At 56.5% G+C, this 114,766-nt stretch overlaps 7 protein-coding genes across 15 annotated transcripts; 4 read left to right on the forward strand and 3 right to left on the reverse strand.

The window, feature by feature from the left end:
- Positions 1–5,539: 5,539 nt before the first annotated feature.
- Positions 5,540–9,227, forward strand: NRM (nurim). The gene is made up of 4 exons (XM_044984460.1): positions 5,540–5,710; positions 6,338–6,540; positions 6,993–7,169; positions 7,420–9,227. The coding sequence occupies exons 1-4, from the start codon at positions 5,587–5,589 to the stop codon at positions 7,738–7,740; spliced, it is 825 nt and encodes a 274-aa protein (XP_044840395.1). The 5' UTR covers positions 5,540–5,586; the 3' UTR covers positions 7,741–9,227.
- Positions 9,228–12,735: 3,508 nt separating this feature from the next.
- On the forward strand, positions 12,736–33,978 carry PPP1R18 (protein phosphatase 1 regulatory subunit 18). Its single transcript, XM_044983154.1, has 4 exons — positions 12,736–13,381; positions 14,052–16,612; positions 30,331–30,538; positions 32,104–33,978. Exons 2-4 carry the CDS (start codon positions 14,567–14,569, stop codon positions 32,121–32,123), a joined length of 2,274 nt encoding a protein of 757 aa, XP_044839089.1. The 5' UTR covers positions 12,736–13,381; positions 14,052–14,566; the 3' UTR covers positions 32,124–33,978.
- Positions 33,979–36,340: 2,362 nt separating this feature from the next.
- DHX16 (DEAH-box helicase 16) lies at positions 36,341–48,902 on the forward strand. The gene is made up of 20 exons (XM_044982096.1): positions 36,341–36,578; positions 37,201–37,442; positions 37,563–37,719; positions 38,320–38,376; positions 38,661–38,915; positions 39,767–39,991; positions 40,880–41,068; positions 41,489–41,599; positions 41,993–42,108; positions 42,265–42,475; positions 43,053–43,151; positions 43,241–43,393; positions 44,069–44,209; positions 44,623–44,785; positions 46,356–46,474; positions 46,833–46,900; positions 47,117–47,279; positions 47,720–47,881; positions 47,959–48,132; positions 48,646–48,902. Exons 1-20 carry the CDS (start codon positions 36,378–36,380, stop codon positions 48,772–48,774), a joined length of 3,135 nt encoding a protein of 1,044 aa, XP_044838031.1. The 5' UTR covers positions 36,341–36,377; the 3' UTR covers positions 48,775–48,902.
- An 824-nt stretch (positions 48,903–49,726) lies between these two features.
- C12H6orf136 (chromosome 12 C6orf136 homolog) lies at positions 49,727–55,200 on the reverse strand. 2 transcript variants are annotated; one of them, XM_044982098.1, is made up of 6 exons: positions 55,131–55,200; positions 53,288–53,779; positions 51,844–51,932; positions 51,217–51,417; positions 50,195–50,264; positions 49,727–50,053 (listed from the first exon to the last, which is right to left on the reverse strand). In XM_044982098.1, exons 1-6 carry the CDS (start codon positions 55,197–55,199, stop codon positions 49,895–49,897), a joined length of 1,080 nt encoding a protein of 359 aa, XP_044838033.1. In that variant the 5' UTR covers position 55,200; the 3' UTR covers positions 49,727–49,894. The 2 variants fall into 2 exon arrangements, with proteins under 2 accessions (XP_044838033.1, XP_044838032.1); XM_044982097.1 differs by lacking the exon at positions 55,131–55,200 and adding an exon at positions 54,835–55,033.
- A 764-nt stretch (positions 55,201–55,964) lies between these two features.
- On the reverse strand, positions 55,965–80,325 carry ATAT1 (alpha tubulin acetyltransferase 1). Of its 4 annotated transcripts, none has more exons than XM_044982476.1 (13): positions 79,990–80,120; positions 77,285–77,345; positions 76,804–76,895; positions 75,966–76,026; positions 75,298–75,411; positions 74,064–74,165; positions 73,520–73,565; positions 69,536–69,607; positions 67,889–68,108; positions 60,623–60,729; positions 59,687–59,732; positions 58,947–59,279; positions 55,965–56,239 (listed from the first exon to the last, which is right to left on the reverse strand). In XM_044982476.1, exons 2-13 carry the CDS (start codon positions 77,321–77,323, stop codon positions 56,122–56,124), a joined length of 1,350 nt encoding a protein of 449 aa, XP_044838411.1. In that variant the 5' UTR covers positions 77,324–77,345; positions 79,990–80,120; the 3' UTR covers positions 55,965–56,121. The 4 variants fall into 4 exon arrangements, 3 of the variants coding, with proteins under 3 accessions (XP_044838411.1, XP_044838410.1, XP_044838412.1); XM_044982475.1 differs by lacking the exon at positions 79,990–80,120 and adding an exon at positions 80,185–80,325 and having other exon boundaries at positions 55,968–56,239; XR_006572797.1 differs by lacking the exons at positions 55,965–56,239; positions 58,947–59,279; positions 59,687–59,732; positions 60,623–60,729; positions 79,990–80,120 and adding exons at positions 61,914–63,038; positions 63,227–65,567; positions 80,185–80,325.
- A 2,392-nt stretch (positions 80,326–82,717) lies between these two features.
- On the reverse strand, positions 82,718–88,263 carry MRPS18B (mitochondrial ribosomal protein S18B). Of its 2 annotated transcripts, none has more exons than XM_044983883.1 (7): positions 87,921–88,263; positions 86,321–86,471; positions 85,801–85,898; positions 84,320–84,388; positions 83,868–83,934; positions 83,286–83,345; positions 82,718–83,123 (listed from the first exon to the last, which is right to left on the reverse strand). In XM_044983883.1, the coding sequence occupies exons 1-7, from the start codon at positions 88,008–88,010 to the stop codon at positions 82,909–82,911; spliced, it is 750 nt and encodes a 249-aa protein (XP_044839818.1). In that variant the 5' UTR covers positions 88,011–88,263; the 3' UTR covers positions 82,718–82,908. The 2 variants fall into 2 exon arrangements, with proteins under 2 accessions (XP_044839818.1, XP_044839817.1); XM_044983882.1 differs by lacking the exon at positions 87,921–88,263 and adding an exon at positions 87,426–87,785.
- Positions 87,993–113,377, forward strand: PPP1R10 (protein phosphatase 1 regulatory subunit 10). 4 transcript variants are annotated; one of them, XM_044983881.1, is made up of 20 exons: positions 87,993–88,016; positions 89,202–89,606; positions 102,726–102,843; positions 103,951–104,037; positions 104,381–104,516; positions 104,675–104,726; positions 104,832–104,909; positions 105,225–105,395; positions 105,703–105,808; positions 106,276–106,385; positions 106,638–106,738; positions 106,987–107,134; positions 107,488–107,643; positions 107,915–108,161; positions 108,678–108,753; positions 109,096–109,293; positions 109,778–109,889; positions 110,792–110,893; positions 111,226–111,318; positions 112,212–113,377. In XM_044983881.1, the coding sequence occupies exons 3-20, from the start codon at positions 102,737–102,739 to the stop codon at positions 112,319–112,321; spliced, it is 2,190 nt and encodes a 729-aa protein (XP_044839816.1). In that variant the 5' UTR covers positions 87,993–88,016; positions 89,202–89,606; positions 102,726–102,736; the 3' UTR covers positions 112,322–113,377. The 4 variants fall into 4 exon arrangements, with proteins under 4 accessions (XP_044839816.1, XP_044839815.1, XP_044839814.1 ...); XM_044983878.1 differs by lacking the exon at positions 87,993–88,016 and adding an exon at positions 88,662–88,788 and having other exon boundaries at positions 111,226–111,735; XM_044983880.1 differs by lacking the exon at positions 109,096–109,293 and having other exon boundaries at positions 111,226–111,735.
- Positions 113,378–114,766: the final 1,389 nt, after the last annotated feature.

Consider the following 114,766-nt stretch of genomic DNA (forward strand, 5'->3'; position numbering starts at 1 on the left):
GCTTTCGCAGGCTACAGCTCACTTCATCAGATGTATGCAATGGAAAATACAGTAGGAAGATATATATATATATATATATATATATACACAGAGAACATGAAACAATGGGCGTTACCATACACACTCTAACGAGAGTGATCAATTCAGGTGAGCTATTACCAGCTGGAGAGAAAAAAACTTTTTGTAGTGGTAATCAGAATGGTCCAACACAAACATTATCTGTTAATATGTCTCTAAAGGTTGAATCTGGGTCAATTAGCCTGCAAGTTATGTAGCCTTTTCTGGCCCTGTGTCACAGTCACAAACAAAACTAAAATACACTTTCTAAAGGCTATGGCGTAACTTAACAAGCTCCAGGCTTGGTTCCAGGTTGATTTCTTACTAATCTTTTGTTCCCAGAAACTTCACCCCACCCCCCATTGGCTGAAGGACCCAACAGTTTGCAAAAGCTCTGACCCCCGTCTAGCGATGGATAACTTCGGGGTTCTCCGCCTCTCTCACCGTACTCCACTATAAAGCATGCCTCTCAACGTTTATTGCTCCTGCTTCAAGAGGCGGGTGCCGGCTCCGTCCCTAGTCGAGATCATTATGTGGTCACAGTTTCCCCACAGGGTCTCCTGATGGTTTCGCTGTTGTCTCTGCCTGGTGACAAGGCTGGTCAGACAAGCCAATACACCCTCTTTGGTGATCCGTCCCCAGCTATCGCTTGTGAGCTTTGATGCTTGTTCGCCACGCAGGGGCGGCTCTAGCAATTTCGCTGCCCCAAGCATGGCGGCATGCCGCGGGGGGCGCTCTGGCGGTCGCCGGTCCCGCGGCTCCGGTGGACCTCCTGCAGATGTGCCTGCGGGTCCCATGGTTCCGGTGGAGCATCCGCAGGCATGCCGCCCCAAGCACGCGCTTGGCGTGCTGGGGCCTGGAGCCGGCCCTGTCGCCACGTATGTATGTTGCAATCCCATTGTCACGGCTTCATTTCTATTCAAGACCTGGACAGACCTGATTTCCACTTGGTTCAAACACAGACTTTAAAACATCCGTCACTCCACACATAGGGGACGCAGGGATCACATGCCCCCCCCCCCCAGCCCAGATTTCTACCAGGGTGGGAGTGAGGTGAGGGGGACACGCCTAGGAAAAGCACCCAAGCTCTCCCCCCGAGCGCCACTAGGTGTCGCCTAGAGCAGGGAAGCGAGACCGGGCTGGCAGCATTGGGGGCGCGGGGAAGCCGGCTGAATCTGTCCCTTCCTCGCCGGCAGCCGCCGTTACCTGCTCAGGTACGAGTCTGGACTAGCCTGTCTGGGGTGCGCAGAAGGGCGCTCGGGGGGTCATTCGGGGCAATGTGGGGGAAGCAGCAGGGCCCCGGGGTGCTGGGGATGGGGTGGGGAGTCCAGAGAGGCAGCAGAGGCCAGGAGCAATGGGTGGGGGAGGCAAGCGGGGGATGCCAATGAGTGGGGGTACACTGACCAAGCCAGCTGAAATCCACTGCTAGATACCAGGAAGCCCCTTGCCCTCCGGCCTTGGGAAATTTTTAGGGTTATGGAGGTGTGACACCCCCTCCCCCGAACCCTTTCAGGCCAGCTGGTCAGGGAGTTACAGGACTAACCCAATTCTGATATGTCCATTCTGGACGGCCAAAGAATATTATGAGAGGTCTTCAGTGAAATCTGGGGTCACCCATTATCATTGGGAAATGCACGTCCAGGTAGTATGAAAGGAGTTAGGTAGGGATACACCGAACATATGTTTTTAAACTCTGTATCAACAAAGGAGACCCGGGGTATGAAATGTATCTCTCTTGGGATGTTAATTAAGCATCAGATGGTAAACCAATGGAAGCCCTTTTACAATTGAAGGCAAAATGTTAAAAAAGAGACGTGAGGTCAACGGGAAAGCAGCACACAGGGCAAATCCAGCCCTGGGTGGTTATCCTGTGCAGATGATGAACCTTGGGGGGTATCGGTAGGAGGCAAAGAAGATATCCCATGCCCTGTACCTAGATGTAAACGGGCTGTGTGTTTACATTCATGAAAACAGGACCTCGGCCAGCCATGGTTTGAAAACACTGCAGAGCACCCTGGGTGAGAGAAACTTTTTTAGACAGGAGGTTAACCTGGCAGGGTTTAGTTTCTAGAAAGCATGGTGGGATATTGTTTGAGAGGCAACCGTTTGTTTCCAATGGGCTCATGCATCCTCTCCTGTATCTCTAGACCAGGTTGCCAAACAGTGGTGCATGCCCCCTTAAGGGGGCCTGGAGGAATGATCGGGGGGACACGGTGGGGCCCGGGCCAGTCCCCATGAGGGGCAGGATGGGAGCACCACCTAGCCCCACTCCGCCCCCAGCTCTGCTCCAGCTCAGCTCCTGGCTCCCAGCTGCAGCTCCACTCCCAGCACCACCCCCAGCCTTGGCCCCTGACTGCGGCCCAGCTGCGGCTTCCGCTCCCAGCCTCGGTCCCCTTACCCCATCTGTGCCCCGCTCCCCGCACCCAAAGCTGTGGCCCTGCTCCCAGCCCCGGCAGGGGAGTCTCATGGGGGGAGAGGGGTGGAGGAGAGGAGGGACGCGGTGAGCGATGGGGACCTCCAGAGAGGGGGGTGGAGTGGAGGAGAGGAGGGAGACTCCCCAGGCAGTGGGGACCTCGGGGAAGGGGTGGAGCAGGGAGGGGCAGAGGCAGAGTGCCGACTTTCTGATTTCCCCAGGTGTGCTCCACCCCTGCTGTGCCCCAGACCCCACCCTCACGCCACCTCTTCCCATCCCTACTCTGCCCCCACCCTGCCTCTTCCCACCCAGTCCCTCCCCTCCCCCAAGTGCACCCCACCCTCACTCCGCCTCTTCCTGCTCCCGCCCCTCCCCCTCCCCCCTCAACGTCTCCTGCCCGACGCTGAACAGCTGATCAGCCGCTGGCGGGCAGGAGGCACTGGGGAGAGGGGGGAGGAGATGACCAGGGAGGCTGATGGTGGGTTCTGAGCACCCATTATTTTTTTCCGTGTGTGCTCCAGCCCCGGAGCACCCCCAGAGTCAGCATCTATGGGCAGGGCCACCACAGCCCAGGCATCCAGCAGTGGGGCAACGGTGGCTGCTCCAGGGGAGGCGCTAAGGCTCCCCTGGTCTATTATACCCACTGCCCATGATTGAGGAACTGAGACTTTTCTGTTGGGTACAGGCAGGCTGGTCCAGAAAGCTGGAGAGAGTAGAGAAGGAAAAGGAAATCGAGCCGGAGGGCGGGAAGTGGGCAGCCCTAGAAGCCACACACCAGACAGCCCTGGAGGCCGGGAAGCAAAAGTTGGAAGCTGAGAAGCAGAACCAGGTGGCAGAAAGAGCGACGCGTCGGAGGGCCGAGTGCTCCGCCTACGCCGGGACCACATGGCGGGGACAAACCGTGACCTAGTTACAGAGCAAGGGATGGCGCTGATGCTGATCTGACTGGCCGCCTTTGAAAGGATCTGCAGCGTACAGAACATCCCTGAGGGATGGAGCCTGGTGATTTTGCTCGCTCCGCTGGTGGCTGAAGCGTGACAGGCGTGTAATGACACGGCTGTAACCGAAACTGTGATAGGATGTTTTTAAATTCCCTGTTAAAGAGGTTTCAGGTTACACCGGGGGCCAGACCGCCCCGAATTCTTTGAGGAGTGCATTGAAGAAGTGGGAGCAGCTGCGTGGGAGAAGGCTCCTGAATCAGCAGAAACAGCGGCAGGTTGCTGACGTGTATGTACAGGTGATGCTATGCAGGGAGCGCAAGCCGGAAAGAGAAGTAGGAGTGGGTCCCTGGTTTGTGCCTGGAAATAAGGAACAAGGTGGGGTAGAACAGTCCACATCTCCCCAGTAAACCTTAATGATCAGGCCTGTAATGGGGGTACCCTCACCACTGGGGCACCTCCCTGTGGCTAGGTCTGGGGAGCAGCTCTCTCCTCATCTGACATCCTCATGCTGCTCTTTCCCTGGGCTTCGTTCTACTCTGCCTTCCTTCCACAGACTTTCTTGCCAGCAACGCCTCTGAGTGAACCCCTCCCACAGGCTAGGAGCCAAGGACTTTTGCTCCCCCTGCGTTTCCTCCTACCTACCTCTCCATACCTGGAGAGTGACTGTAGACTGTCCCTGCTGCCCCCTTCTGCTGCAAACTTCCTGGCTTTATACAAGCTAAGCCTGCTTCATCCTCCATTAGCCTGTATCAGACCCTGGCTCTTTCCCTAAGTGTGGCCTATATGGCTAATAGGCCCTGTCTGCGCCACCTTACCCCCTTCAGGGCTAGTGTGGGGTGAACACCTCAACCCAGGACTCCAACCCAAGAGAGGGACCAGGAAAGCGTTACTCACATGGTCCCCTTGATCACATGGAAAAGGCAGCGTACGAGGCTCCCATGTTCAATCCCTGGTCGGCCTAGGTTACCGTAACTACCCTGGAGTCAAAGACTTCAGGAGCTGTGATGAACTTTGCCAGCTCTGACCTCTGGGAAGGAAACAGAGAGTTTAATAAAAATGGGCTAAGGCTGGTGAGACGCCTGTGCTCTCAGATCTCCCTAGGCAGGAGAGCTGTGATTCATGGAGAAGAGGTGAGCCTGCTAGCTTAGAACCTGGTTAAAACCACGGTGCCGTTAGCCTGCATCAAACTGCAACAGGACGGTGTAATAGCTTCAAAGTGGGGATTCTTGAGACTTTGCCAGCTGTAGTCAGGAGGGCGCCGTGGTCGTGAGGCAAGGAGCAGGGTGGGCCTGGGGTGTGAGGCTGCAGAAGGGAGCTCAGGGCCATGGGCAGGGGATGCAGCGGGACCTGGGGGTGATGGAGGGGATGGATGAGAAGGAAGCCCTTCCTCGGACAGGGCTGTGTGGGTTGATCTGGGGGTGAGGGTGGTTCCTAGGGTATCTCTGACATATCCCCATGTGTCAGGAGAGGGTGGGGAATCTTGAAGGGAGTCCCGAGTAGTGGGGGACTTGGGGGTAATGCTCTGGGGGGATCAGCAGGCGGGGGCGGGGGTTGATGGGGAATCACTGGAGGGGGTCCCCAGTGCGAGGGAATCTCTGGGCAGAGGGGGCACTAGAGGTGTCCCCATAAGGAAGTTAGGAGCGGCATGGGATCCCAGACAGGGCAGTGGGTGGGGCCTGGGGAGAGACACCTGGCTCCCCCTAGAGGAGAGGGAAGGATGGAGAATGTCCGGGGGGGAGGGGCTTTTTTGGAGGGATCAAAAGGGAAACCCCGCCTACAGGGGGTGGGGGAGCCCAGAAAGGGGAATTCCTAAGAGGAGAGAGATTCCCTTTGGGGCTTGGGAAGCCGAGGGAAGGGGGACGCTCTTCCGTGAAGGCAGGTCACTGACTCTCTGGAGGGGGCGGAATCCCCGGGATTCCCCTCCCCGCGGGCGGGTCTGTGGGGAGGGGGATCCCGGGGAAGCCCCTCCCCGGGCCGGGGCGGGTCACTGGGGAGGGGGATCCCGGGGGAAGCTCCTCCCCGCCGGGCGGGTCACTGGGGAGGGGAATCCCGGGGAAGCCCCTCCCCGGCCTGGCGGGTCCCTGAGGAGGTTCCCGGGGAAGCCCCTCCCCGGGCCGGGGCGGGACTCTCCGGGCGGCGGGAGAAGCGGAGCCCCGCCCCGGCTGCCCGCTCGCCATGGCGGCCCAGCTGCTGCTGCTGGTCCCGGCCCTGGGCAGCTTCCTCTTCACCTTCGGCACCGGCGTGGAGCTGATCCGCTTCGCCTCGCTGCGCGCCGTGCTGCCCGGCGGGGGGCGGCCGGGTGCGTGGGGCCGGGGCCGGGGGGCCCGGGGCGGAAGGGCAGAGGAGGGAGGGGCCGGGGGATGGAGCTGGGAGGAGACCCGGGGGTGGGGGGGAAGGGAAGGGGAGATCATACCGGGGGGGACCCCGGAGGTTGCGGGGGAGGGGGAACCCAGGGCAGGAGGGGGTTGGGAAGGGAGGGGGAGCCCTAGAGAGGGCCCTGGGACTGAGGGGGTTGGTAGGAGAGACTTGGGGGGAGATTGAGGGGAGGGGGCTGGGAAGAGAGACCTGGGGGAGGCGGAGCCCTAGAGAAGACCCAGGGCGGGAGGGGGTCAGGAGGGGAGACCCAGAGGGAAGCCCCTGGGGGAAGCCCATCCCAATCAGGGTTGGGAGGGGCCCAGCGGGAGAGGGAGTGAGTTTGGGGTGGTTAAGGGGGGAATGGTGAGGAGCCGGGATTGGGGGGAGTTATGAGGGGAGGGCGGTCGGGGTGGGACCTGGGCCGTGCAGGGGATCAGGCCAAGGTTGGGAGCTGGGGGGTAAAGAGGGACCTGGGTGCGGGAGGGGGAGCAGTGCCCTGGGGGGGAGCCAAATGGGTGACGCCTCACCGGGTACATTCTGCCCCCCATTAACCCCATCTCCCCCTTTGCAGAGGCCACTTCCCCTGTGGAGTGGGGGGCCGCCCTGCGGGACCCCCGGGTGCTGCGGCCCCTGGCCGTGGACCTGGGCCTGGTGGTGCTCTTTGTGCTGCAGCACAGCCTCATGGCCACCGCGCTGGTCAAGCGCTGGACCACCAGCTGCTTTGGGGTGCTGCAGAGATCCTTCTACGTCTTCTGCACCGCCCTGGCCCTCCAGGTACCGCCGGGGGCTGCGGGGCGGGAGTGAGGGGGAGCTGGGGGGGAGCCCAAGGCTGGGCTAGCAGGGGGCTGCGGGTCAGGGCTGGGGGGAGCCCAAGGCTGGGCTAGCAGGGGGCTGCGGGTCGGGGCTGGGGGGAGCCCAAGGCTGGGCTAGCAGGGGGCTGCGGGTCGGAGCTGGGGGGAGCCCAAGGCTGGGCTAGCAGGGGGCTGTGGGTCGGGGTTCAGGGGAGCCCAAGGCTGGGCTAGCAGGGGGCTGCGGGTCGGAGCTGGGGGGAGCCCAAGGCTGGGCTAGCAGGGGGCTGTGGGTCGGGAGTGAGGGGGGAGCCCAAGGCTGGGCTAGCAGGGGGCTGCGGGTCGGTGATGGAAGAGCCCAAGGCTGGGCTAGCTGTGGGCTGTGGGTTGGGGCTGGGAGGCATTGGCAGAACTATTTCTAATAGGACTCCCCCACAGCTGCTGATGCGGTACTGGCAACCTGTCCGGCATGGCCCCCTGCTCTGGAACGCCTGCACAGAGCCTTGGGACACCTGGGTCCCGCTCATCTGCTTCATCCTGCACTTCATCGCCTGGCTGGTTATCTTCAGCGTCATCCTCATCTTCGACTATGCTGAGCTCATGGGAGTCAAACAGGTACCTCGGTCACCTTGCAACCCGGGTGGAGGGATTGCCTGGCTCGGGGGATGGGGAATGGGACACATGGGGCCTTTCCCCCCAGGGGGCCCCGGCTCTGATCCAGCCCCAGGCTGGGGGACTGGCTGGCTCGGGAGGGACGGGGAATGGGTTAAGGGGCTTTTCCCCCACTAGGGGGCACCAGCTCTAATCCAGTCCCAGATTGGGTGGGGGTCTCAACTCTGCCCTTAACCTCTCCCCCTACCCCCAGGTTTATTACCACTGCCTGGGCATGGGGGACCCGCTGGCACTGAAGTCCGTGCGGGCTGTGCGGCTCTATTCTCACCTTCGCCACCCCGTCTACCTGGAGTTCCTGCTGGTGCTGTGGGCCGTGCCCTGCCTGGCTCTGGATCGCCTCCTGCTGGCTGGCCTCTTCACCGCCTACCTGAGCTGCGGGCACAGCCTGGACCAGCAGGACTACCTCTACCTGCGGGCCCAGCTCGACAAGAAGTTCCTGGTCTTCTCCCGCGAGGAGGCAGCCTACGGGGACCTGCTGGCCCGCAATGGCCCCGCGCTTGGCAAGGAGAGCTGAGGGGCCGGGGCCTGGGTCTCTGCCATGCACTGATGCCCTTAGGTCAAACACCCTGCACTAGTTACTGTAGGATTATCACTTCTGAGTGCCTAGCATCCGCAGCAGCTTGCAAAACCAACCCCATCCCTGCTCTAACCACTAGGCTCCACACCCTCCCAGACAGGGGGTAGAGCCCAGGAGTCCTGGCTCCCAGCTCCCCCTGCTCTAACCATTAGATCCCAGTCTCCTCTCATAGGGTTTTAAGTTCTATTCCCAGCTCTGGGACGGGAGTGGGGTCTAGTGGTTAGAGCGGGGTGGGAGCTGAGAGTCAGGACTTCTGAGTTTGAGGCCCAGCTCTGGGGGGGCATGTGGTCTAGTGGGTTAGAACAGGGGAAGCTGGGAGTCAGGACTCCTGGGTTCTATCCCCAGCTCTGGGAGGGGAGGAGGAGTCTAGTGGGTTAGAACAGGGGAGGCTGGGAGTCAGGACTCCTGGGTTCTATCCCCAGCTCTGAGAAGAAAGGGGAGTCTAGTGGCTAGAGGGTTGGGTTGGGGCTTGGAGTCAGGACCCCCGGTTTTACCTGGCTGCTTTACCCAGTGTGTTTTGTTTCCATCCGCAGTTGTGACTGCAAAAAGATTCTCTGAAAATGTTTTTTTAAAAAACAAAATGATGATAAATCTGTGCTTAATTTAGTAACACACTGAGGCGGATGCCTTATCGGGGACCGGCCAGTTGAGAGGTGCAGTAAATGGGACATGAGGCCTTTCCCCTCTAGGAGGTGCCAGCTCCGCTCCCAGCCCCAGAGCAGGGGGACTGGCTGGCTCAGGGGATTGAGTCATGGGATACGGGGCCTTTCCCCTCTTGGGGTGCCGGTTCCAGTTCCATTCGCTAGTAACCAAAAGCCATTCCCACCTACCAGCCATTCTGTGCCCTATGAATCGAACTGATGGGGATCCAGCCATCCACTTCAGGCACCTCTCCGCCCCCTGCTGGCAGCCTCAGCAGTTATCAGAGGGCTGAACTGAGACACATTAGTGATGGGGGGCTGAGGGGGCAGCTTGTTCTGTCCCCAGAACCCCAGTCTTTGGGTCTCAGTGGGGGGGGGAGGAGATTTTAACTGGACTTAGAGCTGGATCCAAAGCCCATGGGAGTCACTGGGAAGATCTTGCTGGGCTTTGGCTCAGTCGTGAGACACTCCGTCTCCAAGTCCTGTGTTTTATGGTTTCCCTTCCTCATGCAGGAGGCTGGGACCCCTCTGGGCTGGGCATGAAACGGGGTCAGGACTCCTGGGTTCTATTCCTGGCTCTGGGAGGGGACCCCAGCCTTACACCAATGCCTTAACCAGGAACCTTTTATTTTTAAGTGCTGGGTTTTTTTAATGTGTTGTTCTTAATGCAAAGCTGATAAAGTATTTTTGTATCTTGGATTTTTGTGCAATCTGAGAAAACAATTTTTAAAAAAAATAAAAAAAAGTCACTGCTTCTTTTACACACTTGTCTGCCTCCTGGGATGTACCCCCAGCTCTAAGAGGGGAATGTGGTCTAGTGGTTAGAGCAGGGGGTCTTGGAGCAAGGACTCTTGGGTTCTACCCCAGATCTGGGAGATGAGGGGAGGATGTCTAGTGGTTAGAGCAAGGGGAGGGCTGGGAGTCAGGATTCCTGGGTTCCTTTCCCAGTTCAGCCTCTTTCCACTTGACAGGGTGAGTCACTTGTCTTTTGCCTCTGTGTCCCTAACTGTGAAACAGTGCTGTAACAAGTCTGAGGCGCCCTATTATATTCATGCTTCTCCTCTTGGCTGGTGGGAGCTTGGCAGTGCAGGGAAGAGAACTGCTCCTCCTCCTCCAGAAACACCATCCTGCAGCTAAAGGAAAAGAATCACTACTCTGCAAATGGACAAGAGCCTATGACGGACAAGCAAGCAGTTATGATGCTCCCTGTTAGGGGGTGGTGTTGGTACATGCACCCTTGCCATGGCATTGCATTACATTTCCCCAGCAGGGGGCAGTGTGCTAGGTGCACACTAGTCATTTCATTATACCACATCTCTCCAGTAGAGAGCAGTGTTGGTACGGGCACACTAGCCATAGCATTTCACTGTGTTACCACTAGGGGGCAGTGTTGGTGCAGGAACACTAGCCATAGCACTTCACTGTCTCACCACTAGGGGCAGTGTTGGTACAGGCACACTAGCCATAGCATTTCACTGTGTTACCACTAGGGGGCAGTGTTGGTGCAGGAACACTAGCCATAGCACTTCACTGTCTCACCACTAGGGGCAGTGTTGGTACAGGCACACTAACAGTAGCATTTCACTGTGTTACCACTAGGGGGCAGTGTTGGTACAGGAACACTAACCGTAGCATTTCACTGCGGTGTTGATACAGGCGCACTAACCAGAGCATTTCACTGTTACCACTAGGGGGCAGTGTTGGTACAGGAACACTAGCCGTAGCATTTCACTGTGTTACCACTAGGGGGAGGTGTTGATACAGGCGCACTAGCCATAGTCACTGTGTTACCACTAGGGGCAGTGTCGGTACAGGAACACTAACCGTAGCATTTCACTGTCTCACCACAAGGGGGCAGTGTTGATACAGGCACACTAGCCATAGCATTTCAGTGTCTCACCACCAGGGGGTGGTGTTGGTACAGGCACACTGGCCATTGTGTTGCATCTCTGCATTAGAGAAGCAGCGTTGCTATATGACCGTGGTTTTCAGCGGACCCCTGGGGTTCCGCAGACTATATTTAAGCTTTCCAAGGGGGTCCACACACCATTTTAAATGTTTTAGGGGGGTCGCAAAGGCAAAACAGATTTGAACAACCTGCTCTATGGCGATGCTTCCATCCCCCCTAGGAGCCGGGGGGGGGGGGGTTGACGGCTGCACCCCAAGGTTGCTCCTAGCGAGGCCGGCAGGGGGCTGGATGCTGGGCTGTCTGGGGAGAATCCAGCCCGTGTTCCAAGGGCCGATGCAGGGGGCTGCAGCTATGACATAGGTCTACCGGCATGTGTGCGTCATGCATTCCTGCTGGCTTAGAGGGAGCAGACAGCTGGGGGGGGGGCTCTTGTCTGATCCTGAAGGGTCAGGCGGGGCTAGCGCCAGAACAAGGTGCTGCAGGGAGCAGGGTGGGGGCTTGAAAAGGGGCACTGGCCCCTGGCACTCAGCGCTGGCCCCAATGCCCCAGTGCAGTGCTAGGGGGCGCTGTGCTGGAGGAAGTTGGCAAAGGTCCCTCGGTCCTTTTCCCCAGAGGTGGGGTGGTAACCCCGTTGTCCCGGCCCAATTCCCACGCAGCTTATTCTAGTCCCTAGCCCTAAACCCCACCGCGCTTTGCAACGTTCACTGGCCCCAGGAGGCCCCTCCTACAGTGGGGTGCAGCTCCGCTGGGTGCTGCTCCTCGCCTGCCCCATCCCAGAGGTGGCTGCACCTCAGCGCTGGGGGAGTGAGCCCCATGCAGCGTCGCTGCGAGGCTGTTCCCCAGCTGCCTCACCCCAGAGGTGGCTGCATCCCAGTGGAAGGGCCTGGGGTTATTCGGTTTACACAGCTGACTTGCTGTGGGTGGGTTCTTTTGAAAGAGGCGCCCTTCGCCTCACCTAGAGAGGGTGGCTCCTGCCTCTCGTTGTCCCCGTTCAGTCACCGAGCCCTTGGGGCTGTCTATGGAGGAACCCAGGGAAGGGAACCTGAAGGGGCAGTCCCTCGAACAGACCACCAGGGGGCGGTGGTGTATTAAAAATCACTCTAGGTGATGAGCGACCCTACCAAAATAAACCAGTGTCCTTCCCAGGGCTAGCGGGAGAGCCTAGAATAATGAGCAACCCGCGGTATGCCTGAGAGACCCTACAATAACAAACTGGTCGGCACAGCAGCGCCAGTGTTTGTTAGTTACCCTACAACAACAAATCAGCAAACAGCCACAGGAAACCCTACAAGAACCAACCTTCCTGCACTGCCCTTGTGGATGCCAGGGGCCCCACGTGAACAAACTGTCATGTGTCGTCCTAGTGCTCGCCAGCTGCCCTGCAATAACCAACAGCCCCATCCAGCCCCAGAGCGGAGGAGACCCTACAATAACAACCTCCTGGGAACTCAGGCTGGAAGAGCCTAGTTCTGGAGGGGGATTGGAGAGGGATTAGGTGGTGCTGGGTGGGCCAGGACTGGGAGTGTGGGGGGGAGCCCAGACTGGAGCCAGCAGCTTCTGAGACCTGAACAAGGCTGCACCCCGATCTGCTGCAATCCTGCACCCCCAAACCCTGGCAGCCCAAACTCTGCCCCCCAAAAGCCCCCACTTGCAACAATCTGTACCCCTAGATTCACTGAGTAATTGCTTGCAATCCCCTGCGTGCTCAGAGGTTCTGGGGGCCAAGCCGAAATCCTCAAATCATTGTGCCCCCCCCATAGCCCCATGCAAATAGGTGGACACCCCCCAGATCAAAGCCTGTCCCCTAAACTGTGCCTCTAGAGAGCCTGGGAGGTCCCCACAAAGAACCTCCCAGCCCAGCCCTACCCCCTGATCCCCCCAACCCACACACCCTCCCCATCCCAGACCCACCCCCGGTCCCTCATCTCACACACCCTCCCCCATCCCAATCCCACTCCCTGATCCCCCCACCCCACACACCCTCCCCATCCCAACCCCACCCCCTGATCCCCCCACCCCACACACCCTCCCCATCCCAACCCCACCCCCTGATCCCCCCACCCCACACACCCTCCCCCAGCCCCACCTCCTGACCCCCCCACCCCAGACCCAACCCCGACAGCCTGACCCCAACCCTTCCCCCCAGACTCCCTCAATGCCCCCCTCTCCTGAGAGCCCGCCCCCAACCCCATAACCTCCCCCTTCCCCCATCTGTCCAGATCCGACCCTCCTCCCACACACACACCCTCCAACCCCCCCCCACTCTGCTGCCAAAGCCCCTCCCCTCGCATTGTGTCCTCGTCCCCTTCTGTTTATACACAAAGACCCCCCCCCATCTCTCCCCCGCCCCTCCTCTCTCCTCTCCCAGGCTTTGGGGGGATGAGCCGGGCGGGGATTACGGCTCTGCTGGCGGCTCAGCGGCTGGGCCAGCGGCGATTTCTCCCTGGGGCCCCGCTGCCTCCTGCCAGCGCTTCCCCGGCCCGGCCCCCGCAGCGGGGCAGCGGACCGGCCGCCCGCCCCCCGCGGAAAGGCTCGGGGGAGGGCGCCGCCAGACGGGGGGAGGGGAGCCGCATGGGGCCGTGAGAAGCCGCCGCTGAGAGCCGGGAAATTCCCCCGGACGCCTGGGTCCCTCCGAGGTGTCGATCTCCCCCCCCACCCACACACACTGTGATCCTTGCCCGAATGCCGGGGTCCCACTGATCCCCCCCCCCCCCAATCAGCCGCTGACAATAGGAGCCTGCGAGCTCCTTGCCCGAACGCCTGGGTCCTACCGAGATTTCTAACCCCCGCCCCCCCTCTCCCCATGCGCCGCTGACAATAGGAGCCTGAGATCTCTTTGCCCGGACGCCTGGGTCCCCACGGCGCTGGATCGTCGCTGACAAAAGGCGGTTTGGAACCTTCCCCTCCCCCCACGCCTCGCCCGGACGCCTGGGTTCTGCGGAGCCCGCGGAGAATTCGGACCCTCCCGCGCCGAAAGGAGCCGCCTTTTCGCCGCCCGGACGCCTGGGTTCCGCTACTTTCCTCCGGGGTAATTATTCTCCCCCTCCCTATGCTGAGTGACAGGCTTCATTCCCGCCCCCTCCCCCATCCGGACGCCTGGGTCCCATAGCCCGCTAGCCTGAGCCATCGAGCTTTGGAGTCCAGGGTCATTTCCATCCACCCCCACCAAAAAGCCCCCCTCTCGACGCACCCGGCTGTGCCTGGACACCTGGGTTCCTCTGAGCCACCAAGATTTGATCTCTCTCTGGGGTAATATATCTCTCTTCCCTCCAAGATTTACCGTCCCCCGCCCAGATTTACCGTCCCCCGCCCAGATTTACCGTCCCCCGCCCAGACTCCTGTGTTCCATTGTCCACCAAACCTAAGCCATCCTCCCGGACTCCTGGTTTTCCCCCCGGACTCCTGGGTTCCCCCTTCCACCCAGTTCGAGCCATTCCCCTCACTCCCCATTCCCCGGACTCCCTCCCCCACCCGGACGCCTGGGTTCCATTGCCCACCCAGGCTGAGCTGTCCCTTCCCCCTCCCCGGACTCCTGGGTTCCACGGGGGTCCGGGATTCCCAGCCGCGTGCGGGGCTGTCAGAAGGGCGGGTGGGGCGAGCAGTGCCCGCCCCCTCCGGAAATCGCCAGGCTGACACAGGCGGAACTTTGGGGATTTTTTTCATCTTTTCTTTTCTTTTTTTTCTTTCTCTTCCTCCAGAGCAGGGGCGGGGGAGAGCAGGGAGCCCCACGATTCCTCTGCCGGCTCCGCTATCCCTCCTTCCCTGCCTCTCCCGCCTCCCCCAGCTCTCTCTCCATCCCTCCTTTCTCCCACTTCCTCATTCCTTCTTTCCTCAGACCCCTCTCTCCTTCTTCCATTCTTTCGCTCTCCTTCCTTCCCCGACTCTCTATCCCTCCCTTCCTCCGGCCTTACGTTCCTCCTCGTAAACCATTCCTCCATTTCTGCCCCTTTCTCTCGCTCCTCCTCCTCCTCTTAAACTCTCCTTCCTTCCCTGACACTCTCTCTATCCCTCCCTTTCATCCTCTTAAACTCTCCCTCCATCCCCCCCTTCTTCCATCCCTCCTTCCCTGACACTCTCTCTATCCCTCCCTTTCATCCTCTCAAACTATCCCCTCCTTTTCATCCTCTCAAACTATCCTCCATCCCTCCTTCCCTGCCCCCCCCTTGCCCCCATCCCCACTTCCCTCCCTGCCCCCCACAGCCCCGGGGTGAGGATGGCGTCAGCTCCGTTGCCAGCCCTGCCGGAGTGGAAGCTGCAGCTGCTGGAGAGGAAACGGAAGGAAGAGGAAGAGACGCGCCGCAGAGAGCGGGAGCAGCAGGACCGCATGGCCAAGATGCCAGCCTGGAAGCGGGAGATCATCGAACGCCGCCGGGCCAAACAGGGCTCCGGTGCCTCCTTCTCGGACACGGAGGGCAGTGGCGGCGGAGCAGGGCCCCCCTCGGCTGTGGCGGGGCCGCCCGGCCCCGGGATGGGCCAGGAGGAGAGCACCGTGCTGCAGGAGAAGATTGGCCCGGTGCACCAGAACCCTTTCATCCAGCTGGAGAAGAGGCGCAAGGAGACGGCGGCGCCGGAGGCCGAGCCAGCTGGCGCCAAGGCCAAGCAGTTGATGGAGCTGTACGGCCAGCGCCCTGGGGTGAGGACCCTACGGGCCGACAACGTCATCATCATTGAGTCGGTGCCGGGAGCAGCACCGCCGAGGGCCGAATGGCAGGGGGAAGCCAAATCCGGCAGCGTGGAATCCCTGAACGAGCTGCTGGCCCGGCGCGGTGGGAGCGTGACCGAGATCCGGGCCGGCGAAGTCTTCATCGTCAAGTCGGCCCTCAGCCGCAGCGTGGAAGACCTCAACTCCTTCGGCCAAAGCCGCGGCGAGGCCGATTGCCGGCCGGGGCTCCCGGAGCAACGCCGTGGGCGTGTCAGCAAGCTGCTAAGCCGCTTCGGCCAGGAGGACCCACCCCCGCGCCCACTCAGGTCCCTCAGCACTGAGAACCTTGCCGATGGCTCCTACGAACGCCCCCTGGCAGCAAGGAAACCGCCCGGCTCAGCCCAGCACCGTAGTGGCACACCCAGCCCTCCCCGCGACCTGCCAGGCCTGGCCCCCTCGCCACCTCCCTTCACCGTGGCTTCCTACCGCAGCCAGTTCGAAGCCAGGTCTGAGGCCTGGCCAGAGAGCCCTCCGCGGCGCTCGCCCACCAGCAAAGCATGGGGCAGGGAGGCCGCCTCGCCAGAGCGGGGAGCCAGGCATGATGGCAGCAGCCCTGGCACGGTGGTGCCGGGTCCTCAGAGCAGCGAGGCCAATTCACCAGACAGGGGAGCCTGGCACTGTGGAAGCACATTGGCCTTGACGCCAGGGCCGCAAGGCACAGAGGCCGCCTCGCCAGAGAGGGGAACTAGGGGTGATGGCAGTGCCATGGCGCCAGGACCACGAGGCAGAGAAGCCGCCTCACCGGAGAGGGGAGCCAGGCCTGGTGGCGGTGCATTGGCGGTGGGGCCGGGCCTACAAGTCAGAGAAGCCGCCTCACCGGAGAGGGGAGCCAGGCCTGGTGGCAGTGCATTGGCGGTGGGGCCGGGCCTACAAGCCAGAGAAGCCGCCTCACCGGAGAGGCGTGACGGTGGTGGCAGTGGCTCGGGTGCGGTGATACCAGGCCTGCTGGGCAGAGACGTCACCTCTCTGGACAGGGGTGGCAGGGGGGACAATGGAGACGCCTCATCCTCAGGCCTGCCCGTTGACACCATATTGGATGCCGAGGCCCAGGCCAAAGCCGTGGCCAGCCTGCGTCTCCATTCGCGCAACTCCTTCGTGGTGGTGCCGCGCCGGGCGGCTGCCTCCCCTCCCCCAGACCCCGGCGAGGTTCGGCAGGAAACCAGCACTTCTCCTCCAAAGGCTGCCGCTGCTCCGGCCTCCACTTCCTCCTCCTCCTCCCCCAGCCGCGAGCAGCTTCCCCTCCCGGCCAGCGCCGAGGAGCCGGCCGAGGGGGAGGCCATGAGGCGCGGGGGCCGGGGGCCCCGGGAGCTGGGGGGCCCCTCCGCCCTGCCCCACCCGGCCGTGCAGCGCCGGAGCGGCAACACCATCACCATCAATCCCCGCAAGGCGCCAGTGCCGGCCGTGGAGAACGGCGTGGAGGGCGAGGGGGCGCTCGAGAAGGCGGCCAGCGCCCCACTGAAGAAGCGCTACCCCACGGCAGAGGAGATCCAGGTGATCGGGGGCTACTTGTCCCTGTCGAAATCCTGCCTGGCCAAGAACGACCCCCACCGCAAAAAGGTACCGGCGCACTCCTCACTCCCTCCTTCGCTCGCCCTCTTGCGTTCCTCCTTTCCCCGCTCTCTTTCGTTTTCTCTGCTTCGTGCTCTCACTTTTCACTCTCCCTCCTCCTGCCATTTTTATCCTTTCTTTCACTCTTTCTTTCTTTCCCTCCCTCTCTTTCTCCCTTTCGTTCGCGTCCTCTCTCTCCTGTTTCATTCTTTCTCGACCTCAGCATCTCTCATTCTTTTTAGTCTTTCTTTTTTTTGCTCTCTTGCATTCATCCTCTTTCTTTCTCTCTCCTCTGCTCATTCGTTCACCCTTTTCTTCGTTCTCTCTTTCTTTTGCTTCTCTCCTGCTTTCCCCTCCCTCTTTTCGTCCCCCACTGTCTCTCCTCCCATCATTCCTTCTCCTCCTCCTTCAGATGCCTAACACAGGGCTCAATGTGGGGACGCCAACCCCAGGCGTGGGGCTGTTAGCCATGGTTGACCTCTGACCTCCCGCCCGGGCCCAGCTGCCATTGGGCAGCGTCTCTGGCCCTCGTGGGCCAGGGATATAGGGCACGTGGTGGAGGCCGGGTTTGTCATGGGATCCACAAGGATGTGGTCCAGGAACGTCTCCACCCTGTTCTCATGGAGCTAGAGCAGGAAAGGCGGGGGATGGACTGTGGAAATAGGGTGGTTGATGCCAATTCCTCCAGGTTTGGATGGGAGATGGCGCCCCCTAGAGGGGAAAGGCCCCGTATCCCATTCCCCACCCCTCTGAGCCAGCCAGTTCCTTTTGGAGTAACCTGGCTTGAGTTTGTAGCTGGCTTATGGGGGCTGGGGGGAATAGGATATGGGACCCAGGGGCAGCTCTAGGCATTTTGCCGCCCCAAGCACGACAGGTAGGGTGCCTTTGGCGGCTTGCCTGCGGAGGGTCCGCTGGTCCCGGCAGGCAAGCCGCTGGACCCTCCGCAGGCAAGCCACCGAAGGCAGCCTGCCTGCTGCCCTCATTGTCCCAGCAGAGCGCCCCCTGCGGCTTGCCGCCCCTGATGGGACCTTCAGTTTGGCCCCAGGGCAAGGGCACTGGCTGACTTGGGGAGGGAGAGGAATGGGATATGGGGTCCTTCCCCTCTTGTGGAGCACTGGCTCTGATCTGGACGCAGGGTTGGGGATTGTCTGGCTCAGGGATATGGGGAATGGCTCATGGGGCCTCTCCCCTCTGGAGATGCCGGGCTGGGATCCAGCCCTGCCCTGTCACTCCCATTCCACAGCCCCAATGTGAAATGAGTTTGTTTGGCCCCAGCCCACTTCCCTGTTGGCCGAAAGTCGCTGGCAACCTCAGTAGAGAGGCTGAGGGCTGGACGGGCCTTGAAGCCCCCTCTTTCCCTCTCACTGGGGATCCCTGCCAGTGCCGGGCTAGGGACCCAGTGGCAGGGGCCAGGTGGGGAGGGGGCCACCGGAAGGGAACGGGGTGATCCACAAAAGCCTTTTCACACATGTGACCCATGCCGGGGTCTGGGGTTGCCCTTGGCCAGATGCGGCTCTGGTGCGCACAGTGGCTGGTCTGTTCTTTGCCTCATAAGGGGATCATTTAGCAGGGACAGTCGCTAGGCAAGAGGCATCCCTGGCTAAACTTTGTGGCTGAACGTCAACGGCATTTTTGCAGCCAGAGTCTCTGCCCAGCTTCCTGGGCAAATGCCCCCTCGTGCTATGAACCTGTGCCCGGGGGGCTGCCTCACTGGCACTGGCTACAGAGCCCAAGGAGGCAGCTAGAAAAATCTTTCTACCCCATAATGCTCATTAAAGAAAAAAACTTGAGGATCCTGGAGTAACTGCTTTGAAGTACTAGAGTATTTGAGAGGAACAGAACACAATACCATCTTGTACTGGTATTATCTAGGAAATAAATATAGTTTGTGAGAAATATGGGGTCTAGTGTGGTAGTATCATACAGTAAAAATACTAGAGTAATGGGCCATAATTCCTTAGACTGCTCAAAATGACTACAGGCTACTACAGTACTTGAGCGTAACAGATCACACTACTTTTAAATTATTTTTAAAATTACTGGAATTATATAGTAAATATGGTAACCTTTTAGAGTAAGGGGCTATAGTACTGTTGGATTGCAGCTCAAACATACTGCAGACTATTAGAGAACTCGAGAGTAACAGATCACAATACAATTACATTACTCTGGTATTCTATAGTGAATACATTAAATACCAAAGCAAGGGGCTATAATAACGTTAGATGCACCATTGCGCAAAGTCCCTGCAAACTACTAGATTACTCGAGAATAATAACATCACACTACTGTTAAATTTCTGGAGCATTGCTCAAAATTACTTAAAAATACTGGAGTACTTTGGAGTAACAGGTTACAGCATTGCCAAATCACCATATTATATAGTAAATATAATAAAGGACAAGAGTATTCTACAGTGGTAAGCTGCACGATGGTTCAATTGCTGCAGTATTGCTCAAATTACTACAGAGTGCTAGAGTAACATCACAGCATTGTTAAATTGCTGTGGAGTTACTCAACATTACTGCAAAATACTAGAGTATTGCAGAGTAACAGATGACAATACGGCTAAATTATTTTACTGTTCCATAGTAAATACAGTAAAATTCTAGATCGGGGTCGGCAACCTTTCAGAAGTGCTGCGCCGAGTTTCATTTATTCACTCTAATTTAAGGTTTCACGTGCAAGTAATACATTTTAACATTTTCAGAAGGTCTCTTTCGATAAGTCTATAATATATAACTAAACTATTGTTGTATGTGAAGTAAATAAGGTTTTTAAAATGTTTAAGAAGCTTCATTTAAAATTAAATTAAAATGCAGAGCCCTCCAGATGGATGGCCAGGACCTGGGCAGTGTGAGTGCCACTGAAAATCAGCTCGCGTGCCGCCTTCGGCACCCGTGCCATAGGTTGCCTAGCCCTGTTCTAGAGTAAAATGGTGCTGTTAAATTACTATAGCATTGCATTAAATCACTGTAAAAGCAGCAGTGTTGTTGTAGCCAGGTCAGTCCCAGGATATTAGAGGGACAAGGTGGATGAGGTAATATTTTGTATTGGTCTAATTTGTCTCTCTCACCAACAGAAGTTGGTCCAATAAAATATATTACCTCTCCCACCTTACCTCTGTAAGCACCAGGTATTCTAGATTAATAGACTGTTACATTACAGGAGTAATGTCCCAAATTACTGCAAAACGCTAGAATATCCTACAGGGTGATGTCAAGATACTGTTAAAATACTGCAGTATTCTATAGTAAGTGCTTCCGAATGTTTTGGTGTTCCAGTGAATAGATCAAAATACTGTTAACTGTTTTCAGTATTGCATAGAAATTACTTTAAAAAATACTTTAAAGTACGAGCAGGGTGGGAAAGTAATAGGTCTCAATATTGTTAAAATACTATTGTGTTGTATGGTAAGTATTCAACAATACTGAGACCAAATTGAGTGTAGTCTACGGTATCAGATCACAGTAGTATTAAATGACTACAGTACTCTCTATGGTAATGCTTGCCAGATAAATACTGCTTTGCTCTAAAGTAGTCAATATACGTTTTCAAAATAGGATAGTATTTTAGCGAGTCTGTCTGTATATCATCCATCTCCCTGTGCTCATGTATCTCACTTTCTCTTTCTCTCTCTCTTGAATCCACATACGCAACTATCTATCCATCTAATCACTGTATGCATCTGTCTATCCCTCTCTCTAATGCATCCATCCATCCATCCATCCATCCCCTATAGGCATCATCCAATCCCCATACATCCCCCTGCATCCATCCAGTCCCCATACATTCCCCTCTGCCCATCCAGTCCCCTTATCATCCATCTCTCTATCTCATCCCCATATGTGTTTGTTTCTTTATCTAACGCCCGACCTTTCCCCTTTCAGCATCAATGGCAAAGACTCATTGCCACAAACCCAAATGCTCTAGGGGTGGGGGCCCCCATGGTGACCAAGCCAAGATAATCCCCCACACACTTCCCCGCTCCCATGCCCCGTGTTGCCTTGGCTCTTTAATGCTCTAGTCTAGCACCCCCCGATGCTGGTCTGCTCTAGAATCCTGGGCTCCATTTCCTACGCTGACTTAGACGGAGCGACCTCCATTTACAGGGTCTGGGCCTCGGTGTTTATGGCTCCAGCATCCTGTTGTGCTGCATTACTGCAGGGGCTGTTACAGAATACGGTGGGGAGTGTTACTCTAGAATGCTCTCGTGGTTTTCACTCTAGACTGCTGTGATCAGCCACAACCCTGCAATGGAGCTCAGTACTGGCACTTTCAGCACCAGGGCCTTATCCGTAGCTCTAAAATACTCTGGCAACGGTTGTTCTAGAACACCTAGTGTTACTCTAGAAGTGTGTGGTGACTGATGCTCCAGAATATCTTAGTGGCTAATTACTCTACAAAACAGTGCCGGAACACAGCAGTGATTGCTACTCCAGCGGCAACAACTGTTCTTGAACACAGGCTGTGATGTTCTAGAAGACAGCTGCATGTGCCGCTATAGAATGCTTTGGAGGTAATTGTTGGCCTCGAATGCAGGGCCTGTTGTACTGAAGGGGCCTGTTGCTCTAAATCAGAGTGGAAGCTCTAGAACATGAGACAAGGTAGCTGAGCACTCAAGAATGCAGTATGTGTCCTCCTGGGGTGCAGTGGAGGAGGGGGCTTGCTCTAGAATGCCTTGAACAGATAGCGAGTTGCAGCTTCAGAACATGTGGTGGGGGCAGGCTGCCACTCTAGAATGCTGTTGATGTCACTCTGGAACGCAGAGAGGGTCTGTCGCTCTATAATGTAGTAGCTGTTGCTCTAGAAAGCTTTGGAGGTGTCTGGTCCTGGAAGGATGGCAGCCTGCATCTCTAGAACATGAGAGGGGCAGGCCGTTGCTCTGGAATATAGTGGAGGGCGCTGTTTCTCTGGCATGCGGTGATTGGGCGGAGAGTTAAAGCTCTGGAACATAGGACTGGGGGATGTCACTCTAGAGCATGGTGGAGCACAGTGGAGGGGCCTGTTGCTCTAGCATGCAGCAAAGGGAGACGAGTTGCAGCTCTAGACCATGGGATTGTGGGATCCCTGCCACTCTAGAATGCAGCTGGGGCACCTGTCGCTCTAGGACCTTCCAGCATCTGTACTGAGCCGGGTCAGGTCGCCATCCCCAGGCTAAGCGCCCGCTGCCTCAGGCCCGGCGCCATCCCTCTGCATGGTCCTTTTGTGACCCCATTGAGGGCAGATTCCTGCTCCGGTTTTTCATCACAAACAGACCTTTCACCACAAACGGCTCTTTATCTTCCGGAGGGTCTGGAGCAGCCGGGCGGCTGGGATCTCCACCCAGCTTATCCTTCCCACGCAGGCAGGGGCCCTTCAGCCCAGAGAGATGGAGCCAGCTCGCTTGCTTGCTTTGTCTCTCCCTCCCTTGCTCTCTGCCCTGAGGCTGAGCCCTCACTCAGCCCAGCAGAGGAAGCCCTGCTGACATCAGCTGCTGACGGCCATGCACTCAGCGGAGACCTGGCGGGGTGAGGGGAGACCACTAGGGCTAGCAGCTCAGAGTCTGGCCATGGGGATCCCTCCAGCCAGCTCAGATCGGCTAAGGGGCAATGTGGTGACACATCTCGGATGGGGAAGAGGGCAGGCTAAGAGGGGTGTGATGGGGCAGATTGGGGGAGTGGGGTATCCCCAGCTCTGTGAGGGACATGGGGTCAAGTGGGTTAGAGCTGGGGGTGGGTGGGATGAGAGCCAGGACTCCTGGGTTCTATCCCCAGCTCTAGGAGAGGAGTGGGGTCTAGCGGATTGAGGTGGGGTGGGGCTGGGAGCCAGGACTCCTGGGTTCTATTTCTGGCTGTGGGAGGGGAGTGGGGTCTAGTGGCTAGAGCTGAACTGGAGGACAGTAAGAGATTTCAATTCACTGTATTTAAATCAGACATAAATCTACCTATCTGTTTATCCACCCCTTCTCTCCCACAATATTTCTCTAACCATCCATCTATCTGTGTTCTTTCTTTCCTGGACTGCACCACCCCCACCCCCCAATAGCTCATTCAGGACCAAAGCCCCTGCCACCCCCTGTTCCTCATTCTCATGGAGGCCTGGCCATAGCCCTGGTCAGTGACTGTGGCTCAGGCCTGGGGACACGGGCCTTGCTCCTGTCCCCATAGTGTGGAGTCTGGGGCTGCTCCTGTCTAGGCTCCAGGGCCTTGCCTGCCTCTCCTGGCGGGCTCCTGCCAATTGCCGAGAGCTGGGGGAGGGGGGCATGGGTGGGGTGAGTGTGCAGGGGATGCCAGGGCTGGGATCCCTCCCTGCTGAGCTCAGAGCTGGGGAGTCACTCAGACAGGGCTCTGGGGCACATTCTCATTTGGGCGTCATCTCCCCGCCCGCCTACAGCCTCTCCTGCCTGCTGAAATGCAGCTGCCTCTGGTGAGGGAGGGACGCTTCCCGAGGAGTTAGAGAAGGGGGAGGACGGCAGGCAGGACTCCTGGGTTCTTTCCCCAGCTCAGGGAGGAGGGGGGGTCTAGTGGGTTAAAGCAGCGGGGGCTGGGAGTCAGGACTCCTGGGTTCTATCCCTGGCTCTGAGAGAGGAGAGGGGTCTAGTGGGTTAAAGCAGCGGGGGCTGGGAGTCAGGACTCCTGGGTTCTATCCCCGGCTCTGAGAGAGGAGTGGGGTCTAGTGGGTTAGAGCAGGGGGGGCTGGGAGTCAGGACTCCTGGGTTCTATCCCCAGCTCTGAGAGAGGAGTGCAAGACAGAGAGAGAGAAAGGAAAAAGCAAACATGTGCCTGAGCGGAAGACACAAGCCCCCAGAGACTGTGTGTGAGAGAGAGACACAGCCGCAGACAGTCTGTCTGTGCATATGGGGGAAAGGGGAAGCCGCTGTCCATGCAGAAGGACCCAGGGACGAGGTCGGTGCTGGGTCCCAGCCCAGCGCTGCAGCCCTAGGCTCACCCAGGATGTAGAGGACAGGACCACAGAGCAACACCTGCAGGATGCTGATTCACTGGGGGGTTGGGGAAAGGGATGGGTGTGCAGGGGTAAAAGTGGGAGAAGGAAGGAGTATGAATGGGGAAGGGATGTTGTGGGGAGGGAAGGAAGGGGTGTGAGGGGGGAGGGGACCAGGCCCAGCCGGCCTCCCATTGGCAGAAGCCACCAGCAGGTTTTTCCAGAGGAAGTCATTAAAAGCACTGAGGTCAGCGTTGACGAGGTTGCCATGGTCACTGTTGGGGGGGGCACTTTAACCCTTCATCTCCCCAGAGCTGTTGCCCCTATAATCCCACTCCAAGGCTTCCCAAGAGCGGCTGCTGGTGCCCCCTCACCCCCACCCAGCCTCAGCTCCCGGCCTAGAGCCATGCGCCCTGCATGGATCTTGGCTTCATTTCGCCCTCATAATCATGGACGCCTGGCTGCAGGGACTGAGACACGGGGTCTTTCCCCTCTAGGGGGCGCCGGCTCCCATCCGGCCCCAGGGGGCGGGGACTGAGACACGGGGCCTTTCCCCTCTAGGGGGCGCCGGCTCCCATCCGGCCCCAGGGGGCGGGGACTGAGACACGGGGCCTTTCCCCTCTAGGGGGACTGGTTCTGGAGTTGATCATTCCTGTCCGGATGTAACAAGCAGTTCGATCTCAGCCCAGCCCCTAGCAGGGCATGTGCCCCCATCCCAACCCACCCCTCCCCCATGCTGGCAGCCTCAGCAGGGAAACCGAGGGCTGAACTGGCCCCAGAGCCCCAACTCCCCTCTGCCCCCTAGAGGGGATGCCTGCAGGGGCAGGGCTGCGGCCCACGGGCAGGGAACAAGGTGTGTTTGCATGGGAGGAGCTTAACTGGGCTGCCCCGCACCCGCTCTGGGCATTACCCAGAGGCCCCTGGGGCTGCCAGTCCTGCCCCGTCTTCCCGCAGTGCTGCAGCCCTGTCGAAAACAGGAAGCGGGGAACGTGTGGGAGCGTGTGGGACGGAAAAGGGCGGGGAGATCGAGGCCTGTGTCAGCTGAAGCCCCGGGCAGCCTGCACCCGCTCAGGAAGTGGTTATTGCAGTGCAGAGCGAAAGCAGCAGCTGGTGGGGGCGGGGCTGGGAGTCAGGACTCCTGGGTCCCATCCCCAGTTCTGGGAGGGGAGTGTAGTTTAGTGGTTAGCATGCGTGGGGGGGAGTCAGGACTCCTGGGTCCCATCCCCAGCTCTGGGAGGAGAGAGGGGGCTAGTGGTTAGAGTGCGGTGGAGGGGAGGGAGGGTGGGAGTCAGGACTCCTGGGTCCCATCCCCAGCTTTGCCATCAACCCTTTCTTGTGCCTGAGTCGTCCCACCTCCCCACCCACCAAACACATGTGATTAACCCTTTCCTGCCCACTTTGACACCTTACGAACCAGGCCAGAACAGGATAAAGGGCGCTCGGTGGATATTATGGGATAAGCAAAGGACTGCAGAGCCACAAATCCAGCCCTTCAGGCCGCCCCCAGCGCCGTGAGCCCGGCCTGCGTTAATGCCATTTGATATAAGAGCTTTAGAGGCGATTCCCCAAATAGCCCCTTTCTTATCTGAGCTAATTCCGATCTGGCTGGGGCCCAAAGGTCCCGCCTGGGCTATTGAGGGACAGAAACAGAGCCCAGCCTGCCTCTCCAATTGGAACCGGCGCCCCCTAGAGGGGGAAGGCCCCACTGCCTGTTCCCCATGCCCCTGAGCCAGCCAGTCGCCCCAACCCGGGGCTGGCTCCCCTTAGCGGGATGGGAGCTGTCAGCAGAGAAGTGGAGAATGGCTTGAGGACTCCTGCAGGTAGGGGACTAGCACTGAGGGAGACGCGAGGGACTCCTACACCCCGCACCCACGCAGTAGAGATGGTGGGGGGTTGGTTGGAACGGATGATGAAGGGATAAATATGTCTCCCCCACTTGGGAATAACAGGGGCTGGGAATCCAGTCAGGGATCCCTGCCCCGGACCACTTCAGCGCCACCTAAGACAGGCTGGGGTTGCTTTTCCCTTCTTTTACTTCAGGTCTCTGAGAGGGACAGGAATGCAGGCTGGACTCGGGCTGTGGCCGGGGCGGGAGGGGGGAAGTTCTGTTCCCAGGGCCGGTGCAATCCATTAGGCGACCAGAGCGCTAACATTTGGGGGGCAGCAACCGCGGCAGACAGATCTTCAGCCGCCCCGGTTGTCGGCGGTATTTTGGGGGCGGGACCTTCCGCTGCCTCTGTCGGGGGCGCCATTTTGGGAGTGGGACCTTCCGCCACCTAGGGCGCAAAAAAAGCTGGTGGCGCTCCTGTCTGTTCCTAGTGGATAGAGCCCTGGAGTGGGACTCCGGGCCCCTGGTTTCTATTCCTGGCTTGGCCACTGGCCTGGCAGGTTGCCCTCAACTAGTCTTTCCTCTGTATCTCAGGTACAGCTGAGGATGGGTAGATAGAGAGATCTATAGATAGATCTTGTGATGGGTGGATTGAGCCGAGGATAGGGAGAAAGAGAGAGAGATGATAATGGATAGACAAGTGGATGGGTGGAGCTGAGGATAGATAGATAGATAGATAGATAGATAGATAGATAGATAGATAGATAGATAGATAGATCTGAGGATGGATGGATAGATAGATGATGGGTGGGTGGATGGATGGAGTTGAGGACAGATATTTAGATAGATGTGTTGATGAATAGATGGATGTGTGGAGCTGAGGATGGATGGACAGATAGATCTGATGATGGAGGGATGGAAGGGTACCCCTGTGAATGGATGGATACAGCTGAGGCTAGATCCAATGATGGATGGATAGATAGAGCTGAGGGTAGACAGATACATATAGGTAGATCTGATGATAGAGGGATGGATATGTAGACGCAGCTGAGGATGGAGAGATAGAAAGAGCTTGCCATGGATGGATGGATAAAGATGACGATGATCTGACAATGGATAGAGCTAGTGATGGATGGATAGACAGAACTATGGATGACTAGAGGGATGCTTGGATATAGATAGTGTGGCCAGGCATCTAGCTGGTGTGTTTGCCACCTATTCTCCCCAGCAGGCCAGACAGTCTCTCTCTGGCACAGCAGTCTCTGGGCTGTGATCTGTGCTTCCCAGAGACATTGAGGGGTCTGGTCAGGGAAGGGCCACTGGACCTTCTCCGACACAGCACTCCACGGGATCTGGAGCTCAGGAGAGCCTGTGGGATAGTGCCCTGGGCTTCAAGCTACAGCTCAAAGGGGCCACCGAGAGTCCAGCCTATCCATCTATCCTTCTCCAGCTCTCGGGCAGAGAGAAAAGGCTGCGAGGAAAGCAACAGGGAGTCTGGATGTTGGGGGGAGGGCAGCCAGGGGTGAAGGTTCCTCCAGGCAAGTGATCTGGAGAAAGCATTGGAGATGCCCATGGATCTAGAGCGATAGTGGCATGGAGGGTCGGTGGGCCATATCTGGATATTCAGGGCCATTTCTGGAGGGTCATGAGTCCATCAAGAGAGAGAGAGGGTGATTTCTGGAGGGCTGTGGGATCCAGTCTGGAGGGATGTGGGCCAAGTCTAGAGGGTCTTGGGTTGTGTCTGGAGATTCATGGCTGTTTCTGGAGGGCCGTGGACCCAGTCTGGAGGATCATGGCTCTTTCTGGAGGGCTGTGGGCCCAGTCCAGAAGGTTGTGAGCCAAGTTTGGAGATTTGAGGCCATTTCTGGAGGGTCATAGCTCAGGGTCTTGGGGTGGGATTCAGTTTCTGCTCCCCCCTTCTAGGCTCTAGGGGCAGGCAGGAGGAGCAGGCATCCTGATGGAGGTGGTGCCAGACATCGGAGCGGAGTTGGGAGGCTCCCGGCACAGCTGTGCGGAGTTGGATGGCAGCTGGATTCCCGGCCTCCCCTCCCCCTCCCGGCCAAACCAGGCCTGTTCGCTCCTTATTTAGGAGCCAAGCAGCGGAGCGAGTGACTCAGGCACATTCCAGAGCTGGGGGAACGGGCGGGGTGGGGCCCGGCAGCTGGTTATGGGGGGGGGGGCAGGGAGAGAGAATGGGGGAGCGTGAGAGAGACTGAGGAGGAGAGATGAAGCCAGAGATTGGGGAGGGAAAGGGGGGGACGTGAGAGTCACAAGGGAGGAGCCGCAGAAAGATGCAGAGAGACATTTTTCATTTCTCCTTTTTCTCACTCCCTTCTTCCTCCTCTCTTTCTCTCACTGACTCTTTTTTCTTCTATCGCCCAGTCTCTTCCCTCCCTTTCCCTTCATTTCTCCTCCTCCTCCTCCACCTCTTTTATCTTTTCAGTCTCTGTAGGACTCTGACATGTTCCCCGTGCCTCCATTCTCTCATTCTGTTCTTTCTTGGACCCTTCCCGTTCATCCACTTCTCACCCCCATTTCCTCTCTCCCTTCTTCTGTTTTGGTCCCCAGTTCCTTCCTCTCACAGATTTTTTCCTTCCGTTCTTTTCTTGGATCCTTCCTGTTCTGTCCTTTATTCCTCTTTTCCTCCTGTCTCATTCCCCTCTTCCTTTCTCTGCCTCCCTCCCTGATTTCCTCCTTCTCTTTTCTTTGCCCCTCCACCCCTGTTAGTCTCACATTCCCTCTCTTCCCCTCCTCTGCTTCTCTCTCCTCCGCTCCCCAGTTTTCTCCTTCTGTTCTTCTCTATCCAGACTTTCCTCTCCTCCCCTCCCCCATGGCCTTGCTTCCTCTTTTCCTCCCATGCCGCTGTCACTCCCCTCCTGGATTTCCAGGTCCCTGCCTTTCCCATTCAATCTTTCATCTCCCCTCTCACATTCCCTTCTTTTCCATGCCGGTGTTCCCTCTCTCAGCCTGGCCCTGGCCTTCCACTTGCCTCTCTACCTCTCCTCTGGCCCTTCTCCCATCCCTCACTACCTCCAGTGAGCATCCGTGACGCTGTTATGGCCCTGATCCTCACCCTCAATTCCCCCGGACTGGCCTCGTGACCCCTCTCCCCCTCCCTCCCAGCTCGTTAATAGCCTTCAGTTAATTGCGATTAGCGGGGGATTAATTCCCATGGGAACCAATTCGGGAACAGATAAGATCAAAGATACCCCCCCATGTCACCAAATGGAGTGGGGGAGGAGTGCCTGGGCCAAAACTAGAACCATGCTAAGCAGGAGGGGTTGTGACCAGGATTACTGCTGGAAATTGGGATGGGGCTGTCAGTGCTGCCTCCCAATACCCCAGCGCAGCACTGGGGGGCGCTGTCCGGTGGAGAACAGGCTAGGGGCTCAGTAGGTGGCGCTGTTGCTGGTGCTGGCCCCAATACCCCAGTGTGGCACTAGGGGGAGCTGTCCTGTGGGGAGCAGGATGGGGGCTCAGTAGGTGGCACTGTCCTGTCACAGTCGGTGCTGACCCCAATACCCGAGTGTGGCACTAGGGGGCGCTGTCCTGCATGAAGCAGGATGGGGGCTCAGTAGGTGGCGCTGTTGCTGGTGCTGGCCCCAAAACCCCAGTGCGGCACTAGGGGGGCGCTGTCTTGCAGGGAGCAGGGTGGGGTCTCAGTAGGTGGTGCTGTTGCTGGTGCTCACCCTAATACCCGTGGGCAACACTGGGGGGTGCTGTGCCAATTTTGGATTGCATAGAAAATTGAAGTCCGGACCAGGCCCAGTCATTAAATCTCCCCTGGCACTTTCCTCCCGAGTTGGGGCGTGAACCCCAGTGTCCTGGCCAGATCCCCCCCAGTGCACATCCATTCCGCCTTCCTGAAATCCCCTGCCCTGTGGTTACAATTGGATGCAGGATTACTCTTCGCCTCCCACTGTGTGGTACTGCTGTCTGGCTGTTCCCCCGCTGCCCCACCCCAGAGGTGGCTGCATCCTAGTGCTGTATGCAAGGCTCCCCCTCCCATCTCTGCCTGGCCCCTGCTCCTTCCCCTAGGCTATTTGTGGCCCAGCCTAGCTGCAGGTCAAGGTAGATGCTCTTGCCCTTGGGGAATCATCTTTCTCTGCAGGAGGGATGTCTAATCTCATTTCCTGCAGGGTTTATCTCCTGCCAGGGCTCTGTGCCCAGCTTGGGTGCAGGCAGGGGCAGCTTCCTGGCTGCCCTCCACTAGAGGCTTAGCCAAAGTGGGACTACCATGGGCACACTGTCCTCAGAGGGTCCCTAGAGAGCCGTTGGCTGGGAGGTCTGTTATTGTAGGGTCTCTTGGCATTACCTGGACTGCGTGCTGTGGTTTGTTATTGTAGGGTCACTTGTAGTTGCTAAGACTGTGTGTGGTGGTTTATTATTGTAGGGTCTTTTAGCACTGGGGATATGAACACAGATTTGTTATTGTAAGGCGTCGAGTCAGCAGTGGGAATCGGCATGCAGTGTTGTTATAGGGTCTCTTGTCAGAGTTCAGGCTGTGTGGTGCTGTTTGTTATTATAGGGTCTTTTGGTATGGAAGATGCACACACTGTTTTGGTATTGTAGGGTCTCAGGTCAGCACTGGGGGTGCAGACAGTGGTTTGACATTGTAGAGTCTCAGCTGTGTGCCATGGTTTGTTATTGTAGGGTCTTTCAGCCCTGAGGATAGGCACAGAGGTTACAGAAGTGTCTTTGAGTGGGCGTTGGGACCCAGCACACTAATCATTATTTTAGGGTCTCTCAGATGCGCTGGGGAGCCATCCGCTAGTTTGTTATTGTAGGGTCTCTTTGTGCTGTGGACTCACCCACTGGTGCAGGGTCTAAAACCGTGGGCACTGATAAGTTATTGTAGAGTCACACTTAAACAGGGGACGGGGACATAAAGCTAACCCAGTGCAGTAGGGGGCAGAGGCGGGATACCGGGCTAGATGGGCCCGTTAGTCTGATCCTTCTCCCCCTTCCCCTGTAGTTGAAGATCTCGTTCAGCGAGAGTCAGCTGGAGCGCACCTTCCAGTACCCATCCGAGGGGTCCCTGCTGGAGGAGTTTGGGCCCCCCGAGGAGTCGGACGTGCCGGCCTGTGCCAACCCCCACGGGGAGGACGACGAGGAAGAGGAGGAGCTGCTGCTTCTCCATCGCGGCCTGCCGGGTGTGCTCAGGACCAAATCCCTCATCGTGGGTGAGTCTCGGCGAGCACTAGGGGGCGCTGTGCTTCAGGAAGCAGGGTGTGGGGCTCAGTAGGGGGCGCGCTCCCCTGGGAGTCAGTGCTGGCCCCAGTGCCCCAGTGCAGCACTAGGGGGCGCTGTGTGGCAGGGAGCGGGGTTAGAGGCTCAGTTGGGGGCGCTCTCCCCTGGCAGTCAGTGCTGGCCCAATGCCCCCGCATGGCACCAGGGGGCGCTGTGCTGCAGGGAGCGGGGCTTGGGTGATGAAACATGCTGGGAAAATGCTTATGAAACAGCTGCTGCCGGTTCCCCACCCGTGGGAAAACCTCTTGCTTTGCCGGCCATGGGCATTGGGGCTCCATCTAGTGGCCAGATGGGGGAAGCTCAAGGGTGTCGGCCCACTGGCCTCCAGCAAGCCCCGCAGGGCACAGATGCATCCTGCCCTTTCCAGTTCAGATGGCTCTTACCAATTGCTCCCTACCCCAGCCCCCACTGCCCCCCCTCCCCCAGGAAGGCCAGGCACATGCCTCTCCCTCTCCTCCAGGCAGGCACTGCTGCTAGGCTTACAACTCCCAGCTCTGGGAGGGAGGGGTCTAGTGCAGAGGTGGGCAAAGTACGGCCCGTGGGCCACATCTGGCCCGCGGAACTGTCCTGCCTGGTCCCCGAGCTCCCGGCCGGGGAGGGTGGCACCCAGCCCCTCCCCTGCTGTTCCCCCTCCCCTACAGCCTCAGCTCACTGCGCCGCTGGGCAGCTCAGCACCGGCACACCCCCTGCAGGGAGGGGGCAGGGGAGAGCAGGGAGGGAGGGAGGCTCACCCGCAGCCTCAGGCGGGCAGGCGGGCGGTGTGGGTGGCAGGAGGGCGGGGAACGCATCCAGAGGACTCAGGAGGACACCGGGCAGCTATGCAGCCGGCCGGAGAGAAGCGGCGCTTTAAAGGGGAAACCACTGCTTCTCTCCAGCTGCACGGCTGCCCCTGCTCCTCCTGAGTCCTCCGCCCATGTTCGCAGGGCCACATTCCGAAAGGGGTTGGGGGGGGTTGGACAGGGGGTGGGATCCTGGGGGACGGTTAGGGGCAGGGGTCCCAGGAAGGGGCGGTCAGGGGACAGGGAAGGGGGGCTAGATAGGGGGTAGGAGTCCCAGGGGGCCTGTCAGGGGCAGGGATGTGGATAGGGTCAGGGGGGCAGGGAACTGGGAGTAGGGGGGTTGGATAGGGGGTGCAGTACCAGGGGGGCAGTTAGGGGCAGGTGGTCCTGGGAGGGGGCGGTTAGGGGACAAGGAGCGGGGGGGGTTGGATGAGTCAGAGGTTCTGAGGGGGGCAGTCAGGGGGCAGGAAGTGGGAGGGGGTGGATTGGGGCAGAGGCTAGGCTGTTTGGGGAGGCACAGCCTTCCCTACTCAGCCCTCCATACCATTTCACAATCCCGCTGTGGCCCTCGGGCCAAAACGTTTGCCCATCCCTGGTCTAGTGGGTGAGAGAAGGGGGGCTGGGAGCCAGGACTGCTGGGTTCTGTGCCCCTGACTGTCCCTGCTGGGTTTCCCCCTCTCCCGTTCCCTACTCATTTCCCCTTCTCTCTCTTCTAACAGATGAATCCTGCAGGCGGTAACCCCGCAGAACCCCTCCCCCTTATGGTGGGGGGACGGGGCGGACCCAGAAGGTGCCCTGCCACGACTGGGTCCCGACCGGCCCCTTCTCTTTCGTCTTCCAGTAAAATCCCAGCAAGAACAAGGACTGGAGGGAGGTTGGCTCCAGTCCCCCTGGCTGTGGCTAGGCCAGAGCAGCCACCCTCCTGTATGACTGCTCCCCTAAGGTCCAGCAGGGGGGATGAGACCAACAGAAAAACAGCATCCGGAGAGCCTTCAGGAACAAACCCACTTCAGCCAGCAGGGGGCACTCTGCATCACCTGGACTGTGCTGGGAGAGCCCATTCCCACTTCAGCCAGCAGGGGACGCTCTCCACCACCTGGACTGTGCTGGGAGAGCCCATTCCCACTGCAGCCAGCAGGGGACGCTCTGCACCACCTGGACTGTGCTGGGAGAGCCCATTCCCACTGCAGCCAGCAGGGGACGCTCTGCACCACCTGGACTGTGCTGGGAGAGCCCATTCCCACTGCAGCCAGCAGGGGACGCTCTGCACCACCTGGACTGTGCTGGGAGAGCCCATTCCCACTGCAGCCAGCAGGGGACGCTCTGCACCACCTGGACTGTGCTGGGAGAGCCCATTCCCACTGCAGCCAGCAGGGGATGCTTTAAACCCCATGGACTTTATTGCCACCGAGAGGTCACCTGGCCTACCTTCAGCCAAAGGTTAAAGATCACACCCCCTCCTGAAGATGGATATGGGTGGGGGGTGGCAAAGAAAACCAACCCCCCACGATACACACATGCATTTTTTGTAACTCTTGAATCCTTTTTCTAGGGGGCATCATCCAGAAGGGAGAACTTTTGTTTCCCAATTTTTACTTCCTAATAATGCTGCCGGGGTGGTCAGAGTTAAGGGGATTGTAGTTTAGGAGGGGGAGGGGTGGGGTTTATTGGGGAGGGGAGGGGTCTCTTTGTTACTTGATAGGGTCCAGTCATAATTGCAGAGGAGCAGATCACTATCGGAGGGTGGGGCAATCTGTGACTTGGATGGAGCCAGTTGAGACTGAGGCGGAGCCAATCAGTATTTGGAGAGTGAGGCAAATTGCTACTTTGCAGGGGTGGGTGGGCCATTTGCAAGTGTTCTGGAGCTAGTTACAGATGGGGCCATTTTTATGTACTTCAGGCAGGACTAGTTGTGTTTTGGGGGGAGTGGGGCAGTATGTGGTTTGGGGGTGGGAGGTGGAGCCAGCCAGGAATTGGGGAGAGACCAGCTGTGACCGGAGGTGGTGGGGAGGCGGTGACTGAAGCGGAGGGCGGGCCAACGGTGTGACTTCCTGTTTTAGTCATACCACTTCCTGTGTAGGTGGAGCAATTTCACCACCTTTCATGGGTGGAGGAGGGGGGTTGTGTCATTCAGAGCCTCTGATGGGCAGGAGTGAGAATGGAGAGACAGTGGAATTGGATGTGTGGGGACAAGAATGAGGATGGAGGGAATGAGGAATGGGATGAATGGGGAGAGACGGATGGATGAATGAGCCCCTCCTCTGTGAGTTTAGTTCGTTCTTGTTATTATTAATTCATTTTCCTTTGCACTGGGGGGAGCAGCCGCATCCTCGCCCGGGAACGAGGGTGTGAGCGAATGAACAAATGCGGCACGCTCCTCCCCCTGCCCAGGGAGCAGGGGCAGACGTGTGGTCACAGGGGAGTGGCGCTAAACGAGGCATCAGCCCCCCCCTTTAACTCCCACCCTGCTCTGAGCAGGAGGCACTGATGCTGCGTCTGAGCGCTGGCAGGGGAAGGGGGCCGCATCCGGCCAGTTCCAATAGTGTTTTTTTATATATATTATAATAATAAAACAGAAAGATGTTGCACGTGAAGCTGCCCTCCTGTCGTCTATGGCCCACGGGGTCTGGAATGAGTGGGTGCTGCCAGGACCTGGCTCCCACATGCCCCCTGGGGGTGAGGAGTGGGTGCTGCCAGGACCTGGTTCCCACATGCCCCCTGGGGGTGAGGAGTGGGTGCTGCCAGGACCTGGCTCCCATGTGCCCCCTGAAGGTGAGGGTGGGCGCTGCCAGGACCTCCCATGCACCCCTTGGGGATGAGGGTTGGCACTGTCAGATCCTGTGCGCCCCCTGGTGGTCACAGCTCTGCCCTGTGGGCACCCTAATTCCCATTCCCCATCTCACTCCCTCTAGTGGTGAGGCATTGATGATGCAGGAGCCCCTGCTCTTGTCTCGCCTGCTCACCCCCAGCAGTCAGAGCTCTGCACTATGGAAGACAATGTACCCCCCATACCTCCTAGTGGTGTGGGTGCTGCTCTGCCTTCCATCCCATGTCTCCCTGACTCCTAGCAGTCAGAGCTCTGCACTGGTTTGCTGGGGCTGAGCGTTGAAATCCCTGCCAGCGTTGCAAAAATCAAATCCTACAAGGCTAGTTAACCCCTCAGCCACCGCTGTAGCGACCCATCAAAGAACAGCACTGAGACGGGCCTAGGATGAGAATGAGTCTTTGCTGATCGCCGGAGTTAAGCTGGAGACAATGAAATAACGTGTGGGAAGTCCACTCATATGCCTGGAAATATATATATGAGCCAGGTCTGTAAAAACTGTGAAGATCCTACTTTGGAAGGCAACTCACACACTGTTAAATATGGTACGGAGCCAGTTAGGGAGACACTCCGTATGCCTGGAAACATGGTAAAGTGCCTAGCGAAGAATGTGACTAACAGGCCTAGAAATAGGGTTGACTCATGGCCAGGAATAAGACAAAGAATCAGATAGGGAGCTGATTTGTCTGTATATATGGTAAAAAGCCTAGTCAGGAAGTTGACTCATATGCTAGTAAATACAGTACAATGTGGCCTGAGGAACCAGCTCATAGGTTTGTAACTGCGGTAACCGTGAGGAGGGAAGCAGGAAGCTGACTCATACTCAGTTAACTATGGTTAAAGAGCCGACTGTGGTGGATACACACCTAGTTACAGTAAGGAACCAAATTAGGGCAGCTGCTCATAATTGTAATAATGTTGGCTAGTGCAAGGGTAGTTGGTTGGGGGCAAAGACCTTAATGAGAGGTGACACGTCTATAGTTATAATTACGGTGAGGGCTTGAGTACAGCTGCAGCTCATATAACAATTAAGATACAGAACAGAACCAGGGCTGCTGCTCTTATACAGGTTATATGGTACAGACCATAGACTGGAGTTGTGGCTCATAAACTGGCGATTATAGTGAAGAGCCAAGTTGAGGGTGCAGCCTGCACCCGAATTATTATGGAACAGGTCCCAATAGGAGCTGAGGCTCATAAACTAGTAATTATGGTATAGGATTGACTTAAAGCGGGGACCATACATTGACCACTACAGTACTGGCCCTTGGTGCTGTGGCATGTACCCTGGTGCAAACCCCATTCTGGATGTAACCTGTCCTTTGTTAATTATGGTACAGATCCATGCTAGAGTCCATACATTGTTAATTATGGTACAGACCTGAATTGGTGCTGCAGTTTATATTAATTACAGTGCAGACCAAAATTGCACCTGTGGATCATAGATCACTAATTATAGTACATTCCTAGCTTGAGTTAGTGACTCATATACCTGCACTTACGGTAAAGACCTGGATTCTCTATGCGGTGCCTCCCCACCGAAGTACTATGAGGACCCAAACTGGGCTGTGCTCGTGGCTGCAGTTGGCATGATGATAATTACAGTAAAATGCCCAACCCTGGGGTGGGGTGCATATATCCATAATGACAGTACAAGGTGAAAGTGGGGGTGGGGCACAAGCTCCTGTGGTAAGCAGACAGGTGGTGGGGTGCATCTCACACGGTGAGATGACGGTAGGGAGCCTGGTGGCTTATATTCCTGTAATTATGGTAGCGAAACCATCTGGTGAATAAGCAATTGGTATTCCTGTAATTACGGGAATCTCAGGAGTCCGCCCTAGAAGAAGGAACTCATATTTCCGTCATTACTGCAAAGAGTGGGCCTCAAAAGAGGAGGCTCATCATGTTCCTGTAATTACGACCAGAGCTCTTTGCTTGCGGTTGCTATTCTGTTCATTACGGTAGCGTCGAGACAGGGGTTTAGAGGTCTGCTGTCTATATACCGCTCATTACGGTAAAGAGCGGAGCGGAATTGCCTCATTCCGGCTCGGCGCCGGCGCACTGTACAGACCCCGCCCCCCCTTAGCCCCGGAAGCGGTTGGTCCGGTGGGGTCACGTGGCCCGGAAGCGGCCGGCGGGGGTACGGTGGCCCGGCCGGGCAGGGGGAGGATGGCGGCGCTGGAGCGGTGGGTGTCGGGGGAGCTGCACGCGCTGCTGGGGCTGAGCGAGCGGCACGTGGTCGGGTTCCTGCTCGGCCTGGCCCGGCGCAGCCGCAGCCCCGACGAGCTGCTGAACCGCCTGGAGGAGACGGAGACTCTGCGCGTGAGCGAGCCGGCCGTGCGCGCCTTCGCCCAGCGCCTCTGGGAGCAGGTGGGCGGGGCCACACTGCAGGGGCGCTGAGGGGGCGGGTCCAACCGAAGTGGGAGGGGCTAGTGGGTCTGGGGGAGCTGAGGGGGCGGGACTGAGGGGAGAGTGTCACATTGTAGGAGGGGCCAATGGGGTTGAGGGGCGGGGCTAACTGGAGCTGAAGGGGGCCTCAGGCAAGGGGCTAAAGGGACTGGGGAGAGAAGGGACACATGGGGGGTGCTTAGAGGAGGGAGTGGGGTTAGTGGGGCTGAAGGGGAAGGGCCAGGAGCAGAGGGGATGTGGGAGGAGCCAAGGGGAGCGTCCTGTGAGCTTAGTGGGCGGGGCCTATGGAGGAGTGGGTGGGGTTTGTGGGAAGATGGGGTGGGGGCAGCTGGAGGAGTGTGTGGAGGTGGAGGGAGGGAGAGGAGGATGGAGGGAGGGTTACCGGGGTGAGGACCAGGTGGGAAGGGGAAGGATTATCAGGGAATGGGTGAAAGTGGGAGGAGCCTTTGTGAAGGGGGCGGAGCTAGCTGCAGGGGAGGGACCTGTGCACTAAAGGGAGGAGCTTTATGAGGGAGGCTGGGGGTCAGGGAGGGCGCGCTGGCTGTGTGGTGTTTCAAATCCCCATCTCTCTCCCGACTCTCAGATCCCACGTTCGGCCCCCCAGGAGCGTCCAGCCCGGGTGGCCGAGCGGGAGGCCCTGGCCATGCAGCAGAAGAACCGCTCGTACCAGCTGCTGGAGGACAGCGAGGAGGAGGAGGGGGATGGGGGGGCTGCCCCCGGCTCCAAGCGCCGGCCTGAGCAGGCGAAGCACAAAAAGCGGCGCAAACACCTGCGCCGGAAGCAGGAGGAGGCGTCGGAGGAAGAGAATGAAGCAGAGCGGGAGCCGTGAGTGTAGCCTCCATGGGATCGCAGGGGGTGGAGCGGGGGGACAGTCCCCTGCACTGGGGGGGTCCCTGGAGCTGGCTAATGCCCTGATTGTGGTCTCTCATCGCTCCCCGGGTGCAGGGAGCCATCCTTGGAGGGGAAGGACTCGGAGGACGAATGGGACCGCAGTGAGCGAGAGCGTCTGCAGGACCTGGAGGAGCGCGACGCCTTCGCCGAACGGGTCAAGCGCAAGGACAAGGAGAAGACCAGGAACATCCTGGAGCGTTCGGACAAGAAGGTCAGAGCCTGTCCCTGCGGCCTGCATCCGTCCCCCACCCCACCCCTGCAGCTGGGTCCCTTCCTGAGCCCTTCTCATATGTCCTACAACTGGGATCCCTCTCTAGCCCCCTACCTCCCTCTGCCAAGATGCCTCCCCACCCACTGCCAGGATTCCTCTCTGCTCTGAACCTCCCCCTCCACTGCCATGGTCTTGAGATCCCACCTCTGACCCACCCCACCTGCTGCCAGGATCCTGTCCCAGGATTCCACACGCCCCCACGTTGCTAGGATCCCTTCCTGAGTCCCCGATGCCACCTGCCTCTCCCGTGTTGTGCTCTTACTGCTGGATTTCTTCCCTGAAGGGGTGATTGTGAACCCCACAAGCGCTGGAGGGAGCGGAGCCAGAGGGCAGGGATTTGTGGGGAGGAGGAGAAAATTCCAAGTTTATCAGCAAGTTGGGGAGCCCCTCCTGGAAATTCTTGGGCCCTTCCAACTAGGGAGTCTGTCTGCAGCCCAGCCTACTTCAGAGAGGGGCCAGCTGGGGTCTGCTTTAGGGGAGGGGAAGGACTGTCTACACAACCTGATCAATGTCTCTCTCCCCTCCTGTTCTTGGACGCAGGCCTACGAAGAGGCACAGAAGCGACTGAAGATGGCGGAAGAGGACAAGAAAACCATGGTTAGGGCTTTGTATTTCTCCTAATGTATTTCTGTCTCACCTCCTGGCTGATGGGAGCTGTACAGACCCATCTAGCTCAGTATCCCTCTGAGATCAAATCAGTGGGGCCCATCTAGCCTGGTATTCAGGCCCTAACTCCCTACTGGGGATAGAACCCAGGAGTCCGGACTCACAGCCCCCCTGCTCTAACCTATTAGAGCCCACTCCCTTCCCAAAGCTGGGGCTAGAACCCAGGGGTCCTGGCTTCCCAGCTGGTGCCCTCAGCTCCTCTCCATCCCCCCCAGATCCCAGAGCTGCGGAAGAAGTCGCGCCGGGAGTACCTGGCCAAGCGGGAGCGGGACAAGCTGGAGGACCTGGAGGCGGAGATTGTGGACGAGGAGCACTTGTTCTCGGAGCTGGAGCTGACGACGGCCGAGCGGCGGGAGCTGGAGTACAAGCGCCGGGTGCGCGACCTGGCCAAGGACTACAAGCGGGCAGGCGAGCAGGAGAAGCTGGAGAAGAGCAGCCGCTACTACATGCCTGAGGAAAGCCGTGGCAAGGTACCCACCACGGGGGAGTGAGGGGGAGCCGTGGGAAGGTACCCAACGTGGGGGGCGCTCTCTGAGAGAGAGCATGGCAGGGGAGCACTCTGGGGGAGCTGTGGCAAGGTACCTGCTGTGGTGGGGGAGCCACCACAAGGTACCCATCTTGGAGTGGGGGGAGTGAGGGAAGCAGCAGCAAAGTACCTGCCATGGGGCTGGGGAATTGGTAGGGCCGGAGGTGTGGGTCTTCCTGGTAGTACCCTTCATAGGGGCCAGTGAGGCATGTGATCTGCAGGCGGTAGACCCATAGAAAGGAGGGGGGAAGGGGCAGGTGTCCTTGCCCAGGGGCTGGCGAGATGGAAGGAGGGGGACAGCAGGGGTGTGGGAGCCCCTGTGGCAGGAGACGGGAGTGTGACCCACTTGAGAACTCCTGCTGGGGGTGAAGGAAGGGGGTTAGGACCCGGCAGGGTGAGGGGTCCGTGCCCTATGGGCGTTCCCTGGGGTGGTCCCCTTGTTGGGAGGAAGGAGGGTTGGCCTTAGCAGCATGGCTGGCGGTGAGGAACATCTCCCCCTTGGGGCTGGTTGTACTGAACTGTGGGGGGCTCCCACAGGGAAGGGCCAGTTTCGGGCTGGCGGAAGGGGCAGGATTGTGATGGGGACTCAAATCTGGACCCCCTGCAGCTTGGGCTGTGATCCCTCCTGCCCTGCCGGATCCCCCGCTCCAATCTGGGGGTGACCCTTGAATGCTGACCCCCAGCCCAAGCGTAGCCGGGGTTGATGTCAGACTTTCCCCAGAGCTGGGCTCTCCCTGGCCCTGCCCCCGCAGCATCCCCTGTTCCGTGACTCAGCCCCTGGCTCTCCCCCGGCAGAAGATCCCCGACCGCTACGAGGAGCCGGTGGCGGACGAGCGCGCCACGCCGCGGGACGAGCAGCGGCGCTGGGAGGAGGATCACATCGGGGCGGCTGCCCTGCGCTTCGGGGCCCGCGACGCCGGCCAGCGCCGCCCCTGCAAGGACTATGAGTTTGTGCTGGAGGAGGACGAGATGATCCACTTCGTCAGCGCTGTGCATATGCAGGGCACGGCCCAGGGCAAGGTGAGAGATGGGGACTGGAGCCTTCCCCTGTTGGGGGCACCAGCTCTGATCTGGCCCTAGGGCAGGGGACTGGCTGGCTCGGGGGTGGGGAATGGGACATGGGGCCTTTCCCTTCTAGGGGTCACTGGCTCCGATCCGGCCCCACGCTGGGGGCCTGGGGAATGGGACATGGGGCCCTTCCCTCTAGGGGTCACTGGCTCTGATCCGGCCCCACGCTGGGGGCCTGGGGAATGGGACATGGGGCCCTTCCCCTCTAGGGGTCTCTGGCTCCGATCCGGCCCCATGCTGGGGGCCTGGGGAATGGGACATGGGGCCCTTCCCTCTAGGGGTCACTGGCTCTGATCCGGCCCCACGCTGGGGGCCTGGGGAATGGGACATGGGGCCCTTCCCCTCTAGGGGTCACTGGCTCTGATCCAGCCCCAGCTGGGGGGATTGCCTGGCTTGGGGGTGGGGCATAGGAGGATCATTCCCATCTAGATGTAACAAGTCACCAGGTCTCAGCCCAGCCCCCCAGCAGGCCAGGCGTCCCATCCCAAACCCCTTCCCCCCACGCCTTGTCTGAGCAAGGGAGGCTGAGAGCTGAACAGGCCGCCGGGCTGAGCTCCCCTCTGCCCCCTAGAGGGGGATCCCTGCTGGGGCAGCACTGAGGAGGCCCACCAGCAGGGGACTCTGTATGGGGTGAGCAGAAAGGGAACAGTCCCCACTGAGTGAAACGATGGCCTTCCCAGCCCCCTCTCTCACCCCAACCTGCATCTCCTGGTCCTCTCTGGCACCGGGAGGACCGAGAACTCTATGGGTTTGACTCCCATCTGGAGATCCAGCAGCTGTCCCCCCAGCCTGGGAGGAGGGGCAGTGGCTGAGCTGATGGCATCCCGTCCCCCTGCTCAGGAGGAGAAGTCGGAGCTGTCGGAGGCGGCGCGGCGGAAGCTGTCCATGCAGGAGGTGCGGCGCAGCCTGCCCGTCTACCCCTACCGCCAGGACCTGCTGGCGGCCATCGCCGAGCACCAGATCCTCATCATCGAGGGGGAGACGGGCTCCGGAAAGACCACGCAGATCCCCCAGTACCTGTACGAGGAGGTAACCACGCGGCAGGATGGGGGCTGGGAGGGGAGGGGGGACTCTCCTCTCCCAGTTAGTGCTGATCCCAGTGCTAGGGGGCGCTGTGCTGCAGGGAGCAGGCTGGGAGGCTCAGTAGGGGGCGCAGTTTCCCCATGATCAGTGCTGACCGCAATGCAGTGGGGTGGCACTAGGTGGCGCTGTGCCACAGGGAGTGGGGTGGGAGGTTCAGCAGGGGGTGTTCTCCCCTCACAGTCAGTGCTGACCCCAGTTGCACCCCTCCCCAGAGGTGGCTGCCTCTCTGCACTGGGCGAATGATCCCTGTGCAGCGTGACGGTGAGGCTGTTATCCGGCTGCCCCACCCCAGCTGCATTTCTGCTCTGGCAGCTGCTCCTGGGAAATTTCCATCCGGTCCCTGGACCGTCTCCTTTCCTTTGTCAGGGCTACACGGAGAAGGGGATGAAGATCGGCTGCACCCAACCCAGACGAGTGGCGGCCATGAGTGTCGCAGCCAGAGTCTCCCAGGAAATGGGAGTTAAGCTTGGTAACGAGGTATGTGACTGGAGGGTTCATTATCCCCTTCCCCGCTTGCCTGAGCCAGAGGCGGCCCTCTTAGAGAGGACAGGCCCCATGGCCAGCCAGTCCCCTTGCCCTGGGGCTGAATCAGAGCCAGTGCCCCCTAGAGGGGAAAGCTCCGTGTCCCATTCCTTACCCCCCCTGAGCCAGCCAGTCCTCCTGCCCTCGGACCAGCTGGGAGCTGATGTCCCGTGGAGGGAAAAGGCCCTTGTCTCTTTCCTTGCGACTACAATTAACTGGGTCCACTGTAAAACAGTGCCCTGAGCAGGACCGTGGAGCGCTCTCATTGGCCGACAGGTGCCAGCCACGCTGCGTTTGTATTGGCCGGTGGTTTTGTAGTAGCTCGGGCTAATCCCTCCCGCCTGGCAGGTGGGCTACAGCATCCGCTTTGAGGACTGCACGTCGGAGCGCACGCTGCTCAAGTACATGACGGACGGCATGCTGCTGCGGGAGTTCCTGACCGAGCCCGACCTCTCCAGCTACAGGTGAGCCTCGCTGGGGGGCGGGAAGGGACAGGGCTGGGACGCTCGCCCCCGGCACTCAGTACTGGCACCAATACCCCATTGCAGCGCTAGGGGGCGCCGTGCTGCAGGGAGCAGGGCCGTTCCTGACACACACTCACCCCCATTTCCCTGGCGCAGTGTGATCATCATAGACGAGGCCCATGAGCGCACCCTCCACACCGACATCCTGTTTGGCCTGATCAAGGACATCGCTCGGTTCCGCCCGGCACTCAAGGTGCTGATCGCCAGCGCCACCCTGGACACCGAGCGCTTCTCCACCTTCTTCGACGACGCGCCCATCTTCCGCATCCCCGGGCGCCGCTTCCCTGTGGACATCTTCTACACCAAGGTCTAGGGGGGAAAGATGGGGGCGGGGGGTCAAGGGCAGAATCGGGGGCAGCATGGCGCAATCGCTGGCCGCGGGGAGGTGGGGTGTTTTGGCAGGATCATTGTGGGTGGAGGGGTTCTGGGGAAAAATAGAGAAGATTGTGGCCAGGAAGGGACAGTGTGGGGTCGGGAGGGCTAGGAGGATGGGTGGTGTGGGGAGAGTATTTTTTGGGGGGGAGGAGGGGAAGCATGACCCAAGGCAAGGCATGGAGGGATTGTTAAAGGGGTTCGGGTTGGGGGGGAGAAGGTGTGGCTAGGATGGGGCAGCAAGACCAGGAGGAGGTGGGTCGGGAACATGGCGTGGCCAGCAGGGGCGGCATGGAGAGATCTGGGAGAGCAGGGTGTGGGGCGTATATGAGGCAGGCAGCCAGGGGGCCGAGCAGGCCCGAGAGGAGGGCTCCAGGAGATGGTTGGAGGGGGGACAGGGTGGGGCCTGGGGAGCAGCATCTGAATGTTGAGGGTGGAGGAAGGCTCCAGTCACGCCATGGGGCAGGGAGTGGTGGGAGCTGAGCTCTGACCCCGGTCTGACCCCTCTCTAGGCCCCCGAGGCCGATTACCTGGAGGCCTGCGTGGTGTCGGTGCTGCAGATCCACGTCACCCAGGCGCCCGGGGACATCCTGGTCTTCCTCACCGGCCAGGTAAGTACCTGACCCTGCCCCCTACAGGGCCTGGCCCCACCCCCTGCAGTGTCTGACCCCCACCCCACCTTTGGCTCCGCCCCCTGCAGGAGGAGATCGAGGCCTGCTGCGAGATGCTGCAGGAACGCTGCCGCCGCCTGGGCTCCAAGATCCCCGAGCTGCTGGTGCTGCCCATCTACGCCAACCTGCCCTCCGACATGCAGGCCAAGATCTTCGAGCCCACCCCGCCCGGGGCCCGGAAGGTGAGGGGGGGTGGGGCGGGGCTTGGGGGGTGTAGGGATGCAGGGGAGGAGCTTACACCTCTGGGGCAGGGCTTCAGGGGGATAGATGGGCTTGGGCATGGCCTATGGGGAGGGGGTTGAGGTGGGGGAAGGGGTGTGAGCTCTGGGGCATGGTGTCAGGAGTAGCTGATTTAGTGATCTGGGAGCATGGCTTTGGGGGTAGATGGGCTTGTGGGAGGAGCTTAGAGGTCTGGGGGTGTGGTTTTGTGAGTAGATTGCTCAGAGGATGGGAGGGGCTTAGTGCTTTGTGGGCATGGCTACATGGGGTATCTGGCTGAGTGGGCGGAGCTTACAGCTGCAGAGGTGTGGCTTCAGGGGTAGGTGGCTGGGGAAGGGAGGGGATGAAAAGTTTGTATGTGGAGTTGGGGTAGCAAGGGAGGAGCTTAGTACTTTAGGGAGGAGCTTTTGAAGGGGCGGGACTATAAAGAGGAGGAGCTGTGGAGGGGGTGGTGCTTAGCTGCATATGCTCCTCCCCCACAGTCCCTGCTCAGCAGCTGTGACTGACTGAGGCCCAGGGGACCAGCCTGTCCAGCCCAGGCCACTGCACAGGGGGACCCCAGGATGTCTCCTGTGGGCCAGGCCTGGCTGACTCCTTCCCCTCCACCAGCTGATGAGGTGTCTCCCCACCCCTCGCAGGTCGTCGTGGCGACTAACATCGCAGAGACCTCGCTGACTATTGATGGGATCATCTACGTCATCGACCCGGGGTTCTGCAAGCAAAAGAGCTACAACGCCCGCACCGGCATGGAGTCCCTCATCGTCACGCCCTGCTCCCGGGTACGGGACCCCCCCGCCCTGCTAATCGCCACCTCGGGGTACAGTGCCTGCCCCGACCCCCTGCTCCCCAACCAGCCCCCTCGGGGTACAGCCCCCGTCCCGGCCTGGCGTCCCTGATCGTCATGCCCTGCTCCCGGGCATGGGACCCCCCGCCTCGCTAATCGCCACCTCGGGGTACAGCCCCCGTCCCGGCCTGGCGTCCCTGATCGTCATGCCCTGCTCCCGGGCATGGGAACTTCTCCACAGCCCCAAGACCTGCTCTAGATACAGGACACCCCCCTCTCCTCCCCATTTCCCATGTCATGACGATAGGGCCTGGCTGAGCCCCAGGTTACAGGGGTTTCACGTGGGGTCAGAGGGTCCCGTATCTCCCCGCACGTGCTCTCATCTCACACACGTCTCCCCCTCCCCAGGCCTCCGCCAACCAGCGGGCTGGGCGCGCCGGGCGCGTGGCTGCTGGGAAATGCTTCCGCCTCTACACTGCCTGGGCCTACAAGAACGAGATGGAGGAGACCACGGTGCCTGAGATCCAGAGGACCAACCTGGGCAACGTGGTGCTGCTGCTCAAGAGTCTGGGTGAGGAGGGGGCCTGCTGGGGGAGGGAGGGAGGTGGAGCTTGCCCTGGGGCTGGGGTGGGGGGGAAGGTCCCAGGGGGGAGGAGCCAACTTCACTGCCTGACTCCAAGGAGGATGAAAATCATATTTGTTTTAATCAGCTCAGTTTTATTTAAATGAACTACTGGTTGATTTTCAAAAATCACCTATTTAACATTAAATGTGCAGGGCTGCCAGCCTGGGTTAAGGCCTCAGCGTCATCTCCTCTGCTGCTTTGATGAATGTATATTATGTTACTAGCCAAGCAGCACACACTGGTTGGATTTTTAAAGAACGCCACTGCATTCATGGCAAGTCGCTGGCTAAGCCCCTGAGTGTGCTGAAGTGCTAAGCCAGCTGTAACCTCTTCTGCAGGGGCAGAGAGAATATTGTCATTATTTCACTTTGTTCATGGGATTCAGTCCAATGACTGGGCCATTCAACGTTAAACCGATTTAGGTCATTTTCCCCCTCTTACCACTGTCCACCCCCCTGCGAAAGCTAGGAGTGGGGCCACAGCTCAGCGAAGGGAGACACGGATATGGGGAAGGGGGCTGTGGCCAGGGGCAGGGCTGTAGCTGGGCCAAGCCTAAAGGTGGGGGCAGGAGTGGAGCCATAGCCAGGCTGCAGTGGGGGCTGGCAGCCGGGCCCATGGCCAGGTGTGGCTATGATCCTGGGACAGAACTGTGGCCAGGGGCTGGGAGTGGAGCTGCACTGAGACTAGGAATGGGGCACCAGGGACACTGCTCTGGTCCCACTCCCAGCTGAGCTGGGGGAGGGGAAGGGATGGGTGGTGCTCCCTCTCCACCCCCTGTGGAGGCCAGCCTGGGCCCTGCTGCACCCCCGCCCCCCAGACATTCCTTCAGGCCCCTCTAGCGGGGCATGCCCCACAGTTTGGTGACCTCTGGGTCAGGTGGTGTTTTCCTCTTCCAATCCATGGATAAAATCCAGGTGGGCAAGGATGAGATCTACTAGTTCTAAAGTCGTTAAGCCCTCGGGCACCGGAAACAATCAGTTCTATTCACTAAGTACAGACAATACATCCTTTGGTTAACAAATTGGTTAGTTCTAAATGCAAATCATGTTTAAATAAACATTTATTTTTTACAGCTCCAGCACATTTCAGTCAGCTTTACAATGCTGGTTTATTATGCCAAAATTCAGTTCCAATTTCCATCCCAAAATGCTGCCTGACACCCATCACGGGTAAACAGTTCATCAACCAGAGATGCATCCTTCGCCATTTTCTAACATCATAAACAATGTAAAAATGAAGAATCCCAATGGAAGCGAAGCTTCTAATTGCTTAGATAAAGGTGTATCCATCTAGTGTGTCCTGGCTAGCAAAAAGAAGTGCCTAGTTACCGCGAAGGCTAGCTGGAGATGCAAACTGGCATGTTCTAACAGTTCTCAACCAGTGAGGATCAGTCTGGCTTTAGGCAAATATCTACAAAGTACCAATGCAAAACAAGAGGCAGAGTGGTGATTTCAATCGAGGTTTCCTGCTTACTGATTTAAATCTGGCCACCTTGCCGGCCCCCTCTCTCCCGCAGGCATCAACGACCTCATCCACTTTGACTTCATGGACCCACCCCCCCATGAGACCCTGGTGCTGGCCCTGGAGCAGCTGTATGCCCTGGGCGCGCTCAACCACCTTGGGGAGCTCACCAAGGTAAGGGGGGGGTCCTCCTATGGCAAAAGTAGGGAGTCTCTGTGCTGCTAGGGGCACCTCTGCTTGTTGGGACCCAGGACTCCCCTGCTGGGACACCCCCATGCTCCAGGGCAGGATCTGAGCCTCATGCCTGGGGGTCAGGAAGGAATCTTCACACCCCCATCGCTCCATGGGATAACACTGACCAGTGAGTCGTAGCATGGGGAGGGCTTTGCTGTCTTGGGGAGAGAAGGGCAGAGCTGGATGGGCCTATAGGTCTGATCCAGGGTGGCCAGCAGACAGGATAGCAGGCTAGATGGGCCCATGGGGTGATCAGAAGGTGGGGGAACCAGTCTCTAATGACATCTCTCTCTCCCAGCTGGGCCGGAAGATGGCAGAGCTGCCCGTGGACCCCATGCTGTCCAAGATGATCCTGGCCTCGGAGCAGTGAGTTCCCCCCTTTCCTCTTCAAAAGCTCTAGTGCCCTGATCCCCGGCTCCTCTCTCACCTCCACCCAGGCTCAGCTGCTGGGCCGCAGCCTGCCCCGGGCTCACCAGCCGCCTTAGCCCCTGAAGGGTCACGTTTCCCAAGCCCCGTTCTGGTCAGCTCTCCGGGGGCAGGATGCCCCGCTCTCTAACGCTGCCTCCCCCCGGGGCTCCGCAGGTACAAGTGCTCAGAGCAGATCCTCTCCATCGCGGCCATGCTGTCCGTCAACAACTCCATCTTCTACCGGCCCAAGGACAAGGTGGTGCACGCTGACAACGCCCGCATGAACTTCTTCCTGCCTGGCGGGGACCACCTGGTCTTGCTCAACGTCTACACCCAGGTGAGGGGGCAGGGAAGGGACACGGGGCCTTTCCCCCTCAAAGGGGTGGGGGGCAGTGCCCCCTCTGATCCAGCCTAAGGTGGGGGGACTGGGTGGTCAGGGATGGGACACAGCCCCTTTCCCCCTAGGTGGCACCGACTCTGATCCAGCCCCAGGGTGGGAGACTGGCTGGCCTGGGAATGGGACATGGGGTCCCCCCCCTCCATGGGGTGCTGGGGACTGGCTGGCACAGGGGGTAGGGAATGGGACACACTGGGTGTGCTTGCTCCAATCCAGCCCCATGGCGGAGGGGAATGTGATATGCCCCCTATTCCTCCTGTGAGGGCACTGGCTCCAATCCAGCCCCTGCCCTGGGGACTGGGTTATGGTACAGGGTCTCCGAGCGACCCCTGTGGGGAGCCCAGGCTCACAGCTGGCTCTGCCCCCTGCCCCACCCCCAGTGGGTGGAGAGCGCTTTCTCCATGCAGTGGTGCTACGAGAACTTCATCCAGTTCCGCTCCATGAGACGGGCACGGGACGTGCGGGAGCAGCTGGAGGGGCTGATGGAGCGCATCGAGGTGGACCTCACCTCCAGCGAGGGAGACTACGTTCCCATCCGCAAGGTAACCCCCGCCCCCACTGCCCTGTCCCACTCCCCCACCACCTTCCCGTCCCTCGCTGACCCTGCTCTCCCTCCCAGGCCATCACCGCTGGCTTCTTCTACCACACGGCCCGCCTGACCCGCACCGGCTACAAGACGGTCAAGCACCAGCAGACGGTCTTCGTCCACCCCAACAGCTGCCTCTTCGAGGAGCAGCCCCGCTGGCTCATCTACCATGAGTTGGTCTTCACCACCAAAGAGTTCATGAGACAGGTACGCCCGCTCGCAGCAGCCGGACATGCTGGGACTCCCATCTCCGGGGCAGGAGCCTTGAGCTGGGGCCCAGAGCATTGTGGGATGCTTCCTCACACACAGCCTAGAGGGGAGGGGCTTAAAGCCCTGGTACAATGATGCCAAGGAGAGACCATGGGCAGCAGCGCTTGGGTACAGCTTACTCTGGCTGGGGCAGCCAGCCCGCCCTGTACTTAGTATTGCTGCACTGCACCCTCCAGCCACCAGAAGGCCCCCTTCCTGTTCTGTCCTCCCTGAGAAGGGGTAGCTCCTGCTGTGGAACCTCTGATCCCTGTTAGCCCCTTCCCCTTCCTGCTGGGAGTGGAGATAGACTTCATTAGCATAAAAGGGGTGGAGCTTTTAGCCCCAGATTTATTTAAAGGGCCAGTCCTGGCATTCTGGACCGCTGCCCAGCTCCCTCTTGTTGTATCCTTGTCCACTAGGAGGTGCTGCACCAAAGGGGGCACTTGCTGACCCCTTGTCTCCCTCCCGCAGGTCATAGAGATCGACAGCACGTGGCTGCTGGAGGTGGCCCCTCATTACTACAAGGCGAAGGAGCTGGAGGACGCCTCTGCTAAGAAGCTGCCCAAGAAAGTGGGCAAGACACGGGAGGAGCTGGGCTAGAGGCCCTGGAGGCCCCTCAGGACTGGGTTATTAGGGGAGGCTACCCCCTTTCTATGGACTCTGTACAGCTGTATAGCGCTTTCCGGCCGAGGAGGGCAGCAGAAACAAAGCGATTTTTTTAAAATTAAGCCAGACCTGGTCTCCTCCCCTCCTCAGGCTCACGGCCTCAGAACGGGGCCACCCTTGGGAGACCATCTGGCTCCTGGGTGTGGGTGTAAGTTCAAAGGCAAGGGGACTTCCAGCTTCTAATGGACACCCTCCCTGGGCTGCCCTGTCACCAGTGCCAGCCGAGCCCTGTGCTTGCCCGTGAGTTTCCTGCTGCCTCATTGCCCCACTGGTGGGTTCTCTCTCCCCGTGGCCCTGGAATTCACCAGAGGGCAGTTGCTGCCTGGGCCGTGGCTTCATCGCTGCTGGGGGTGGTTCTCTGCAGGGGTTTGAGCTTCTCTGTAATTGCTCAGCATGGGGGTGGGAATCAGGACTCCTGGGCTGAGGGGGGTGGAGTCTAGGAGTTAGAGCAGCACCAACACAGCTGTAAAGGCACCTGGCAGGGGGTTGCCATGAAGGAGGAAGTGTTCTCAGCAGTCTCCCCTTTTCTGCTACCCATGTATGGCTGGGAAGGGAGGACTGAGCTGGAGCAGCCAGGGAAGACCCCACCAGGGGAGGAACAGTCCTAGGGGCTAGGAAGTTGCCTCATCTCTGGGGCCAGCAGGGAGCATTGCTTTGTGCTGGGATTAAACAGGCCCTACTGCTGCCTCCTCCTCACCCCCAGGGCTGAGGCATGAGAACCCCAGGTGCTTCCTCTGCCATAAGCCCTCCCTACATGTTGAATTCCAGTTCACCAGGGAGATGCTGGTGTCCCACAGCTTCCCTATGCTTCCACCACAGCTGGTCTCTCCAGGCCTAGGCACCCCCCAGCTCCCTGCCGTCCCAGAGCCACTGGCCCCAGCCCAGCCATCTCTCCACAGGGCTTTATTATGTACAGTTAAGTTACAGTGGTTTTTTACAGTGCTTGGCAGGGAGGGGGCAGGGCACAGACCATGCAGCGGAGCCGGCGGGCCGGGCTTTGTGCGTTGAGGCGACATCAGCTCACAAGAGTCACAACATCCAGGCCAGGGCTGGCTCAGCTGTCCCTGTAGCCCACTGGCACCCCCTGCTGTTTGCCAGCCAGGGCAGATAAGAGCAACTGCAGAGAGGGTCTGTGCTCCGACAGGCCCAGGCCAACCAGAGCGGCCACCAGCAGCTTCTTCACCTTGACCGCAGGCGGCTGGGACGGCATCAGCTACATGGAGGGGAGAGGGGCAGGCGTTAAACAGTGGGTCATCTGCCAGGACCCCACACACTAGTGCCCTGGCTCCACTCCCAGAGACAGAAGAACTACCTGCCCCAGCAGTGGTACGGGCCGCCCCGCCCCGGCACTCACCTTGTCTATCCGGTGACAGCGGATCAGTCCTCTGGAGTCCAAGAAGAAAGTGGAATAGGCATCATAGGTCCTGGAAAGGGAGTATAATAAAGGACAATCAAATCTAGTGTAAAGGTTGGGGGGGGGGCACTGCTAGCCCCCCCAGGCAGGGCGTCTTTAAGGCAGCTGTTCTCACACACGTGTGATCATGACCCCCTCCCACCACACAAATACATATGGCGGCACTTCACTTGAATTGATTTCAGCTTCTTTGTCACTTGAGGGTTTTGTAGCTGTTGCACAACAGTCCGTTGCAATAAGAGCAAGCGGAAACCTGCAGTTGTGGCCTGTGCTGACAAACATGCAAACAGCAGTGACTTTGTAGAACGCTCTGCAAGGTGAACAGAAATCTGGCAGAATGCACAGCGCCAGCTGAGGACCTGATCTGGCTGGAGCAGTGGTTCTCAACTTACTCACCACTATGGGCCGCAAACAATACGACCTGTGTGGCCCTGAGGATGTCACGGGGGCCACAACTGAGAACCACTGAATCAGCTTTGCTAGTTATTCACTGCTGTGGGGAAAATATGTGCAGTAAGGCCCCCCCTGCTCCCCCCCCAGCTTCTCCCCCCAGAAGGGCCTGTCCCCGTTTGAGAACCTCTGCACTAAGAGCCATGGGGGGGGCGGGGGGGAAGGATGCTGGGACTTACTCCAGGGGAATACCAAATCCTAGGGCTTCGAGCAGCTCAGAGGCAGTGGCTCTGGGAGGCAGAGAGAACACCCCCGCACACTGGGAGCAGCTGGGGAAGACCCCATTGTGGGGGGAGCAATCCTAGGGGCTAGGAAGTTTCCCCCATCTCTGAGGTCAGCAGGGGCATTGCTTTGTGCTGGGGTTAAACAGCCCCTAGCCCTGGAAAGCCCAGCAGGGAAGGAAAAAGGGCAACTCCCAGGGGTGGCTGCACAGCTCAGAACAAAGACAAGAGCAGGGAGCATCTGTACCCGGTGAGGGAGATTGGGTGCAAGGTGCCAGGCTGAGCTCTCACCTGTACAGCTCTCTCTTGTCCCTCTTGTAGAAACGCAGCATGAGGACATGGAAGGGGAGCCCCGTGATGCGCCAGCGGGCCTGGATGCTCCAGTTCTCGGGGTGCTGCGTCAGCTTCAGCACCTCCAGCCGCATGTTGGCGAAGTAGTTCCAGGCCACGATGCGGCACAGGGTCAGCACCAGCTGGTACATGACTCGGCCCCTGGCGGGGGGAGGAGGGGAGAGCCGTCAGGCTAACGCTGGGTCCTCCAGATTGAGGGTCCCCGTGTGGCACCCACCCCGGGCCAGGTGAAGAATGGGCCGGTCCAAACCCTCCCAGTCCCTGTGGGGGGTAATGGGCCTGTCCCACTTGCTCCCAGGATGAGAATGAGATAGGCCCACCCCTTCTGAGAGGGGCATGGTCATCTCCCCCCACCCCAACAACCCTCGCCAATGGGAGGAATTGAGTCAATCCTCCCTCCCAAGGGAAAGTGGGCCAGTCCCACCACTCCCCCAGGACAAGAGCGGTGGCACAGCCCCTAAGCTCCACCCCCACCATGGGAAGGGTGGGCTGATCCCACCTGCCACCCCCCAAAAGACAAGTGGTTTGGTCCACTGCCCCCACCTCCCTCCCTGGCTTGGCACTGACCGAGTTCTCAGGTGCAGAATCTCGCTGACAAACTCCACATCCTGGGAGTAGATCCCGTAGTCAGGTATCTTCAGGAAGAAATTCGGCAACTGCAGGACGACGAGGGGAGAGCGAAGGCTCAGCGAGGGAAGAGGGGCCACGGGAAGGCACCAGGCTGGGAGCCAGGAGAGCCGGGTTCAAGTTCCGGCTCAGCCACTGACTCATTGTGCTGCTGAGCAAGACATGAATCTCTGGGCATCAGTTCCCCGGAACACGGGGAGAATAATTCTCCCTTTGTCTATGTACAGTGTGAGCTCTTCAATGCAGGGCCTGTCCCTCCCTGTGCCTCTGCCCAGCATCCGGCACAACAGGCCCTGATCTCAGCGGGGGCAGGGACTGTCTCTCCCTGTGCCTCTGTGCAGCGCCTGGCACAACGGGGCCCTGATCTCAGCGGGGGCAGGGACTGTCTCTCTCTGTGTGTCTGTGCAGTGCCAGGCACAACGGGGCCCTGATCTCAGCGGGGGCAGGGACTGTCTCTCACTGCGTGTCTGTGCAGCGCCTGGCACAACGGGGCCCTGATCTCAGCGGGGGCAGGGACTGTCTCTCACTGCGTGTCTGTGCAGCACCTGGCACAACGGGGCCCTGATCTCAGCGGGGGCAGGGACTCTCTCTCACTGCGTGTCTGTGCAGCACACCGTCGCACTGGGCACTGCACAGGTGGGCCCTCTAGGTGTTACTGTAATACAAGTGATCATGCCATGCTCACACCCTGGCAGAAGCCCCTCACTCAGCAAGATGCCCCCTGCTGGCTGGTTCAGGGGCTGCACTGACAGTTAAGATCCCCCAATGGCACATGGGGCCTGTGTATAGGAAAACCACCCTCTCCACTGGTCCTAGCCGACCCCCTCATTAGCAGCCTCAGCAGACAGGCCAGGGACTGGTGTGCGCTCTCCTCTGCCCCCTACAGGGCGTGTGTTGAAGTGCAGGGCTGAAGCAGATTGGCAGGGGATGCCGCATGGGGGGGTATGCCCCGCCCCACTGCCCGTTCTGCCCCAACAAGGGATTCCCTTTACCCCCAAGAGGGAAGGGTGGAGTACAAGGCTTCCATCAGTTCCTCATTCAGGCTGAGTTCAGACACCCCTTGCAGCTGTGTAACCCCTCAAAGCCGCCAGTAGGTCACATGGTGCGGCTATGGAGATCCCAGAGAGCAGGAAGGCTTGGCTGTGTAAGGAGAAACAGAAATACGAGCCACCCTACAGGCCTAGGGCTGGCAGACGCTAGCAGGAAAAGTGTCCAGCAGAGATGGGATCCAGGCAGGGAAGAGAATCTGAGCAGCGGGATGGGGAAATGAAGGATGGAGAAGCCAGGCATGCAGGCAGGGGAGAACGGGGAACGAGGGGTCAAGAATCCAGGCAACCCACCCAAGGGAAAGGCAGGGGACCCAGGCATCCGAGCCATGGCGTACCTCATGCTGCAGCTTCTCGTACATGACAGCCAGGTGCTCCTCCATGCTAGGATCGTGGTTCCCGGGCGAGCCAGAGGTGGCACTGGTGGCTGTACCAACAGTGGCCTGGAAGGGGATCCAGCAGGGCTTGCCGTAAAACAGGCTGTACAGAGAGTCCAGGGAGGCACTGTCCAGGCCGGTGCCCTCCCGCACGGTGATGTCGTCCTCCTGCTGCCCATCCACTGTGGTGACAGAGGCCTCCATGCCATCCAGAGGGAAGAGGGCAGTGGGCTGGCGGGGGCACCCCTGCTCCAGACCCTGCAGCAGCTTGTGCCGGCTCAGCTTCTGCTCTGATGAACTCAGGAAGGTACCACCCACCAGGCTGGCCCCTGGTGGGGGCAACAGGAGGGTCCTGGCAGCTTCCACCTGCTGCTCTACCAGTGATAAGTGGAACTTCAGAGCCATGGGTGGGCCCAGTGCCTGGGGGGCCTTCTCCCAGCAGGAGACCAGGTCCTGGAAGGGAGAAGCAATTAGAGGGACTGACACCACTCAGAGATTCTGTTGGGGTCCTTACAAGGGAAAGGCCCCATCTCCCAGCACCCCACAACCCGCGGGCAGATTGGAGCCAGCACCCCCTAGAGGGGAAAGGCTCCATATCCCATTTCCCCACCCCTAAGATAACCAATCCCCTACAGACCAATCTCACATGCCCCCCGATGAACCCTTCCCAAAATCCTGGGGTGGGGTTGACACATAACCAGGTGGAAAGAGTGAAAAGATTTACACCTTTAGCTCTAGCGAGAGCTAATCCTAATCTACATAGGCATGGATTTCCACAGCCCTGCTCCCTACATTCCCAGCCAAAAGATAGACCTTACCCCTCAACCCTGCACTCAAAGTCACTGCCACTGCCCCTCCACCCCTGTGGTCTTATGCCCCTCCTCATTCACCCTACAGTCCCAGCCCCTGCACCTGCCACAGGACCCAGCCCTGCATCCCCCAATGTCTGCAGTCCTCTGCACCCCCAGGCCCCAACCATGCATTCTGCATCCCTCACCGCATGCGACGCCTGACCTCAGCCTCTGCACCCTGCCCCGGTCCCAGCTTCTGCACATCCCCAATCTCTGCATCCCTCTGCCCAGGCACACACCCCAGACCCTGCACCTCTTCAAGACCATCCAACCCCCCAGTCCTCTACAGAACCCCAAACCAAGCACCCTCTAAACCCCCAGGCCCCAGCCTCTGCACCCCCCCAGCCCCCAACTTTCCACATTCCGCAGTCCCCTGCATGCATCCTCTATCCCACAGCCCATGCACACCCCCCAGCCCCAGCGCACCCCCAGCGCCCAGCCCATGCACCCTGCATAAACCCTGCCCCAGGAGCCCGCCTAGGACATCCCAGTCCTGCCCTGTGCCCCCTCCTCACCCCAGCATCGCAGCCCCGCCCCCTGACCTCCGCCATGGCCCCGCCCCTCTCACCTCGGCCCCGCCCCCTCACCTCGGTCCTGGCCCCGCCCCTCTGCCTTTGGCCCCGGCCCCTGACCTCGGCCCGCCCGCCCGTCACTCACTTGCTGCCGCGCCCGGTAGCAGCAGCGCGCGGACTCGCCCCAGCGGCAGCGCGGCCCCCAGCAGCGGGCGGCGGGGCCCAGGCGCCCGGCCACGGCCCGGCTCCGCTGGTACATGACGGACACGCGGGGCCGCCCCGGCTGCTCGCTCGCTCCGCTCAGCCGGCGAGACCACAGCGCACGCGCCGCCGCCACCAACGGGCGCGGCGGCGCAGGCGCACTGAAAAGCCCAAGCGTCCGGGAAGGCGCCATGCGCACGCGCCGCCCCGCCCACCCAGCGGGCTCTCGGCACTACGCACGCGCCGGTGGGAGGAGCGCGATTCTTCCTCGCGCCGGGAAGGTGACCGTCCGGCAACCAGAGAGCGCATGCGCACTCGGAGGGGGGGCTGATTTAAAAAATAAAAGCCGCTGTCTGTCCCGCTGGCGCCTGCGCATGAGCAGATCAGCACATGCGCACTAAGGAAGCTGGGCGTCCAAAAGTGCGGGCTTGTACGCATGCGCATGAGAGAAAGTGTTCACAGGGCCTGTGTTAGGAGGAGGGGCTTAATCTACGCAGGGGCCAAGTTTGGCCATAATAGGGGAGAGGACGGATTGATGGGCGGGTCTTAACTCGCTCAGGGGGAGGGGCCACAGTGGAGGGAGGGGCTCATTTGGGGCCGGGCTTAATCCACTTGGGGTGGGGCGTCATTGGAGTGAGGGGTTTAAAACAAGGGGCGGGGCCACACTGGAGGGGGTGGGCTTGCTTCCCAAAGGGGGAGGGACTCAACACGCATGGGGAGGAGCCAAATCAGAGGGGAGGGGCTTAGTCCATACAGGGGAGGAGCTTAACTCATGATGGGCGGGACTTCATTGGAGGGAGAAGGAGGCGCCTCAATTGGCTGCTGCTGCAGATCTCATTCCACCCTTCCTCCAGGTCTCCCTGTGGGTGGCATGGGATTTGAATCCCATCCATGTGTGGTCCCCCTCCCTGCTGCCTCCCTCCCTGAGGAGGGGCCCCCTCTGACAATGAGACTCCCACTCATCATTATAATAATTAATGTAGTCTTCATACATTGCGGTGGCATCCTGGGTTTCCATTCATAACCCATGCCCTGCCTGTGCCAGGTGCTGTACAAATACATGGCCTCAAACCCCCACCAAGGAGGAGGATTAAAATAATTGCAGAATGTGGCCCTAACAGTTGCTTCTTTCTGTCTGCAGACCATAGACAGAAGCTCCAGCACCACAGCTCACGCTTCTATCCCTCCGCCTTCTGTGTTGTGACAGCTGCATATATCCGACTGATCACCATCATTTCACTATCATCTTGCACTCCCTGTCCCTGCCCCCCAACTGGTTGTTGCATCGTAGACTTGGGTCGTGAGCTCTTTGGGGCAGGGGCCATCTTTCCATCATGTGCTTCTGCAACCTGGCCAATGGGGAGACACCACAATACAATGAATAAACAATAATAAGACTGGAGTTGGCAGACACACACACACACGGTTTCAGGCCCTCCAGCATGGAGCATCAGAGACAGACACACACCCCCCACATGACATGTGTGACAAAGTGGGGGATTTTCTTAAGAGTTTTGCATGAATACTGTGTGGGTCTCAGTTTCCCTGTGTGCTGTGTGTGTAATGAGGTGGTGGGAGAGGGAGTTTGTTGTTACAGAGGACCAGGTGTGACCTCGCCTAGCAGTCGAGACCTTGGACAACTGCCTGGAGATGGGAGACCCTAGTGACTGGTGACCAGGAGGCCCACCCCAGTTTGGCAGTCAGCCAGTTCTGGCCAGTGGGCGGACAAAGGGCTGAGGAGAGAGGATCCCGGTGCCTGATCCACTGGTTCCAGCCAGTGGGGAACAAAGGATGCAAGAGAGGAGGCCCAGGCGACCTGTTTACCTGGGACCAAAGACAAAGGATGGGAGGAGCTGTTGGGGGAGATGATATAGGATGATTGGCTGAAAGGAGAAGGCTTCTGGTCTGCAGAGAGAGCAGCCAGAGCCACCTGGATGCAGGAGAGGCCTAGAGGTACTGTGCTGAGGGAGGTTAGGCCTGACGCTCTGAGAGTTTTCTGTGCTGTGTTCAGATGCTCAATAAACCCTTCTGGTTTATGCTGGCTGAGGGTCACTGCAGACTAGATATTGGGGTTGCATTATTCCTTCTGGGTGTGGAGGCCCCAGGGGTCCAGAGCAAGTGGACTCCCTGAGGGGGTGCATGGCAAGAGACAGGCGTGCTGAAGGCTCACAGAGATGTGGTTCCAGGCGGTGGAGGGGCTTACAGCTTAACGCCCAAGAGAGAGTGGATTCCCAAGAAGGACTGTCCCACTGTAGGGGCTTCCTCCCAGGGACCATACGCAGCCAAGAGAGAGCACGAGTCCTGTGAGTCCGTGACAACATGTTTAATTTTTTTTAAAAAGAGCTGATTTCTGATCTGAATTTTTTTTTAATGGCACGCTTGCCCGTAAATCATGGCTTCATCCGATAATACAGATATCTATTAGAATAGCAAATATCTGAAAATGACCAAAATAGTTACCGAGAAACCTAAAAAATGCACAAACCCCATCCTCTAAAAAAGTGCTCCTTGGCACAGAACGCCACCCAACCCCTGTGTTGAAGAAATCCATCGATGCCATCTTCTAACTCAAATCGTGTCAAGTGCCTGTTCAAAGCCACTCTTGAAGACTCTGCCAGGACTTTTGCCAGATCCCATTCTCAGGATCCTGCCCGTAATTGCTTTAAGCAAACCGTTATGATGCTGCAAGCAAGTGAGCACATGCTTAATGAAGTCAATGGATGCTTGTGCTTAAGGTTAATAACAAGATCTCGCTGTCATCATGGAGGAGTTGCAGATCCATTTGTTTGCTGGTTGGTTTATTTCAATCTCTTTAAAAGGCCTGACCCCCTGTCGCTGTTAAAACCATCGTACGAGTGCAGAGGGCAGAACCGGCGGGATGGGAAATGTAAAACCCCTGTAGCACCAAATTACCAGGATATGCAAACAATCGATTGGGGCTTGGCCTTTTCCATACTGGGATCCCACTCCTCTCTGCCTGGACTCCCCAGCACCATGGAAAGGAGCAGTGGCTCCCTGCTATGGGTCACAGCCCCTATCTTGAATACCTTCCATTGACCCCACCCCCTCCATCTCTGGCTCCACCCCCCTCCATTGATGTTAACTCTAACACCCCTCCATCTAGGAGCTGCAGGGACATGCTGGCCGCTTTCGGGGAGCCCCCGAGCCAGCTGCACCGGCCCCTGCAAAAGTAAAGAAATCTGTGACCTCCGTGATCATGACAGACATGCAGCCTTAACCCTGAGCTCTTCGAGAGGGGAGGCGATTGCATCGTGGGAGCCACTGGTCATGCTGCATAATGGGAATCGTAGTTCAGGTGTCTCATGCCCCCACATTCTTCCCTAGCCTGGGCTTCCTAGAGAGACTACATCTCCCATGATTCTCCAGTCTCTTGATGAGGAGAGGCAGATGCATCATGGGAGACATAGTCCAGCCAGGGAGCCTGGCCCATAGTCAACAATGGGGACAGGAGTAAACTGAACAACTCTCATGAGGCTCTGCGGCAGCCTTGCAGAATTGAAGTATTTTCGTTTTTTAGAGGTGTGGGGGAGGGAATGGAAATTCATCCAAACATGGGTTTAGAGAGAACCTTTCCCACTGCCCAGCTCCCTGATGTCTCCAGCTCTGCGCCCTCCGCACAGTGACTCTTCCCTGGCTCCTCTCTCCCTGCCAACTATCCCCAGTGCTAACCGTGGGGTGTGGGTGGGTGGATGGGTGTGGAGAGGACGCTGGTGCCTGGTCTTGGGGCCTCCTTTTCTCTCCCCAAAACCTCATGTGACAGCCCCTCCCAAACTTTCCAGACCAAAGCCACCAGGGGCTGGGATGGACCAGGGGGAATTTCAGGGGAATCCTTCCAGCCAGTAGATCAAGCTTATACTGGAATACCAAGCGACATGGGCTCATTGGTCCTGGCAGGGAGGAGGCAGGATACTAGGCTAGATGGGCCCATTGGTCTGTCTGGTGCAGTAGAGAGGAGCCAGGATACCCAACTAGATGGGCCCGTAGGCTTGGGGCTCTGCAGCCACACTGGCTTTGTGCTAGCTGCCCCCCGCTCACCAAGGCCTGGTGTTGCGATATTCCTGCTTGTAGCGGATCCATTGGGCGTCCCGTGACACTCCCGCTACCGTCCAAGATAGCTGCTTCCCCCATGGCACTCCGGCTCGGTCGTACCACCTGCTGTCGAGCTGTGGAGGGAGGCAGTCCACAGGATCTCCTTGGCCCGAGGGCTTTGACTCCAAGGCTGCTCGGATGCCTGGGTCTTTAGTCCTGTCGATCAGGGCCGGCTTGGTGGGAGGGGAGGTGCCTGCAGAGTGATGGACCATCCCACCTGGCTGGGGTAGGAGGGCTGGATGTGATGGGTCCTGGCTGGTGATCATTGTGCTGTCCAACCTGACAGAGAGAGAGGGAGGCACCAGTCAGTGCCGGGGGTGGTGGTGTCCCCTCGAGTACTGCTAGAGTGTGGGTGGGGGGGGGGAGTGATGTGGGGAGCACAGGCCAAGGGCGGTGGATCAGGGGGCGGGGAGGGCTCCCAGCAACGAGGGAGGCAGGCCGTGTGAGGAACAAAAGCCAGAGGAGGAGGGATCACGGAGGAGTCCCAGAAGTTGGGCATGCTGGTGGCATGGGGAGCACAGGGAGGGATCCCAGCAGAGGGGAGGCAGGTGGTGTGGGGAACGCAGGTTGGAGGCGGGTCATGGAGGGGTCCCAGAAGCAGGGGGACAGCATGGGGAGAGCAGGCTGTGGAGTTGGGGGTGTCCTGGAGGGGTCCCAGAGGCGGGCAGCGGAAGCAGGAATCTTACCGGCCTTCTGAGTCCTGGAGATTCCTTAGCGGCTCTCGGCTGCTCTCTGGGTCAACGAGCAAAATGGGGAGTGAGCAGCAATTATTTTAACTTCCCTGATGTCGTTCCCAATCCCCCCACCTCCTACCCTAGCCGCCTCGGGACTGCAAGGAGTGGGGTCAGTAGCTGTGCTGGCCCCAATGTGCCGCTAGGGGGCGCTGTGCTGCAGGGAGCGGGCTCAGTAGGGGGCGCTGTGCTGACCCCAATGTGCCACTGGAAGCGCTGTGCTGCAGCGAGTGGGCTCAGTAGGAGGTGCTGTGCTGGCCCCAATGTGCCGCTAGGGGGCGCTGTGCTGCAGGCAGCGGGCTCAGTAGGGGATGCTATGCTGACCCCAATGTGCTGCTAGGGGGCGCTGTGCTGCAGGGCGCAGGCTCAGTAGGGGGCGCTGTGCTGACCCCAATGTGCCGCTGGAGGCGCTGTGCATCAGGAAGCGGGCTCAGTAGGGGGCGCTGTGCTGACCCCAATGTGCCGCTGGGAGTGCTGTGCTGCAGGGAGCAGGCTCAGTAGGGGGTGCTGTGCTGACCCCAGTGTGCTGTTAGGGGGCGCTGTGCTGCAGGGAGCAGGGAGGACGTGGGGGGCTCAGTACCCCTGGCAGTCAGTGCTGACCCCAGTGCAGCAGGGTGTGGGGTGGAGGCTCAGTAAGAGACCAGCGAAGATGTGGCAGCACGCCGGCTGGCTCTCGGGGGCTGCGACAGGATCCCCTGAACTGCCAGACTCCGGGGGCAGCTGCAGCCTGTGTGCTGGGCTTCGAGGTGGGTGGCTCAGAGCAGCGAGATGCCCACCTGCCAGGATGCCAAGGCCCGATCCCAGCCCAGACACACACACACACCCCATCCACAGTGAGAGATGGAAACCCCGGCCCGGCTCAGGGTGGCGTCCTGCACCTGCCCCACTCACCCGCTCTCCTCTCAGCGCCGCTGGCCACCCCCTTAGGTAAGGGGTTCCTGTAGCGGCTGTAGGAACTCCGCTGAGCCACCAGGCCGTCCTGCCCCACAGCGCTCCCCCTGGAGGAGAGAGGGGAGGAGACGGGGGGGTGATGAGGAGGAGGTGGAAGATGAGGGACAGGGGGATGCCAGGCTGGGAGGGGGGGATGACAGACATGGCATGGAGTCTCATGGGACGGGAGCACAGACAATGTGATGGAATGGAATTAAGGTGGGGGGCTCAGCAGGGGGCGCTCTCCCCTCACAGGCGGTACTGACCCCATGGACCGCACCATGCTGAAGGGAACAGGGTGGCAGCTCAGCCTGGGGCGCTCCCCCTTGGCACTCAGCGCTGATACCCTTGTTCCTGACAACCCTCGTGATCTTGAAAGATCTGCTTTGCACAGGGCCCTGTCCGAATCCCAACTCCGACACCTGCATTTCACCTCCCTGCCTTTCCCCCTACAAGAGCCACTGACCCACTTCACTTCCTGTCCTAAATGGCTGCACCGAATCCCTGTGCAGCTGTTCCCCAGCTGCCCCACTCCAGAGGTGGCTGCATTTCAGCGCTGGGTGAGTGACACCCATGCAGCGTCGCTGTGGGGCTGGTCCCCAGCTGCCCCACCCCAGAGGTGGAAATCACTCTGGGACCCTTGGAGGTGGACGATGGAAGCCATGTTAGGAGGTCAGTCTACTGGCCTGAGAGGATCCTGGCTGACACAAAGCAGCGAGGGCAGCGCCATCCAGGATTATACTCCAGACCTTGGCAGCACCAAGGGCCCCTGGCTGGTCCTGTGCAGACCTCAATCAAACTGCTGCATTTAGCTTATTATTCAGGGCACCCAGCAGCTGGTGAAAGGGGCTGGCTGGGCAAAGACCCGCCCCCACCCCTAGCAATGTGCTGCATACCTGCAGGGATCGATGAGAGTCAATCCACTGACCCCACTCCCCTCCCAGAGCCGGGAATAGAACCCAGGAGAGTCCTGGCTCTCAGCCCCCCTGCTCTAACCCACTGGACCCAACTCGTCTCCCAAAGCCAGGGATAGAACCCAGAAGTCCTAATTCTGAGCCCCCCCCCTGTTCTAACCACTAGACCCCACTCCTCTCCCAGAGATGGGAATAGAAGCCAGGTGTCCTGGCTCCCAGCCCCCCCCCCCCGCCCAACCACACACACACTAACCACTAGACCCCACTCCCCTCCTGACAGCACAACCCCAGAAGATGGTTCCAGAGCCGAGACGGGCAGTTGCCCTCGGCCCCTGCGGTGCAACAATAAACGACAAAGGCGTCCGAGGAAGGTTTTGAATAATAATAAAAAAAACTCCAAACTTTATTGAAATGTAAACAAAAGCTCATGTTCCCGCGTTCAACGCTAACGACCGAAGGCAGCTCAGAGCCCTGGGCAGCTGGGGGGGGACAAACGGGGACAGAGATCAGAGCGAGACACTGTCAACCCAGTAAGCTAGCGGTGCGCTGGAAGGCTGGTGGACAAGGCCCTGGGCTGGGAACCAGGTGTTCCCAGCTCTGCCACTGAGGGGGTGTGACCTTCGGCAAGTCCTGGAGGTGCAGATCCTCCCAGGCATCTAGGCGCATAACAGCTAGTGAGTTCAATGGGCATTGTGACGGAGTGGGGACTTTCCCTAGTATTTGTATGGAGGCCTGCATGCCTCAGTTTCCCCTGCACGTGGCACTGGTACCCAGTGGAGGAACACCGATTTAAGTTTGCTCTCAGGGCAGGCTAAGAGACATAGGTGGGGCTCCCCTCCCTGCCTGGGTGGAACCAAGAGCCCTTAAGGAACTGGTGGAAACTGACCCAGATTAACAAGGGGGGCAGCGAGAGAGAACCGAGCTCCAGGGCTTCATGGATTTCCCCGCCTCCCTGCCAGGAAGCTGAGCAAAAAGCCCAGAACAAACGAGCGAGAGGTGCAGGGCCGCCCAGAGGATTCAGGGGGCCTGGGGCAAAGCAATTTCGGGGGCCCTTTCCATAAATTAAAAACTAGCAATATTATAGAATACTATATTCTCATGGGGGCCCCTGCGGGGCCTGGGGCAAATTGCCCCACTCACACCCCCCCACCCGCCCGGACGGCCCTGGAGAGGTGGGGGAGGAGTGCTGGCTTCTGGAGGAAGCTGGGAGCGGAGGAAGGAGGTCGGCTTGAGAGAGACAGAGCCTGACCATGGAGTTCACTGTGCTTGAACCTGCTTTCCTCCACGCTGACCTAAGATCCTCCAGCTGCCATGTGCCGGGTGACTAACCAATGGTTCCCTTGTTTGGAAAAGGCTGCCGCTGTCACGGTATTGACGGGGAGCACTGAGGATGGGGAAACTGAGGCATATGCCTCATATAACTACTATAGAACATTCCCACTTCATCACAGGTACACCTCTACCTCGATATAACGCTGTCCTTGGGAGCCAAAAAAATCTTACTGCGTTATAGGTGAAACCGTGATATATTGAACTTGCTTTGATCCACCAGAGTGCACAGCCCCACTGCCACTGGAGCACTGCTTTACCGCGTTATATCCAAATGTGTGTTATATCAGGTGGCGTGATATCGAGGTAGCGGTGTATCTACATACCTTTGAGGATCTAGGCATTAATTTCTCTGGCCTGTTTCCCCATCTGTAAAATGGGGAGAACACTCCTTCCCTTATCTGCCTGGTCTGATTGTCGGTTCTTTGAGGCAGGGCGCAACGGGGCCCTGATCTCAGCTGGGTCAGAGACTGTCTCTCACTGTGTCTGTGCAGCACCCGGCACAGCAGAGCCCTGATCTCAGCTAGGGCAGGGACTGTCTCTCGCTGTGTGTCTGTGCAGCGCCTGGCACAACGGGGCCCTGATCTCAGCTGGCCCTCCAGGTTCTAATATAATTTTAAAATAAGAGCACCAGATTCAGGTCAGGGAAAGTTTAGAATCAAAGTTTTCCAGTGTTAATAATTATTAACTAATTAACACTTTCATTAAGCTTCATGACAGCCCTGGGAGATGGGACCCTAATTTTATCCATTTACAGTTGGGGAAACTGAGGCACAGAGAGGGGAAAGGACTTGCCCAGTTTCACATTGTGAGTCTGTGAAGGGACTCAGGGCTCTCTACTCCCAGCCTTCCTGCTTTAACCACTTGGCCCCACTGCCCTCCCAGAGCTGGGGCTAGAACCCAAGATCCCTTACTCCTTGCTCCCCTGTTGTAACACACTAGGCCCCTCCTCCGCTCCCAGAACTGGGGATAGAACTGAGGAGTCCTGGCTCTCAAGCCTCCCTACTCTAATCCTACGAACAGCTGTGATGCCTTCAGGGGAACTGGAGCAAAAGCAACTGAGAAGTCATTAACAGCGGTTCCCTTTGGGGGCATCTGGCTACTGGCCGCATCCTCCGTAGATCCCTACCATGGATCTGTCAGCTGAAGGGACCCCTCAGAAGGATCTGGCAGCAGACAGTGGATCCCTCGAGGCTTTAGCCCCTGGCAATTTGTAGACAATCTTTTTAAGAGGCATTTGTAATGGAGCCATGTGGCAACCCAGCCGATCAGGAAGCTGGGGGCAGGCTCTATTTGTTGGATTTAGCAATTGGCAACATGTAGCGGATCGCCTTTGGAGGCCGGCCTTTGAGGCCGGCGGAGCCTGTCGGTCTTGGGTGTTGCTAAGGTGGGCCCCGTTTCAGATCCACCAAAGAATCTTAGTTTGGTTTCAGTAGTTGGCAGCATGAAGCACATCCCTTTCTAACCCACTCAAGAGAACTACAGAAGCAGATCTTATTCTGGAGTCAGCTACTGATGATCTGCACTGGATCTCTTTTAGATCCAGCCACTGGGAAACAAGGAAGGAGTCATATTTTGAAGCCAGCAACTGGTAATCGGCAGCAGATCCCTTTTAGATCCAGCAACCACACAAGACAAAGGGACTTTATTTCAGAGTCTTGTTGGTGGGCAAGCATGGATCTTTTTAAATCCACCAACAGCAAATCACATGGGATCTCATTTTAAAACCAGGAATTGGTGACCTGCAGCAGATCCCTTTTAGATCCACCAATTAAGAAACAAAACCGGTAACTGGTGATCAGCAGTAGACCCTTTAAATCCAGTAAGCATGAACCACAAGGGGCACCTTGCTCTAGACTCCACCCACATTGGATCCCACTTAGATCCATCGAGAAACATAAGGGGATCCTATTTCTGATTATGAGGTTAGCATTTGGTGATCCCTTTTAGATCCAGCCACTCAGAAAAATAAAGGGATCCCCTTAAGTCAGCAAATTAGTAGGTCGCTTTTAGATCCACCCACTAAGGAACACACATGGATTCTATCCTTAAGTAAGCCAGTGGTGACCTGCAAGGGGACCTGATTCTAGAGTGGCTTGAGGAGATCTAGTTTGAGTCCACTGGCAATCTATAGTGGATCCCAGTTAGATCCCAAGACAAACAAGGGGGTCCTATTTCTGAGTCTGCAGTTGCCAATTTGCAATGGATCCTTTTCTTTAAATCCACCTACAGACAAACACAAGGAGGGAGGATCTGATCTGTCACCAAGCAGCGGATCCCGTTTTGAGATCTGGCACGGGCGGGACGATCAGAACCAGATTTCCCACTGGATCCAAAGTACAACATATGCATATTTTTTAAAAAGGGGGCAGGGGGGAGCTACCGTGCTAACGGGAGCGGATCCCTCTTCGGAGGGTGCTTTAGGATAATTCCATAGAAAAACAAGCAGCCCAGGAAAAACACCCACTGGGCCCCAGAAATAACCCGGCGTCTGCGCCAGCACCCACCCCCAAGCATATAAAAAAGGGCTGGAGAGGAGCGATGGGGCTGAAACCCCGCCTCTCGCCAAGATCTCAAGACACAAATGGACGACCAAGCCGGGGCGAGGGTGGGGGACACAGCGGCGATGTCAATGGCTGGTGTTTTCCGAGCGGGTGAGGGAGCTGGGATGGGGAGGATGGGGCAGAGAGAAAGACAGAGAGAAGGCAGGTTAGATCCCAGGCAGGCTGGGGGAATGTGACCTAAGCAAGATCCCTTCCCCCCACCCAAAAAGAGATGGCTGGTGACTTCCGGTTCTTATCCCGCCTGCATCGCCAGATGAGCTGAGCTATTGTGCGGTTCTGGAGGTGCAGTGGGAATGGCTAGAGGCGCCAGGCATTGGCTCTGCTGGGCCATATTCAACCACGCTGCAAAAAGTGGGAATAATCCCCCCAACCGGCTGGAAAGCAGGGGGCAGGGGGCAATGCTGGGTGACTAGCCCAGAGCTGAAACTGGCTGGCAGTGATGTCAAGTGAGAGCAGCTCAGAGCACGGCTTGCGCTGATCCAGATCTGGGCATGCAAAGCACGAGTGTGCAAAAGTTAGTGCAGCTTGCATGGATCCAGCCGTGGGCGCAAACCCTGAGCGTACAAAACCAGTGGGGGGTTGCACTGAGCCAGCCCCAGCCATGCAAAAGGGGAACCCGCAAAATCAGTGCAGCCCACATGGATCCAAAACGCTGAACAGGCAAAGTGAGTGTGTGCAAAATCAGAGCAGTTCGCATGGACCCAACATTATCGTGTCCAACACAAGCATGCAAAAGCAGCATAGCTGATTCGGATCCAACCTGGCGTGCAGAGCACAAATGTGGAAAAGTGGTGTGGCTCACACTGGTCCAACATGCCGGTGTGCAAAGGGTGAGTGTGCAAAACTAGTTGGCTTGCACAGATCCAACATGTGAGCACGCAAAGGTTGAGTGTGCAAACCCAGACTGGCTCACACAAATCCAAATTCTGAGTGTGCAAAATCAATGCATCTCGCACACATTTAGCATCTGAATGTGCAACAGGTGAGCATGCAAAACCAGTGAGGTATGCAGAGATCCAACACGTGTGCAAACAGCGAGTGTGTAAAAACAGCTGCTCACACAAATCTAACATCTGAGCTGCAAAGGGTGAGCGAGGAAAATCAGAGCACTTGGCATGGATGCAACATGGTGGTGTGCAACATGAGCGTGCAAAATCAGCACAGCTGACACGGATCCAACCTGGCATGCAAAATCAGTGTGGCTTGCACAGATCCCATAGCGTGCAACACGAGTATAACTTGTGCCGATGCAGCACTCGGCGTGAACATGCGAAAGAAGGTCTCCTTGCACCGATCCGGCACTCATACAAAACGAGTGTGACAGAGACCCACCCGGGACTCAGTGGGAACATGCAAAACTAGTGCACCTGGTACTGATCTGGGAGTCGCCGTAAATGGGAAAGCCAGTGCAGCTGGCACCAATCTAGCACTCGGTGCGGACGTGCGAAAGCAGGGTAAACAGCACCAGTTCGACACCTGGCCAGTGCAAATCGAGGGCAATCTGCACTGACTTGGTATTAGAGCGAACATGCGACCCTAGTGGGTAGGGATCCGAGCCTCAGCGGGAGCGGGTACAGCCCAGAGAAGGGGAAAAGTTTGCCATGGGCGTGCAAGGGCTGGCAGTGTGTGCAAAATAAGGCCGACTCCCCCCAAGGCAGCACTTGAGGAGGGCGTGCAAGATGTGCAGGATCAGGATAAGCGTACAAAGCGGGTGGTCCAGCCAGGGCTTGCCAAATGACACAACTGCTGCTTCCACCTCCCCGGTGCTGAGCGACTCCCCCACATTCACAGCCCCACTGAGTCTGGCCCAGAGCAGGGAGGCCTCACATCCAGCCTGCAGATGCCCCCTCCGGATAACTGGGGGAGGGGACAGAGCTGAGCAGCTGTGGGTTAGCGCAGTTCAAAACACAGGGCAGGAGAATGAGGAGGGTCACTGTCTCCCTTACCGCCCCCACCCATGGTTCTTGGCTGAGTCAGAAGATACCACCCTGCACCCACATCCCCCAAATTGCCAGGACAAGATGTCAACCAGCAGCCCAGATCCAAAATCTGTAGGACCAGAGGCCAGCCTGTGTTCTAGATTCTCAAGATCTCTTGGGATTGGATGCCACCCAAAAGCCCAGCGACCCAGATCTCCAGGACCGGGCACTGCCTGGCAGCTCAGATCCCAAATCCCCAGGAGCGGGCGACGATAAGCAGCCAAGAGCCCCGCTAATGGAAGCCACCCATAATTGGATGCCGCCCCTCTCCCTGCGACCAGATGCCACCCAGATCTGAATGACCCAACACTGCCCAGCGGCCCAGATCCCTGTGACCGGGCACTGCCAAGCAGGATGCCCTCCATAAAAGGACCCACGCTCCTAGGTACAAGGCCAGCTGAGTCCGTCAGGGTTAGAGCAGCAACATCCCCCGCCCCGTACCTGGTTCTCCGCCTCTGGGCGGCCGGCCCGCCCTGCTCGCCGTTGAGCAGGTGGTGGGCGGCCGCGTGCGGGGGGCAGAGGCGCAGGTTCCGCAGCAGCTCCTGCTCGTTGAGGAAGGGCTTGAGGCAGGTGCGAACTGGCGAGTTCCCCAGGCTGCTGGAGCGGGTCAGCGAATGCGACTGGTTGAAGGGCCAGGGTGGCTCCACCTCCTCCTTCAGGACTGAAGGGAGATGCCCAGGATCAGACCTTCCGGCCCTGCTCCATATCCACCCCCCCCCTTCCTAACCCAGGTACGGCCTGGGGGCCCTCGGGATCCTGGATGGACGAAGTGGGAGCGGGTGAACCTTGCAGAGTCATAGAGTTCTGGGGCCTCCTGTTGCTAGAGAGGCCCAGGACATGTGACATAAGGGCATGTTAAGAAAGAGGGGCCCAGGTTGTTCTCCAGCTCTCAGCCCCTCTTGTCTAGGGATGGCCCAGCAGGGAGGGTGCTTGTCTGGGCCTCAGCAGACCCGGGATCTATTCCTGGCTCTGCCCCAGGCTCCCTGAATGACCTTGGGAAAGTCACTTAGCTTCCCTGTGCCTCGGTTTCCCCATTTGCAGAAGGCAGATAATAGCAGGGCCCTGCTTCCCAGCGCTACTGTGAGGTGCTCAGATCCTGTGGTGATGGGGGCCAGATAAGATTGATAGAACGTAATACAGACAGCCCAGTCCATCTGCCCCTGCCGTGTGGTGGTAGCTGTGGGATGAACCCCTCCAGCTAGCAGTGTGTGTGGGGGGTTCCTAGTCTGTCCTCTCTGCAAAGTGGGGGGCAGGGATCGGCCCTCCCTCATCAGAGGGGAGGTGGGTTCCCCCCCCAACAGCTGTGGGAGCGGCTCCTGGAGAGGGCAGTGTGGCTGACAGCTGATTGGTGGGTGCAGTGGGATCATTGTGCATGGCAGTAAAGAACCCTCCAGGGTATGCGCTGGGTGAGGGAGGCAAAGGGGGAAGCAGAAGGGGAGGGGACAGTGCAGGAGCTGGGCTGGGGGGCAGAAGGGAAAGGGGAATCATTCTCGCCCTCCCCCTCCCCCCGCCATTCCAGTCAAAGCAAACAGGGGAAGGGAGAGACATACTGAAAACCACACGTACCAGCAGCCTCATTTCGGGGGACCCCCTGTCGCGGCCCTGCTGAGTCCAGGCACCCTGTGTGGTGACACTAGGCAGCGCGGGCTGGGTTAGCCAGGCTAGGGGCCCACAGGGTCCAGCAGCCTCAACCCCCCCTTTGATGTTCATTACAGCCAAGCGCTGCCTCTTCTCAGCCACTAGGGGCGCCACACGAAACCTCCTGGGATTGTTTGGGAACAGAGGGGCACATCCTAGGGGGGGACACTCCTGAGCCAGCCAGTCCCCCTCCCATCCACAAGCTGGATCACAACCCCCGCATCCCATTCCCCACCCCCTGAGCCTGCCAGACTGCTCCGCCCCTCCCTCTGGGGCTGGATCTGAGTCGGCGCCCCCTAGAAGGGAAAGATCCTGTATCTCATTCCCCACCCCCTGAGCCTGCCAGTCCCCCATCCACAGGCTGGATCAGAGTCAGCACCCCGTAGTGGGGAAAGGCCCCATGTCCCGTTCCCGGCCCCCCACCCTGGGCCGGCGCAACGGGTCTCTTACACTCTCGGTCTGTTAGAGAGTAGGGTTTTATCTCCTCCTCAGCACGCTTTGGAGGCAACTTCCTCACCGGAGCTGCAGGGAGAGGGTGAGAAAGGTCAGTCCCAGAAAGGCGGAGGCCAGAAGGGGTAACTACCACGTTCCAGAGCTGGAGGTTTCAAACCCGTCCTGGGGTCACCAGACGGCTCACGGGCCAGCCGAGGCCTCTGCTGGCAGCCTTGGCTTTCCCGGGGAGCACTCCAACCCAGGCCGTGAGCGCTCCTGGCCTAACTTTGATTGCCAGCTCTTTGGGGCAGGGCCCGTCGCTTTGGTTGGGTCTGTACAGCGCCAAGCACAATGGGGTCCTGGGCTATGCCTGGGCTAGTAAGCGCTACCGCAACACACACACCCCGGGGTCCTGGCCAAATCCCACCATGGCTGATTGCATTGTACTGCCTCTCTAAGCACCGCACTCTGTGGGTTTCCTTTCCTTTCCAAAACGTGCGCTGTTGCTGTTTGCCGTTAAATGGAGGCTCCTGGATAAGCCAGGCCACAGAATGGCTTTGGATTGATCCCTGGTTGAACCAGAGCTGATCTGGGGGGAAAAAAGACCCATTCTTGATTTTAAAAATCTCTGGTGATGGAGTGTCCAGTTCAGCACAGCTGGGCCAGCAGTTAATGCCCTTCGCTGGTAAAAATGTACCAGTCTCAATCTTCCAGCCATTGGCTCTTGTTAGACCTCTGCCTGCTAGATCAGTGTTTCTCAAACTGGGGGTACCAACCCAAAAGGGGGTCTCAAGGCTACTGTAGGGCAGTCACGAGATCACACAAATTATAGGGTTACCCTACATCTGGGTTTTCCCAGATATGACCTCCTTTTTGGTCTTCCAAGCTCCGTCTGGGTGGATTTTTGAAATACGAACAAATGTCCGTAATTTTCTCTCGCTCGTTCTTTTTCCTTGTCTTCAGAGCTGGGTGCCCAGCCAGCAGCTGTCACTCTCGGCCACCCAGTTATGAAGGCAGCGCTGCCATCAGCAGCAGCGCAGAAGTAAGGGGGGCATTACCATACCACGCCACCCTGCGCTGCTACACGGTGGCAGTGCTGGCTTCAGAGCTGGGTGGCCAGAAAGTGACTGCAGCTGGCCAGGCACCCAGCTGTGAAGGCAGCGCCGCCATCAGCAGCAGCACAGAAGGGGGGCCTAGTACGGTTACTTAGCTCTGTAGGGATTTGCACTGATGTTGCAAAAGCGACGTCTAGTACCAAGAGTGAGGGGGGTTGGCACAGCCTGAAATATTTTCAATGGGGGGCCCAGCAAAAAGAGTTTGAGACCCCCTGTGCTAGACTGAAACCCCCCCTACTATCAGTTTTCTCTTCCCCCTGCAGGTACTGCTAGACAGTGATTAAATAGGGTGACCAGATGTCCCAAGATTAGGGGCTTTGTCTTAAATAGGCAACTCTCCCCGCCGGCCCCTGAAAAAAACAAGTGTCCCGATTTTTCACACTTGCCATCTGGTCAACCTAGGACCAAGTCACCCCTTCACCTTCTCTGTGCTCAGCTAAACTGATTAGCCCGAGGAGCCACACTTCCCACTGTCTACGAGTGGCATTGTGGGTGATCAGCACCTCTGAGAGCCAGGCCAGAGGTGTCTGGAGTCAGGCAGCCCACGCCCGAGGGGCTGGAAATCAGAGGCCATTTGAAATGGTGGCCTGCGGGTGTTTCCGGTGGGAGATGGCAGCTGTCCCGAGCTCCCTGTTTGGTGCGGGCGGGAGACAAAGGACTCTCTTTGTTCCAGTGGGACGGGGTTTTGAAAACACAAGGGAATGGAAATCGCGTGACACGGATAAAGTCGTCCAGATACGAACGCTGATTCAATCGGTCTCTGCAAGTCCCCGGCTCGGAACGTCGCGTCCCCTCCCCGCAAAGCAGGGCGAACTGCAGGGCTCGATCCCGCATGCTGCCTTTCAATGACAGCTTTCAACTCCGGCACAGGATGGATTTGGGCGGCAGGGCGTGGTGTGGTTGAGTTGCCTCAAGGGGGCGACAGACTGCTGCTGCACTGGCCAGCCTGCTCCCGATGCTGCTATAGGTTAGGACTCAGAGCATGGTACTGGGTGAATGATGGGATAGTGGAAGTCTCAACCTCCATGCCCCCTTGTGGCAATAGGGGGCACTGTGCTGCAGGGAGTTGGGTGGGGGCTCAGTAGGGGGCACTCTCTCCTCAGTAAGTGCTGACCCATAGGGGGCAGTGTCCTTTCAAGGTGCTGATCGCTCACATTCAAGCAGGTACTCACTCTTCATTCACCTCCTCCTAGTCCCACTTCCACTAGCTTCCCTACACTTTTAAGAAAAATTCTTCTTCGCTTCCTGTCCCAAACAGCTGCTAGTCACTGTATTCATCACATCTGGCCCTAGGCTCTGGTAGGACTATTAAACAGCTGCTATGCCCCACCCTCAAGGCAGGTCAGTGGTAGGGGACCGATCCCTGTGTCGCTGCACGCCTGTTATCCAATTGCCCCACCCCAGAGGTGGCGGCATTTCAGCGCTGGTTAAGCCATCTCTGGGTGGCACTGTGGCATGGCGGTTAATCAGCTGCCCCACCCCAGAAGTGGCCGCATTTCAGTACTAGGCTGTGAAATCTTGCTGCCTGGTTGTTAAGGCGCTGCCGCAGCCCACCCCAGAGGTGGCTGCATTACAGCTGTGGTTGTAATAACGCTTGCCTTAGGTAACAGCCTGTCATTCTGCACAGAGGTGAATGCGCTACGTAGACAGCAACGAGCTGTAACGTGCCACTTGCTCTGCACACGGAGATGCCAAAGCGGTGGCAGGGAAGCTGGCAGGATGGGGTTAGATCAGCCAAGGTCTGGGGGGTCATCGCAAGACAGAGGAGGAGAAGGGGCGTCTGTGTGGGGCTGAGGCCTAGATGCAGGGGAGGAGACACTCAGGGGGCGGTACGCGTTCCGTACTGCATTGAGGCTGCTTAGAGAGAACGCCACCCCCAGGGCGACGGGAGGCCTGGCAGCATGGGGGCCAGGAACCTCAGGCAGGGAGGATCTCGGCGTGCTAAGAATGCACAAACTCTCTAGGCGAGACGGGCCCGAGCAGGGGGAGAAATAGAGCAAGGTTAAGTTCCAGAGGCATTCGGTAACGCTGCCCCCCGCCCCTCCACCGCAGCTCTGGGATGATCAGCAGCGGGAGGAGCAGGCGAAGGCAGCACAAAGGGTTAAATCCCACTGCCTCCGGGTGATATGAACGAAGTCAGCATGAGCCTGTGGAACTCATGGACACGGGAGGGAGCTGAGGCCTGGAGTTTAACAGGATTCAAACAGGCAGAGTTGCCTAAGGGTTAGCGCAGTGGGCCGTGACACAGGACACCTGGGTTCTATTCCAGCACTGCCACCTGGCCTGCTGGGTGAGTCACTTCACTGCTCCGTGCCTCAGTCTCCCATTCTGCCCTTTGTCCAGGTGAGAAGCAGGATACAGCCGAGGTCCTGTTCCTTCCCATCAAGCCTAGCCCTAGCTCCCTCTGGGGGGACTATAACTCCCAGATTGCACCTGGCCTTAAAGGGGCCACACCACAATTTTTGTTTGCCTTTTGATGTCACCCAGGCTAGCTGGCCCAGCTGGCCAGGAAGGGGGTGAAGAGCACCTCCCTCCTCAGGCCTGAAACCCCACAGGGCAGTGGAGAGACAGGACCACCGGGAGGAAAGCAGGACTGAGTGGTGCTGTTATCGCTCCTATTGGGGGATTTGCTGCCCCCTAGGTGCTGCCGCTTGCCCTCCAGATTTGTGGGCTTAGCCCCTGGTCTAAACCCCAGACCTCTGGGGTAGCCCTGCCTACGCAATGGGGTAGCAGGACCAACGCTGACCTCTAGGGGACAGGCCGGGCTTTGCAGCTGCCATCAAGGCAGCCCCTAGCTGGCGCAGGTCCGTGCACGGTACGGGCTGCATGGCAGGGAAGCGCTCCCTGCTGATGGAGAAGGAGGGCCAACCACGGCCAGGCCACTCACCATGCTGGTCGGCAAAGAAGCCCTCGAAGATCACGAAGTTGTTCACCTGGGAGAAGCAAAGGCCATGGACAGTGAGAAACTCCTGCCTCTGATGCCTCCCGCCCCACCCCTAACTCCCTGCTGACCCCATTGTGCCCCAGCACCAGTCCCTGCTCCTCTCTCCTCCGCCCCCTTCCTCCCCAGCGCCAGCCTCCCCTGCCCCCATTCCCCTAGCACCTCCCCTCTGGATACCCTCATACACCTGCCCTTCACCAGCCTCCCCCTTGCCCTGCCCAGTCATGCTCAGGCCCCTGCTGCTCCAGGAGGACAAAGGTGGCCTGAAGCCACGTCCAAGCCCAGGAGCGGGGGACCTGAGAATCAGCCCCTCTGGCCCTCCCATGGGGCAAGAGCTTTCTCCTCTGCAGCTCCCCGGCATGGCTAGAAGCCGAGAAAGCAGCTAATAAATCACTCAGTACATGCCTCCCGCCATCCCCTGGGCACAATGGGGTGTGTCCATCCCCCACCCCCCAGAGGATGATGGGAGGAGCCAGAGGGCGCGACTCACCTGGGGGATGGTCCCCTGCAGGTTGTAGTGCTTGCGGAGGAAGCAGAGGAGTTTCTCCGAGGGGCGGTCCACGGCCAGCTGGTGGGGCTGCACTCGCTCGCGCTGCCAGCCGGACGGACGGAGAGGAGATGCAGCCGGGGATTAGTCAAGGCCACAGGGTCAAGATTAAACACACCCACGGCACAAGCCACATCTTCAGCTAAGGGCCTGACTAGCTCAGGGGGTGGGGCATGAGTAGGGCCCTACTAAATTCACGGCCATGAAAAACACATCACGGACCGTGGAATCTGGTCTCCCCCCGTGAAATCTGGTCTTTTGTAGGCTTTTACCCTGTACCATACAGATTTCACGGGGGAGGCCAGCATTTCCCAAATTGCAGGTCCTGACCCAAAAGGGAATTGCAGGGGGGGTTGCAAAATTATTTTAGGGGGGGGTCACGGTATTGCCACCCTTACTTCTGCGCCGCCTTCAGAACGGGCGGCCAGAGAATGGCAGAGTGTGGCAGTTGCTGACCGAGGGCCCAGCTCTGCAGGCAGCAGTGCGGAAGTCAGGGTGGCAATACCATACCATGCCGTCCGTACTGCTGCTGCTGGCGGTGGCTCTGCCTTCAGAGCCGGGCTCCTGGCCAGCAGCTGCTGCTCTCCGGCTGCCCAGCTCCGAAGGCAGTGTTCCCGCCAGCAGAGGCGGAGAAGTAAGGGTAGCAGTACTGCAACCCCCCCTACAATAACCTTGTGACTGGACCCCCCCAATCTGCGCTGGCTTCCCCTCACTAGTTCCCCCTTGGGTCTGCGATTTCTCTATTCAATCAACTTTTCCCTTTATTTGTCCCCTAAGCCGGTCTCTAAGGTGCAGCCTGTGTGACAAAGGGAACTGATAACTCGGGGCAGATTTCACCCCTTCGGCGGGCGGGGGGGAAACCAGAGGGGAAAGGTGCAAGTATGGGGTAATTCAGAATTCAGGGAGACAGGTGTGTGTGTGGGAGGGGGGACTTGAGTCACCCTGCAAGGAGTAACTAGGTAGGTGGAAGCCAGAGTGAGACCTTTGTGCCTGGAATTAGGGCTCTGAGCCATAGCACAGGACACGACAGCACCCAAATTTACAAGGCAGGTGGTGCCAGACCCCCTTACTGGTCCGGGTGATCCCCAAACCCTCCCACCTGGTGTGGCAGAGAGGCGGGAAAGGGATGAGAGGGACCCTCCCAGACAGAGCAATTCCCTTGGGCCCCGGCTCTCACCTGCAGCATGCACTGGAAGAGCTCCTTGCCGTAGCCGTGCCTCTGCAGCGACTCGTGGATATAGAAGTCCAGCACGCACAGCGGCTCCGCCTCATTGTGAGCCCCATGGCGATCCTGGGGGGGCGGGGGGGGGTCGGGGGAAGAGGAGAGAGAATATGCAGGCACTGCTGAATAACCGGGGGGGCCAGAATAGGTGTCCTTCCCTGAAAAGTCAGAGAACCCAGGAGTCCTGACTCCCAGACACCCCCAACCCACTAGAACCCACTCCCCTCCCAGAGCCAGGGATAGAACCCAGGAGTCCTGACTCTGAGCTCCCACCCCACCCTGGTTCTAACCCACCAGACCCCGCTCCCCTCCCAGAGCCAGGGATAGAACCCAGGAGTCCTGATTAAAGCTGGGTGAACCTTTTCCAACAGAGGTTTTTCCCCTGATACTGAAATAGATCCAAGGAACAAGGATCGCGGTGGAACACAAAAGGCCAGTTAGACAGCACAGCACTGTGGCCAGCACGGACTGTAAGGGGACAGCGCCCCCCTACTGAGCCATCCACCCTGCTCCCTGCAGCACAGCGCCCCCTAGTGTCGCACTGGAGCATTGGGTCAGCACTGACTGAGGGGAGAGCGCCCCCTATTGGGTCTCTAGTTCAGAGCTCCATTACAGCAACTCACCAGCAGGAAGAGCTTCTTGTAGCCAACCTTGAGGAAGCCGATTATGGCCCCTTTCCCCGCTCTGCAATGGGGGAGGAAAAGAGGGGACATTAGCAACGGCACCAAGCTGGGAGAGAAGAGACACACACTGATGGGATGCCGAGATTGTCCTGTCTGTGCATGAAGTTCCTCTACTCTCTATGGTACCAGCTGCATAGGGACAGAGGAGCCAGGGACAGGTGAGCTAGGGTCCCACCAACTCCTCCAATATCTATGGTATGGTGAATGTAGAGGGGGAGGGAAGGAGGACCTGTGAAACTCGCTGCTGCAGGACATTACCCTATCAAAGAGCTGAATGAGGCATGCAGGAGAGCAGACACTGGTGTAGACACATCCAATTCTCAGGCTTCAGGACAGGAGTTGATGCCCACCTGAGGAAGGGGGTGGGTGTCAAGAAGGAATCTCTCATCATCTGAGAGTATTGCCCAGTGGCGTGAGTTGGGGGAAGTTCATAACTTTCTCAGAAGTACCCAGCACTGGTTACTGTGCGGGGGCAGAACCAAAGGGTTCACTGTGCTAATCAGGATACTGGGCTAGATGGGCCCATGGATCTGATCCGGGGAGGCAGGATACTGGGCTAGATGGGCCCATGGGTCTGATGCAGGGAGGTGGGATACTGGGCTAGATGGGCCCATGGGTCTGATCTGGGGAGGCAGGATACTGGGCTAGATGGGCCCATGGGTCTGATCTGGGGAGGCCAGCTAATAAGCCAGAATGGCCCCCTGGTCTGATGCAGAATGACGTGCCCTTCTCCACAGGGACGGCTCGGGAACCAAACCCGGGTCGCAGGGGGACTCACCTCTTCACTTCATTGTCCTTCAGGATGTAGAGAACGTGGTGGTTTGTCTGCATCCGCGAGGCGCTGGTGATTGGGGCCGGCAGGTTCTGGGCCTAGAAACAGATTTGGGGGGGGGGCTGGGGCAGAGGGCAAAGCTGTGCTGGGGAGGAGAACTACCACAGCTCAGCCCTGGATCAGAGCCAGTGCCTCTTGGCCCCCTAAGCCAGCCTGTACCCTGCCCTGGGGCCATGTCGGAGTCAGCGCCCCCTAGAGGATAAAGCCCCCACCTGTCCCATTCCCCACCCTCCTGAGCTCACCCGTTTTCTAGCTCGCTGATGAGCCTTCATCTTCAAACAACAGGAGGGGCATAAACGAGGGGCGGGGTAAACAAGGGTGGGGGAGCTCACGTCTGGCTGATCCTGGTACCCCTATTTCCCCCCACCCCCGAGTCTGATCCCATCTCACCTCCCATTAACTCCTTGGTTTCCAAACCCTGCCTTACCTTGGCCGAGGCCTTGCCCATCTCGTCTATGATGGTCATGAGCTGCTGCTGCAGATCCACCCTGAGCAGAGGAGGCCAGAGAGCAAAGGGGTTAGGACTCGCTGGAGTCCGAGCCACCCACAGAAGGAGGGGTTGAGCCCAAATTTGCTGAGGGAAAGGGGTCTGAGGCCCCAAATGCCAAGGGGGAGGGGACCGCAGGAGGTCAGGCTGTGTCTGAGACGCATTCACATGGAAAAACAGCAGGACAATACCCTATTGTTCTCCATCTACCAGTCCCCTCTGCTTAACCACTCCCCCCACTCCCCTCCCAGAGCTGGAATAGAAACCAGGAGCCCTGGCTCCCAGACCCCCATGAACCCACTGGACCCCACCCCCCTCCCTGACCTGGGGGTAGAACTCAGGGGGCCGTAATGCCCTGGCCACCTGCTCTATCCACCAGCCCACCCCCTCAGTCCTTTAACATAAAATCCTCATGTAAGCCACAATGGAAAGGCCTCGGGGGATCATGAGGGACTCTCACAACCCATTGTACAGTACTCTGGCACAATCCATTAGGCAGCGCAGCCATGAAGCAGCAGCAGCAGAGCGGAAAGATTTAATCGGCTGTATTTTGGTGACAGCCTCCCAGCTCCCAGCCTCACCACTGTAAAAACTGTCTACCAGTGTCTGAAGGGAGGAGGATTCTTTAGGGGATGTCGAGCTAGGAGGAATTGGTGGGGGAGCTCTCCAGCTGGGTGTCAGGGCTAGCGCTGTCTGGGCAAATCTTTGAGCCTATGCAAGTCTCTCTCCAAGGGAGGAGGGCGGAGTCTGAGCACTGGAGAAATTTTGACCTCTGTCTGGACAAAGGCCTGGGGAATAGGATGTAGGGATCAACGCTGCCCGGCCCCTGTCTGGGGCTGGAGCTGCTGGGATCCAATAAAGTTTTGCCTTCTTCTGAATTCTGTTACTCCTTCCCCCGGCGTTTACAACTAAACACCAAGATCTGTTCTAGACCACTAGACCCCACTCCCCTCCCAGAGCCAGGGATAGAACCCAGGAATCCTGACCTCCAGTCCCCCCCCAACCACTAGACTTCACTCCCCACCCAGAGCTGGTGATAAAACCCAGCAGTCCTAATCCCCAGTCCCCCCCCGCTCTAACCACTAGACCCCACTCCCCCCCGCCCCGAGCTAGAGCTAGAACCTAGGAGTCCTGACTCCCAGCCCCACCCCTCGCTCTAACCCACTAGACCCCACTCCCCTTCTTGAGCTGGGAATGGAACCCAGGAGTGCCCCACACACCCCAATCCCCAGCCTATGTTTCTCAGTCCTTCACTGGGAGGGGTCAGGCTCTTCCGTAGCCAGGGCTACATCACTCCAGGGACGCTGTGGCATGGATACATGGAACTGCTGTGCAGATACGTGGCCATCTGGAAGATGCAAGGCCCATGGCTCCCTGGTGGAACTGTGGGTTGTAGGTTACAATATGTGGGGTTCTGACCCTTCCCGTACCTCCGCCCCATAGCTCAGAAGTCAGCAAAAAACTCCAGAGGCCATTTAAACAAGTGACTTTGTGAGGAAGTGGTGGCAATTCCCCAGCATGCTCCACAGGCAAGGGGTGGCAGATTATTCCCAGCACAGGTGGTGGAATTTACCCAGCATGCCCCTTTTACCCAGCTGCACCAAGATCCAATCACATGAGCAGCTATTACACATCATTCCCCAGGACAAGGGTGCCTAATACACATCATATCTGGGGGCAACGATGAGGGGTAGCTATTACCCATCACGCCTCAGGGCAGAGAATAGCTATTACCCATCATCCCTGGAGTCTGGGTGATATCCAGAAATAACTTTGCCTCCTATATCCCCAAAACACCACTGTGGAAGGCTCCAGAGTAAGCAAATGAGGGGACATGCCAATGATCCTAAAGGACCCAGGCTATCCAAAACAACTCCTTCCCGGCGCCGCCCTCAACTGGATGCTCTGGGGTGCTCTAAATCCAGCAAAAGCCACCCTGGCAAAGCCTGGAAACAGGTTGACCATAGGGAAGGAGCACCTATCATACCCTAGGGCAGGGGTGATAGGCACCCATTACCTATGGGATCCTCCCGATACTGATCATGCCCTGAGGCAGGAGACATCCCCCCAATACCCATCATGCCCTGTGGCAGGGATGATAGGCACATTACCCATGGCCCCCTGGGGCTGGGTCCCTCCCTTACCCACGGTGCCCTAGGGCAGGAGTGATGGACACGTTACCCATGGTGCCCTGGGGCAGGGTCCCCCCCTTACCCAAGGTTTCCTAGAGCAGGAGTGATGGACACATGTTACCCATGGTGCCCTGGGGCAGGGTCCCCCCTCCTTACCCAAGGCGCCCTAGAGCAGGAGTGATGGACACATGTTACCCATGGTGCCCTGGGGCAGGGTCCCCCCCTTACCCAAGGTGCCCTTGGGCAGGGATGATGGGCACGTTACCCATGGTGCCCTGGGGCAGGGTCCCCCCCTTACCCAAGGTTTCCTAGAGCAGGAGTGATGGACACATGTTACCCATGGTGCCCTGGGGCAGGGTCCCCCCTCCTTACCCAAGGCGCCCTAGAGCAGGAGTGATGGACACGTTACCCATGGTGCCCTGGGGCAGGGTCCCCCCTTACCCAAGGTTTCCTAGAGCAGGAGTGATGGACACATGTTACCCATGGTGCCCTGGGGCAGGGTCCCTCCCTTACCCAAGGTGCCCTAGGGCAGGGGTGATGGGCACCCGTTACCCATGGTGACCTGGGGCAGGGTCGCCCTTTACCCAAGGTGCCGTAGGGCGGGGTGATGGGCATCCATTACCCATCGTGCCCTAGGGCCCCCCTATGCCAGTTGCCATCACCCCTGGGCGGCCCCGCGCGGGGCGGCCAGGCCGTTGCCATGGTTACCTGTGGGTCGCGGTGTAGCCAGGCCCCCGGCGGCCCGGCGGCTGGAGGTGTTGGTCCACCGCCGTGACCCGCTCCCCGAGCAGCGCGTCCACATCGAAGGGGAACTCCATAGCCCGCCGGCATCCGGGTCCTGCTGCTCGCCCCCTGCCCCGCCCTCCGGCGCGCGGCTTCCGTCTAGCCACGCGCGCACCGCCCCCTAGCGACACCTCGCTTCCGTGGCAACCGTCTCGCGCCTGGTCCCGCCCGTAGCAACCGGGCCTCCCTAGCAACCACGGCCTTAAGCTTGCCCCGCCCCCCTCACTCTGCTCCCTCCCCCGCAAAATGGGCCATGGGCGCCTCTGACCCCTCCCGCTCCCTGTCCTAGAGCATCATGAGTAATGAGTGCCCACCAGCCCTGCCCCAGAGCATGGTGGGTAAATGGCTGCTCCTTGTCCTAGAGCATGATGGGTAACGAGTACCCCTCACCCCTGCCCCAGACTATGCTGGGTAAGGGGTGCTCATCATTTCTGCTCCAGGGCATCATGGGTGATAAGATCCCAGTAGAGTAGCTATCCCCCAAATCCAGGTCTGCCCAATACTGGGGAGCACCCAAAGCCTCATCACCCTCAAACTAGGGGATCCACCTAATCTGCCTCCCATTATAGGGGGGCTTCCCATGGGCTGCCCTCCAAATAGAGGGATCCACCAATTTATGATCAGCAATATAGGGGACTTCCCCCACCCCAGCCTCACCCTCTTAATTAGAGGACCCATTTAATCTGGCTCAAATAAGGAACTATCTCTGCCTCTTCCAATGGACAGGACGCCCCAATCTGGTCTCCATCATAGGGATCCTCCCAATAAACAAGTCCTTCTGCTCCCTGAAGCTGCCTAACCTACAATAGGGACCCCCAGGACTGTCCTCCTCAGTCTGCCTTCCCCCTCACTCCATAACCCCCCAATCTGGTCCCCCTTATTATACAACACCCCCCAAGACAATGGTTCTCCCATTATAGGGAACCCAAAGGATTATCCTCTACCATAAGCACCTCCCCATAAGGACCCCCTTACACTCCAGTCCCCCAATATTGGAGAGCCACTTGTAACAGCCTGACATCCCCTCAAATGATGACACCCTTAGTCTGGATCTCCCAGTGGAAGGGCCCCCTCCGTTTCCCCCATAATAAGACTGGTCCCTCAGTAACAGACCCCCCACTCCCACACCCTGGTCTGTTTCATCCAAAGGTGTATTATAGAGGAGACCCATCCAATACTAGGGGACACTTCCACCTCCGGGCTTGTCCCATCACCAGGATGAGGGAGGAATATTCCACCCCCCACAATTAAAGACAGGGACACCTCCTGTCAACCAGGGTGGTTGAGGAAAGGGAAGAGGCAATTGTGGGGACCTCCCCTCCCTCCCATAGATGGATTCTCCCACTTCAGTCTAGGCTGCCAGGGGGAGTATCATGGCAAAACCACAGCCCCCATTCCTAAAGAGAGCAACCCCCCACATCAGGCTGCAAGAGGGAGCTCAGTACCACAGAATGAGAGCCTCTATAGGCCCCTCCCCTACCAAAAAAGGCTTGTCTGACCCACTCCTTTTTATATTACGGCCATCACTGTGGTATCTGGGAGCCCAGCTGCCAGGGGTTTATGGGGCATCTGGCATAGAAAGGGGGAACCCTGAGAGAAGGGGTTCCCTAGCCCACTGAGGGGGTCTGCAGGCTAGGGACCTGATATTGGGGTTCAATTCCCAACTCTGACACAGACTCCCTGGGCAAGCCCCTGTACCTCTATAAGCCTCAGGTTCCCTATCTGTAAAATGGGGGTGAGCCTTCCTCGACCTCTTCTGTTCAGCTTGCAAGAGCTTTCAGGCAGGGACTGTCTCTCGCTGCATGTCTGTGCAGCGCCTGGCCCAATGGGCCCCTGATCTCAGTTGGGGCAGCTGTGGATAGGTGCCTTGTAGGCAGGCTATGTGTCTGTGAACAGGCAGGCGGGTGCATTGCGCATCTGATCGAGTTGCATGGCTGCAATTGTCGAAGTGTGGCTGTTCTGGTGTGTGCCTGGGACTGGGTGGGCTGCATTGTAGGTTGGTCAGGGAGTAGACATGCTATCTGCTATATCACCAGCTAAGCTGAGGTTTCTGCTACTGCCTGTCACTGCTCTGCTCCCCTTCCCCCCACAGGCCTTCATCTGCCAGACCTGATCCAGCTTCCTGCTGCTACCATGGGGCATCTGGGGAAGAGATGGTGAGAACACAGGATCAGAGAGTCCCCTGGCCAGCACGGGCCCCAGCTGGCTCTCCTGGAAGAGCCTGACCATACATCCCAGAGATATGTGAAAATAGGTTTAAGCTAGGGCCAGATTGGAGCTGGCACCCCCTAGAGATGAAAGGCCCAGCGTCCCATTCCCCATGCCCATAGCCAGCCAGTTCCTCTACTCTGGGGGTGAATGGGAGCTTGTGCCTACAGAAGGTGAAAGGCCCCGTGTCCCATTCCCAGTCCAGCTCAGCATTCCCAGCGCAGGGTGAATGACCACAGGGAGTCACTGCCAGCATCTTCCAGTTTATTCCCCACGGAAGGTTTGGACAAGTCATGGCCGGGAGCTGGGCAGCTTCAGCGCTATCCCTGCAGGGATTGGGACTAGGGCCAGCTCATCAGGTGAGGCCGAAGGCCTGAGCTCCGCCAGGAGCTGCCCGTCCCCCATGCCCCAGGACACTCCATCCAGTCCTGCCCTGGGCCCTCATGCCGGGCCGGTCTCCTCCTTCAGATAGTCCTTGTATATCCTGCGGATCCTGGCAATGTCCTTTTCGGGCGGCTGCTGCCACTCGTACCAGGGGTACCAAGGTGCCTGGCTCTGCAGGGAGGGGGCGGGGGGCGTCTTGGTCACAGCCTGGTGCTGGTTGGTGTAGTCCTTGCCCTGCAGCGTCACCAAGGGGATGTGGAAGCTCACGAGTCCTGCGGGTGGCGGGGGATGGAGGAAAGGCAGCTAGTGAGCAAGACTGGGGTCAATCCCCATCCACAGCCCCGCTCCCCACAGCCCAGCTCTGCCGATGCCCCTCAATCCCAACCGGCAGCCCCCTGCTATTCCCACTCAGTCATATCCAGCTCCCTACTCACCATGGTCACGAGCTTGGTCAATCGCCTGGGTCAAGCGTTTATGCTGCTTCATGCAGACACCTGCAGTGGAAGGAGAGGGTAGCGTGTCTCAGAGGATGAAGAAACTGTGGGGTTTGGGGAGCTGATTCTGGGGCAGACTGATCCAGAGGCTCCTTTTCCATTTCTAAAAGGGACAGGCAGGGCCCCAGGGGACAAAGAGGGTTTCCCAGGTTGGGGCTGGGCTGAATGGGGAGTCTCCATCTCCCTGGGAAACAGGCTGCACGGGGCAGTGCTACCCCATGGGGGGATGGGACCAGATGGGAAATGTCACCTCCTTGGTCAGTTTCATCCTTCTCTCCCCCTACCCGCAACAATTCCCCTCCCGGCATCCCCCCCCACAGACTATCCCCTGGCCTCTTGGGCTATTCTCCCTCACCTCTGCACTACCCCAGCCTTCCCACTGCCTCTGCTTCCTCTCCCTTGGGGCCCCCGCCCAGAACCAGGCAGATGGCTCCCCGCCCACCCCTTTGGTCTAACTGGGAAAATGGTTCCCTGTGGCAGACTCCAAGCCCCCCTGGGCGGGGGGGGGGGGAGGGAATGTACCTGTGCGTGTGGGATGGAAGGTGACACCCGTGTGGGAGCAGATGAACTGCTCCAGGAGCTTCACGTTCTGCAGGAGGAGAGAAGCAAAGATGGAGCCGTGAGCAGCAGGCACAGGGACAGACAGGAAAGGGGCTGGCACCGCAGAGAGGCCATCTGGCTGCTTGGGGACACTAGGTTCCCCAAAGAGCAGGGGGGGGGGAGGGGGCGCCATACAAACAGGGCCAACTTGAGGGAAGAAGTGGGGATCATAGAGTTGGGGCAGAGGGGAAAGAGGGGATCATACAGCCAGGGCAGGCCTTATGAAGAGGGTTACAGAGCAGGGGTCATACAGCTGTGCCCAGGGAGCCCAGACCACGCGTATGTTTTCTCTCCAGGTCAAGGGGTGGGGGTCACAGGCCCGGCCAGGGGGTGAGGAATGGCCAGAAGGGCCTGAGTTGGGCTCAGCCCCTTACCCTGTAGTCCACGTGGAGTTTCTGGTCTCGGCAGATGGGGCAGGGGTTCCCCGCAATCTTCTTTCCTCTCTGGGGAACCAAATGAGACTGTTAGAGCTGAGCCGCCTCTCCACCCTGCTCATACCCCAGCCACAAAGCAGGGCCAATGGTGGGCCTGACCCATGGGCCCATCTAGCCTGGTATCCCGTCTCTGGCAGTTGTTAGCACAAGGTGAAGGTGCAAGCAACCCCTAGTGGTCAGATATGGAATAGCCCGTCTCCATAGACTGGCCATCCTGACCTTCCTCATGCCCTGAAGCATCTGTCCCCTGCTATTATAATTATCTCAAACTGTTCCCAAGGGCTTTACATCTGGAGATGGCGAAGCGCTTTGCTGTCTTTAGCCCCATTTTATACATGGGGAAACTGAGGCAGAAAAGGGCAGCGACTTGTCCATGGTCACCCAGCAGAGGCAGGCACAGCAGCCCCTCTCCAGGGGCCAGGTATCCTCACCAGCTGTGCTCTCAAATCTCACTAGACTCTTCTCCAGCCTCCCCTGTCCTGGTCCCTTTCCGACACTCACTGGGGATGATTCCGACCCTCGTGAACCAGCTGCTAATGGGATCTAAGTTCTCTGGGTCCTGCTGACCATCAAACTCCTCCTTGTTTGGTGTCACCTGCCATTTACTTTCCCATGCCTCTCATCAAACCACCCCTTTCTGATGTGCTATGGATCTCACCAAGGCTAGCCAGACCATTGGTCTTTTCACTCTCCTCCCACTTCTATACCCCCGCCCGCTGCTCTAACCACTACAGATCCTACTCCCTGCCCAAAACCCAGGAGTCCTGACTCCTGGGCCCTCTGCTCTAACCACTAGATCAGTGGTCCCCAACTTTTTCTGTCACCTCCTGCCTTACCTGTAATGGAACTTTTCAGCCACCTGTCCGCAAGGGAATTGTGGGGCTGTGGCTGAGAGTGGAGCCCAAGCTGCAGCTAGGGGCGGGGCTGGAGCAGAGCTGGGGGCAGAGAGGGGCTGGATGGTGCTCTCTCTTCGCCCTTCCCTCCACTGTGGGGGCTGACCTTGCCGCTCCCCACCCCCCTGAAGGTTCCTCTGTGCCCCCCAGGGGGGTGCACCCCACATTCTGAGGATCACTGCACTAGATCCACACTTTCTTCCTGGATCGCAGACAAAACCCAGGAGTTGACTCCCAGCCCCCCTTGCTCTAATCATTAGACCCCACTCCCCTCCCAGAGCAGGGTACAGAACTCAGGAGTCCTGGCTCCCAGCCCCCCTGCTCTAACCACTAGACTGAGAAGCTCTTTCTTTGGTGGCATCTCTCCAACCGGCCTTGCTGAGGACAGCTCATGCCATAGGGAGGACTCTGGGTGTCCACTGGCTCCCCCATGTTTCCTGGAGCCTGGGCAGCTGACCGGCATGCTAGTCATTGGCCCCAAGCCCTGCCCATGCTGAGGGGCAGGGCAAGGGGTGGGGCTGCACTCACAATACAGGTCTTGCGGGTCTTCTGAGGGGGGATGGGTCCCTTGTGGTTACGCCGATAGCCGAACCAGACGGGCTTGTTGCCGTATCTCTCGATGTACTCTGCAAGGGGGGAGGGGAGAGTTAGCCAGTCCCGGTGAGATTCACACCGAGGATCCTAGAGAACATGAGGGAGTGCAGCCTCTGTTGAATCAGACCCCCTGTACAGATGGGGAAACTGAGTCACACTGGCAGGAGGCTGGCCAATGATCATACTGAGAGTCTGGTCCAGAGATGGAAACCCAGGTGTCCTGACTCCCAGCCCCTCCCCGCCCCGCTCTAATCCACTAGACTCTCCTCCCCTCCCAGGGCAGGGCATAGAACCCAAGAATCTGGATCTCAGGTCCGCTTCCCACCCCACTCTAGCCCCTAGACCACTGCCAGGAATCCTGAGCCCCTCACAAGGTTGCCCTCGGTGGTGCCAGCCTGTGAAGCAGCAGATCCAAGGCCTAGCTCCAACCTCTTCGCAGCTCCTGGCCAGATACCTTCCGTCTCTAGATATTCCCAGGGTTTCTCCTTAAAGCGTGATTCGGTGTCAAAGGCGACTGGCTCTGCTGATGCGGCTGGGTCCGTCTCCGTGCTGAACACCCGGAGCAGCGGGCGCTGGAGCCGCAGGAGCGAGGCAGCAGGAGCAGCCTAAGAAAGGCCAAGTCAGGAAAGGAGAGAAAGGATCAGACCACCCCAATAAGTGGCTGTCCCTACCGCGTCTAGGATATTAGATAAGGATCAATGAAATGCAGTCACCTCTGGGGTGGGGCAGCTAGGGAACAGCAGCAGCAGCACAGTAACATGGCACGGGGGAAGAGGGGGTTAATTCACCCATCACAGAAATGCAGCCACCTCTGGGGTGGGGCAGCTAGGAAACAGCCACACAGCAACACCACATAGGAGAGGGGAGAATCACTCACCCATCACTGAAAACTGCACTGATTGGGCTTTGCAGGCACAATGGTTTGCCCCAGTGCTCTTGCCTGAACCCTTCCCTCTGCTCTGCGGCGGTTCATTGCTGAGCTTCACCAAGGGGAGGCTGCATTTCAGCGGACCCCAGTACCATTCTGTGATGAAACAGCAGGGCCAGTGCATGTGAAAGAGTTTATCCTTGGGGTTGGAAGATGCTACCATGATCTTTTTAGCAAGCAACTTTAATGATATTTTTGCATTTAATTTCCCAGCTACTTTTAAGGAAAAAGCAAACAAACACAGAGTAAGGACAAATGGATCTGCTGTCTGCAGCCGCCCTGTCCAGAGTTGCTGGACATCACATGGAAACAACAGCAGGAAGCTGTGTCTAAGGTGGGTGGCCCAGTGGGCTCGTGCCTCAAAGCCGAAATAGCCTGCAGGCTCCCACAACAGGGCGCTGAGATCCCACATGACACAGCGATGCCGCACAATGGAGTAACACCACGCCAGGGGAACGTCATATCCTGCTGCAATCCCGATTTGGTGTGGCCCAGCAATTAAGTTGGCAGGCTGGCTCAGCCCCGGATAACCTTGTGTTATGTTGAAGTGCATAACCACAGCACTGCAGGACAATGTCATGGCAGGGAGACTATGGGAAGAGCAATAATGTCACGTCGCTCCCTGACCCACCCTTGTGGAGTAGCAGGGCAATGCCAAGTCACAGCGTGTTGCCCAATGCCACACAGCACCATGACAGCATGATACCCACAATGTCACACTGCCACCCCTTAGCATGATCTCACAGCATGGCAGCCATGATGTCACGTCGCCACCGCATGGCACGATAACCTGACAGCACGGCAGCCATGATGTCACACTGCCTTGTTACTGGCATAATGACCTCATAGCACAGCAGCCATGATGTCACACTGCTCCCACTCTTAGAGTGTGATGACCTCATGGCACTGCAATCATGATGCCACGCTGCCCCCTCATGGCATGATGACATCATAGCAAGCGATTTTGGTGCAGGGCAGCAGCTCTTACATCACACTCCACCCACCCTGGCACAATGACATCACAGTGAACATTGCCGGTACAGCAAATGACGTCATCCCCACAGTGATACATGCAATGACATCACAGCACATGGCCCCGGCCGGCCCCCTTAGCCCTGCTCCTCACCTGGGCCCAGAAGAGCCTCGGGAGCAAAGCCAGCCCAGGCAGGCTGCTCGCGGCCCTTCGCAGTAACATGGTGCCCCTAGAAGCCGCCATCTTGCGGTACGGTGATCTGTGCGCATGCGTGGTGACTAACGCAAATCAAAGCCGCCTTGGCAGCAGCCATCTTCTTCCACGTGACCACCGCGTTGGTGCGGTCACGCCTTCGCCTGTTAGTTTATTTTTTTAACGTCACGTCTGACTCGACAACTCGCTCCCGCGTGGGCTCGTAGGTTAGAAAGAACTGTTGCAAGGATTAATAGGTTTAGTTTGAAAAGTGCGGGATGATCAATGCGCACGCGCCGACCCATTTGTTGGCGCGCCTGCGCACAGCTCGGCGAGGAATAAAAACTGCGCCACAAGCTGGACAATACCGGGCGTTGGCTGCGCATGCGCACAACCTTCAGGACGACAGCTAAGGAGAATCAGCCGGCCCCACCCCCGCGCATGCGCGATATAGAGAGTCTCGTGACACTTCCGCAAGGGCGTTGCCCGCCAGCCTAACCCGGTCACCCCGCCTTTCCCCTTCGCGCACGCGCGCTGGGGCCCCTTTCTAACTGCGTCACAACCGTCGCCGATTTTAAAATTGATTTTCGAGCTTAGATCCCGCTCGCACATCGAGAGGGGACCCCGGTGGCGTGTTTCGCTAGCGGTTTTGAATCGGTTCTCGAGTAACCGGCCGTTGGGTACGAGGAAGGAGGGGGAGCGGAGAGGACGGAAGCTTTGTTCTCGCGCCGCAGCACGAGCCGCAGGGGGGCGGGGCCGGAGGAGGGCGGGGCCGCATATAAAAAGCGCCACTCGCGCGGGGTTCGCCCATTCTGGGGTCTGGTTAGAGGTGAGTACTGAGGAGCGCGAGGCGGGGGGACAGGGTGGAGGCGGGGGAGGGGTGGTTTTGGGGGCTGCTGTTAGCCCTTCTGAATGACCTTGATTATTAATAATTTCTGCTGCTAATTAACCCCCTGGGTCTGAGGCAGGGAACGGGGCTTTTAATTGAAACTGGGTTTCATTTGAAACCCCCCCCCCGGTTGCTTCCCCATAAATCCTCATTTTTGTTCCCAGACCCACCCAATCCACAGATTTGCAAAAATTTACCGCAGCCCAGATCCCAGTGATTTAAAAAAAAAACCCTAAAAATTAACGTTTTTGCCAAATTTTATATTTTTGTGGTTAAAAATCTTGGGGAGGGGGTTACCTTTTGTGTCTAAAAATGCTCATTGCAGTGTTTTTTTCCCTTCTCTTCTGTTCTAGGTTGGTTTGGTCTTGAGACTGGCGTCGAATTTGCTACGAGAAAGAGAAAAATCCCCCCCCACTTGGTCCTTGGAAGACACAAAAAAGCAGCCACCATATTTTCGACCGTCCTTGGGAAGCCGTTCAAATTCTTTGTGACCTGAAGGAAACTGCCACTTAAACATACCAAAAGACCAAACAAAAAATAATTAGCAACAACCTGTCCTGATCCTTTTTTTAAATCTAGCAACTTTTTGCATCTCTTGATCTCGACAAACCACCAATAATCCCCAAAAAGTTGCTGTATTTTTTTAAAGCCATGACCAAAAACAAATCAATTATTTTTTTTCTTTAAAATACACCACTTTAATCAAACAAAAAAATAACAAACCTTGAAGCGCTGTCGACGAGAAAAATTATTGGATAGTAAGTGTCGAATTTTCAACCAACTGACCAAAAAAAAAAAATTCCTCCTCTATCAAAAAGAATTAACGCCAGGAAGAAACCAAAAATGTGTATATAATTGAGAGGAAAGTAGGCTTTGTTTCAAGATGGTTAACCCTTAAAAGTCAGGCATTTTGCAAAATATGAATGCATATTTATAAGGAGTACGACGGTCTCTTAGACAAATCCATCGTCTCCACGAATATGAAGGGTTAATGAGCTCCCACACAAAAGATGGCGGTGACTGAGCCATAAAGTATCGCTTTTTTTGTGTGGGAGACAAGGAAAATGAGCAATCTGTACATAAAGATTGCAGGGTAAGGCTATAAGTGGCAAGGGAAGCAAGAAAGATCAATGGCATTAGACGATGGGTTGGTTTAAAAAATAACCTTATGGTGATATGTCAAATCCATTTCTTATATTTTTAAATTCAATGTAAATGCTAGGGTTTTTGGTGTGAATTTATTTTTTTAGAACCTGGGCTACCACTTTAATAATGTATTTGCATATATATGTAGTAGTTGGGGAGAAAGGGCAATCTTTAAGAATTGGGTGGCAATCTAGAAATAAAGATTGCAAGAGTTGGTTTTTAAAACTTTCAAATCTTGTTAAAATTCAGTAATTTAATTTTTTAAAAGAGCAGCATGAAATTTGATAACATTTAGACTCCAATTATAACAAAATCTAATGTGCTTTAAAAAATGTGATTCTCGCTTTCTATTTTCCCCTCCCTACTAAAGATGGCGAAGCTGTTTTGTCTCCTTGTCTTTGTTCTGGCAAGCAGCATTTTTTTTTTCAGATTGATCCCATTTTTACCCCCCCCCTTTTTTGCCCCTCCCATACTTTGGAGGGGGACAAATTAGCTCCCCCCCCCCCCGGGTGATGGGGAGATTCTGTAGTGAATCTTCAGCTCATGCTAACAAGAATTGGCTTCCCCTCTTGTATTTTTAATAGGTGTAGCTTTGTAGGATTGAGATTATAGGATACAAAGAGGGGTGTGTGTGTGTATGTGTATATATATATATATCTATGGTGGGGGCTGTATTGTTATATGAATTCCTTCTTAATAGATACTGAAGCCTTTTTGTTTGTGGTTTTTTTCCCCTCCCCTCTCCCTTGTGCTTCTAAAATGGCGTCTGCCTCATTTTGTCTCTTCCTGTACAAAAGCAAGAACCCATGGGCAGGGAGGTGATGTAACCAGCTCTGAGCAAACTCCTCCCACCGAGTGGCTCGCGTTTGGAGGCATGGGATGGAGGGAATGAGATGCGGGGGGGGGGAAGGGGGGGAAGGAGGAGGGGAATGCACCCGGTGCGCGTGGTCCCCCCCCTTCCCCTTTCTAAACTGTTCTAACCAAATTCCACTCCTGGCTGTTTCATCTACAGGAATTCTCTAGGTACAAGTTAATATACGAGTACAAAGTATGATCCTAAGTCCGCCAGATTTCTTTCTTTTTATAGGTTTCAACATAACCCCCGAGTTTGGACCTCCGCTCTCTTGTCTGTCTTATCTGGCTGTATTTGTAACTTACAATGGTTTCTATCCAGCTTCCATGCTCAGTAAAGCAGACGGTCTGCTTTGTCTCCCTCTCTTAGACTTTCTGAAGGGAAGTGGGGGAGCATTCCTCTTGATCAGTTAATGTAATCTGATTTGTTATAACAGATGTGAAATGCTATCACTGGACTCCAAAGGTGCTGTACATAACCCACAAATCTGTTGTCAAGGATGTTCTGGGGGTGGGAGGGGTGCGTGCATTTTCTCCAGCCACACACACCCCAAGTGTCGTCTTGGGCAGGGGAAAGGTAAAAAGTCTTGTATTCAATTAATTTGCCACATTCCACAGTGCCATAGTTCCTGTACAATGTACTAGGAAAAGAAGTGATCATTAGGAAAAAAAGGGAAGCCCTCATCAAAGGGAGGGGAACAGCCACAATTCACGGGTAAGCAAACCTTTCTGGTATTAATTACATTTCACAACCTTCATTTCTGTTCCAGACCACTTTGCTTATTTCTTTTTGATTCTTCCATTGTCAACTCCGTGCAGTGACAGCGACTGATGCATGCAGAGGCTGTAAGGATATTTTGAGTCTTGATTTTAAGAGCTTGCCAATCTGTTAAGACAACTACAAATTTAATTTTTTCAGACTTTGCATTAGAGAAATCTGGTATCTTTTACCAGAGCCAACCCATTGGATCTGCATGAGCGTCCGATAGCTTTTAACCAAGGAGAGGCTGCTTTTGTGACTGAGATCTATTTTTTTTTTAAACTGCTGGATTTTTTTTTCTGGACTGTTTCTAACATGAAATGGGACTTCACAAGGCAGATTTTTCAAACCCAGCAGGTTAAATACCTGCTGCAGTGTCCAGTGGTAGCATTTCATGCAATGTAAAGCAATTCAGCATTTTAGTCTCATGGAGAGACTGAACAATATACAGCCTGTAATGGCCTGATCTTGAAGCATTGAGCTGCAATCCTTTTGAAGTCATTAAGAGTTGTTCTGGGTGCTGAGTTTCTCTCGGGGTTGGGCCTTAGCCACTGTATGTATAGTGCAGGTAGGACGAGGTAAGTTATATGCAAGCAGCAAATTTAGCAAAGGCCTTGTAGAGATTGTGCAAATCGGTGGGTCCACTTAAGGCTGGCACACTGGGACCGTTCGCTGTGTTGCAGTTGTGTGCACTTCTAAATTTCCAAGCACACAGAAGACTAATGGAGGTGAAATATGCTAAATAAGGAAAATAACAAAAGATCCAGCCAGAGAGGTTGATGAAAGCAGCAATGGCTCTTGCAGCCTCTTAATAAGAATAAAAAATCTATTTAATTTTTTGAGGAAAAGCATTCAATGAGAGGAAAACTTTTTTTAAACCAAACACTAGGAAATAGACCAGAATCCATTCAGACATTTAAATAGACAACACACTTGATAAGCTGAGTGTCAGGCAAACGTTTGAAACTGGGATCTGTCTGTAAAGGCTTTTTCTTAAAACAATTTTTTAAGAAAATGTGATCCTCAATTTGGGAGATTTGAAGATGGGGTTAAAAATGAACTAAGGGTAAATGTGGGTGAACACACAGTGGGTACTGCTAAAATTTCCTCTTGCCAGAAGCCTAAATGATTGCTGAACTAGATGTTTGTTCTGTGCAGCCAGTATATCTAAAGAGAGCTCAATAGGGGTTTGGCTAAAGATGGCTTTTAAAAGTATTTTAATACCACACTTTAAAAAAAAAAAATCCCAATACAGAAGTTTTGGTACCTCAGTAGTTCCTGACTGGTGTTAAGAGCACCTGAAGTTTACTGCATAAGGAATGCAGCTTCTGTTTATCAATTCTGTTAACAGGCTTTTGTTCTAGAAGTCATCTGCTCCAGCTGTCTTTCTTCCCTCACCTTCCTGAAGTTATAATCTCATGGTCTCACTCGTGTGGGTGAAGATACGAGATGGGGTTGGAGAAGTAAGACACAGATGCTAAAGGGGCAAAGATACTGTGCCAGAAGCTGAACTCTTTGCTGTAGCCTAGTAACCTTGACAGTCACTGGCAGCTTCTCTGTCACATTTGAAGTCTCAGTTACGCTGAGACCATTTGTGGACAACGTATTGTAAAGATCACTTCTGATTTGAGGTAGCTTGGCCTCTTGGTGAAGCTCAGTTTAGTGTTTAGAGCTCCAGGGAAAATAATTCAGGTGTGAGGAAATCAATAGGTCTCTGAATACATGGGGGGGGTGGGGTCCAGATCTTTAAATGTAAAGATCTGGCTGAATTTAGTCTTTTTTTTAAACTCTGCTGTAGTCACTGAAGTGGCTTTTGTCCTTTCAAAGGGAAGGGGAGTACTTGTGTTTTTTAGAAACAAACTAATCCTAGTTTTCTTGCCATAGGTGGAAGGGGAGGATTATCCTTTTAGAGCACAATGCTGGGAGTCGGGACTCCTGGTCTGTGCCTGGATTTGGGAAAGAGTGTAGATAGTGCCAGAGGATTTGGTGCTTGGGGCTCATGGGTCATGTGTTTTTTGATGGGAGTGCGGTAGTTAGGAAAAAGGGTGGGAGTCCGGACTCCTGGATTCTAACCCTCTGGCACTGAAATGGAGACATAAGCAGATAAAGAAAAAGCCACTAGCTCATTTTCCCCATCCTTACTGGGGACTGAAGTGGGAAGACACTGTGAGGCTTTGTTGTTACTAGAGTGCTTTGAGATCCTCAGCTAGAAGGTGTTACGGAAGGGTTATTCCATCAGGATGGTTTTAATCATGATTTAACAAACAGCTGTTTTTGTAATGTTACAGTAACTGGCAGTCCTCAGTCACTCCCCAGTGTTAGGGATTAGAATACCAAGTCTTAAAAATCCTTTGTGATATATTAATAGGATTATAGGATATGAAGATGTCTGTCTTCATTGGAATAAAATCCTGATTTCTATCTCTAAACTGTAAGTACAAAACAACTCTCCCTGTGGTCTCCAGTCATATGGGATCTAACTTCTCAGCTGTACTGGAACACTACTTGTGGAGGGGTTTAAATCCTAATAGATCAGTAGCTGTGCTTTGCTTGTGGTATGTCATCTGTCCTCTGTATCTTTCTATCCCATCCAGACCCTCAAGGCTCTCTATTTGCGCCATGTCCATAGCTGCTTGTAGCCCCTCTGGATATGCTTACCTCAGTAAATCCCATCTCCCATAGCATTCAGAAATTGACCCAGTCTGTGCAGGATTCCTGTGTCTTTGGGGGCAGGAGCACACAGCTGTCTTTCTCTTAAATTGGCACAGCTGTGTAGTTTTGATGCTCTTTACGTCAATACTGACTGGCTAGATCTTGGCAGTGGATAAATATAAGTTGCTCTGAAGAGAGTCCCTGTTGTATGACCCACTGCTTAAAATCAGCTCCCCGTGTCCTTGGCTTCTTACTGCCCATAGGCGCTCTCATTAGCACTGGGAGAAATTAACTAGATCCCTTACAAAAGGGGTGAACCACAAATTCAAATCTAACTGGACTAAAAACTTTTCCATCTTTTTCACTCTAGGCTCCCAAAAGATGGAGTTTAAAATACAAGGCTGAAATCGTAACAGCTAAAAAATGCCTTTATCTGTGTTTAACTTCAGCTCAAACCCAAAGGATATTTTGAAATCTGTCATCGGAAAAGTTTGGTTACTTCCTCTATTTCTCACAAAGGAGCACGCTAGTTCGTATTTTGTTTCTATTCAATTTCACTTCTGGTTCTCTGCCCTTAAAGCTGCGATGTTTGGGTTGCAAATTGGTGGTGGTTGAATTTTGTTGAACTTGTTAGATCTTGTAAATTTTAGTCTGCTTAAAAAATGTCTTTGTTCTTGTATCCTTTTAAGTGATAGTGAACCAGTTCAATGATTCATGTTCTAAGATAACCTTTTTTTGGCTAAAGTGTGTACCTAATGCTGCTCTTCCCCTTACCAGCTTGACCTGTTCTGATTTTTCTCAGAGGGAAGTAATCTGTTGACACTCAGACATTGACTGTACCTTGTAAATGATCATGTTATTTGTGTATTTACAGAAACTGCCTTTAATGTTGGGTAGAAATATGTAAGACTATTGCTTAAAAGTTCACATCACTGGAAGCATTTCTTGCACCGTATAAACTGTAGGCCTGATGTTCAGACTTACTGACTTCAGTCTAGACGGTCAGGATTTCTGAACATCCATATTAGGATTTGGAGATGGAAGCTGATATTTATCACGCTCTCTGTTCTGCAAATACCACAAATTGGTTTCTGCCCTGCTTCAGGACTAGTTCAGCAAATGTTGTCGATGCTTTATTGTTTAACCAGGACTAGAATTAATGCTTGGAAGACTTAAGCCACTCGCAGTTGAATCACTGCTTTTTTGATTAAATTCAAAGTACAGCTCTACTCAGAGAAGCAACTCTGTAAAAGGCATTGTGTGGCTTTTTGTCCCTGAACTCTAGATCTTGTTTAGTCAACTGGCAAATAAAAAGGGCTTTCTGCCAGCCTTGCAAATTCAGGCTGGGATTCAGCTGTCAAGCTAGGTTCAGGCTTGTTTTCATCAGGAATAGATTAAGTTCTGCCTTCATTTAACCTGATTTCAGTAAGCTTACCCAGATGTGACTGCAGTTACACTGCAGCTCATGGGTGAGCCTAAAATAGAATGTGGCACACTCTCTTAAAGCCTCTTTGGTTCTGTGGGGCTAACAGGGATCAAATGTGTTATTGTTAAAGTTAGCAGATCTGACTAATACATGCAGGAACCAGAGAAGATGCCTTTAGTCACTTTAAAGAGTAGAGCCATGCCTCAAAGGGTTTTAGACTAGATCACCCATTCAGTGGAGGTGAACACCTAACAGATGACATAGCCAAATTCTTATCTGTTCAGTTATATTGTGCTTACCTTTGATTAGCATTGTGTGCCATAAATGGCTACAGTGCTCCACCCCAGAGGCGACTGCATTTCAGGAGCCGGAGTGAAGTGACCGAGCTGTAGCTTGTTTTTCTGGGTCGCCTGCTGTCTGAGAGCAATATTTGTCTTAAGCCTGCTCCTTCCAGTGTCTGGCAGTGGAGTCTAAAGTCAAGCTTGGTTATTTCCATGGCCAACAGCAGGCCAAATCTTCCAATCAAAAATTCTTTAATTGCAGAAAGCCTCATCTATTGCTCAGTGCCCAGAACATGTGTAGATCTGAGCATTCAAATGCAGTGATTTGTGTTACTTTAAAAATAAGACCCTAATGCCAGAGTGTGACTAATACCATAGAATCTGTTTGGGGAGCTAGGATGAAAATGGTAAATAGGCAACCGTTTTCCATTATGTAAATTTCATATGAGGCATTTGTTCTCCATGAAGCAGGGGTATGTTGACCACACAAGTTTTGGTTTCTCTTCCACCATTGACACTGCTTTCAAATCAAATGCCCCTGTTGGGGAGGAATGGACAGAGAGATGCTGCTTGTGATGTGAACTTCTAGGGTGCATGCAAAACAGATAAACTCTGGGCAAAGTCATGAACATTTTATCTGTTTTTTCTAAAGCTTTGCCAGGAGTTTCTGCTAAGACTGCAGTTTCTTCAAGTTAACAATAGAAAAACTGTTTTCCTATAAAAGCAACTTGAAACTGTTCTTTAAAGTGTGTTTCTCTTCTGAAACATATTTCTAAAATGGCATCTTGTCAAATCACAGATAATGCCTTTCTCATCTAGCGCTTTTCATCAGTAGATCTCAAAGTGCTTCACAACATTCATAGTCTCTCTACGCTTCTGTCAGATAGAGCAGTGCTGTTATCCCTGTTTTACATATGGGGAGCGTGAGGCTAAGGTCACACAGGAAATCTAGTGGAGTGGGGAATTGCACAGAATTGGGAACCTTAGGTTATAGTGCTCTAACACTGCACCCATGCTCCCATATTAAGATGTCTGATTGCAGAACCAGATTTGCTGAGCTCTTGAGACTGAGGACAGAATCAGACCAGCAGAATCTCTCTAATGGGAGATGCACAAGCAATAAAAAAAAAAAGTTGCTTATCCGATCCTGGCTTGGGTTTGTAAGGAGCCAGGTAGCAAAAACCTACATATATCCTGACATGCTTGATTTGGGATCATGGACACACATACCATTTCATAGCAGCTTTTCAGAGTAGAATGCTATTTCCTTTCTACATACCTGAGCTGGTTGACACTGCAATAATCCATGTTCAGAGTTTGTAACTTTGACACTTCAAGCCCCTTCCAGTTGACTGGGGGTCCAGCTTTGGCCCAGAGAGTGGGATCAAACTGGACACATAGTTGGCTAAGAGTGGACTTCACTCTAAATTAGGCTTAAATGTGTAACTGAAACCTTAACTCTGCTTTTCGATGTTTTCAGAGGTGAACTCAAAGGTCTTGCTGGGGGTTCTCAAACTGGGGGTGGTGACCCCTCAGAAGGTTATGTGCAGGTTGTGAGCTGTCAGCCTCCACCTCCTGCTTCACCTCCAGCATTTATAATAGTGTTAAATGTAAAAAGTGTTTTTAATTCAAAAGTGGGGTCACACTCAGGCCTGCTGTGTGAAAGGGGTCACCAGTACAAAAGTTTGAGAACCACTGCTAATGAAGCCTTGAGTTTAGGATAGGGGGTCAGTTTTAGGATTAAAGATGCCCTCTGGTTTGAGGCACAGGGCTCCTCGGTTCTAGTTTCGTCTCTTGAGCTGGGAGTCAGGACTCCTGGGTTCTATTCCTGGCTTGACTACAGACTTCCTGTGTGACCTTGGGTAGATCAGATAGATAGATCTTTATATTTTTGCCTATAAAATGGGAATATTAATTTGGTTCCCTAAAGATACTTTTCTCTCCCACTTTAAGTATCTAGTTCTTAAAATGCCAGAAACTCCAGGCTTCTCTCCTGAATGAAGGGACTTAGCGACTATAAACAGGTTCAGACTATCACTGTGGTAGGAGTGCATGCTGAACATTAATTCAAATGTAAGCTGTAGGGACCAATCCTGAAGTAGGAGCGTGCCATCTGACTTCATATTTCTAATCACTGGCTTCACTCCACTTGCTTGTTGTGCACCCCTCTCTAGGTGGAATGCCAAGAAATCTGGAGTTTGGATTTCTCTGGCGCTTAGAGAGGGGGGTATCTTGTCAAAGTATGAGATTTATGTTTAAGTTCTTACCAAGCCAGTTAACTCTTAACAAAACCTTTGCAGTTTGCCTTTTAAACAGATGTTCAAGTTATCTTTGCAGAGACTTGAGCTAAACTTGCAATTAATCTTTTTTGAAAAAGCTTTTAGTAAGTTTCCATGAGTGCTACAAATTCCAGTAAGCACAAGCATCTCTATCTGTACCATAAGCAACTCCAAATGTGTCAAGCTTTAGCAGTGTGCCAAAAAGTGAAATTGAATAGAAACACGTCTTACTTCTTGAGCTGAGAAATACTGAAAGTATACAGCATAAACAGTAAAGAAAAGAAAAAGCTAGAATTTTTTTAACTTCTGATTTTAGTCTTGTTCAGACAGGGAAGGGGTTGGTAACACAGGAAATTTCTTTTAAATTGTCTAGAAACTAATATTTGCTCACAGTTGCCAAGGATATGGCTGTCTTAGTCTTTCCTCTGGTGTCCTTTAGTCCAGTATTGCACTTATCAGAATAGTTGCATATGCTAATACACAGCTGTTGCAGCCTGTCATCTGCATATAAATCTGATGCATGTGTATCTTTATTAATAGAACTTAATCTTTGCTGGGAACCCTGAGCAATGGAAGCTCCCACTCTTCTTTACTATGCCCAGTAGTGCCTGGGGGAATTCACATGCTCAAAGACCTTCCTGCAGCCTCAAGGCAACAAAGTGGAATCCTTATTTGTTACCTTGGTCAATTCTGTATATTCGTCCTTATCCTGCCTACGAAGCAAAGGGATCTCTTATTTATAGATCTGTCTAGACTTATAACTGTCTTACATCTCCTACTCTCTCGTAATCATGGTACCTGGTCTTCCAGCATGGAGTATGATCAGGGCATCTGGTGGGATTTCCCTACTGGAATGAATTGCCATGGCTAAGTTCTCCTGTGTACATAACTCTGTGTTTAATCTCTTGTGTGGATGGTGACAGGTGTCGGATTGGCAGCCCTGGAGACTGAAGTCCTCTCTTCACCAGCAAAGCACGTCCGAGTCTGGCAGCGGCACTGCGAGCTTTTTTTCCCCTGCCGAAGCGCATTCACCTTGCGTGTGGAGGAGGCCACCTCTGGGGGGTGAGAGGGGAATTCAGTCTCCATGGCCTGTCCCGCTCTCTGCCTCTCCGCCGAGGGCTGCAGGCACAGAGACTTTTCAGCATGGATGCCTTGCAACTGGACTGACACCCCGTACCCCCCAAACTGATTCCCCCCAAGCTACCGAACGACCGTCAGCTGGTAACAACTTTCCATCACTCCCTACTGTCTAGTTTTGCTCCCACTAAACTCTGCCCAGTAAGTGATGGTGGATCTCTGCAGTTAACTTGGAGAGAGACTTTATTGGGGAGGAGTTCACACCAGACCTTGGAAGAGCTGGCTGTGGTTGGATATTTTTCCCCTCCTGCTCGGAGAAAGGACTTTGCTGAAAAGGCAGCGACGAGGGGATCTCTTCCTTCCATGTTGAATCCAGCCTCGATCAGCCTGCCACAGCCAACAAAGTTCTGGAACTCAGCCATGCTGCCCATCTGTGTGTGTGTGTAAATTCTCCCTCCTCGCGCCAACCCCTCCGCTCCCCCAAGCAAAGCTGCATTGGCAGCCTTACACACAGCCCCACTTGTTTCAGTGCTGTGTCTCGGTGTCTATGCCTCATGCAACATATATGTAACTTACCAACGGGGAGCATGTTGCCTTAGTGTCACTAGTTACCATTGACACCAATCCTTCCTCGCTGTACAACACGGGGACTGTGCGCCTAGGCGGCTACACTACACTTTCGCACCCCCCCTCTGAATAAGGGTAACATACAAAGGCAGATCTGTTGTGTGTTGCTGAAGCAGACCCAGCCACTGCGTCTCTAAGCAATGTCCCAGCCCTGGTCCTGCTTGTCCACTTCTGTTGTAGTTTAACCTGGATTGTGTTACACGCTTCCCAGCTAGGTAGTAGTGTGAGGGCGCATTAACCTATCCACTCCTCTATACTGCAAGCGATTTTCATTCCGGGGGGGGGGGGGGGTGGTTGCAGTGTCTCCTAGTGGGAACCCCTCTTGTGTTCCCTGGGGTGAGAGTTAATGGGAGGCTGTTGCCACCATTAAGGAAGGCTGATCTGCTTAAACTGGGCTGCTCTATCCTAGTCATCTGTAAACTCTGCCATTCCTGTCTGCACCAGATCTCAAAGAAGCCTGTACTAAGGGAAAGTAGTCTCAGTGCTCTAAGTCACTGCTCAATTAGTCATTTGTTGTTTATGCATGCTGCACCTATTAAGAGGGACAGCACTAGCCAAGGCGGCCCCCCCCCCCCGCCATTGACTGACACAAAATAGCCTGACTTTAAGCCACTGATTCCTGTTCTCTGCAGTCCTCAAATCCCATTTACTCTTCTGTAGTGTAGGAGCCTGTGACACACATACCACCGTGCGTGAGCCTGGGCTCTGGTCCTCGCCCTGGGTGTAGGAGGAATGTCTGCTTTGCTTGCAAATCACTTTAGAGGGCCATGGCCGAGACAATTAATTTCTCCAGTTAATCTCTCCAAACTGACGCTTCTACCTTGCACTCGGGTGTGAGACCATTTAACTAGCCTGGTCACTTTCACAGTCTGTTAAATTTCTAAGTTCTAGGCAGGGCATGCAATGCCTGGGAGAGTTGTGATTGTGTATCCACACACAAAGGTCTCTTAAATGAAATTAAGATTTATGAAAACAGGACAATTTAAAAAAAAAATGGGGTGATAAAGCCTTGCCAATGACCCTTTAGCTGCATTCAGAGTCTTATCTGAATCTCTCACTAATTGTTAGAACTGAATTTTTTGCCGGCACCAACTCACACTGTTTGCTGTTAGGATATCTACCATAACCCCTTTACATGCCAGGGATTCACACCATCGTTGGTCTCATTGGGGTCTCAAGGACCTAACGGAAACGGTGGGGTGATGTACAACATTCATGCTCAGAGTCCTGGCAAACAGGATAATTTATCCATGCATGACTGACTTTGACTTTGGGAGAGAGTCATAACTTTGTATCGGCCATTTGCCAGTTCCCCTTGAACATTGTTTTCCCAGCGTCCACCCTGAAAGGTCCGGTGCAACATACCGAGAAGGGAGCTCTGTCTCAACCTAACCTTTTCCCCTTTATATATAAACTTTTTTCCTCCTCTGGCAAAGCTAAGACCCAGTTGAACAATAAAGCCAAACAGATTAGATTTCCCCTAGCATGCTTGTTGAAACTAATCCGCTTGTTTCAGGGTACCTTCCATTTCGGGATGCTATGAAGAATTGCATGAAGGAACAACTTGGCAGAGTGTTTCCCATTGCTTTGCTTTTGTGTCCTCTGCATTTTTTTTTTGTGTGTGTGGCTCTGTTGAATTTTTCCTGTTTAAACATGTACCTGTAACTTGGTGCATTACATTTCCTAAAAACCAAATAAACTTTGTAATTTACAATCTGTAACTTGTGGATGTTGGAAATGTTATGGAGGAAAATTAATAAAAAAAAACCCACAACCTGTTAATCTTTTTTTAATAGCATAGCCCAAAATATGTCCTGTTTGATTATTTTTTATGTCTGGGGTTTTTTTTCTTCCAATCCAGGCCCTTCTATTTAAAAAAGAAAATTTCTTTAGTAACACAGCTTAGAAAATTTACTTCTGCAATGGCTTTCTAACAAATGAGATTCCCGCACAACCCACTGCCCTCACTCAAGTAGAACCTTTTTCTTTTCGTATGTAGGTAATCAAATTTAGACTGATGGATTGAAACTTACAGCTGCTGATGTATTTTAGGCCCCATTCTCATAAACAACATTGCATCTCAAGTCAATAGTAGCTTTGGTTAGCTCTGTAAACCACTGACTATTACAAGGTTTAGACCCACACCTCTCTTCTGATCAAGGTCTCTGGGTATAAATTCTTGAGTGTGCAGTAGTAACTCCTAAACTAAAAATTAGTCTCGGAAAAACATCAGCATTCTCCTCCCTGGTTTGTCTAAAAAGAGAATATTGACTTATACACTTGTGTGTGTGCGTGTGTTCGTGGTTCAATAAATGGTATCGTGCCATAAACTTGTTAGTCTCAAGGTGATTGAGTGGGAACATGACTAGAAAGCCCTTAGTGAAGATACAAACTGCTCTGGATTTTCCCCAAGTGGCTGTCCCTTTGTCCTGTTTATTTCCTAAAGGGTTGGGGGGATACTTGATCATAGAGGAGACAGGTTGGCAAAGAAAGAAACCTGGTGTTCCGATCCATCCTGGTTAAGGCCCTAGATAGATATGTGCGTATGTAACTGAGTGTGTGGTTAGCAAAAGAATTCTAGTTTTCCAGTGCTGGGAACTGATGTCTTTTCCGAGTGGGTTCTCTTTTCACTGGTGGCAACAATAGGGTAATACTTTGTACTTGTATAGGATCTGTACCCTTCCTGATCAAGTTTGGATTCCACTCATCAGTGCAATATCATCTCTGTGCTCTTTGCTGAGAGTAACCCCTTTTTTTTTCTTTCTTTCTTGCCTCAGAATTGTCCATCATGGGCTCTGGACCAATCGATCCTCATGAGCTCCTAAAAGGATTAGATTGCTTCCTGGGGAGAGATGGAGAAGTCAAAAATACAGAAGGGGTCACCAAGATTTTCAAGTAAGTCTCCAGTTTAAATGTGTCAAGTATCAGAGGGGTAGCCGTGTTAGTCTGAATCTATGTCAGGACACAATGTAGCAAAACCTCAGTTTCCCAGAGCAGAAGTAAGCAGCTGGTGCTGTGTGAAAATGGCCCATCAGAGCAAAGATGTTTGATTGTTGTAAGTCTTTTCCCCTCCTAGTCTTTATTTATCTTTATTAAATGCTGATCTGCTTGATGATGGCTGGCATTAAAGTTGTTGGGGGTTTTTAAGGCAGTTTAGGGGTTTTAGTCATGCAGAGGCCAGAGTCTCAGCTGTTGTGCATCAGAGTAGCTCCATTGGAGTCAATGGAGCTCCCCTGGTTTAAACCACCTGGGGGATCTGGCCCCATTGACTCCAGTGGAACCACAGCTGACTTGCACCAGGTGGGGAGTTGGCCTTGGGTACCAGCATCTTCAATGGAAGATGCGCATCCAAATCCCCTAGGCTGCTTTGATGTTACTCCATCCCCTTGTTTCAGAAATGCATCCAGTCCTCTTCCTAAATGTTACTTGATCCTGGATCTCAGTAGAAGTCCCTTCTGCATGTTGCTTGAAGGCATTTCAGTGTATTCCCAAAGCTCTCCCACAACTGCCTTGTCCTTCAGGGTGTGGACAAGGCATTGGGCAGCTATAACTGCCCTATAAAATATTTAACCCACCTCCTCAAAAAACCCTCTCCAATTAAAGGGAGATGTGTGACGATGGTAGTACGTTTTAATCTTGGGCTAGCTCCTCAGATGGAGTAAATTAGTGAGGCTCCCGAATTTAATGAGAATCCCAGCCACTCTGAGCCAGCCGTTGCCCCTTGCTGGGGCTGGATTAGAGCTAGTGCCTGCTGGAGAAGAAAAGCCTCATTCCCATCCCCTCTCAGCCAGTCAGTCCCCCACCAACGGGGGGCCGGATTGGAGCCAGTGCACCACAGTGGGGAAAGAAGCCATATGCTATTCCCACATGAGTCCTGTTAGTCCTTCTTGGCCCCCAAGCCTACGGAGTCTGATTTCGTGGCAGTTCATTTGCCATGTGCTCTGATCTCTCTGTACTGCATCAGCTCAGCTTCTCCTTTCATCTCTCCCTTCCTGCTTGCAGTTTAATGAAAGACGCACAGAAAATGGTCAGTCGCTGCATCTACCTGAACATCCTGCTGCAGACCCGGGCGCAAGACATCCTGGCAAAGTAAGAGTCGTGGAGGGTTCCTTACAGGGAGTGGGGCCTGGGAGTCGGGTTATCCCTAGCTCTGGGTGGGGGTCCAGTGGGTTAGAGAAGGGGGAGTCAGGACTCCTGGATTCTTCCCCCAGCTCTGTCACTCACTGTCTGACCATGGTTGGGTGTCTTTTCTGCTGAGGTGCAAAGTGGTTCTCAGGGAGGTTATGGGGTTTTAGTGACCCATCTCTGGCACGTAATTGGAGATCAATCCTGGGCTGTAAGGAGTAGGCAGAGACGGTACCAAGTTTGGCTGTAGCCCATGGCAGGGGGAAGGTATGACACCAGCACTGACCTGGCTCTGCTCTCGTCCCAGGTTCATCCGGGTTGGGGGTTACAAACTTCTCAACACTTGGCTCACCAGCTCCAAGGCATCCAGCAACGTGCCCCTGCTGCAGCAGATCCTACTCACGCTGCAGCACCTGCCCCTCACTGTGGATCACCTGAAGCAAGTGAGTAAAGCTGCTGGCACTCTCCCTTCCCAGTCAGTGCTGACCCGGTGGCCCAGTGCGGCGCTAGGGGGCTCTGTGCTGCAGGGAACAAGGTGGAGACCCTGTCCCTTGCGGTCAGTGCTGACCCTAACCCTCTGTCCCTGTCTGATCTCTTCCAGAACAACACGGCGAAACTGGTGAAGCAGCTTAGCAAGTCGAGCGAGGACGAAGGTAAGAGACCGCCCTGTTGTGTGCATGTGCGCCGTGCCTCCTCCCGTCTGCTGGAGCTCGGTGCGAGCTGCCCTGCGCTAACCTCTGTCCTCTCTCCCCTTCCAGAGCTCCGTAGACTGGCCTCCATCCTTGTCAGCGACTGGATGGGCGTCATCCGCTCCCAGAGCAGCGCGCAGCCTGCAGGTGAGTCACACCCCTGAAACACGCCTAGGAGACCTTGACTGAAATGATGGGGCCCCAGCTGTCCTAGCCCAGGCCCCTCGACCCACTAATGGGCACCCTCCCACTCCCTGCAGCATCCTGGGTCTGGACTCTCTAGCCATGGGATCCCTGCCACTCTACTGCTCAGTGGCTCCTCCCATAATACACTTCTCGCATCCAGACGTGGGCAGGCTGCAGGCTAGTCCCTGGAGCCTGAGGGTGGAGGAGCTGTTATGGTGGCATCTGCCTTTGGGACTTGAACCCCCCCCAGGAGCCTAACTCTCCCCTTCCCTGCAGAGCGAGACAAGAAAAAGCGGAAGGAAGAGAGTAAGGGCAAAGCACCTGTCCAGGAGAAGCCTCAGGAGGCCAAGGCGGAAGCCAAGGCTGAGGAGACGCCGGAGAAGAAGAGAGAGAAGCCAAAATCGTTACGCACCACGGCGCCCAGCCACGCCAAATTCCGCTCCACTGGTGGGTACTGGGAGGGGCGTCTCTCAACTTTCGGGGGGGGGGGGATAAGCGGCCTTGGGTGGGATTCTGTATGGCTGTTCCCCAGTTGTTGCACCGCAGAGGTGGCTGCGTCTCAGGGCAACGGCTGGTCACTGTGCAGCTGTTCCCCAGCAGCCCAACCCCACAGGTGGCATTTCTGTATTTCTCCACTGGGTGACCGATCCCAGCATAAAAATCCTTCGGGATCCTTGCAGACGAGGTACTATGGAAATGTGTGTGGTTTAGCCCCTTGCTGTATTCTGCTAACCTGAGCTCTGCTTTGCTGTAGGGTTGGAATTGGAGACTCCCTCACTGGTTCCTCTAAAGAAGAACCCCAACGCTGTAGTGGTGTCTGAAAAATACAACCTGAAGCCGATGCCGATAAAGAGACAGAGGTGGGTCTGAGCACCCCTGCCCTGCTCTGGGGAAAGCGTCCCGACCTTGCGCCTGTGGCTTCCTCTGTCTGCCTCACCTTTACACTCTGTCCCTCAGTCCTGAGAATCACTCTGTGTGGAACTGGGAGGCAGGACTCCTGGGTTCTATCCCTGGCTCTTGGGAGGGGAGTAGGGTCTAGTGGTTAGAGCGGTGGGGGCTGGGAGACAGGACTGAGTGCTGAGGGGATTTGCCTGAGGCCCTGTGTGTGGTACAGGCCCAGCATTGGTAACCATCCCCAAGCCGCCCCTGCTTGCCCCTTCAGCCCCCTGCAAAGCAGCTCTAGGGCTGTGCTGTGCTTCCTGTGCTCTTCACGCCAGATCGCAACGTGATCTGGGCTTGCCTGCTCCTTGCTCAGGGCAGCGTCTGATCCCTTTCCTGGGCTGTGGCCTCAACGTCTCAGTACCATGTCTGCTTTTCCCTCTCACAGCACGTCCGCCCCCTCTGGAGACAACCCACCAGTAGAGAAGAAATACAAGCCTCTGAACACCACCCCCAACAGCACCAAGGAAATCAAAGTCAAGATCATCCCCGCGCAACGTGAGTACATTGAGGGCCCGGTAGTCAGGATGCCTGGGTTTGGTCCTCAGAATTGGGCAGGGAGTGGAGTCTAGTTGGTGAGAGTGGCAGAGTTGCGGGGGTGGGGCTAAGAGTCAGGACTCCTGGGTTCTATCCCTGTCTCTGGGATGGGAGTGGGGTATAGCATAGCGGAGGGGTAGGATAACACGTGAAGTCGCAGGTGCTTGGAGCTTTCAGTTTGCGTAACCTCTTTCATTCCCCCTCTCTCTGCAGCAATGGAGGGCTTGGGCTTCCTGGATGCCCTGAACTCTGCCCCTATCCCGGGGATCAAGATCAAAAAGAAAAAGAAAGTCTTGTCTCCTACGGCAGCCAAGGTACAAACACCTCAAGGTGGGGAATGGGGGCTGGTGGGTTAGAGCGGGGCGGTGGGTGGCAGGCTGAGATGCAGGACCCCTTGGTTCTGTCCCCAGATGGAGGAGAGATGGGGGTTCTGGTGGGTTAGAGCAGGGGGTGGGCGGCAGGACCCCTGGATTCTGATGTCAGCAATGAGAGGGGAGTGGGGTCTGGGAGTTACTGGTTCACTTCCCATTACACTGATCCCACATTTCTCTCTGTGTCCCAGGCGAGCCCGTTTGAAGGGAAGCCAGCCCCAGAAGCGAGCACTGCTAAGCCATCCTCTCCAGAACCTGCTACTGCATCCGAGCCAATGGAGGTGGATCGGCCCGGTACTCCTGTGCCGGCAGTAGAGGTCCCAGAGCTGATGGAGACTGGTAAGGATGGGGAAGGCGTTGGAGCCAACGGGTTCTGTTGTGCTAACCCTGGGCGGGGGGTAGGTGGTCAGCCCAACATCCTGGCAGTATTGGATCAGACCTGATGTTGCCACCCAGGAGACCATAAAACCCCATAATGCATGTGGCCGGGTGGGCCATGCCAGCTGGGATACAGCTGCCTTGGCGGGGGCGCAGCCCCTGTGTTAGCTTAACTGTGGGGCTGGCAGAGCTGTCTTCATCTGGGGGTCCTGGATTGGGCTCAGGAGGCTTTGGCGCTGGTTGTTAGATCCAGGCTCCGTTGGGGTGTGTGTTTGTGTCTGGTCGCTGAGCCGCTCTGTGTCCCGTCCCCACAGCCTCATCCGAGCAGAACTCAGACGCCAAACCCTCTGAGAGCACCGCTGACTCCACGCGGCTTACCAAGAAAGGCAAGAAGAAGAAGACAGTGACTTGGCCTGAAGAGAGCAAGCTGCGGGAGTACTTCTACTTCGAGCTGGATGAGACTGAGCGGGGTGAGTACTGGGGTGGGGCCCTTTCCCTCTAGGGGACACCAGCTCCCATCCAGCACTTGGGGTATGGGACATGGGGCCTTTCCCTCTAGGGGAGGCCAGCTCTGCTCCAGCACCAGGGGACTACCTGGCTTCTCGGGTGGGAAAAGGGATACAAGGCCTTTGAACTCCTGTTGTGGAGTGGGGGGTGTCACACCCTTCCCATTGGCTGGACGGCAGTGGCCTGTCTATCCACTGACTAAACCTCTCCCCGTTTCTTCTCCTCCCCCGGCAGTCAACGTGAACAAGATCAAGGACTTTGGCGAGGCAGCCAAGCGGGAGATGCTGAAGGACCGGCACGCCTTCGAGACGGCGCGCCGGCTCAGCCACGACGCCATGGAAGAGAAGGTGCCCTGGGTTTACCCCAAGCTCATCGACCTGCCTAACCCCTTGGTGCAGCCGGGCAGCGGCAGCCGCGAGAAGTTCACCCAGGCCGAGAGGGAGAAGGGCATCCTGCAGGAGATCTTCCTCTCCAAGGAGAGGTGGGTGTGGCCCTGGCGGGCAGGGCGCGGGGTTGGAAGGGTACTGGGGGTTCAGGCTGGGGCGCCATTTCCCAGTTGGGCAATGTAGGCTTTTTGTCCCCCTCTAATGGCCGCACTGTGCAACAGCCAGTGTGTCAAATTTAAGGCCACCCTCCTGAATCCAGCATGGCTCTGTCCCTCTAGCAGCATATGAGCCGGCTGCTGCCTCTGAGCCTGTCGACCTGGTTGTTTGACTCGGGGACCACAGACCCTGTTTTCAGCTCCAGAGGTCCCAGCAGATGAGCCCACCAGGGGCCTCTCTAGGTTGCTGGGCACCAGGATCCCCCTCTGACCCTGCTGTCTTTGCTTCCCATGGCGGGTGGATGCTGGGTGGGTGTGTGGACCTGGCCTGTGAGGCCGTGCCTGGAGCGAAGGGGTGGGGGCGGGCATCAGGCTGTGCTGAGAGCCCCATCAACGGGGGGGCTACGACCACGTGTCTCAGTGCTGATTTCTGACCAGCATCTCTCCTCTCCGCAGCGTTCCAGACAGTCCCCACGAACCCGACCCGGAGTCGTACGAACCCCTGCCGCCCAAACTCATCCCGCTCGACGAGGTACGTCTGGCCCAGGGCCCCGGGTTCTCTGCCCTGCTTTGGGGGCCAGAAGGAGGGGGCCTGTTGGGGTAGAGCAGGGGGATTGGTAGTCAGGACTCCTGGGTTGGCTCCTCACTGTGGAAGGGGTCTAGGGGTTAGAGCAGGGGGTTCATTTCCCAGCTCCCTGGGGGCCCTTCCTCACTCTGTGTCTCTGTCTCCCCTGTATAAACAGGGAGGGACTAGAGAAGGGCAAAGGCCCAGGAACCCAAGCGCCCAGCCATGACCCCCAGCCCCTGAGGCTGGGGTGTCCTCCCCACTCTCAGCCCATCCTGACTCCAGTGTCTCCTCTGTCCCCTCTCTCAGGAATGCACCATGGACGAGGCCGCCTACCAGGAAGGACTCGACCCGGCCGCCGCCTCGCAGTCTCCCGACGGAGCCGGGGCCTCCAAGCTGCCCCCAGTGTTGGCCAACCTGATGGGGAGCATGGGGGCCAGCAAGAGCCCTCAGGGCCCCAACCCCAGCTCCTCCATGAACGTGCAGGAGATCCTCACCTCCATCATGGTAATTGGAGCTGCTGCGTAGCCTGACTGAGCCTATAGGCTCCCTGTAGTGGGAGGGTCTGGCACCAAAAGGGTAAACTCTGTGCTGCTCTATGGATGGGGCCTCCCTGGCCCATCTTCCCCCAGAGCGGACCAATGCTTCCCCCTGCCACCCCACCACTGCTGGAGCGGACCATTGGCCTGGTCTCCCTGCCTCTAGCTTGGTTGAAGGTCCAGCATTTAGGAGGAAGGGGAAACTTGGGCAATGCATCAGCTGAGCAATAGTTGGGGTCGGGGGATACGTGGGGCAGTGGGACTCTTTCCTATCACCCCGTTCTCCCAAAGCGGTTGGGTCAAGCCAGCCCCTGGCCCCAGCTAGAGGGGTTAATGGACTAGCACAGCGCCCTGGAGTTAGAGGTCAGAGACAGCTGAGGGGGTGTAGTGTGTGTGTGGGAAAGGAGGGACATTGTCTAACCCTGCCCCTCCTGTCTCCCTTCCCTGCACAGGGCGGGCCCAACAACCACAAGACGGAGGAGCTAATGAAGCAGCCGGATTACTCAGACAAGATCAAACACTTGCTTGGCAACCTCCAGACACAGCCCCCGGGGCCCTCAGGAGGTAAGAGACCGGGGTGGGGGGCACTGACCCTGTTCTCACCTCCCAGTGCTAGGAGAAAATCCTGTCCTGTCAGTCGCCTTCTGGCTTCTGTTTCTTTGCCTTCTGTCTGTCTCGATGGGGCGCCTGGGACTTGTAACCCTACAGCTCTAGGGGCTCTGGCAGGCGGGTAATCCGAAGGATGTGACCTTGCTCGGTTCGAGTGGCTGGGGTCAGGGGAGAGCTGGTGCACCCAGCATCCTGATGACATCATGGGGGTGCCAGTGCATGTGTCACAGATTGTGGGGGAGTCAGGGCCCTGCGCCCCTTACTTCCTGCGATTCACGGTGACTCTCAGCCAGCCAGTAAAACAGAAGGTTTCTTAGACGACAGGAACACAGACCCAAGCAGGGCTTGTCGGTACAACCAGGACCCCTCAGCCAGGTCCCTCTGGGGGGCAAGGATCTTAGACCCCAGACTTGGGGTTCCCTGCCTCTGCCCAGCCAGTCCAAAACTGAAACCAAAACCCCCTCCAGCAGGCTCTCTCCCCCTCCTTCTCTCCCCCTCTCCCTTTATCCATTTCCCCAGCAAAGGTGTCGACTCTCCCCACCCCCCTTCCTGGCTCAGGTACCGTCCCTCACCTAAAGTCATCCCCTGCTCTCCCATTCCCCATGCAGACAGTCCCAGTAAAACTAAATGACATTCCCAGGTCAATCCACCCCGCTCCCTACTGCGTCACAGCAGGTCTGTGTGATTTCCTGCTCTGGGGGTTCCAGGAGAGGTGGCCATGTAAACATGTCCTGGGTTAGGGTTGGAGGTTGCTGTGAAGGGGTGGGAAGTATATCCCTGTATTCCTCCTCTCCCCCCCCGCCCCCCATTGTAACCCTATTGGCTGTATTTGACCCCTCTGCTCTCTTGTCTTCCAGTGCCCCACGGGCTGCTGGGCCAAGGGCCTCTCGCCAATGGATTCCCACCTGGACCAAAGAACATGCAGCATTTCCCTCCCGGGGGGCCAGGACCCATGCCTGGTAAGTAGGAAGCTACCATCTTCTAGGGGTGGGGCGGGACTGTCAGACCTTCAGCTGGAGTCAGTAGGGCCTGCTGACCCTAGTGCTGTGCTAGGAGGCGCTGTGCTGTGGGGAGTGGGGTAGAGGATAGGGGGCACTGCCCTGGCAGTCAGTGCTGGCGCCAATGCCCCAGTATGGTGCTAGGGGGTGCTGTGCTGAAAGGAGTGGGGGGCTCAGTAAGGGGCACTGTGTGGCATGGAGCAGGGTGGGCGTTTGGCAGCAGGTGTCTTTCTGCCCTGGGTGCTCAGAAGAGGAGTCTCTAACCTTTGTGCCTCTCTCTCTCTCTCCCCTAGGTCCCCATGGTGGCCCGGGGGGTCCCAACATGCCCCCAGGTCCCGGCATGCCTGGCGGGCCCAGGATGATGGGCCCTCCCCCTCCCCAGCGAGGCGAGTTCTGGGATCCCCCTGACGGCGGCATGCGGGGAAACCCCCATGGGGGTATGCGAGGGGGTGGCCCCGGCCCGGGGCCCGGACCAGGCCCTTTCCACCGGGGACGAGGCGGGGAGCCCCCCTTCCGGGGGCGAGGAGGAGGTGGGCGCAGTGGCGGCCCCCCCAGTGGCAGAGGCGGGCCTCCTAACAACGGCATGGGTGGAGGAGGCGGCCACGGTGGCGGCCACGGCGGAGGTCACGGAGGCCATGGTGGAGGCCACGGCAGGGGTCACGGCGGCCATGGTGGGGGCCACGGAGGCGGCGGCCATGGTGGAGGCCACGGAGGCGGCGGTCATGGCGGTGGCCACGGAGGAGATCACGGCAGAGGCCACCCAGGGGATCATGGCCGGGGTCATGGTGGAGGCCACGGAGGAGGTAATTGCAGGGGGCTTGGCTTGCCCTCTAGGGGGAGCAGAGGGCCGTGGCTTTGGAATGGCCCTGCCCCTATGTGGGAGGGGCCTGTGAGTGCCCCCTCCCCTCCCCCGTTTTTATCCAGCAGGTGGCAAGGGCCGATGGGGGAGACCCAGCATGCATTGCACCCATTCGATCATGCAGGCCCCGCTCCTTGGGGGCGGGGCCCAGATTGGCAGAGACCCCCTATGGGCCTGTGAGAACAAGGGAGACAGTTTCAGCTGCAGCATTGCATGCTGGGAGCTGTAGTCTGCTCCTGGTGGCGCAAGTGGAGCATTGCATGCTGGGAGCTTTAATCTATGCTCCTGGCAGTCTGGGTTAGGGTGGAGTGTTGCATGCTGGGAGCTGTAGTCTCTCCCCCATTCCCTGCCCTGCTCTGCCATCCCTCTGGCCGTGCCCCGCCGCCGTGGCTGACCTGCGCCCCGTTTTCTCTCACGCAGACATGTCGAGCCGCCCCGTGTGTCGCCACTTCATGTTGAAAGGCAGCTGCAGGTACGAGAACAACTGTGCCTTCTACCATCCCGGAGTGAACGGGCCGCCCCTGCCGTAGCGCCCGGGGCCCTCCCCCCACCCCGCCGACGCCCCGTGAAACCGCCCAACACAGCCGCCCCCGCTTCATGGACTCTGGGGTGCCCGCTGTCGGACTTGGGCTGCATCCACCACTTATGGCTTCTGTGAGGCCTTGTAATGCCCAGGGGAGGGAAGGAGCAACCCCCCCCTGACGGCTGCTGCTACTGAGGAACCACTGTGGGGGGAATTCCCCCCGCCACTCCACTCCCTCCTGTGTCGTTTTAACCTGATGGAGGTGCTGATGGGACCTGACTCCGCGCCCCCCCAAGTGACTTTTTAGAAGCACAAGAGCTGCCGCCTGCTCTGGGACCTGGGGACAAGGGGGGGGCAAAGCGGGTTGTTACCACTGTGTATATCTCTGTGGAACCAGCAAAGGTGTAAAGGGGGAGTTGCCCGGCTTCCCCACCCGGCTCCGGGCTGTGATCTGTCCGTGGGTTTGCCTGCTGCAGACCTACTCTGAAGATATTTTGCCTGGGGAGACTTGGCCCTGAGGAGCAGGCAGCCACACTGCTCGGCTCCCCCAGAAATACTGCTCTCCCGGGCACGTGGTCAGGAGACTTCTCCCTCCATCTGACAGCAGCAGGATACCGATCCTTCGGTTGGGGAGGAGAGGGGTCCCTTAACCACTGCCCCCCACCCACTGAGCAAAGGGGGTGCTTGTTAACTCCACCCCCTCCATGGGGTTGTCTCCCCATGTGCGTGAGAACGAGTGGGATCAGAGCTCCTCCCCTTGCTGTAAATACCCATCCCCACCATGTTGATGACTGCAGACACGTGACTCCCCTTGGTGCTAGCGAGTCATTGGTTGGGAGGTGGGGGGGCGTGAAGCTGTTTTCTGTGAAAACGGACTGACTTTATTGCTGTTGGCATCAGGGGGCTTGGTTTGTTTCCTTTCCATTGTTTTATTTTTTTACGGTCTCTCCCTGAGACATGGACTGTCCTATCCCCACCCCCACCCCCCACTGGTGCAGCCTCCCCCTTTTGTTTTGTATATTTTGTACATTAGTAATAAACATGGTGATTAAAAAAATGGATCATCTAATTTAACCTTGGTGTCTGTGCTGGCTGTGTGGGGAAGGGACCATCTCTGCGTCTGTACAGCGCCTGGCGCGGCAGGGTCAAAGTCTACGGCTGGAGCCCATGAGCACTGCCGCAGTACAGAGATAGGCGCCCTGCTGTGGCTTCTCTCTCTGATCGCTTCATTTCGCCACTGAAACAGGAATGAGCCAAACCCCTGTTGGACGCACAGGGGACATTTCCTCGTTCCTACAGTCCTGATGGCTGGGACGCAGCAGGGTCCTGGGAGTTGGACTCTGATTCCTACGGGCTAGAATCCCTCAATCCACCCTGATGTGTTAAAGCGCTTGGAACGCTGGGATACCCACCCAGTGCGCAATGCAAGCGGAACTGGTAAAGTTGCCCAATACTTCCCTTTACAAGCTCTTGTGTTCATTTGCTTATAACTTTGCCACGCATCATCCATTTGGGCTGAAACTTTCCACACTGCGTGTCTGCGTCGGGTTGAATATGTGGGAGAAATTTCAGTGAAAACGGTTCAGCCATTTCTAAAAATGAGACTAAGGAAAAGCACCTTATTTTGCTCAAGCTAAAGTGTTCTGGTGACCCTTTCTTTGAGAAGCTCTGGTCTCCCATGTTGCAGAGCAGGGACTCAAAACTGGGCAAGGGCGTAGCCTGTGTCAAGGCTGATGTGCTTTTAGCCAGCCCTGGGAAAACTTTGCCTAAATTTGGCCACCTCATAAGCCTTTGGAAAATTGTGGTTTGCGCACGGTCACCAGAGATGCTTTAGATTTTAGCTGCTAAGTTCTCCAAAGAGCCTGTGTGTGCTCTCCACCCTTGGGCTGAGCACGGCTTTCCCTGTGATTTCAGCTATAGGCCAACTGTGCTGGGCTCAGGCCTGGGAGTGGGGAGCAGGCAGTCTTGCTCCTGTGCTCTGTGCCCCTCTGCTGGGCTCAGGCAGTGAGGAGAGAAACTCGCCCAATTCACATGCAGAGGGGACAAGAGGCAGACCTGCAGATGGAAATGGGGACTGAGAACCAGTCTGAAGGAGGAGGGGAGATGGGTCTAATGGGTGCTTAGGTGTGGGGAGGGAGAAAGGGCCAGGCAGGCAATGGGGATAGGCATGTGGGTGGAGATGCTGACGAGGCCAGGCTGAGGCAAGGAGACAGGGACAATAGAAGGAGAAGGGGTAGAAGGTGTCATGCTAGGGGTGTGGTGGAGGTGAGAATATGCAGAGGAGTCTGTGCCTGCTACAACACACTCCCCTCTAGGCCTGGTATGGAGCCAAGATCCAGAGTCTCACTATACTATCAGTAACTAGCTCTGAAACCCACCTGCAGAGCATTTCCTAGCCCTCTGGTGCTAGGCTATAGAGAGGATGACAACCTACTACTGGTATGTCACACTG

The sequence above is a fragment of the Mauremys mutica genome, chromosome 12 (genome assembly GCF_020497125.1).
Source record: "Mauremys mutica isolate MM-2020 ecotype Southern chromosome 12, ASM2049712v1, whole genome shotgun sequence".
Lineage (NCBI taxonomy): Eukaryota > Metazoa > Chordata > Testudines > Geoemydidae > Mauremys > Mauremys mutica.

Bases quoted from the DNA above. Each gene is read 5' to 3' on its own strand.
- C12H6orf136 (XM_044982097.1), bottom strand. From the start codon at position 54,948: ATGTACCAGCGGAGCCGGGCCGTGGCCGGGCGCCTGGGCCCCGCCGCC. The intron at 53,780-54,834 runs GTGAGTGACGGG...TCTCCCTTCCAG, and splicing joins GCTACCGGGCGCGGCAGCAA to GACCTGGTCTCCTGCTGGGA. The intron at 51,933-53,287 runs GTACGCCATGGC...GTCGTCCTGCAG, and splicing joins ACGAGAAGCTGCAGCATGAG to TTGCCGAATTTCTTCCTGAA.
- PPP1R18 (XM_044983154.1), top strand. From the start codon at position 14,567: ATGGCGTCAGCTCCGTTGCCAGCCCTGCCGGAGTGGAAGCTGCAGCTG. The intron at 16,613-30,330 runs GTACCGGCGCAC...CTTCCCCTGTAG, and splicing joins ACGACCCCCACCGCAAAAAG to TTGAAGATCTCGTTCAGCGA. The intron at 30,539-32,103 runs GTGAGTCTCGGC...CTCTTCTAACAG, and splicing joins GACCAAATCCCTCATCGTGG to ATGAATCCTGCAGGCGGTAA.
- NRM (XM_044984460.1), top strand. From the start codon at position 5,587: ATGGCGGCCCAGCTGCTGCTGCTGGTCCCGGCCCTGGGCAGCTTCCTC. The intron at 5,711-6,337 runs GTGCGTGGGGCC...CCCCCTTTGCAG, and splicing joins GCCCGGCGGGGGGCGGCCGG to AGGCCACTTCCCCTGTGGAG. The intron at 6,541-6,992 runs GTACCGCCGGGG...ACTCCCCCACAG, and splicing joins GCACCGCCCTGGCCCTCCAG to CTGCTGATGCGGTACTGGCA.
- MRPS18B (XM_044983882.1), bottom strand. From the start codon at position 87,530: ATGCTAAGGGGTGGCAGTGTGACATTGTGGGTATCATGCTGTCATGGT. The intron at 85,899-86,320 runs GTATCTGGCCAG...CCCCCCTTGCAG, and splicing joins GGAATATCTAGAGACGGAAG to AGTACATCGAGAGATACGGC. The intron at 83,346-83,867 runs GTACATTCCCTC...CTTCCACTGCAG, and splicing joins CTTCCATCCCACACGCACAG to GTGTCTGCATGAAGCAGCAT.
- ATAT1 (XM_044982475.1), bottom strand. From the start codon at position 80,294: ATGGAGTTCCCCTTCGATGTGGACGCGCTGCTCGGGGAGCGGGTCACG. The intron at 76,896-77,284 runs GTAAGGCAGGGT...ATCTGTTTCTAG, and splicing joins TGGGCAAGGCCTCGGCCAAG to GCCCAGAACCTGCCGGCCCC. The intron at 59,280-59,686 runs GTAAGATTCCTG...TCTCTCTGTCAG, and splicing joins CTCCAGGACTCAGAAGGCCG to GTTGGACAGCACAATGATCA.
- DHX16 (XM_044982096.1), top strand. From the start codon at position 36,378: ATGGCGGCGCTGGAGCGGTGGGTGTCGGGGGAGCTGCACGCGCTGCTG. The intron at 42,109-42,264 runs GTGAGCCTCGCT...TCCCTGGCGCAG, and splicing joins CCCGACCTCTCCAGCTACAG to TGTGATCATCATAGACGAGG. The intron at 48,133-48,645 runs GTACGCCCGCTC...TCCCTCCCGCAG, and splicing joins CCAAAGAGTTCATGAGACAG to GTCATAGAGATCGACAGCAC.
- PPP1R10 (XM_044983879.1), top strand. From the start codon at position 102,737: ATGGGCTCTGGACCAATCGATCCTCATGAGCTCCTAAAAGGATTAGAT. The intron at 107,644-107,914 runs GTGAGTACTGGG...CTCCCCCGGCAG, and splicing joins GCTGGATGAGACTGAGCGGG to TCAACGTGAACAAGATCAAG. The intron at 111,736-112,211 runs GTAATTGCAGGG...TCTCTCACGCAG, and splicing joins TGGTGGAGGCCACGGAGGAG to ACATGTCGAGCCGCCCCGTG.